Source organism: Phaenicophaeus curvirostris, chromosome 8 (assembly GCF_032191515.1).
Source record: "Phaenicophaeus curvirostris isolate KB17595 chromosome 8, BPBGC_Pcur_1.0, whole genome shotgun sequence".
NCBI classification, from domain to species: domain Eukaryota; kingdom Metazoa; phylum Chordata; class Aves; order Cuculiformes; family Cuculidae; genus Phaenicophaeus; species Phaenicophaeus curvirostris.
The window spans coordinates 35,159,230-35,301,737 of record NC_091399.1 but is presented as its reverse complement, the minus strand read 5'-3'; the positions used below and the strand labels follow the sequence as shown (position 1 = coordinate 35,301,737).

General features: G+C 42.0%; 2 protein-coding genes across 3 annotated transcripts; one reads left to right on the top strand and one right to left on the bottom strand.

The window, feature by feature from the left end:
- Window positions 1–37,979: 37,979 nt before the first annotated feature.
- Window positions 37,980–126,137, bottom strand: LOC138723044 (uncharacterized). 2 transcript variants are annotated; one of them, XM_069861835.1, is made up of 5 exons: window positions 126,052–126,137; window positions 121,118–121,253; window positions 119,319–119,440; window positions 67,160–67,225; window positions 37,980–38,257 (listed from the first exon to the last, which is right to left on the bottom strand). In XM_069861835.1, exons 2-5 carry the CDS (start codon window positions 121,121–121,123, stop codon window positions 38,101–38,103), a joined length of 351 nt encoding a protein of 116 aa, XP_069717936.1. In that variant the 5' UTR covers window positions 121,124–121,253; window positions 126,052–126,137; the 3' UTR covers window positions 37,980–38,100. The 2 variants fall into 2 exon arrangements, with proteins under 2 accessions (XP_069717936.1, XP_069717935.1); XM_069861834.1 differs by lacking the exon at window positions 37,980–38,257 and adding an exon at window positions 61,111–62,537.
- Window positions 126,138–126,267: 130 nt separating this feature from the next.
- On the top strand, window positions 126,268–127,853 carry JUN (Jun proto-oncogene, AP-1 transcription factor subunit). Its single transcript, XM_069861833.1, has one exon. The coding sequence runs from the start codon at window positions 126,410–126,412 to the stop codon at window positions 127,352–127,354; it is 945 nt and encodes a 314-aa protein (XP_069717934.1). The 5' UTR covers window positions 126,268–126,409; the 3' UTR covers window positions 127,355–127,853.
- Window positions 127,854–142,508: the final 14,655 nt, after the last annotated feature.

The following is a 142,508-nucleotide window of genomic DNA, read 5'->3' as shown; positions in this document are numbered from 1 at the left end:
GAGAGGGACAGAGCAAGCACATTATTTGGCCTTTGCCATATGGACTCAATATAAGGGTTGTCTTTGCATTTGCCTCATAAGGAAGATTTAGAAGACTCTTTGGCCTTTACTTGGCCAACTGTTAGCTGAAAATCTAAAGGAACTGTAAGCTTTTGACCTCTGCTCCCCAGACAAATCTACTTACTATCATCAGCCAAACCCATCAATGAATACTAGAGGTGGCCACACACATGCTGGTTGCGAGTCCTCTTTTCTTAGAAAAATTGGGTAAGACAATGCTAGCAGCACTTAGCTTTTTTCAAGGACTGATATGATGTTGAAATATCTTTCTAACCAGTCAGGTATTGTTCTGTGTTCTACAGTTTTTTTGAAGAAGGCTGGGCACAGTAACTAAAGCAAGGTAAAAAGAAAATCTGGCAAAGAACAAAACAGCAAAAGACACCTGTTGCCTAAAATAAGGATGCAACCCATGAGAAGCTTGGTTCTCCTTCCTGACACATCTTTCTCTTTGAGTATCCAGTGTTGGGGGGAGGGGGTCTTGATAGATGAATTTCTCATTCAAGAAGTTACAGCGTATCTCTTTTTCTTTTTACCAGTCCCCTTCATAAAACAATGATTTTCCATATTTCTCATTCTACTATAGGAAGGAAAAGAAGTTTCTAAAATCAAGTCTTATTAAACAATAAGCAAATAATGTAGAACATATTTGCAATTTGGTAAGAAATGTCAAAATTTGCTCTTTGTTAGGGCTCAGCCCAAAGCCCTGTAATATATATGGAAAGACTTTAATCAGATCTGTTCTCATAAACACAGCTGTTAGTTCAGACTGGAACGTTGATAGTGCAAAGTGAAATAACTTGGGGCTTCACTTAGCCTTTTCACAAACAAGCATCAGCAGCATCAGTGGGAATGACGTGTGCAGGTGTGGGCAAAACAGAAGTACCTTGTCTACGTCAGGTCTCCAGCTTGCTTGGCAAATATTACCCCTAGAGTATAACCCACGTACTGCCAGTCAGCCAAACTGTTTTTCTTCATGAGTAACAACCTGCAAGTACCAGGATGCCAAACATCACTGAGTGATACAACAGCAGGAATAGGCCCTAAATGCAGGCTGAAAACAGGGCCAGATCCACCCCTTCCCGTTGCAGTTGAGCTCTGCCGATCCCTTCTCTTTTCAAATCACGGGGTTTATTCCAGAATTACACATTTATCACTCTTGTGAGAAAAAGCAGTAACTTCTGCTAAGCCCTTCCATTTTAATTTGCTTCAGCCCTTACTATCCCAGCTCAATTTCACTTCTACTGCTCTTTCTTCTAGGCCAGAAGAAGGGATAAGTGTGGCCATCAGAAAGAAAGTCTTAAAACAGCCTTAGTCTTCATGGTCCTCAAGCTGGATTAGGTAAAGGAAGTCATTCCACAGCCAGCTGTCAAGTGTCTATATGTGTATGTATATAAATAATTATAAATAATGCTTCTAGCCATGTTAACATTCAAATGATCTGAAACTGAAAGGCAGAAGAGATTTATGTTGTCACCACCAGGCTAAAAGATAACACTGTGTGAGTGGTTGCACGCTTTCATGGAGAGTACCCAGGGCTGGAGTAGAGAAGCCTGAGCTCATCCTACCACTGACACCCAGTTCAACCTTAGGCAAACTATACAGCTTGATCCTAGACCTTCTGAAGCAAAGGGCTGCTTGACGTAACACTACAGGATCAGTTCCTGTGTCTCTCCTCTCCTTTTGTTGCAAGGTGTCTCTAGGGTAAAAGTGTGTGAAGTCTTTCAAAGATTTAAAGTGCTATAGTTGTCATCCTGCGCTTCTTATTCATACCTGATAATTTTCACTTGTGGGAGTAGGCCCGTTGGCTCCATAGTCGTCATCATGTGTAACATTCTAGTATTATTCATAACATCTAGCTTTCTGGCATACTTTTATTAATTTTAGAAGTGGAACATTTTTAGCAGCACGCTTTTCACATTCAATAGATGCATGATATAATTAACTGAAGAAATGTCATAAGAAACACAAAGGAAATATTCTTCTTATTACATTCAATATTTAATTGCCCATGGTTACTCTGAAGTCAAACCTCCTGCTGTTCAGAAAGAGCTGTCACAGATCACAAAGATTGTTTCACGGGGTCTTTTTAGTGAGTCTAAGTCAGGACTCATTTTTCTTAGTTTTAGAGTTTTACTTCATCAAAATAAAAGAGCAAAATCCCACCTCAGCTGAGGCTGTAGCATTAGCACATTGCCCTCAATTCTGCAAGCACCTTGTCAGGATGCTTTTTGCTCCAACAGACCCAAGTTTTCAAATCTTGGCCATATGCATCTACATGATGGACATTTCAGCAGCCCTATAATGCTACTGGGGTTTGTAGATCTTTCTCTGGATCCTCAAAAAGAAGTAAAATATTGTGGGTCCAAAACACACATATGGGTTTGGCCAAGTTTACCAAAGTTTAATTTTATGACTGAGTGGCCCAATTCTTTTCCCCTCATTATCCTAATGGTTGGAATTGCTCGTTCTGTCATCTGTCATCTGTTCTGGGGTGTTGTTACTACAGAACGAAGCAAATGTCTTCCTCTAGGAAAAGGTCTTCTAGGGCAGAGGTTGACAAGGTGGTCCACAGATGAGATGCCTGCCTTTTTTTTCCACCCCAAAAGGAATGGTAATGAGCCAAAAATCTACTACCAATTACACTATAAGGGAAAAGAAAGTTGCTAAGACACATTCAGTCCATGGGCATGTCTGCAACAAGGTTAAGTGAAAAATTGCTAGAATCCAGAGCACACCTGCAAAGCAGGAGCAGATGTTCTATCCCACATCTGCATGTCTGTCAGTACCAGTATGACTGTTTCAAAGACCAGTTATATCTGGATGATTATATACAGTTTAGGAAATTTCCATGACTGTTTTCATACAAGTCAGACTTTAGCCTTATAAACAGTGTTCTCTTTTATTATATATGGTCTTTTGCACATGACAATGTATCGGTGCTAGTCTTCCTCTTACCTAACTTTAGCTGCCTAACACCATCCAGCAATACTCAATTACCCACCTTGGATTCTCTATGCATTTTGTTGAGTATTAGGAAGTGGCATTAGGAAGCAACTTCAAAGGGCAATTCATTCCAGCCCAGAAAAATGAAGACAGACAGCATGAGTCACCACCTCAGAGCACCTACTTATCCCCACTAACAAAGGATCAAGAGTTGGATGCGTTGTTTAGACTGAATGCTTAACTTCAGATGGCTTAAGTTAGGTGAAATGAAACCCACTCAGATTTTTATTCAACAACAAATTCTGCTGCTTCCCACAACCTAAATGATTTTAGTCATCAGGTGCCTTATTCACTGCCTTTTGCTGTTTTGTTCGAGCAGCTGATTTATGGAGTAAAAAGCTTTTCCTAGAAATGAAGAAGAAAATGTTTCTTGCATTTTTAACTTCGCTTCTGTTAGCCAAGTACTTCCTGCAGCATGGCAAGCTGTGGGTGTGGTGAACTCTTTATGCGTAATAGATGCCAGTGACGCTGAAGCCAGGGAGTAGGAGACAATTTTCCAAAGCTGCCTGGCAAGCAGCTGGTCAATCAGGTCCCAGAGGAACACAGAAAGTGGCTGGCTTGGCGGCCAGTGCTGTGTTGGTTGGTAGACCAGAAATCGGCACTTTCCAGAGAGCACGTTGGAAGTATATATCCCAAACCTATGGAACCTCGGCAGCAGCTGGAGGTGTCTGATTCCCTCATAGTCCTCTGAAAACCCAAGTGTTGGGTTTTAAAGACAGAGCTAATGGATCTCCTGGTGACTCAACATGAGTCAGTCCAATTAAGAACTGAATCAGGCTCTCCAAATATTCCCATGAAGCTTTTCCTCTGAAGACTTCAAAGAACATTAGGAAGATAGAAGTGCTAACAAGTAGGATAATCCAATGATGATAACAATTCTGGCATGACGCGCTTCCCATGTGACCAGGGACAAGTCCATTAAGAGGCACGCTTATTACAGATATTTAGAAGCCACACAGAGATTTGCACTGAAATATAACAAAGATTGCATCTTGACAGTCTTCTCTGTGGAATTCTATAAACAGGTTGTAAAAATTTATAAAAAGAGCATTCCAGTAAGTATTGCACTCTGGGGCTTTCCTATAATAAATACCTGTCCTGCTCCATTTTGGAACATAAACTGGGCTTTACTGCTCCACCAGATCTATTGTCTGAACCATGTGGCCCTAAAATCATGGTTTTGCTATCAACCTCCTGTCTGTCTGAAGAGAAAACAAGTAAGAGACAAAGCTGAACAGAACCATGTTACCTGTTTGTTTAACCCTTCCTTGATGGAGCTACAGAAGGCATATATGAATATCATGCAAAGCAGCTGCACGGTTTTAGGGCTCATCGAGTTCCTTCAGTTTCATTTGGGTAAAGGTGCTGACTGGATCCTCAGACAATAGCAGGCCAGCCCTACAAAATAAATAGCTTTTGAAAGCAGTGATTGTAAGAGCAGCTGAGCACGTTCAGCCTCATTGCTGCTGGTGCTGTCCCAGTGAAAATGTTGGGGGCCCAATCCTGAACCCACTGAAATCTCCAGGAAAGCTGCTATGAGCACCAGCAATCCTTGGGCTGAGCCCTCATGCAAGTGCTCTTTGTTGCAAAATATGAAAGTGCAACTCAGATGTGAGAAACATTTTCTTGGCAGCAGTGCGTCTGTCCTATGCGCTGCACTGATAAAGTCTGCAAGTCATGACTGTGCAGACTTGCACAATATCTAGACAGTATGAGATGTACTTAAACCACCTCGATTGTTCAGTGATGTACTGAGAATTAGCTGAATTGCAGCGGCATCTCAGTGCAGCAGGAATGGATCTAGATCCCATAGTTGTAGGTAGTGCATAGAAACATCCAGATTACCTCAGATAGTTCCTGAAAATCCCAGCCATCCTTGTCCTACCTATGAGTTGACTGATTTGAGAGAAGTTCTTCTGTGAATTAGCATTTGGAGCTGATGAGTGTTGTGAAAAGGCTGCTAGTGCTGGCTTTGTTCTCATGACCCTTCGCACAACCAAAACCACTGCTGGCACTGTTCGCCTTCCCTGCTTACCGTTTTTGCAGAGTTTAAATCTATACTGTAAACTCAGAAGGACCAGGGCACAGTTTTGATCTCTGAGGCTGTGTAACTGCTAGGATGCTCCCTGGAGTGGCACTGGCCTGTCCCAGCTGGCGCTCTCCCAGAGGATGCCTGAGCACACTTGGGTGACAACAAAGACCAAGGACCATTCCCAGTAGGCAGTCTGGATGAGGCCACCTGTTTGGGATGCAGGAAGGGGGGAAAAGAGTTGAATCATGTGGATATGAGTCATAATATGCTAATTTGTGTTTGGGTTATTTTATTTTCTAGCCATAGCTAGAGACACCAGGGAACGAAGGGTCACTAGTTCCGAGGCACTGGACTTACTCTTCCTGAAAAAGGAAGTTGCTTACTGAAAACAGCACTATTAGTGAGAGTATTAAAACTCCTTTTGACGAGGTTTGTCCTGTGCTGTGGCTGAGCCGAGGGCTGCAGTCTCTCAAGCTCCCATCCAGCTGGATTCAGCAGCAATTCATTCACTACAAAAAGTAGAAAAAGAAACAGGAAAAAACTATATCATGTTTCCATGGCTACTGGACTGTATGCTGTCTTCTGACCATTATCACAAATTTTGCCATCCAAACAAGTAACAGATGTCAGAAATAACGTTCAGGTTTGGTCAGCATGTGTTTCAGATACACCACGGGGAAAAGTCCTGCCTTTGGGCCCAAGCAAGGGGGATATTTTCTTCTGTGGGCAAAGTACAAAGCACAGGTATCCAGACTTCTAAGTGCTGGCCCTAGAGCTTCTCTTCAGGAGTATTTCCCAATTATGTTCAACTTCTAAATTTCATGTTCTTTCATGATGGTTGTTGAAAATAACACGTCCTGAGTAACACCACATAAGGTTTTCTAAGTTTCTAACATATACTAAAAACTACAGCATTTTGTAGAAAAATGGCATGAACTTTGGCTTTAATATTCTAGAATAATGAAGAGGGGCAGAAATAAAAGCCATGTCATCAGTTCCTCTTATCAGTGATGCTGGATCATAGAGCAGATTATCCTGTATCCCTTTATAATATATTTACTAGCAACAGGTGGAAATACAAGGGAGGTTTCTTCTTCATTCCCATTTGTGCCTGCTCAGCTTATCTCTATTATCCAGACAACATAAAATACTGCTTAAAAGAATAAACTCTCAAAATCTTCATTAACCCTCTTCTATTATTCTCTTTCATCTTATTCCTCTACTACAGCCCCACACCCTGATCTACCTTCTGGAGCAACACATGGATTCTGCATTTGATACAGAGCCTTCTTCCCTCACAACCTTGTCTTAGACACGTTCATATCTTTAACATCCAGGAAACCTTTACAAGTTTTAGGACTGAATGATTCTATAGAGAAATTTCATATCTCTGTCCAGATTTCAAGCATGCAGTCTAAGGACTTTGCTAAACTGCACTCTCAGCGCTGCCGATGGCTGTTCTTGTAACTCGGATCTTTCTGCCAAAGTATAATAGACCGAAAAACTCAGGGAGTTTTGTTACATATCTGTGCTGACTAAACAGTCTGTGTGATCCACAAGCTACTCAGTAGTTAATAATAACAAGTTTCTCTCCCCAGCACTCGGTCTGAAAGGACTACAAGCTCTGAGTCATTGCACAGTTGATTTGAGCTTAACCCTAATAGCTCTCTTATATTATGGCTTATTCTTAAATCTTCTTGGAAGTAGGGGTGTCAACAAGAAACTTGTAAGCTTTAACACCCTAAGACCAGGTAAACTGCTTTATCTCAATTAAAAATATCAGTAGTGTCCTTTCCACTGCATCACAGAGCTGTAAATTAATGCTGGAGCAAATGCATGTGCCTGCTGGTATATGCCTGAAGAGGTTCTGGGAATTAATTCTGCTTTGCAGAACTATTCCAGTTATTCATGTGACTCAGCGGCTGAGACTGGGATCTTCCTGCACTCACATGGTGACGTGCTGATTCAGGCTGGTTCAGCAGCCGGGATAGGAGAGACACCTTATCAAAAGAAAAGCCCTCTCCGGGGACATGCTCTCCCAGCAGCTGCAAAGGAAATTTCCGTTGCGTTATCTGCGTGAGTCCGGTGGGGTGAGATTAGCAAGTTATAATTAGGTCTGGACGACTTTCTTCGCCCTGGGAAAGAAGGGAATCATTCTTTTTAACCAATAAAATATTTCTTGGCCCTGCTGCAGAGGTGTCTGCTCAGATGTGATCTCAGGGCTAAAGGCTAGCACCGTGTCAAAAGCAAATAGTACTCCACACCTCTGCTTTCAGAGTCATACCCCAGAGTATTTCAGCCACACTTGGTATTGAAGTTTTATTTATAAACATTTTATAAGAGATTAATACCTGGCTATCCCCCGTTATACGCGTCTTGCAGACAGGAACAGTAAATAGTAAGTCATCTATCAGCAGTCCCTAGACATATTCAACTTTGTATGTAATGACTGATCAAGATATAACCCTTTATAAACCAATTACAAACAGTAGCTCAATGGACAGGATACTCATCAGCTCCATTAGGCACAGCAGATAGGAATTATGTGGTTAAATGCAGGCATCTAGGGTGGAAACCTGAGCATCTGAGCTGCTCGCTCCACACACTCTCTGTGGGTTACACAAAGGACTGAGTCGAGAACTTCAAAAGTAAACATCTAAAATAGGTCTATCAAATTGTAGCAGAAGCATTTTAGGTGACCTGCCCAGGATCTTGCAAAACGGACTGTGACAGATCAATAACAAGATCCACATCTCCTAAATCCTCTCCCTACTCTCAGTTCACAAGACCACAGCCACCCTATAATCACATAATCATAGTTCTGCAATACTTCAGTGAAGCTGTGAATGCATTTAATCAAGGGTCTTAAATCTGCTAGCTCCAGAAAAAACAGATTGCCTTCAATATTTGGCACAATCTACTATTTTTATAGGAGCAGCCAATGCAGTCAATATAATCTCAGGCACCTAAACATCACAGTGCACCTGGTGAAGTGCAAGGGTTACACCTCACACCAAGTACTATGTTTTTACAGTGCATCCTGATGCAAATAGCAATTACAAAGTATTTTTGCAATGCATTGTACCAACTGCAATACCAAAGTATCACTTCCTCTACCTACCATCCCTTCGCAGCCTCCCTCTCCTGACCTTCAGTTGGATTTTCTCTTTCAAGACATTATTTTCTGTCTGCTCTGCTGCTACTTCTCCAACAACAAATGGTACATTCAAAATACAGGGAAAACAATATACTCAACCCCTCCAATGCGTAAAAGAATAGTGACAACAGTCCGTGACACCTATGTGAATTAAAAAAAAGTCACTTGCTAACACAGGCTTTAATAGGTATCAATGGATTGGAGCAGAAGGAGATACTGTCTGTAAAACTGAAATCAGGTCTGTCCATAATAGAAGGGAAAAGAAAAAAAAAATCTAAGTGTCTCAGGATCTTCTCCCTTTCCTCTCTGAAGATCCAGAAGATTTCTTAATTACTTGTCTGACTGTGGCTGCTGATGTAGGTACAGGCTCTCGCAGCTGCCTCCAGTCCATAAAGCTGTGCATTCCTACCAAAAAGAGAACTTAGACATTTTGGTCTGCATGAAAAACTTAAAATGCTAGGTAGTCAAGAGCCACGGATCCTCATGGTATTTTAGGGTTAAAAAATAGAGGAAAACTGGAGCCTGGGAAAATTAGGGGCTTTCCATTCCCGGTGTAACGAAATGACAGATTTAAAGTTCAGAGTGAGAAAAGTCATTGAAAAGAATGAGATTTCAAGTTTCCTGAGACACACAGGCTTTGTTTTCCAAGGCTATTGATAAATCTATCAGTCTCCTGATTACTGTCCCTCCACCCCCTGCAAAAGCCTCAGAAAAAAAAAGGCATTTTGCTGCCTTAATTGGAAGGAAAAGGGTTTAGAGAATATCCACTGTAAGATCTCTCTGAAGAAGGAAAGTCCCTGGAGGCAAAACAATAATTGGTTTTGACCTTCCACAGTTAAGGAGGCGTTGGTAAAGATGAGACTTAAACACAGCCTGACAACTGTGAGTTCCAATCAAATTCAGAAAGAGACGGAAATCGGATAAGCAAATTCCTTTTTGTTCATGACCCTGGTCCCGCTTTCCTTTCCCCCTGCAGCATGACACATCAGAATCTTTCCTGCGTACCATAAATCACTGGCAAGACAGCAGTAGCCTTTGAATAGCTGTCTTATTCTATGTTCCTATCTTCCAGACAAGCAGTGTGAGCAGTGCCCTGTCTCCTCTGGAGCAGCAGGCACGGTGAGTGCAGGACAAAGGCTGGCTGCAGCGAGGACGGAAGCAGGCTGACTTCATTGCTGTATTCAGCATGGTGTAAATTCCTTCTCTTCACATTAGCACTAGTAGCTGCCTGCCAACTTAATGAAATCTGGTTTTGAATGCAGAAACCCACAATCCTCATTCTGTCAGAAGCTGCAGCTGACAGAATGCTTTCCTTTTTGTAGCCTGGAGCTCATAGAGGACACTCGTTGCCATTCCCCACCACTGCTTTGGGTAACGTAATCTTTCCTGTGTTACCTTCTGCATGGCAAGTGCATCTTGTCTCGGTGCCCCTGCAAACTCCTGGCAGCGGCTCAAGGCACCTCCACATTTCCCAGAGCTTGTGCCTGTCAATACTCATCACCCCTGCTCAGCACAGCCCTGCTGGCCAAGTGCCCTCCAGCCTGCCAAGGTCTGCTCAGGCTCCTCATATTATTTGTTACCTGCAGACTCCACAGATTTTAGGTAAATCAGAGAACTTCAAAGTAATTTTTCTGTTTTAAGGACATCTTAAGAAATTAATAATGGCCCTAATGCCAGCAGAGCAAAGTATTCCTTACAACGGCCCTGAATGCAAACTTACAATTGAGTGTCATCATACTTTAAAAAATAAGAGAAAAGAGAAATGCAAAGACTCATAGCACAAAGACCATAGACCAAATAAAAACACATGAACTAATGGCAAATTTTTCCACCTTAAATGGCCAACCAGTTTGAGATGGTCACCACTGAAACCCGATTCATGTAATTTGCAGATATGACTCACAAGAGTTGGAGGTCCAAAAGCAATAAGAGCACAGCCTGGAGAGATACCAAGGCTTTGGAGACAAAAGTTAGTTATTTTTAGGGTTTTATGAGACAGAGGTGAAAGTGTAAGTGGTCTACAAGAAGGTAATTGTGATGTCCAGGTATTTTCTCAAAGTTGAAATCATTTCACATTCTCCTGGGAAGGAGCTGAAAGCTGGGAATAGCTTCATACGGATAGAGTTACACGAGTTATGAGCAATGAGGCTGTCCCAGAATGCTAAATCCAATGCTTTGACCTTTTCTTGAGTTTTGGGAAAAGCTGCATGTGCCTCCTTCAACTGAACCTAACTTCTGTTACCATTAGCCATGGCTCTTCCACCCTTTTTGGCATCCATGGAAAGGACTCAGACACAGAAGCACAGCCTTGCTCTTTTAGGCCAGAAGTGCCTGAAGAGTCAATGTGACATTCAGAGTCTGACAGCAAAGCAGAATATCCTGACAGTATCCAAGCCACGCCACAGCTGCTGCTAGTCAGCAACGCTTAGATTCCGACCTGGCGCCTTACTTGCTCTCCGAGACCAGGGGCATTCAGTCCAAGCCTAGTCCTGGCAAGTAGCAAACAACCACACACAAAGAGCAACTGTGACCAATCTTTGGGAGGACGGGATTTGGAACATATTTCAGAATTGCAGGTCTCCACCATTTGTGTCCACCAAGTCTCTGATACCAAGATGCTTCCCAACCATGAATCGTACCCTGTCTCATTCCTATGTAAAAAGATTTGCTTAATTCACTTTGATTTGGGGAACTCCAGCAACTGATGACTCCCCTTCTTGCTCTGAATTTCATTCCACAGAGTCAGACTTCTACAATGCACTGCTCCCAGTTTTTCTCTCCTGTCCTTAGGAAGCATTATAGTCTGTGACCAGGAGACACAAATTAGGAGGAGAATGAATCTTTGTCTGTAGTGCTGTAGAAGCTGTATGTAGGCAATGGGAATTAATAAAACTGGAACAGGCTCAGGACTGACACTGTATGTAGGACAATACGTACCTCCTGAGCTGGGTCACGTACCTAGCACGTCCTTGCTGAAGTGCCAGCTTTGCAGAGGAATGCCGACACTTACAGGGGTGCTGCTATGTATTGTAGTAGTGCAGAGGCTTCTGCAAAAAGCCAGCCAGGCAGGTTAGCTTGGAGCATATTAAAAAAAAAATCTATAAATAACATTCTGTAAACAAGGTTCCATAAAAGACCTAAAAATACCAAAAGGGCAGTTTGTGAGTTATTGAGGGGTTTAAAATTATTTTATTTTGTTATGGAGTTCCACTGAAAGAGGATGAAGCCCTGGAGCCAGGTAAGAAAAGAGAAAAGACTAATATTCAGACTGCAAGATGCTGTGTGCCGTTCATGCCCCTAGAAATCAAAGGTGCCTCGTTCCCACCAGAGTGGAAGAACATAGCCTAAAGCCATGGTCCTAAACCATTGTTGACTATTTACAGTTATCATTCAACACTTTCTCAGGATCATTCTTTCTCCCAAGAAGTATCAATTTAAGTAGCAAGGAATTCTTGCCACTTATTTTGTTTCTGGTTCCTGTTTTTAATTCTCATGTTTTAACTTTTTCTGTTTTATAGCACTTCAGTGAAACACCAGGCTTCAGCCACTGATCTCAAAGTAGTCCCAAAAATCCCACGCAGTTTTCAGAAGGCAAACCACAGCCCTTGCACACTGCAGGAATTGATCTGAGCTACCCGGGCAAATCAGCAGCAGAAAGAGCCCTGTCTCTGCTGCCCTAATGACCCCTCCATCTTTTCCTATTTTCCACCTATGAGTTGCTGGAAGGGGAGCCCGTGATGGCAGGGGTGACAATAGGGCAGGAAATGAGCCAAAACAAGTGTCTTGAGTGTTACCTCCTTATACAGGAGCAGGGTAGAGTTTTCTATCATGACCCTTTAGCTCTCCCCATTAAATGTTATAGCAGTTTCTGTTGCAAGGAGGTCAGATGAGGACCCAAGACAGACAATTTTAACATAATGTTCCAGCATAAGACCACGGGAAAGAGCCCAGCAGAGCCTTTCCTTCTGCATGGCACCTCAAGTTTGAGGTCTCCTCAGTTATCTGTACGCAGCTGTGTCAGAAATCCAGACCATCCTGCTGTGGCACGGGCATGTCTGCAGAGTCATGCCATGGCACACAGGTGGCTCTCCTGGCTTGGAGGGTTCTTGGCCCTGTATGTCCTTCTAGGTCACCACATTTGTTTTCAAGGTCTCTTGAATCCATCAAATGTACGTTTTAAAGATCATCAAGGCAGAAGCTGCCATGCTTTCAGTGACACCTCTGCCGAATCATGCTCTCCTCTAAGAGGAGGGCAACCGAGCTTTCCGCTGCCCAGACATCCATGCTATGGGAATGACACATCACCGGTCGCACTGTTCACACCAACTGTGGCAGTAAACTTTATTTCAACTTTGACATTTAGTTCCAGTGACTCACGACCGCCTATGATGCTCTGTTTAGGGATGCGAGACTCAAAAGCCAATGCAGAGGAAAAATCAGTAAGCTATAGAAATCACAACAAAGCTTTTGCTGAAACTCGGCACCTCATCATTTTTATATTCTGCAGGAAGGAAACAATAGATGAGGACAAGTTCTAAATGTTATGTCTGTTTGCAGAGAGAAGCTGACAATTTATATGTAAAGTTCACTTTACTAAGTGCCCTTTTACCTAGAGTATTTTTAAAAAACACTCCACCAGTCAACAGTATCACCAAAATCATTTAGCTTAATGAAACCATCAGGTCTTCCAGTTTCCAGAGTTTTAGAAAAACTGGGTCTACAAAGTTATTTTAGAGCACATTGACTAAAACTATGAGGAACACTACATGCGTTCCTTATCTTGTTCAGCCTATTTATAATTCCTGACTGACCTAGAGCTGTTATGAGAAGATTGAGAGACAAACAGCGATCCGTGTCCCCTCTGACCAGGGCTACAGTTTCTATGGGGGAGGGGGTGGTAGGTGACAGCAGCAAACATGTTCTGTTTCTGAAGGAACGGTGAAGCACATCGGTACAAGATTCTGCTGTCTTCCCAAGGATTCCATCATGGTGAAACCAGGACATCAACCACAGCTGACCCAGACACAACCGAGTCCCTTCTGCCTGCCCCTTCTAAATTTACCAGCTATGTTCTGGATCTATTTATATATCTGGTGCTGAGAGAGCACAAGGAAAAAATAATAATTCTTAAAATCCTAAATAAACTTTCTATATGTGGGTGTCTAGAATTGCTGCACAGACACCAATGAGGACAAACATCATTGTATATAAGAAGTTAACAATTGTGTTTTTGTAGGTATTAGAGTTTGTTTTCTTAGGCTGAGTGAAGACATTCTGAAGACAAATTAACACAATTTAGCAATTAGCATTTGCTTAAAATCTGCAGTATGTACAAACATATCTTAAAAGGACATGCTTTCATGTTCTCAGACTGAAAAGACGCTCCTTTGAAACCTTTAATTTCATGAGGAATACTTCCTCATGCCTTTAATGTATATATGAAGCCATGAACCTCCTTTAGAGTTGGAGCTGAGCTCTGAGGTCAAAGACAGCTCACAGATTCTCAAAACAGTAGCTGGTGTCAGCTGGAAGACCTCTTGATTTCTGCTGAGCTACAATGACTTCACCAGCTGAAGCGCAGTCCAGAGGACCCAGGCTTGCCTTTGGCCTATGGGCATTAAACACATTAACAAACTCCTGTAGCAGAAAATCTGTAAATCACTTAAATGAGGGCATATACTTACCTGCAGACTGGAAAATGTTCAAGTTAACCTACTCAGATATCTACCTCCTTTCCCTCATCTTGCATCCCAGGATTATTTATTTGCCTAAAGGGAGTTTGAAGCATTTAGTATATCCAAAGATTGGAATTAAGACCGCTATTGATAGTGTCATGGGGAAGAAAAGTGCAGTGAACGTCAGTAATCTGAACATTTTGGGACCAGAACAGCGTTCAGATTAATGAAAGTTGATGTTATTTCAAGTCTATGTTTGCTAATATTAGTATGTCGTCAGACATACCAGAGTGCTGCTTTTTTTTTTTTAATTTTTCCTTAAAGCCAAAGTTTTGACTTAAGACTAAATGTAGCTGTGGCAGCAGGAGTGGCAGAGGGGATAACACATAACCATTCAGCTGGCGAAGTCATTTGGATTAGCAGGTTTTGGAAGAAAGAGGTTTCAGTACATTTACTTAACTTGTCTTAAGACTTCTTGATCTTGTTTCAAACCACTCAACCCTGAAGGTCTCTCATGAGTCAATGTTTCTAACCCAAGACTTGCAGGAGAATTTTTTAATATATCTAAGTAGTTTAGGATCTTGCTGTTTTGGGGATGAACTTATACTCCTGAAAGGTGTTTAAAAAATCAATCAATCAATCTATCTATCTAGAGAACTTGAGTGCTTGTTACCAGGTATAGCTCAGCATAACCGACTGTTTCACCTGAATATTTACCAAAGTAAGAGAAACAATTATATTACTTATTCCTGCTTCAACCTGAAGCGTTATCATTTTTTTCCTTCCTTCCAACTTGGAAATAATTTTCTAAGCTCTAAAAAGCCTCAGTGTTTGTATTTTAGGTAAACAGTTTGGAAAGGTCAGGCCTAAGCGTTTGATCTAAGGAACAAACCCAAGTTATAAGACACCAGTGGAAGACTAGGCACTAAAATGTGCTCGGGCACACAATTCAAGTGATGCTTATCCAAAGTGCTTCAGTCAGACCGCCGTGCCAGAGACCATGTCAGTGCTTCCACTGTACACTTGAAATGGAGTTTATAAATGAACCTGAAAGCCATGCAGAAGCTTTGACAAAGGCACATCCATTTCAGTGCAGAGCTGTACCAGAAGCAGTTTGTGTTAGCACAAGAACTACCATCAACGCCTTTCCAGAAGGAATTCTATCATGAAGATATTTTGCTTTTATATATAGGAAAGCCGTTAAAGAGTCACCATGTGCCAACCGTACCGTGCTGGTACACAAGCTGTCACAAGAGCTTTTTTCTCTATGTGGGAGGCAAAACCAACCCTGCCACAGCTGTGTGTGGTGTCTGCAGTCAGAGGTGTCTGGCAGTGACCAACATACTTACCTACCTTATACTACTCTTCACACAGATTACGTCACACTAGTTGCTTATTTGCTACCTAACACTAGCCATTAAATAAATATTAATCTGATAGGGGGGCATCTTAACCAGGTGTGCAAAATAATGCCAGATGTAAAGAATCAGCTTACATGTTACACATACAAGTTGGTGACACAGAAATGCAAAGGGACTGTCGGGTACACCAGTCTGCTATCATCAGAGTGAAGGTACATCCTGAACACAAAATAAAACATCTCACTGATTTAACAGATGGCTTTTTTGTTTGCAGGTACGCATTTATAATTTATGAAACTTGATGTCATTGAGGTTGCATGATAAATAAACGGGAATAGCTTGACAGATGCTTGGGTAAGGGAGGAGGGATAGAATACTTTCTAATGCGATCTCCATAGGTTTTATAGTATACCATGCTGTCCAGGTGCCTTCTGGTAGTCGCTAAAAATATTCTTAAAATAATCTCTTACATCTTTCATGTAAGATCATTTCCCCATATAATTTCATGTTAATGCATTTTATACATTTTATTCCAAATTCAAAAGATGAGCCTCCAGCTTATTCACCAACACATTAAGTAGGGTACAGATGCTCTAATCAAGGGTCACTTTCAGTCCTTAAAAACCAAATTACTCATAGTGCGTGTTCAGCTCATTATCCATGTGGGAATGAGGGAGTGAGAAATATTCCTGTTTACCCACCTAACTGCTCTGAAACTAGCAGATTTCCCCCCATGCTGTTGTACTACTTTTCTTCCATCCTGACTCAAAAAAACCCCAACTTGGAATAATACTCTATGATCAACTCCTCTAAGAGGTAACCTTCACAGTTAAACAGACCGGTAGCTGTGTAAGTACGTATGGATGTCCGTCTGTACGCACAACAAGGCATGTATATGTATGCAAGGCCAAGCCCTGAATTTGGAATTCTGAATCTGAATAGGATTCCATTAAATTCTCATCTTCCTTACTCCAAACTCAGGATTTCAGCCCGGGTACTGAAGAATTCTTTATTCTGCTCCTCCCACACCCACTCCCCCTGAACTGTTCAGTTTGCAATTAAGTCCATTAAAAACTGCTATGAAGCCAACCTGAAACACACAGGTACCATCAATCAGTCCAAATAAGAAAGACCCAGAGATCCTGATCTTTTGCAGAGAGGAAACATAAGGGGAAACATCTGGAAAGCACACCACATTTTTGGCTGGATGACTCTAGACGAAACAGGTGAAAGGCAGCAATGGCAGCCTGCTCTGTGACTGTTGAGATGACTGGGATTCAACAGGTAGACGTGGGCGCGCTCTGGAAAGGACCTTAGTTATGCCTGATAGAGTAGTGATGCATGATTTAAGGCATTTTGAAGACCAACTTGCTGGAATTGAATAGCCTGCAGCTGTCACAAGCTAAGTCTTCAAGACACTCAGCAGATTTTTCAGAGAACTTAAGTCACCTCTGAATCGCTGGGAGATTCACCATCTAAAATCCCCTAGGGCATTCTGGAGAACGAGCCTTTTAATACTATGCATTTGGCAGGAATTTTGCTCTCAATAACAGTAAAAATGAAAAACCATCCCTATTTTACACCCCAAAATTTTACGTGAGTTTAAAATTTTCCTCTAACCAATTCCCCTCTTATTTTAAAATTGCAATGGTCTTACTTTTATCCAAAAGTAACTGATCTGCTAGACAATTCACTAAAAACTGGACCTAGAATGATCACAGAAGTAAGCAGTTTCACACCAGGAAGGAATCTCTCCTCCTGTTTGAGAGGGGGTGCAACTAACCTCTTATTGCCAACAGGTTCCAGGTACCAAGTCCTGGCCCCACACTGGATGTTAATCCACTGATGGCACCAGGATGCTCCCCACTGACTGCAGCTGCACCAGGAGCTTGTGGACAAGCCCAGTGACTATCTATATGCAGGTCTGCATTTTAGTCTTGCTAGAGACACTGGTAATGAATCAATACCCCAACTCCACAGATTCTGTACCGTGAACACCTCCATGGTGTCACCTCTGTCACCACACAGAAGAGCTTTGTGGGGCAGGAGGAAAATGGGCTGCTGTGGATGCTGCAGACCTTTGTCCAGGTCTCGCTTTTAAAGCAGGAGCAGCAGCAGTCCCCATTTGGTGTGAGATGCCACTCTCCTTCCCACGCGCAAGCATGGAATTCGTGGACACGGTGGGAGATAAACATTAATATCAGTGCAGCTCCTCTGATCTTACTGCCTTTCAAAACCTAGATGAAGACTGTGCTGTTACTGTTCTCCTGCCTTCAAACAAGCCCTTTCATTTTGGTGCCTTGTGCAGGGCTTTTTGTTTTGCCTTTGGCTTCCTTTTGACTTCAATCCTTTTGTGAGAGTTTTTATCCCCCTTCTAGATGTCCCACCCACTCAGCATCACTTGAAATGAAAAGATCAGATGTCAACTAGTCTCCAAGCCCAGAATAAAACAGAACAACAAATTTTACCAAGGGTCTCTCTCAGTCTGTAAAAATAAAAGATGAGTTTGTATTGGCAAAGGCCTCTCTTGATCTGTTAATATCAAGGAAGACAAAATTATCTGTGTTCTTTGTGAAGCAGCAGTTGTTCCAGTGGGGAAGGAAGCCAAGACAGCTGTTAGATAGTTCAGTACAAAATACTGACAGTGACACACCAACAACAACACCAGCAGTGAGGGACTCGGCCAAACCGCCAAAACACCAAATATTATCAATGCTGCTGCTTTTAAAATGTTTGACAAACTGTGATAATTTAAAATATTCAGAGCGGAAGATTACTTTTTAGTTCATCTTGGCCTACTGTCCTTAAAGGATGCTGCAGAAAGGACAGCAAAATCTCTCAGATAAAAAGACACTGTTGAGAACAAGGAAGCAGCTCTTGGTCCATGCTCAAGATTAAATGGGGAAGGAGCCGTCCATGTTTAGTTTGGATGCAGGACTTTACTCCTTTGAGGAAAGAGAGGCTGTGAGATTTCAACAGCTTTTGAGGAGTCCTTAGCTTAAGCTACTTGAACAAATGGCTTTGAGCTGCAGTGTACCCAACCCCATGACAAAGGATTATGAAAGCATTTTTTCCACTTCTTTCAGGCAGGATGAAATATGGCATGAACTGCAGTTGGGAGCAAAGTGGAGGTTCCTGACCAGGACCTTGCTTTCACCCTGTCGTCTTGCTCTGGTGACTTGACCCCTCCTGAACATCATTTTCTCCATTTGTTCTAACTTCCCAGGAAGGGTTTATTTGCAGATCTTCAAGGCTTTCAGAAAGAGCTAATATCTAAATACAAGGAATTTAACTCTGCTCTCAGTTACCCTTCTACACACCACCAGGAGTAAACAGGGTTGCACCCAGGTAAGTCACGTATTAGGCTCAACAACAGAGATGGCAGGGAGCAAAATTCAGCCCATCAGCATGAGCTCCAGCCACTTGCAATGCAAGCTGTCAGGTATTGCAACAAACTTGTACTCTGGCCTTGTTTGGAAGGTTTCATGGCCAATTTCTTCCCCCTCCCCACCCCGCTCTGTCCTCTGGAAAAGCTTCCTCTTACTCAACTACACCCTTCTACATCGCATTCTACTTTTTTCTCCAGCTGCATCTTCAAATTGACTAAATTGCATTTATGGAAAAAAAAAAAATCCTTATCTTTGAATGCAAAATTACATTTTGCTTGTTTTCTTATAGCTTTGGATCATAAAAGAACTTAGAGTTTAAAAAACCCCACAAACTTACAGCCCAGCTTGGCTGTAAGTAACAGCCTTTTTCCTGCATCAATGGATGTAGTAGAGAATGGAGTGTGATACATTTTTTATGATAAGGAACAAGACCCCACAGCTCTGATGGAAAGCAAAATCCTCCACCCCACCAAGAGAAAGCTCCCACTGATGCCATGGGCCTGTTCCAAAATGAAGCTCAGCCCTAGATCTCCCAAAACGCTCATTGCTTATACTTGCAGAGGAACTATAATGAACACCCTTTTCAGTGATTCCTGCAACCTTTTCCCCCCTCTCTCTTTTTATAAGGGATGCATCACATCCTAAATTCTGTAACAGATGTTCTTTACAAGGCAAGAATAATTTACAAGGCATGTTTTGTGGATAGGGAACTCACATGTTTCAGACCCCTGGTTTAGCACGTGTATATAGCTCGCCTGGAGCATGCACAGTCAAACCCAGTGAAAATTCCTTTACCCTGTGAGTAGGAACCTTCTCAAGACAGAAGCAGACTTGTCAAGTCAGCAAGTATAGGGAGATAGTTCTTAGAATCTGAAAGTCTGTAGAAATACTTAAATATTCAGTGCAAAATTCACTTTCAGAGTGTGCAATTTCATATTTCATTTCTATGCTGTGATTCAGTGAGGTTTTTACTCAGGGAGCAGATCCTTTTTACTCACCAGATTAAAGATAACCTTGCCAAATGGGAACTTTTAAGAAGCTGCCCACTGAATTTACAGGACATGGAAGTAAATTTACAGTTCTAACAGCAACATCACCTGAAAAAGTCTTTGGCTTTTTATAGCTAAAAAACTTTCCTGCAACTTTTCTCTTAGTATTTGCAGCAGCTGGATATTATTCTGTATTCATGGGCAGGTCCAAATATAAATAGTAGTTTCTCTACTGACCCACATACTTGGCCTATATTCAGTGTCTTTTAAGATGTTTCCATCAACCACAGAACAGTGTCAGGTATTTCTCCAGTGCAATATTATTTATGAGGTCCTGTTTCCCAGAACAAAACAAGACTAGATCGGCTGGAATTCCTCCTATCCTCCATGGACAAATACCTTTATCCGCAGTATCTTTTATGGCTGCGTTTTCCGTTCTTATTTCTGGTTCTCACTGTCAGTCAGCCTCCTCTCTGGCTGCTCCCCACTGCTTCTGTTCCCAGGGGCGTGCAGCTTCCCCTCTGCCTACAATGCTGAATTTCATCCTGGCTTGCAAACGATTGTTTCTTTGGGGGTAATGGCTCCTTTTTTAAGTTTTTTTCCAAAAAGAACTTGACTGTTTTTTACATCTATTCTGAATGAAGACAAGTTGTCAGCACTGCTGGATTCGGTGTTATATGAAGGAAAGAAGACCGAGAGAGAGGAAAAGCTGTAGCTGATGGGAGAAAGCGGGAAAATAAAAATCAAGGAAGGAAGCTAATAGGAGCTGAGGCCCATGGCTCCCAGATTACTATTTTTTAATATTCTGTAATTTCATTTATTGCACTTTTGACTCATCTGGTCTGCAAAATCTCCAGTCCAGAGAAATCAGAGTAACTGAATTAATCTAAGTACAAAATCCATGGCTCAAATCCTCTGGCCCTTATCTGAGGAAGTCTTTTATTGGAGCTTTCAGCTGGAAAGAGACTGGAAGAATTTGTGGCTGTGGAGCGTGCAGTTACAATAAATATATAATTCATCATGGAGAGGTTTGTTAAAACCGTTAGGAATAAAATAAATGTTCTTCTTTCCTATTGAAAAGAGATGTCAGTTTTTCTCTTAGGATTACTCAAAGGGCTAGCCAGGCAGAATAAAGGCTTATTACATTAGAAAGCATATAGAGCCCTTTTATGAACTCTAGCTGCAGCCATTCTCTTTGTGAGACTCTTTGTTTCAATTTGTTTTTCAGCAGCTGTATCTGATCTGTATCTCACATACTTTCATCCTGCAACAAAATACAGCTGCAAAGTGACTAGAAGTTCCTCCTCCATCCACCTCTGCATGTTCTCACAGATGGGACAGGTACCCATGAGAAGCCTCAAAGATGACTTATGGATGTCAAATATGATAAATAATTTTAGACTGAGTCACAAGGCCTGGCTATCTCTTTGCGCATCTTTCTTGGAAGTATGAATGATAGCACCGTATCACAACAGACACTTAGGTTCACCAGTATAAAGTCAAGGCAATTACTGGCATAACAGAGTGACTAGAATTGCCTCATGATGTAAACAAGCTTCTAGGAGAGAAGGACAGAAACAGTTTGTTCTCAAATGCAGAATAGAAAACTAATCACAATTGATTTTATCTAAATCCTCCACTATGAGAAGTCCTTGACACCCAAGGAGTGGCAAGAGCACAACTGATGCACAACAACTTGAAGCATCTCCTCACCTGATTTACAAAGGCATTATCATAGTTGGAATATTGCATATTACATTTGCTGCCTCAAGAGAGAATTAACTGTATGTAAAATGCATTACTGCTTCTTCCCTACCATCCTTGACTCCCAACCATTTGAGGAGTGACACACTTCACAGGCTGTGGAGGAGAAGAGACCCAGAGATATTTGTGAGCCTGATGTGGGAACACAGAAGACATCATGCAGGGGAAGGCTGATTTTACACAGTAGGGTTGCAATGAATTCAGTGCATCTTGGACACCAAAGAGACATGAATATCCTAGAACTGCCAGACTTGCCATCTCCCCCTAAGTATTCCCTCTCTTGAAGAGTATCCTCTAAAATGAGGTGCCCACTACAGATGGGTTACCCCATTCCAACACTACAAAAAGACCACGAGAAACAGCCACTTCTAAAAGGCTCCCTTTGGTTCCTCTCTTTCCTGCCCCAGGTACTGGTCAAGGGCTGCTGAAGAATCCCTCAGCTGCCAACTGTGATTTACAAAGAGGGAGCTAAGACACACTAATGACAGTGACTCTTACCACTAATTACCACTCACTCGGGCACTAATGGACTTCACTGGCCAATGCAACTCAAATGTAAAAGCCTTTGCAGTTTGAAAAGAACCTTTTTCATTTATTAAACATTGTGTATCTCAGGCACTGATAATGGTAAACATGCCCACATTTCTCTCCACAGTTAAAAAAGAGCATGCACAGCAACACCATCTGCACCTGCCTGGCTGGCCATGCCGGACCTGGACTGTGCTTACTTATTTTACTGGTGTACTTACTTTGAGTTTAAATACAAACAGCAAATACAGTAGATGGGCAAGCACCTTACAGGAGATGCAATTTTCCATCACGTTTTTAATCTAAGAATTACTCTCCTCTTCATGCAGGAAACCCAGCTACAATAGTTACATGGGGCAATACAAAAAGAAATGCATGATGAGCATCAGGACACCTTGTTACTGAGAGGTATATCTCCATGACACTCTGACACTGATGATGATGACAAAGATGGTTCTTTGGAGACTCTAGTACTGATGAACAAAACCTGCCCATCCACCTCTCCAGCGCCTTTCTTTAGGTTAGGCAGTTTCAATCTCTGCTTTATTTTATTGTTGCAACGTGCTGCTTTCCTTTTGGCGAGTTGTTTGAGAAAAAATTAATTGTTAAACTGATTCCAGCAGAGACCTGGCAGCACTAGCGGGCAAGTCCTGCCACTTTGATTCACCAGCAGAACAAATGAAATGCTAGCTGGAAAATGAATGGAGCCATGGCGGTGTCCATGGGTGCCATGAAACACGACCAGACTAGACAGAGACTCCTATTTCAGACACGACGTTGGGATCACTTTCTATTGCTTTCATCATCTTTGGTTACATCTTTCTAAAAGGACTTGAAGCTGAGGAGGCCTCACGTCCTACAGAACTGTTAGAAGCCTCAAGAAAAATGACAGTTTCAGTATGTGAGAAAGAAGTTTGTAACACAACCTTGTTCCCTTCCAGTTTTGCACCTAAGACTCATAAAACCACACCTTCTTTGAAGATACTAGTTCAGATCTAGTCAGCTTGGTAGTGACCTAAAGACTTTACTGGAGGTAGCCCAAAAATGGGATTTTCATGCCATGGAAGAATCTGACACTGACATTTTCTGTTCTGCTAATCAGAGAGAAAAGCAAAATATCAACTATTTTGCAGAATGGAAACTCCGAGATATTAGTTCATTAAGAATATCTATCTGATAATGTCAAACCATTCATATCTATAATTAATCTATAATATTGTAGTAATTTTTAGAAGCTAAAAAGAACTGAACTCTGAAACAACGAGTCAAAATGAAAGTCACTATTTCAGTCTCAAAAGGAGCAACTTTTCTGTTGAAAACTTCACCAAGATGAATTTTCCCTAAAATTCTAATACTGACAAGACAGCACTTTCCAAAAGAAATTATTTCTGTTAAAATAATAAAAAAATCACAACACAAAAAACCCCTCCAAAATCACAAAATCTGGCTGCCTCAACCTCTCCAAAAATAACCAAGACAAGTCAAATCCCCCCATCTTCCTTCTCCATCACAAATGCTGCTTCTCACAGTTGAGAAATTGAAATTAGAAACCCTGGGGCATGCTGTGGTTTTCCTTCAAGATGTAGGTCCAGGAGCCAGCTTGATTACAGGAGTACCCCATGGCTTGCCCAGGCTAGAAAGGGTTTCCTCAGAAAGAATTTTCTCGAAGAGAAATACCAGAAGATCTGTCTTGGCAAACATCTATGATGGTCATTGTAAAACAGAATAAGCGAGACAGGAAAGACAAGAAGAGAGCACCAGTGTTTCTCAACTGCTATGCATTTGCAGGAAGGAAGGAGAGAGTGGTGGTAAATGGAGTTTACTCCAGCTGGAGGCCAGTGACAAGTGGGGTTCCCCAGGGCTCAGTGCTGGGTCCAGCCCTGTTCAATGTCTTTATCAATGACCTGGATGAAGGCATCAAGTGCACCCTTAGCAAGTGTGCAGACGACACTAAGCTGGGTGGAAGTGTCGATCTGCTGGAGGGTAGGGAGGCTCTGCAAAGGGATCTGGACAGGCTGGACCGCTGGGCTGAGTCCAACGGCATGAGGTTTAACAAGGTCAAATGCCGGGTCCTGCACTTGGGGCACAACAACCCTGTGCAGTGCTACAGACTAGGAGAAGTCTGTCTAGAAAGCTGCCTGGAGGAGAGGGACCTGGGAGTGTTGGTTGACAGTGACCGAACCTGAGCCAGCAGTGTGCCCAGGTGGCCAAGAAGGCCAATGGCATCTTGGCTTGGATCAGAAACGGCGTGACCAGCAGGTCCAGGGAGGCTATTCTCCCTCTGTACTTGGCACTGGTGAGACCGCTCCTCGAATACTGTGTTCAGTTCTGGGCCCCTCACCACAAGAAGGATGTTGAGGCTCTGGAGTGAGTCCAGAGAAGAGCAACGAAGCTGGTGAGGGGGCTGGAGAACAGGCCTTATGAGGAACAGCTGAGAGAGCTGGGGGTGTTTAGCCTGGAGAAGAGGAGGCTGAGGGGAGACCTCATTGCTCTCTACCACTGCCTGAAAGGAGGTTGTAGAGAGGAGGGTGCTGGCCTCTTCTCCCAAGTGACAGGGGACAGGACAAGAGGGAATGGCCTCAAGCTCCGCCAGGGGAGATTTAGGCTGGACGTTAGGAAAAAGTTCTTCACAGAAAGGATCATTGGGCACTGGCAGAGGCTGCCCAGGGAGGTGGTTGATTCACCTTCCCTGGAGGTGTTCAAGGCACGGGTGGACGAGGTGCTAAGGGGCATGGTTTAGTGTTTGATAGGAATGGTTGGACTCGATGATCCAGTGGGTCTCTTCCAACCTGGTTATTCTACGATTCTATGATTCTAGATCCAGGGGAGGAGAGAAATCAGGTAACCACTCGGTTGAACAGAAAGGTGTTTCTGGGTCACCAAAAATTCCAGAATTATTCCAAGATTTCTCCAGCCTTCTTTTCCACAGCAGAGACCAAAACCTGCCCTGTCAGATGCCAACCAAGCTGTTACTTGTTTTGTTTTGCAGGTTGCTAAGACACAAGGCTGTTTTTGCTTACTTGCCTCCCTTGGGCTATTTCACAACACTTTGTAATACACACTGCTCTTTTTTGTTGCACATCTGGTTTCGATTTTAGGTTTCAGAACCCCCTCTGAAAACTGAGATATTAGTTTTTCATATCTATCATCTAGACAAAGTGCATCAGCCTGTCAAACCGAGGGCACCGGTGAGACACATTTAACCCTCTCGAGTAACTCTCAAGTTACACTCCTAAAAGCTATTTTCATTTGTTGTCTAGCTCAGACGGTGGAAGTGGCTCAAGTATTTTGTCTAATTTGCTGCGTGAAATTAGCTGCAACCACCATTAAATTTTAGGTATGAGATAAAACTACTAATTTCTTTAAGACATTACATTTTTTAAGACATTGGATAGAAAACCTTCACTCCTCGCAAATGCTAGTAAAGAAAGAGTCGCACAGTGGACTGATTGATCATCACCCCAGCAGACGCTCGACAGCTTCTCCCAAAGCTTCTAGTCTTTCATTTTAGTTGGAAGCAACTGTTCACAGAAAACCAGCTAAATAGCACAGAGAGTGGTTCTCCTGCGTCTTTGAAAAATAGTCTTGCTGGATGACAGCTTGTTCTTTGGGCCAGCTGCAAACACATCCTTCAGACTCGGCTCTACAGGTGGCCATGCTGAGGTGACATTGCCTCCAGCATCAGGCAGGCCAAACCAGGCTTCACAACCTATCATCATGGTCCATAAACCTCATGAAGAGCTTTTTCCACAGCACTGATCCACATACAAACAAACTGATGGTGATAACGTACTCCTACTCTGCTTAGTCTCTGATATCCCTAAACCATATGATCCTTACCTGCATCCTCTCCCAAAGCCGTTCTCTGTACTCTGCAAGCAGAGCTGTTGAAGAGAGGAGGTAGGCAGAGCTAACAGTGTTTCTTTCGTCTTTAAACATCTGGGCCCAACGTCATTTAAAGTTGCAATTAAAATTTATATCACTATGCTAAGGTCACTCAGAAACCTTTTGCCAAGAATCACATACATCTGACACCCTGCAGAGAAGAAGAAACTGCCTCTGCTTCATCCTGATAGTTTGCTCCCACCACCACCCTTAAGATGTGTCTCCGTGCCCTTCTTAAACCAGTTATATGTGATCCTATAACACTGTATCTCTACAATGAAAGACCATGTCCTTCTTCATTTTTTGAAGGGCTAAAGTCTGTTCTAAGCAAATAATTCTAATCAAATTAAGCTACGCTGAACCTCAGCCTTCCAAGTTGGAACACCACACAAGCTTTGTACAGTGTCACTTCATGTGTCTATACCAGTCCAAACATATGGCCAGCATGCAGAATAGGCCCAGTTCCTTCTCTGGGCCTTCAAACACATCTGTGTTGTTTTCTCTTCACACTTTGTTTTTAACTTCCTCCCATGTTTTCTCACGAGCTGCTTCACAGTCCACTTGCCCCAGCTTTCATGTACAAATACTTCAGGGAATTCCCCTCTCTCGGTAGGATACAGTGTCCAAGAGGTTTCACAACTCCTGCAAAAGGTCAGGGCGCTTCACTCCTCCACCTCTGCAGGTTCTGGCACATGGTCCACCTCGGCAGCGCCAGTGCCAGGGAAGTCTTGTAGTGCAGCAGGTTTGAAAGACATGAGTCTTTCTGAGCATCACCAAAACTATCACTTACTAAAATACACTAGCCAGGAAAGCCAGATCTGGCACCCGTGCCTTGCGCTGGATGAGGTGCAGGCTGCTGCAGCCCGTCTGCTGCAGAGCTGGGGCTCTCAAGGCAGGACCTGCAGGTGGGAAGATTAAGGTCTTCCACAAGGCATTCACCTTCTTCAGCAATACCAGACCAGACTGAAATCCACAAGCTCCACTTTGCAAACCATAAGTGAATATCCCATTTGAAGTCTGATTTTCACCCTTCTCCCGAGACCTATCCCGTGTTATACGTTCAGTCTGAGAAAGTAATCAATGCTAGGGCTCATACCATTAAACTAGAAATTTGGAGACTCCCAAATATTGCTCTCATTTGACAATACCTCAAAGTATCGTCTTGATCCTGAGGGATTTCCTTCCTGACAGGGCACTGAAAGCAGCTCAGCAGACAAAGGGACGTGCCTGAGGGACAGTTGGGTGGCATAATGTGGGATCTTCCCTACTCTACCTTCTCCAAGACACAGCAGAAGTCAGCAGAGCACGGAGCTCCTCTCATGATGGTGTGTGGCCAGCCCAGGGCATGCAGCAACCCCTCCTCCGGTACAGGACACTCAGGAGTTGGGATAGGACTAATTGCTATAGGGTCTCTGTGATCCACATAATCAAAGACATTGCAGTCCTGTGGTGCAGCAGAGATTGAGTGTATGGGACAAAAAGCCTGAGGAAAAACCTCACGATAAAGCATGCAGTTGGTCTCATCGCTACCCTTTTAGATGCTCTGGGGGCAAAAAATGCAACAAAGGTATTAATAGCGGTAAACCACATCTTTCCATCTCTTTGCATCAAATCTAAACCAATTCAACACTAGGAGCCCTTACATCCAATTCTCCCCCACACCCCTTTTTCTTTTGGTGTGGTCAGGCTTTCCCCTCCATGCAGCCTCTTGCCAGTTCAGCCCTGGAACGATTCAGGCAGCTCCCTCCACCCAGTAAGAGTCCTGCCCAAAAAACTGTCCCGCTGGCGTGAGCTCACTATGACCTTTCAGCAAAGCACAGCCCTTCGTTTCTCCTCATGTTTAGAGAGACATGTGGAGCAGAGCCTTGTTTTCAGCTTGTGTGCTTCTTGCTTAACCAGTTAATAACCCTTCCCACATGGCGAAAGAGCATTGGGTGCTGTACTGAATTCAGGCAAGCAGCTTTTCCTGATTGATGGATGGTAGGTCAGGAGAGGGTTAAGAATATCATGGAGCAGTGGGGGCATAACAGAGTTCAGTCTGGAAGCAGTTTAACCTAAAGAGAATCTGATACAGACCAAAGGCACACAAGTACAGATGCATTTAATAGAAGCCTCTCTCTGTTCAAGATCTACAGCTGAGACTCATGCAGCAAAATGTGCTGTTTGGAACATACTGTGCTCCAACCACAATGGCTACGGGACGAATCAGAGCCAGTATTATGTGCCGGTGCTCTTAAGGACTGAATGTTCACTTAGAACACATATTTAGGGAATGCGTATTAATGCATACATTTGGGGATGCGGCACATCCCATCCCAAACTTGGACAGTAGCTTGCTCTTCAATCTAAGGATTAGTCTATTAAGAAATCCCAGTTCTGTGTAAGTAAGGGCACAGCCCCATGTGCTGTTTCAGCAGTGGCTGAACCAGGTTAAGAGGTTACCACCTCCAGCCTGCCCGCAGCTGTTTATCCACTGCCCCCCATTAGGGGTTACCACCCTTTTCCATGAGCCAAATAACCACATGTGTGGACACTCCCAAATCTGGCTCTGTCAGAATGATCCAGCTTAGCTTAAATACTTTTTTAGTAGGTTTATTATTTGGGATTTTCGTTGCTGTTGTTGTTTGAGCTAGCTCATCTTGAGAGTGATAGCTTCTTGAATCAGTTCAGCTGCAACTGGAATAGCATCTCTGACCATGCTCCAATAGAACTGTTGCAACATTGCATCTGTCGGTCTCCTCAGTCAAGCCTGTGAGATTCGTCTAAAGATAATGTATTTAAAATTAATTCCCTAAACATTCTTTTGTTCACTATCTCACTGCTTCCTAGGTATTACTGGGAATTTTAATACCACATGGTGAACTGATCACTTTTGTTTGCAGCAGTCTGTATTTTCCAGCACCTTATTTAAGGAGATCCAAGACAATCAACACTCTGAGGAAACCATCAAAAAATAAAACAAAACAAACCAACTCTCCAATGCCTCCTTCTTCCAGAGAATATATAGTTTCTCTTAGGTGCAGAACTGCAAGAATTCAGTAAGTCACTGGGGAACTTTAACAGAGACTGTCAATGCATTTACACTATTAGCGTTATTACTTTAATTCATTTTCAGTTCTTGGCATATGGGTCTCAGAAGACTCGCCAGGCTTGGGCCTCGCAGAGCTGTGCCAGGAGGCAAGAAAGGTAGTTTGAGGAGACAAAAATATTTGCTTTGCTGACCTCTGTGTTTGGCTCCTAGCTAGGTTTGATTTGTATTCACGGCTGTGCATGCACTCTCAGGGAACACACATAACTCAGGCCAATTGTATGAGATTGCAGTACAAAGAGAAGCTCTACTTAGGCCCTGACATTTAGCAAGCCAAGAGGTTTGAAAATGGAGCCAAGTCAATTGCCTGGCTTGGCTGTATGAACCAAAACACAAGCCTCGCCACTGGAATTGATTATATACACATGAAAAGAAAATACATAAAATGATACATAAGGTTCTTGTAACCTCCAAGAGCTGATGCCAGAATACGTTCATTGGCTTGGTCCTTCCCTGGCGCAATTACCACAACTGAGCACAGAGCTCAGCTGAGGCCGCACTCCAGTTTTTGTCAGATTAACTCTTCAGCTCGGGTCAAAGCACCCCTTTTCGGGTGCTCCAAGATCTAAGTTTTCCTTAAGCCCCCATGGAAAGCAGTAGCTGATGGTATGAATGCAGGATTTATAGGTCTTAAAGCTGGTGCAAAAGGTGCTACAGCTGCCCACAAGAGGAAAGTAAATTAAATTAAACCGGATTAGGAATCTACACAACAGAGCAGCCAGGAGACTGTTTGTGCTAAATGCAAAATACTTCATAAGCTAGCCTCATTTTCCTCTGCTACAAATCTCATTTAACTCTCAACGCAAATTGGGGTCTTTGGCTATGCATTTCCTAGTATAATTACACTTAATAACTTAGGAAGCTTAACCTATACACACTACTACATTGATTTAAACAACAAAACCCAGCAGGCACTGAAATGTTACAGTTCTTGGAAGAATATGAGTTATTAAAAACATTCTTTCCAATGCAAATATTTGTGCCTTTCTGTAGCGCTTCACTGTTCTCCAGAAAGATACTTTTTTCTCAATTTGAAGTATTTGATATGGTTAACTACCAAAGCTTGAAAGCAGACATTATTATTTTTATTACAATAACAGGGAGACTCAACATTTCCTTGGAAATGAGCAAAGCTAACAAGATGTTAAGTGTTTTTCAGTACCTCTTGTGCCAGGAAGTTCCAAAATGATCACTGAAGAGATCCTCTAAAAATTAATCAAGCCTTTATCCAAAGACCTCAAAACATGAATTACCTCAAGTAGGGTTTCTTATGGGCAAGGACTTTTCCCTTCTGAACACCAAACCCAAAGGCTTGAAGCAAATACAATTTTCCTGGGGGACACAGAGAACCAAAGGATAACATTGCAATATCCAGTAATTAGTATGCTACCAGTTGGATAGGATTTCTATAATACCAAGTTACTTGGAAGTAGTCCTAGCCTTAGGACTCAACTCACAGTTTGCTTTCTGAAATACTTGAGTCCACCATTCAGGTACATCATAACTTCTTCTAAGGAACATGCTGCTTTTGTGCCAGCTAATGCAGGTACCAATGTCTCATCTTTAGGATTAAACAGAGTATAGACTCTCATTACAGTCTCACAGATGGTGCTCTGTGTACCTTCAGCCCATGCTTGCTGCCTTTTCTCAGATGTCTGCTGGCCACCTCACTCTTCAGCCATGAATCAGTGACGCAGCAACATGCTCTGCCCCAGCAGAACTCTCGCACTCTCCCAACTGCTGACTACGGTTTTGTTGGGGTTGACTTCCCACTCCAAACTAATTACATACATTTCCCCTATTTTGTTATCTGACATTTTTTCATTCCTCCAGTTAAAGCTTAATCTGTATTTGAACTAGAAATTGGTGATACACATGATGGGGAACTTTTACATTGGATGGGTCTCCTAGGCCAGTTCCAGACAGTGGAAAACTACAGAAGTTATCCTAGGAAATCTCAAACAGCTCTGGGATACACCTCTCTGCCCACCAAAATTTATCTCAGTGAGATAACAAACCCCACTGAGACGTAAGCCATACGGTTTCCATCTAGGTACCATCCATCCAGGTACTTCATAGCTGACTGCTTTATGCATTTCCGTTCAAAATACCTGAGTGGAATTTGTGACAAAATGGACCAACCCCTCACTAAATGTTGGTGAAATATAGGAGAACTGTGAGAAAACCAGTCATTGCAGAGACAAGCGACTTCCAACACAGCATCCAGGCTGTTTCTCCTCTTTCAAACACCTGGTTACATTTCAAAAGCACAGCCAAAACAAGGAGAACCTCCTCTTCACAGCTGTTAAACCACCCCCAGGTTGTACTTTCTGGTAGAGCAGTCCTCTCTGACCACTCTGAGCACCATTAACAAGTTACAAATCTCTCAGTGTACTCTTCAGCCTACAGAGTGTGCGTGACTGGGTCGAAGTTGCAAATGAAAGGTAAAACACATCCCACCGCATCTCAAACAGCCACAGGACAGGACAAGCCGCAGAAAGGGGTTTAACTGATGTCAGTGCTGGGCTAAGATTCTGAGGGCCGAGGAGCTGCAGACACCTCTGCACGGGCCAGGTGCACCCATAGCCCATATCCTGCAAACAATGAAAGACTCAGTGGCTCATAGAACTAGCTTTGAGAATTACCTGCAGAGGAGTCGCAGTGCCATGGTATGGGGTCCAGGCTAGCTCCCTGGTACTTCATTCAAAGCCTTTGCTCCTGCCATCTGCACTGTTCCTTCCATGTTTGTGATGAAACACTGCATTCCCAAGAAAGTATTGAGACATGGTCATCAGCTACACGCAGACTGGTTGGCCACCACTAAACTTACAACTGATTAATACTGCGGTTTGCTCCCCACATCTACTCATACAGGCAAAGAAATAGATACCTTTTAATATGTTTAATTGATTCCGGTTTTAGACTATGGCTTCTTGCAGAAGAGGAAACTCACTTCAGCCAGCTTCACTGGCTTCTCTAGCACCCTTCACCTACACATACATTGCTTCAAACCTAAAGTAATATACTACTACTACTGTTGCTCCTATATCAGTTTTCTTTCAGATTCCAGAAACTCCTGTATTCTGCTAAGAGAAAGCACATTCAAACTCCTCCACTTAATGTGATGTTTAGTCTTTTCTAATTCAAAGATATTCCATTTGGAAGTGGTTTTGCTTTATAATAAACAGATAATAAACAGATTCTTGGTTTCCTACAATAAAAAGAGAAAAGACTACAAACTTCAAAATTTGAAAAGGCACATGGGACTTCTATTTAATTTTAGTCTTTGGCTGTGGAATCTATACTCATTAAAAGTGCAAAGTTGAGGTCTGATTACTATTTGTGCTTTTAAAGTTTGCATCTCTGCCCCCTAAATGAAAGGTAAAGTGGGCTGATGTGCTTTCACTTTCCATTTTTAGACCTTTTTACTTCCTGTTGCAACGTGGCACCAAAATATAAACTTTGGATTTCCTGGAGTGCCAAGATGCAAGCAACTAAGTACATGTATTTCCATTCAGAAATATTCTTTATAAAAGTGTTACATTAAAGATATATAATACTTTCAATATGTTATGAACCACAAATTTTGGCTATTAAGTGACAGAGAGGGTAGTAAAAGAGACCAACTGTTTCCTTGCTATGAATCACCCTGATGTGCTGATGATCCAAATACATAATTCCTTCCCTGTTTTGCTGTATTTTTCTGCAGAAGCATAATACATATTAATAATAAGAGTAATATAATTGACCTTGCAGATGTAAATGGAGATTGGACTCGAAACAGCTAGCATGAGACAGCCAATGGTCTAACCTGATGGGATGGGGAAGGGCAACAAACAACAGAACTTTAAGTCTCCTCATTCTACTGTTGAAAATGGAAATATGACATATGGTATAAGGCCAAATTTCTAAGGTGCTAAGCTCCTGTATATAGTGTTGTCCTACTGTAGCAACAAGTACTCCAAATCTCTGAAAAACAGGATTTTGTTTGAAGATAAGAACGGGGTAGCAGAACCAGGATCCCCATCTCTGGGATGAACAGCCTGCTGGGGCTCCCTGCAGATGTAACCGTATCCATGGAGCATCCCCCGGCTGCACCCCGGGGCCCAGGCGCAGCTGCTGGCCCAGCCCAAGCAGGGACACACCCTCGCTCCCGCTGCACTCTGCCAAGTTTTAAATGTCGAGCTGTCTGTTCACAGCAAAGAAAAATACAGCCTGGCAGTCCATGTGCAAATCAACAGCACGTGTACAAGTTTTCTCTACATGTTCCCCATGGCTTTCATTTGGTTTGACTGTAGAGTTCAGAATGTTCCATGCTTTAAAGGGTGTTTGGGAACCCTGCTTTCTCCTACAGCTCGGAAAAAACTTACATTACCGTTTCATTAGTATCTTGCTTTCATTCCGAAGCAGACCCATAATGATCCAGCCATCACTCTCAATGCAAACACAACACAAAATGGTTTTTAGAACAAACCATGCATTTCAAGATTTCCTGGTAACATACATTGCTGCTAAGGCAAATATTTTTCCATAAGTTTGGAGTCTGTGTTACCAGGATTGAAATAAATTTTGTAATTCCCCATATAAAGTTCATAGAATCATAGAATAACCAGGTTGGAAGAGACCCACCAGATCATCGAGTCCAACCATTTCTATCAAAATTGTTAAAAACTAGAAAAGCATTGTGCCTCAAGTGGATTATTTCTACTGGATCACATGAATCCATCTCACCCTGATTTCTAAACTTAATTTTAAACATTTCTTGAAGGGCCAAAAAATATGTAAATATGAGCAATCATTTGAAATAAAAATACATAGTGTACGTTCTGAAAATATTGTCAGTCATAAAATGACTGACATTATCAAAGGATCTCCTTGCCTCAAGACACCTAAATAAAATCAAACTGTTTCTGACAAGTTCCTGAAGAAATTTTTAGTTCAAATGAAACCATATTTTCAAAGAAAAACGTTTCAGAGAAAATCTGTCTCTCACCTATTTTTAGTGCAGAGTCCCTACGCGACTCATTAATAGAGGGGAGCCGTTTGCTGTGCTACAACTTTCATTCTGAATTTGCTTATTTTTAGTGCCCAGTGTCAGAACTCAATGGCAATTTGGGGATTTTGCTTTCTTTCTTTTTTGTGGTTTTGTCTCAATATGAGTCAGTAGTGCTGTACATTGATGGTACTGCTGTTTGTAAACAGTGGATTATGAGCTGTTCCTAAAACCTAGAATAGGTTTTACCAGAAGGGTGCCCAGCTGTGGTCTTTCCTTTAGTTTTTCTTTCTCCTCTTCTGTGTGTGTGTAGCTACACACCCAATTCCACATATTCTTGTAAATGGAAGGGCAGAATAAATTTAGGAACCACAGAGTTTTCAGCTGCCTCGCCTCATTCTCACAGCAGAGGTTTCTAAACTACTCCTTACTGTCAGCTACTACAGATACGCATGAGCTGCAAACCACCACTGCCTCCAGACATGTCTTGTCTCTACGCTTATTTGCAGCACTTTTCTCACGCCAAGTCGTGTGGGGTAGGTTCTGGGGCTGTTATTTATTTTTGCAAGATGCGTGCACTAAAATCAGGAAAAATCAAAATAGCATATGATCCATAAAAACAGAAATGAAAAGCCAAATTAGTTTCCCACAGAAACTCAATTGTGTAAGCACTTTTTGGGTCAGGATGTCCAGCCTTCTCAGCCCTGGGGTCACGGGCTGGTTGGGGAGCCCTTGTTGGTCATATGGATCCAGTGGCCTAGGTAGCTAAAGCATCTGGCTGGATGTAAATACCATAGATGGATTTGAACTTACAGACTTTCTCAGGTTTCTTCCTCTCCTCCTGTAAGACAAAAGGCTGGTAAAAAAGTGATGGAACGGGCCTTGTGGTGCTTCCACAAAGAGGCTCTAGCAGCCTTATTAGCTTCTATTTTATTATTATTTTATTATTATTCTAGCTTCTTATTAGTCGCTCTCAAAAACTAAAACCAGGGAGAGCTGAAAAATCATTTTCTGTATCTTCAAACAAGGCATTTGATCCATTCTTTACTTATTTCTAAACTTTAAACTTGAGCAAAACAGGCAGAAAAATATACAGGATCATCATATATTCTTTTTCTTTTCTTGTAGTATAAATTCAAAAGGAATTATCATCCACTAAGGCAAATCAGCTCACTTATAAATTAGAGACTATTTTTAACCTACGCGTTAATCTTTTGCCAAAAGCTTCTAGTAAATTAGCATAAATTTAGAAAGACAGTACAGAGCCCTTTTTAGAACTACTTTGCTATAATGGCTACCTCCAGGTAGGCTCCTAAACAGGTAGGGCTTGATTTTAAAAAATGGTAAACATAATCTTCTGCTGCATATTGACTTCTATTGGACGTGACAGTGCTCAAACTACTGATCCTCATAGCTACTTCCATTTTGTAGGAAAATCTTCTTTCAGCTACATATACATAACCCACACGAAACCTACAGGCCTGCCTAGCTGGAGGAAGAAAAGTTCAAACCAAAATTTGCATAATTTACTACAGAAAATAGCTGGTGAAACACTTTACCAGAGGATTCTCATCTGACTGCCATGGCAGCTTCCTCTTCCTCCACTGTTAACAACCCAAGCCCAACATGCCAATCCCACTAGAAGATGTGGGTGCACACAGACGTCTGTGGCCTCCTTCCCTCCACGCAGACAGCGGAGATGGGAGATGGGACAGAGTCACATCTACCTGTGCCGTACAGCTACAGACTAGGTTTCCTTGTCCAGCCCCCCGATGGTAGCAGCAGCCAGGACATGGAGAAGGGAGCCCTGCACCAAACCTTTCTTTCTCTCCTCAAGCAGTTGCATACAGCAATAATTAGCATAAAACCCTCACACAGACACATGCAGCTGCATAAAGTGGCTGTGGATCTTTCGGATATCAGCTCACAGAGGCAAAGGTTATCCTCTGAATTCGCTACAGCACATCATGCGAAGGAGCCACAAGTTTTCAGCATAACAGCAATGTGATAGATTGATTATAACTTTGACAAGGCAGCACTTAGACCCACCTGCATCACAAGCAAGCCCCAGAGAAGGGTCGGCCCAGTACACTAAGAACCTGAGAAACTCCCTCAAATAAATTTCTGCAAGGCTAAATATTGTTCCTTATCAGGAATGAGCAACTCTGAACTCTTTCTAGCTTGGATGTGTCCTCTGTTTTGCGATTACTCAAAGACTTCATCCCAAATCTGATGTAGAAGTATTTTGCTGAGTGTACTTTGCCTGCCTAAACAGAAATATTATAGCAGCTACTTAAATGGTAATTGATAAATGCATAAAATTACTACCATTCAAACTGCAAATCAGTTAGCAAAATTCAATGAAAGTTTAAACATTTCATTTCATTAATGATATAAATGCATAAATTTATGGAGGAGAGCATCCAGGCATTTGGCAGTCTTCCACTATATTTACTTAAAGGTGATAATGCATTTAAACAGCACTTGAAGCAGAATATGTATTAAGCGCTAGTAAACTTGCATAGATTTATTAGCACATGCTTTTAGACTGTCTCTGCCCTGAAGCAAACTAATTTTTATTTCTGGAAATTAAAAAAAAACAGAGTAATACATCATTTTAAGACACATTAGAGAGGTTGGTATGGTAGTTATCTTAAAATACCGTATTTCTTCATGACAAGTATAGTTTTGTAGCCTTTAGCTTGTACGTGACTGACTGATAGGACTGCCTAAGAAATGCTGATAACATGCATTCAATGTTTTACTTACACATTAGTTAAAAAATAGTAGTTTGTAAAATTCTCTAGCACCTCCAGAGACTACTGAGCTGACACTTCCAGCACCTTGAAGAGCCCTGATTATTCAGAGGGTGCTGAAATCCTGCCCATCTAGAAAGAATATCAGATGCCTTTAATGGTGCTGCTAGGCAGGCATTTCAAGTCCTTTTGGGGAACTTCAGCTGATGAACAGCATAAATTGTCACAACAGATCGGAGCAAAGACAGCAAGAAAATACTTGCAGGTATTTAATGGCATTTGCAAAAGTGTTCTATTGGCATCTGCACGCAAAATGAAATATCCTAAATACTAAGGATGTATCTTGGGACAAACCCACAAGCTGCCTGCATGGTTTTCTTCATTGAAAACAGAACAGTAGAAGATCTCGAAAAGTAGAAGGTGAAGCTTGGGACTTCTCTCTGAGTTGGAAGAAAACAACGTAATTTAGATGGTCAGACAAACAAATCTGACTGTAGTGTGTGCTGTGTGTCACAGCAGCTTGCGATGGACTCCCATCTCTTCATTTTGGGAACGGTACAGTGAAAAATACTTGTGACTGAAGAATTAAATTAGAGTGAACTCACCTACTGTGAAGGGTTCACATGCCCTGTTCCTGTATGTCAAGGCTCCTAAGTGTACCTGGACTTTAAACACAAAGGTCAGTGCCTTCCCTTTTGTATAGAGGACACGGAGGAAGGTGGCATTTCTTGTATCCAGCAATAGTGCAAGGTGTAGCACTCATATTGCACTCTGAAGGCCACCATGTCCTCCTAATTAGTGTTCCTGTCATTGCAAGACACAACATAAATTAGGAACCTTCCCACTTCCCGTCGAGGTCAGAGATGCTGGCACTGTGTGCCCTGCATCCTGAAGCCAGCACAGGTTGCCATGGTAGAAATCCCCACTGTCTCATGCCTCATACAGCCAGAGTGCATGTGCAAACACGACTTTTCTGATCTGCTGCAGATACACCTCCCCTGCACTCACGTTCCTGTGTCCATATGTACAGGGTAGGCATCCTTCTCTTGGCTGGTACAGGTTCTGAATGGGCAAGCTAGAAGGAGTAGATGGCAGAGATTTCTTCCCATTTCAATGTTTTTCTGGCCAAAATCCTCTCTAGGATTCAAGATCTTTAAATGCAACCAAGAGCAGAATTTGGCTCAGAGAGTGTTTCCCTGTTTTATTCCTTTCAGCTTTTCATTACCAGCTTCTAAATCTGTAACGAAATGAGGAGTGGTTTTATGGTGCTCTGTATTAGAGCTTTGCTAATAAGTAGCTCCATTAAAAATAGTAAACATAAATCATTTATTCATTTTATGCATTTTTAAGTCCACTTGAGAATATATTTGGCGGAGCCAAGACACAAGTAAGGGTGTTAATTATTATCTTACTATGGTAATCAGTTCATAAGGCAGTTATGAGCGATGTTTGTTAGGAGGTTCTGGGGTGCCCGGAGGCTACTGAAGTCACTGTCTGGGGAAGAATCCCACCGCTGGAGCAAGCAGGAGTCTGATGGCACCACACCAAACCCCTCGAGGCCTCTGTCTGCCAGTGAGCTGAAAGGAAAGAGCAGACATCAGGTCTGAGCAGGGAACTGTAAACAAGTGAGCAGGTAGGAACTCCCAGTGCAGGCTCTCGTGCAGCAAAGTTGCTGGGGCCCCCTTAGAGAAGGCTGGCAGGGAGAGGGGTGGAAGAAGGACATACCAATGGTTTTGGTTTCTTTCTGCTCCCCCAAAACCAGCAGCAGCCTTTTCTGGGCCCTGCTGTCTCCTCAGGTCAAGGGGAACAGCTCTGCACCTCTGTGACTGTGGGTCTCACATCTCCCCCTTTGCCAGCTCCCAGTCCACTCCATGGGCAAGTAAAGACCATATCTCATGACGTTAAACACTGTGATCCAGCTCTGCTTCTCCTGCTGGGCCATTCTCATGGTATGAGGAGCCCAAATGCTTTCAATCTCTGCCAGGAGGGAACAGCTTCTTTAGTAACTCTCGCGCTGCACCTGCTACAGGTCAACAGGCAGAGTGGTGTGGTAATGACCAAAAGCCATGGGGTGGCTGATTATAGTTGGATGGCCTCTGCTTCCACTGTATTTCCAGGGAGGCCAATGACACAAAAACCGCTCTCATAAGTGGACCTTCAATCTGGAGGCCAAGAGCTAAAGCTAAGATTCAAGCACAGCAGCACATATGGACATCTTGCTCTTCTCTGCCTGATTTCTGCCTGTTCAGGGGCTCAGTAACTTCTATTTTTCATTCACTATTGCAGCAACAGGGGTGACAAGAGATAAATACTTCCATCAGCGACTTGCAGAAGGAAGGCTAACCCAGTCTCCTGAAACTGAAGGAAAACCATAGCTGTCTGCCCTCAGCCTAGGGTGTGTCAAGGAAACTGTCCATAAAGGAAGTGTTTCTGTTTATGAATTATATACTACAAAATCCCCATGGCCCTATTAGAAATGCACTTTGAGGTGCTCCAGGGGTAGCCTGTATCAGAAGCTAAATTCTTCCTGTGGGACAGAAGAAGTATTACAGTAGTTGCCGGGTAAGGGAGGAGAACAAGCCACTTTCTGATGTACTTGAAAACCAAATAATCTGACTCCTCCTGTCCAACATTAACATGGGATGATCTTATGTAACTTCAAAACACTTAAACTGATTTCCAACATGGAAGTAATTTAAAATATGCAGGCCCTTTTCTTGTCCTCCCTAATCCAGCTAGCCCTCAAAATATGACTATATGAGAGTTATCCCATTTAACTTGCACATGGGAGAGCCTATTTACCTGAGACAAAACCGTCCAAGAATATATCCCTACAGTTTAGGATAGTACCAGAGTAGGGGACTGTTCCTCGTCAGGGAAGGAAATACTGTCATTCCTATTTTGTTGATGGTCAACCGAGAAAGAACGAGGTTGAATAGCTAAGCCAAAGACACAGGAAAATCTGTATATAGGAAAATAAATACTAGATACATCCAATTCATTATTGAATATTCTGTCGGGGCTTATGCTAGAACAGCTTGCTCAGAAGTACTACTGGATTTGTCTCTGCATGAGGATGTCAGGACTGGAGCCTTGATATCTGATCTCACTGCTGGAATTCATCTGGCAGGAAGCAAGTTCTGTCTGCATATATCACCATTTTTCACTAATCCTTGGATTCTTCTAACCTGTCAGTCTGGAGTGTTAACCTTTGGTGCAGAGGCTGTGCTCTCCTTCACACCTCTTAAGCACCTCACCAGCTGAGAACTGGTGAGGGAAGGGAACTGCTCTAAAACCAATATAAGAACAATAAGAACAACAGTCCATTTTGTTTGCTCCCAGAGGGAGGTCTGAAGAACATCCCTCCTTGGACAACCATTGTCCTGACATAGCTCTAGCATCTCTCTGCCTAGAGAAATTCCTCCTTAATACAGACAGTGAGACATTTCAGAACCATCATACAATGCAGTTCAACTGACACCTTACAAGACAACTTAATTTTTAAAGAGATTAGGTTGATTCCTTCCCCTAAATTCAGTAGCTACCCCAACTGTGCCTCATGGAGAAAATCTCACCTGACAAGAGTCATGAATTATAACCAGGATAACTTTTTAATTAAAATACAGGTAGGAGAACTTAGGAAGTATGTTTTTTTGTATGGATAAAACCAATTTTGCTTCAAAAGCAAATACTTAGCCATTTTTCAGCTCAGTAGGTTGAAGCCTGGGTGTTATAAATCGATCACCAATGTTTTCTTACAGCTACAGTAGCTGACACATCTGAATCACTGGGAGCTAAAAGCATGCCAGAAGAAATGAGCACCATCAAAGCACATCAGAAGGAGACGTATAGCAATTGCTTCCCTAATGTACCTGACTGCTGACAGAACAATATTAGCTTGCTTCCTTGGAGAGTGGCCGTGCGTAAAAATGAGTTCATAATCAACAAATGTCTGTCCATAAAGGAATTGATTTAAGTATATCAACTCAAAATTAGCCCCAGTATCATTAGAGGGATGGTTTTAAGCGTAATTAATGCAAAAACCTTAACAGCATTCTTCTTGAAGTTCAATCAAGTATCTGTCAGGATGGTACGTATGCACCACTCCCCACTTCCACGGGAGTATAAATGACTCCCTCTTGCTCTGATGCATTTAAATAGTTGTAAAATCTTCATTATATCTGCATCAGATGGGTTCAGTTCACAACAGAACTGCCTAGAAAATTATTCCTCCCTCCCCCATAAAACATTACCATTTCATTAAAAAAAGATGATGACGATTAAGCAAACAATTGCGGATTAAAGCATATCCAAGTTTTTGTTTTTCTGGTGAAAAATGCATGTTAAAAAGGAGCTTCTTCCTCAAAAAGTTCAAAGGCCATGTTTGTGCCTAGATTCAAGTAAACAACAAATTTGTCGGTAACATTTCGATCGAGAGCATTATTTGTCCTAGACAACTATACAAGCTAAGTCACAACCAAAATGAGGTTATAAATCTAATCTGTGAAGGAAGAAAATCCTCAGGACTGCTATGGTAGTACCATTAAGGTACACCTGTAAAGACACGTTACAGATGAGAGTTTCAAACGTGTCTAGTAATCTGAAATATCTGAAAACGGAGGCACCAAGTTCTTTTGGGTTTGAAACATTTTTTGTCTCTTAAAGCCACAATGCTTGATAGTTTTGCCTCTCTGTTATGCAGCAAGAGGCTGTTCTTGCATGCTGCCGTCTGCAGTGCATGCGTGTGACTCCATGACAAGGAAGGGCACACGAGGCTCTCCACAAAGAGAGCTCGGGGTCAGCAGTGGAGCATCAGAACAATTCCTCATGATAACTCACTGCCCAAGTCAGAGAAATACCCAGGAAAAAGCACAGCAAAGTGTGAGCTGGAGGCCAGGAGAATCATTCTGGCACATGCTATTACAGATATCTCTCACTTCTGTCCCAACAAACCCATTTTTCTAATTCTTTCCAGAATTTTGAGATAGAATCATAGAATCACAGAATAACCAGGTTGGAAGAGACCCACCGGATCATTGAGTCCAACCATTCCTATCAAACACTAAACCATGCCCCTTAGCACCTCGTCCACCTGTGCCTTAAACACCTCTAGGGAAGGTGACTCAACCACCTCCCTGGGCAGCCTCTGCCAGTGCCCAATGACCCTTTCTGTGAAGAATTTTTTCCTAATGTCCAGCCTAAATCTCCTCTGGCAGAGCTTGAGGCCATTCCCTCTCGTCCTGTCCCCTGTCACTTGGGAGAGATACTGGCATATAAATAACCAATTCAGAAGAAGTTCTGTCAATGACTTCTGCAAGAAGGACTAAAGTTCAGTACTTATTTTCAAGTTTTGATATAATCTGGAGACAACTGTAGGAATCTTGAGTAATTTGGTGTTTCAAAAATCTAGATTTTACAATATATTTTTGAAGCATTTATATTGCAAGAAAATATCAGGTCATCCTGCCGCTCTAAGTACCTTCATATTTCTAGTACATAATATCATCATAGCTACAAAAAAAACATCTAAAGAAGTGTTTCTTTTAAAGAAGACATATGTGGCTTAATGTTAAATAATGATGTTTGAGGAAATCTGGAATGGTATTAATCATTTAAACTACTCATTGATTTAAATACGAATGTACTGATAGATGAATACGCATCTACCGGTCACATTAACCTGTCTTCACCAAACAAAATATTCCACATGATACAATGAAATGCTGCAAAAATGAGTCAATGCTTTCTAAATTTAAACTAAGACCTTTAAAAAACTAAAATGATGGAAGACTTTTAAAAGCCATGTTTCCATATTTTTGGAATACCACGCCTGAATTTTTAAGGCCTGATTTCTTTAAATATTCAGAAATCTTTTCCCACAGCTGCTCAAAAGAGTACTGAGAAGTCAGTGTCCTATTACTTAGTTCTTTGTGACTTAGGACCTCAAAGCCCTGTGCAGCACCAGTGACTGTTACATCAGGAAATATTAGTGTAAATTTGCAGTGATTTTGCCCAGTACACTGGAACTAAACCAGTCTTCAGTGGAAGCAGACGAGGCCTGGGGCTTGGTTCTGCACTACTGAGTCTACAAACTTGAAACAGGAGTAGTGGGAGGGATACAGAGGCACCTTCAGGCTTATTGTCCTTGGTTGCTGCATCATTTCAAACAGCTGTAATTTATATTATGCTCACAGGAGGAATAGGAAGCAGTAATCTGCTTTGTAGCCACAGCTTCTCTTTCACGTGTTCCACCCAATGCCATTATTTAAAGATTTGCTTGTGCAACTTCTCTATTTATTACTGGTTTGTTTTTCCTTTTGTTGCATGAATCAGGCTGACAGCTGAGCACGTGTGCCTACCATATGAAATCACGCTCAACAAGAAAAAACCCAAGACTTTACGCTCTTGGCCCATGCCCTGGACACTGACAGAAACGCAGCTCAACCGCGCTGCCTGGAGAATGACAAGGATGCAACAGCAGAATTGCAAGACAGGTACTTGTTTTCCAGGAGCAGTCTATGGGAGCCAGGGCCTAGGCTGCAGCACCAGATGTGGAAGATAAGTTCATGCAGATGATAGCATGACAGATGACAGGCAGTGATGAATCCAGGGAACAGGCAGGTCTTTAGCTACCAAAGAGACCTTGTAAATACCTCTGAGAATGCCTTCTTGGTTTATCCTGGCATGAATCATAACCTGCCAAGAAAGGCAAGTGCCTTTCTCTCCTGTACATAGCAGGAGAGTCTCCTTGGCATGGTCAGAGGCACAACCACAACCTCTCTTCCCAAAATGCGGTTTGTACACAGTAGGGAGAACAGAAACACACCACTTGTCTCATAGCTTTTTTAAGAAAACAGCTCTAAGAGCATAGTGACAGAAATACTGGTATGAGACTGTTCAGATTTAGCTGGTCACACACTGACCCTTTCTTTGGACTTTTTAGTCTCAAAGCTCAGGGTTTTGTCCATCAAGGCTGAAATCAGTCCCCTTCAGTGAGTTGATAGGTGACCCGTATCACAGACAGCAGGACTGAACAGTGTATTTCTCAAAGTTTCCAGCCCTCCCCAGGAAGGTGCCTCAGATGAAGGGCTCGGAACCCACCACTCCATTGCAAAAGCATTACATTATTCCTGATGAAGTAGGAATCAAAGTCATTCTGTACTGAAATATGAACACAGTTTACCCTTTTTATACAGTCAAAGCCTCCAGCCACAACAGCAACAAGAATTAAAACCACACTTAAAAGATGTTCAGACACAGTATATGTTTTATCATTATTCCGCAGGAATATGTTTTGTGTGACTTGGTTCATTGATTTACTCTATTTTCAAAGGCTAACATGTGGCCCCAAACAAAAAATACACTTAACGCTTTATTTATTAAACTCAGTTAAAATCACAGCACTTGTTTTGTCGAGTTTTACATAATAATGTGCTGGTTTGTAGGACTTTTATGTAATTTAATTTCAGTAAACTAGTCTGAAATAATTTAGAAAGTCTACAGAGATTTTGTGAATTCAGTGTTAGGGATGTGTGTTTCATACATTTACTTGTGTCAGAATTAAAATTCAATCTGAGTGTGGGAGTTAGTTTCTTCCCTGTCCCTACATGCAGATAAAACTGACACCGTGCAGCAGGGTAAATTCTTCCATCTTATCAGGATTAGAAGGGAGGACTGCTAAACTATGGTGCTCACCTACTCAAATATAGGAGTACTAGGTAGAAAGAGATGGTTACCATTCTGGAAGACCATTTTTCAAGTGCAGACTTTAAAGGAGTGGGAACCAATTGTCCGGTGGAAGGCTGGGACTGTGCTGTAGCACTGATGGACAGACTGCACGAAGGAGATAAGACAACAGTTCCTGCCCAGTCAGTCTGGAAAGAGAACAGCAAAACATTGGCAGGAGTAAGAGAGACTGTGTAAACTCATGGAGAAGCTATGAGCCGGAAGACACCTGGCTGTCTCAAAGACACTGACCGAGACCCACAATACACTGTAGGGCAGTGAGGAAACCAGTGTAAGTTTCCTCTTTTATTGTTTTATCTAGGTCTGTTAATAATTTTTGACAGACCTGAAGGATCCTCTTCTGAACCGACCTCCTCCTGCTGAACAAGGCTGGACCTCTGTGAAAAACTGCTTGAACGGGGCAGGAAATCAAGGGATTAGCACAGGGGTTGAGGCTGAGGCCCTGTCTTTGTGGAAGGGCAGCACATGAGGCTGGTATTCCCAAAGCAAGAGAAAATGCCAGTATGATTGTATAATAAGGAGAGTCTGAAAGAGAGATGACCCTGTGCAACGGGCCAAACACATCGGTCAAGTTGGGGTTGAACAAAGGGAGGTTCCCCAGGCAGGGTTCTGCTGTAGAAGTGAATCAGAAATGAGACAGAGGCGACTCATGAAGGGTGAAAAAAATCTCTACTGGTATCCAAGGCAGCGGGAGGATACACATCTCTGAAAACCCCACAGTGTGCCTATCTGCAGCAGTAATGACCTACACAACATTAAGAAATTGATGCTAGAGCACTTTCAAAACCAACAGCTGAGTCTGTCTGAAATTGTTTCCCTAAACCTGACTGTTTCTCCTGAAGAAACCCCTGGAAGACAAACAAGTTATCATATTTGTGACACCTGAGACTGCATTTCTTGTCCTCATCCTCCTCCACCTGCCTTCCTTCTGCTTTTTTCTGCCTCTTCTGCTTTTGTATGGACAATATATCAAGCAGTAGGATTTTGCCATCAGAAGAGAAATTGATTGCGACAGAGAGAAGCATGATGAGCAGGGAAAGAGGAAAGAGGGCAGCACGCAGACGCTAACAAGCTTCTCACGTATTCGGCACTGCTCGTCAGCTGTGACTGCATGCTGCATTCATACCATTGATACAACCTGCACAAGCGACTCTGTTTCCTTCCTTCTTGCTTCAGCTGAAGCTACACTGCAGTTACAAAGGTTCAGAAATGCTCAGCATGCATGTTTTAAATTACACCTAATTCATTTTGATATGTCTTTTTCTTAAATACGTAGACAAAATGACTGCAGTGGTGTTTGAAAATATCAAAGGCAGGTTTCCCTGGGAGATACACATCAACCTAAGTCTGTGTCTCTGGAGTGTTGCAATACAGCTCGTAGTAACCAGGGAGAAATCAGTTCTCCTTTCCACAGCAAGGGCTTGCAAAACAAACCAATTCCTTGTATCTTAAGAAAAACAGTTTCAGCGTTTAAGAAGACTTCCTCTGTTTTTTGTGAGGACTGACTGGTATCAGGACCAGAGCTCCAACAAAGTTAAGATTAGGTCCACTGCCTAAAGAGATCATTATTATACTTCGATTTCTATTAAGGTCTAGTGTAGCACTAATTCGCCAGCAAGAGGAGTGGGATGTGGGGGGAGTAATGACTTTACAGTCCTTGCCAGACAAATGCAATTGGAGACTTTTTTTTAGGATGTTATCTATCAGCCTTCTGGCAAATGTCTGTCTGGTAATAATGTATCCGTCTGCTGAAACAAGGCTAAATAATGCAACATTAGATCAATAATTAATAGGCACATAGGTCAACAAGCTCAGGACTGTTACGGGCAAATGGGATGTGAAGGGAAGGGCTGGCTTTAGCCAGCTGCCAGGCCAGACATGGCAAGGGCAGCTTTGCAGGAAAATGAAGGCAAGAGTGTCTGCAGCAGAAACGCAGACGTCTCTCCATGCTCACATCTGCTCAGGTCATGCCTACCCATGGAAAATGGGAACCCACTAGGGTGGCACTTCCCAGGGAATAGGGGATCCCTCCATTTGAGGGAGAGGAGCAGAACCTGCCTTTTGATTCTCACCTTCACTGAAATTCCCAGAAATGCTTTGTTCAACACCAGAAGGAGGACACAGCTCTAGAAGCTGCTGTTTCCACCACCAGATGTACAAAACCAGCACACAAGATCATCTCTTTCTTTAAATAAAAGGGAGGCTTCATCACACCCACCTTTACCTGCCAGACATTCAGGTGCCAGCGATCAGCTAAGGCTTTCCCTGACTAGAGGAGCAGAAGTGTTCAGGTGATGTCTCTGAAGGTGTTCTCCACAGGGGGAGACCAGACAACCTTGGACTGGACAGTTTTAGATGTCTAAACATGATCAAACAAATAAACACAAGGCAAAATGTTGAACTCTCTGTCCTTCCCACGACTGAGTGGTCCAGAAAACATCAGTGAGATCACATCTCCTGGGACAGCAGCAGCAGCACCAAAGGCAGGTTGATCTTCAGACCTCCAGAGATGTGCGCACAGCTCCCAGAAACAGAAGTCAGCTCACAGAAGGAAAAGGCGATTAGAGTATCCCATGCTGTTGATTTGGGAATCTAACTTCTCTGAGCACACCTATCTGCCCACATGAAACGTGAGGAAAACAGGCACTGCTGATTTTAGTACAAGCTGATGGTAACAATAGCTGAGGTCACCTAGTCACCAAGAAAATTTGTGCCTGAAGTAAAATGGAAAGAGAAAAGTATTAAACTTACCATATGAAAATGAAATAAAAATCAAAGGAGACATCAAAATAGAAATACAGAGAATGAGGTGCTAAAATAATAACGTCTCTCTTCTGAGAAAAGTGCAGAAAGTCACAGTGTTTTGCTAATCACAATTCCTCACCAGCAGTCAAACCAGGACTGTGGGCTCCCACTCAGTACAGAAGCCTCCTGACATTACTCGGGATCCAGGGACATAAATGCAAGATTAGGGTTGCTATTTGTAGAGGAAACAAACTCAGGAGTCTGGCTACGATTGTGAAGACTTCACCATCTGCAGTTACAGTCAATTATCCACATGTCACTAGTTCAAGCCGATCTGTGCATACATGCACCCTGCACCACGGGATCCCGCTACAATAATCTCAAGCCATGCACAAGGACAGTGTAGTGTGAACGCACTATCCTGGTGTAGCAAGTATGCTCTGCGTGTTAAACTTATCTTACTAGTAGTAACAAATGTATGTGGGGAAGAATTAGACTTTGACTAGGGTGGGTGGGTTTTTTTGGTTGGTCATTCGAGTTTGAGGGGGGTGTTCTTCTTTTTTTGAACATGGGTCTTGTATAAGGAAACAGAGCAAACATCAGAGCTACATTTTCAGAAAACCACAGCCTACTTACAACCAAGGCAGCATAGAATGAAAACTGAAAGTAGAAAAGAGAATCACAAAGGCAATTCTAGTAACAAGTCATTTTAAAAAAAATATGACCAAGACAGAAAAATCCCAGATTAATATTTACAGTAAACTTTGCTTTTAACGTTGTGCGATAAATTAGTTACTGAAGATTTTGTCAACAGGATTTTCTTCAGAGTGAAGTCCTAGGGTGTGCAGAGGCTGTTCTGTCCTCTAGCATGTTTCTAAATAGCAAACACTGATTCTGCTCACTCAAGGAATTCCACCAGGCTCAGTGGAGCGGCACCAACTACAAGTGAGGTCAATATGCAATCCGTTTCTGAAGGAAGATAAATTCACAATGGAAAAGTCATGCAGTCCCAACAGTACATACAGTCAAGGCTCTCCAGAATACGTTATGAAGCTTTTCTCTTTTCTTCTTTTAACAGAGCACATGGCTTTTGGGTTCAAGTGTGTAAAAGCACCAGAGGACTTGTACACATCACCTCATATTCAAGCCACCCAAGCACTTGGGAGTAGATTCTACGGAATTTAGTTGCTAAGTGCTAGAGCCACCTTTCTCTCAAACCCTCTGCCCAGAAATCACTATGCCACTTTCCTGGGAGTTTCTGACCTGCCAAGGAATCCAGCTGTGGCAGTGGCTAAGTGGGGCTTTATTCAGTCACAGTGCACACCTGCTGAACTATGAAAATCTTCACTCAGCCTTAGGACTGTAAGCTTTGACAATAAATACCAATGCAATTTATTTCTGTAACATGCTTCGGTACACAATGCTGAAGGAGGGTGGGCCCTGGAGAGAGCAAGGGGCCCTGCATCACTGGGCAGTGACAGAGGAGCATGAGCGTGGCAGCCTGCTCCTCATAAAGGTAATGTCTCCATCCTCTCCCAGTCCCCAACTAGCTTCCATGAGGGCACAACCAGCTGTTTATGTGCCCCATTTATATGTCTGAAATCCTGTGAATGCTCCTGCAAATGGCTAAGGGGAAAATGTACCTCTAAGGGCACCTGCAAGTGGTTCCAAGGTGCAAGACACTGAAAAGGAAAAGGAAGTATCTGGCACCTAGACTTAAGCGGAGTGTAGATTTTACAAATTAAAGATACCACAGTTCTACAGAAATTATCAGATGAGAGACTCCTGGAAAGATGACTAGTATGTAATTTTATAAAGAGCCTTAGGGACATAGACATCCATTTCCCCTTCATTCTGAGTAGCTAATTCCCTTCTCCTCCTTTGAACATCCACTGAGGTGATGTGGGATGTCATTAGGTTCTCTGCTTCTCTCCTGACGGTAAAAAAATGAAGGCCATTTTCCCCAATGCATAGAATTGGATTTCCAAGGTTCACTTCGAGAGTAAAAGCAACTACTGCATAGTTCAAAAGTAATTACTTTGATCATAAAGACATTTTTCCCTCAACTTAGCTGTCCTGAAATCAGAAAGCACCTTCTATCCATACACATAGTCCTCGCCATCTTCTCACTTGCACAGGTCTATTCCTCTGGCCTCTCTTTATGCCAGATCCATTTTTACTGTACAAAGTTCCTCTGTTCTATAAGGCAAAATACTTTTCATCAATTTAGACAAAAGACTTGGACCTCAAAAGGTACTGTGTTCTCCTAGCAGGAGTCTGGTAGTCAGCAAATTCACATTGTTTATTTTGTATGTCCAGTTACTTGATCCCAACTCCTTTCTCACTCATATAGTAGGAAGGATTATTCTTCTATTCATACCTCACAGTCTTTTAATGGATTTAGGGCACAGCTCTTAAAAATGTATAAGAGAGACAGGCATTGCGTGATTTTGCTATGGATATTTTATGAGCAAGTCTGGGTGCATGCTGTGTGCATGAAACAGAAGACTGCACAATGTGTTACCAGGGCAGGATCTGTGTTATTATGTCTTGCATTCAAAGCTTCTGAGAAGTCTTGGGCAAGAAAAATAACAAAACAAAGGCAAGGGAGAGACACCATGATCAAGTAAATGGGTCAAGACAGCACCGATACACTGTATTCGTTGTTATTCATTGTTACACTCCACCTAAGAGCTATAATTCAGTCATTTGTCAGAGAGTAAATTCAATTTAGGAAGCAGCAGCCTGGCCCATCCTTTTTTATTGGCTGTTATTTGAGGGTTGCATTTGGCAGTTAATTGTCTTAAACTACTACCTTGAAAAGACGATACCGGTACCTTGGGTTTTTTCACTTCTGCACCTGCAGCAGCCATCATAATATGTTTTGGTATGAAGAACTTCAGCCTTTATTTATCAATGACAGAACTGACTTTCACTGCTACTGGTCTGATAAAAGGCCTTGGTTAACATTTTCCAAAGCATCTCACTGACAATGAGGACATCAATGACATTCAGGCATCTAAATCTCTTAGGTGTGTTTTTTTAAACACATCTAAGAGAATCTGTTTTTCTGAGGAAGCTGGAACGTGCTCAGTACTTGATACCTTCCTGTTTCCAGCTTAACTGTGTAACTGCTTTACTTCATCTTTGAGTTAAGATCATACTCACTGAGGCCTAGGTCTACCAGTGTTACTAAACGAAATAGTCTGGATGCAACCTCTGGTCTAGCAAGTCCTGAGAAAAGCTGAGTGCCGGACACTAGGAGGGCAGCCCAGGAAGGAAGCCTACAGCCTCTACTTCTTACCTTCTTTCCCTAAGCATCTATGATGACTGATCCCTGTAAGCAAGGATACAGGTAAGGTGTCCCCTTCTCCTAATCCAGTACCAAATTTTCCTCTTTCATATTCTAATCACTGTGAGCAACCTGTTCTACAGGGAGGTGTCCCTGCCCATGTCAGGGGAGTGGGAACAGGATGATCTTTAAGATCCCTTCTGACCCAAACCATTCTGTGATTCTATGATCTGCAGGAGTAAGAGCATGATGAATATCGGACCTTCTCCTCCCAGGTGAGTTTCCACTGTACACAACAGGGACAACCCAAATTCTCCATCATTGTCAGCTTGAGCTTGCAGATGCTGGCAGTTGGTTTTTTTTCTGTGGGTTGTAATCTCATTTATCACAATGGGCCTGTATATAAGAAATGAAGCACAAAAGCTTAATCTATTCATGGAAAAGGATGGACACAGGATGGAAGTAGGGATGCACACACACAATTCACTGCTCATCAGCCTTTCAAAATTTAATTCCCCAGCCACCACTGCAAATACCAGCAGATGCTATTTATATTTTCTTTATTCTATTTAGACTGTTTTCAATGATAGATAACTACAAAGCAATACACTCATGCGATGCATTACAACTCGAGAGCTGAAGGAAACTGCAAAGCTGAGTACCAGTAACAAATACTCAAATTCTACCTGCAAGCACATGCATATACGGGTAGCATCCCATCTAAATCTAAAAATGTCAGCGTTTTCCTTATTACCTTACTGAGAAGCAAGCTTTTAAAGAATCTGCTCTGTTAGGGATAGTAGATTCAAACTTCTGTTTCAGTGCAGACTCACCACCAGGGAGGGCATGGAGGAATTTTTACACATTACTTTTACATGTCACCATCTTGCTTTTTCACTGGAAAGATCAGAGTCTCTTACAATATATTCAATGGATCCACAGTTTATACAGCAACCCCATAATAATACTTAGAACATACACAGTCTTTTGTAAATATTAGCTTATTATCCTAAATGTAACAACTTCTATTTGCTATTTATGAGAATGCTCTTTCTCAAGATGCTTCATAGTAGAGAAATGTAAATGCCTCTGAAGTGGTAGTTTCTATAGAAACTTATCTTTCCAGTGAATCGTAGAATAAACAGCCTAATTTTCCACTTTGCTTTAAAACTCACAGAAATCTGGATCATCTTTTCAAAGTGGCAGAAAATAACACTTTGCATCTCTGCAGCCATTTATGTCTTTGAAGCTTGCTGTAAATACAAACTACTTATGTCTTCAGGAGTATATTTAAGTAGTATTAGTTTCACTGAGAAGAAGAGTTAAAACAGCAGGTAGAAGACTTTATACAGAGCAGGAGGTCACTGCCTAACAGCTTACTGTGCTGTATTGTTGCTGGATCTATGACAGTTCATCTTATTCCAATCTCAGGAACCATCAGTTTCACTTCCATCAAGAAAAGGTCTCTCTCAGTAGCAGCTATAGAATGAGGGCTGAATACAACCCCAAAACAGACAGCAAAAGCAGTGGTATTTTTTCAGAAGCTGAGTTGTTTTTCCCAGTGGATGTGAAGAGTTACTAAGTTCATCTCAGGGCTGGCAGTGCCGCTGCACAGCAAAGCGCAGCATGGAATGACACTGGTCTGGGGCTGGTTAACCTACAAGACATGCAGCTTTCAAGAAAGCTAACACCCAGAACCCATTTTCCCTGGCACTGACACAGCCCAAAGAAGCTCCCACAAGAGCAGCAGCGAGGAATTTTGGGCCTCCCCTCAGCCCATTAGGGAACACTGTGCTCATTATTTTACTCGGGGAAGGAAGGTGAAACTCAATTGGGTTGAGTACCCACTTCTGATTTTTTTGTTACGACACTTTTTTTACAGGGAACAACCAAAACAACATGTAAAACATGGCCCCACTTGCCTGTGAATGATGCTTTTCAGTAAGGAACCTGAGATGTGTTTCTCCAGGCTCCTTCTCACTGCCCTGGAGCTGTTTCTGCTCCTTGGGCTGCTATGGAAAACTGCCCGGGCATCGGGCACTTCACCCCACAAGGTGTTCAGGTGCCACTTTTTCCTGTGGTTAATTGTGCTGCACATCCCCAGGCCTGCACAGATGCTGTGTGTTAGTGCTGAGATCAGAGCTGTAGGAGTCAGCCCTCCTCCACACACCAGATGGCTCGCTCTTCTACGATTGTTTTTAGCGCTTACCTATCTGCTCCTCAACTTCTGAGAGTCATGTGAATTTGAGAAAGGAAAAAAGGAAAAGACTTTCCCAACAACTAATAGAAAAAAAAAAATTATGGTATTTCCTTTTCACGTTATCTCAAAACAAAGAGAATACAATCAAGAAGCATTTGAACCATCTCAGAGAGGGGAGAAATCAAGAAATAGGGGCAGCTGGAGATGTGGGAAGTTCCTCAGAATCCAAAGAGCATGGACTGCTTGGTCAGTGCTCTCTGTGCCCTAGAGACAGAAGGAGACACACCTCAGAGCAGAAGACTACAGCGTCGAATGTTCTGGCTGGCTTCCAGTTTCACTGCATAATCAAGAGTGGGTATTTTCCAGCTTAACCTTCTCCTTCCTAAAACAGTGATATTTGAAAGATGCTAAATGTGTCTAAATTTAGCAATTGCAATCTATCGTCTGATTTCACTCTCTCACTTTTAGGAATGGATGTGGTTTGTTTTTATCTAAACAAAACACCTTGCACTTTTGCACTACCTTTGCAGTAAACAAACATGTAAATATATAAATAAATAGAAACAAGCGCAATTGAGGCGTTTTATAAATGTGTGATACTTCTCAGGACTTTTTTTCAATCCAGTATGATTATACTAATTGCTGCGGTATATTCTGCAAGTTGAACCAAATCAGCTCCTGGAGAAATATAATTATGTCTAAAATTTTTTTCTCAAACTTGATTGCACGAAGAACCTGAAAGTGTGACCCATCTGCATTCTCAAGACTTGCAAACAAGAAACATATTACAGAAGCCTGTCTCAGATTTGTGGATATCTGTCCTAGGAAAGTGTGGTGATATTACACGTTAAAATAAAAGACTGGCCATTTTATCACCAAAGCCTTGGATCATGTCATAACAGCATTTGAACTGGTGGCCAGCACACAGCACTCCCTCTCCAGTAACCCGCACTCAGAATGACAAGCTGGTCAGGAGCAAATCCAGAACACGACGGGGTCAAAATTGCATCTTGCAATCAAGTTGTAGAGAAGCCAAGCAAAAGGTATGGGAAAGTGCCCATTAAAAATAGGTAGCTCTACAAGAACACCTTCAACCAACGATGCAAGTAGAGCTACTGTCCCTTGATTTTTCCTTGCCTGTTGCAGACCTCTCCTTCCTCCTGCTTTGGGCTTCTCAACTGTACAGCAGGCACAATTGAAGAGTAAGGCAAGGTGTGCCAGGTGCCACCAGTGGTTCCTGCAATCATCTCAAGGGTATCCAGCAACCCGTAGGGGTGATAGAATTGCTAATAGGATTGCTTTGGCCTGCATGGATATGGCCAGGAGTGCATTATCTATCCAGACAGGGATGTTGGTTTTGGAGTGAACTAGAAAGACAAGCATTACCTCAAACAGGCAAGCTCAGTATCCTCACGGAAAAAGCCAGGCTTACACCCCCACCCATCACTGTATTGTCCTCCATTTTCTTCCTAGGGCTAGGGCTTGATGAACAACCATTTTCCTTTTCCCCACTGCTAATGTCTCTGTTGCTCTCATGCCATGGTCCCACTTAACTACATCGATATCCTTCCATACCACAGAACCCCATTCTCCCCATCCAAGCTTTCATTTCTTCCCCAACTTCTCCCATTGCCAGAAGCCCTGTCTCCTCCTATTCCCAGCGGAGAGTGCTTTGCTCCCCATCTGAATTCCTCCCTCCCTATGTGGGCGATGAATCATTCAGTGTAATGGCATTTTAAAAACTCCACAGAGAAGGTAGGTAGACTAAAACCTGAGTGGGAGTGCATAAAAAGTACATTAGTGGGTGCCTTCAACCCAAGTCCAGAAGTTCCCAGACTTCCTTGGTGTATGAAACCATGTATCCTAAGGGCTGGACACTTCCTCCCATGTTGATGGCAACCACCACAACCAAAACTGGTGCCATGTTATATATATGAATATATAACTTCTAATGTTAAACTTCATTTATCATTATTACCATATCGTATGATTATATGATACCATTAGCATATCATAAATTACAGAAAATTCAGAAAGGAGTTAGTTAGAGAGGTTATCTAGAAAAAAAAGAATTGAAAAAGTGTGTTTCTATCCCATTTTAGCTTTCAAGGGAACAGATCTCTTACCATGAAACGCTTCCATGTCATTAATAGTGCCCTTTCTATGAAAAGCCACTGAATGCAATATTTTTCAACTCATGGCTTATCAACTATTGCCTTTTCTGATGAAAGCAGAGTTCAATTCTTGTCCTAGCCCTACAGAGGTTATCTTAGCTTATGCATTACCAACAAAAAACCTCTTCTAATTACAGGGTGAATGGAAACAGTGGTCATATAGTCTCACTACAACCCATGTCTCAGTGAAATTTCCATACTGAGTCACAACTGGATTCAAGGCGAGTAATGAACTTTTTGCTGATGGGCGTTCTGCAGTATTCTTTATCACCTGAGCACATGACACAGAAAAGCTATAGTATTAATTTGTCCAGAATCTGACATACTTAACAAATAGCATGTTGTTTAATAACTTTATTCAGAACACCTACATGTTTTGTTCCTGCTACTTGTACAGCTCTTACATGTGACAAAGAGACTAATTTTTCAACAGAGGAGGGAGAAGAAGAGAGAACAGCTTATGGAGTTTTAAGCATGTCTTTTTTCTGAGAGTCAAATATAATAACAGCTATATGGGGCTCCATATCAGCTATGTCTCAGTGACTTCTTTTGAATTTGTTTAGCCTACAACTGAAGGACAATTTTTCTTCTTGCCAACTCTGTCAGTTCACACTGACATCAGAAAACCCAACAGTGTTCTTTCTGGATTATGTTTCATCATCAGTAAAGAATTTTGAAAACTACATTTTCCTCTGTATGCATGAGTATAAACCTTAAAATTATAGCCTTGGTAATATTGGTACAATACCCCATACCCAGCAAAAACTTTGCAGTGTATATGTAACCCACCAGTAACTACATGCATGAGTGTGTCCTGTTTTCCACGAAGCTCCTGCTTTGCCACCACGGAAGCTTCCTAGCTTGTTAGCTCCACTGAGATTGACATTTTGACATTCAGAGCTCCCCAGTATATCCTCTGAAGTCAGCTCTGTGCACCTCCATGTGCCTCTGGATTTCAGCGGATACAAGATATGCCTGCCTGAAGTGAGCATCTTTTGCTGAGGGAAAGGTGCATTACACATAGAATCATAGAATGAGTAAGGCTGGAAAAGACCTTTATGATCATCAAGTCCGACTGTCAGCCCAAGATCACCATGCTTACTAAACCATGTCACAAAATGCAACTTCTACACATTTTTTTAACACCTCCAGGTAAGGAGACACCACCACTTCCCTGGGCAGCCTGTTCCAAAGCTTCACCACTCTTTCAGTAAATAATTTTTTTCTGATATCCTACCTAAACCTCCCCTGGTGCAACTTGAAACCATTTCCTCTAGTCTTGTCACTTGTTCCTTGATACATCTGCCATCCAGCTTCCATGGGTACAGATCTGTTCCAATCTGCTTTCATGCGCTTCCTGCCTGACCAGGATGAACAGGGACAGAACTAAGGAAGGATAGTGCTAAAACCTCAAGTCTTTAAAGAGCTACTGAAGACCAGCATTCTCTACACAAACCAAACAGTGCATTATTCAGCAACCCAACAGAGCTCAGGCAGACATAAAAATCCTACGCTCTTACAGGACTGAGAGAAAACTTAGCAGACAGAAGGATATCACTTTGCCTTTTTGGAGGAGTCACTTCTTACATGGAAAAATCTGTTCAAAACCAATAACACTTCTGTTTTCCTTTGGTCACAACTTTTCTATATCTTATCCTGCCCCAATTCAAATTCCAATGGTGTAATTAAAGAGATCACAAGTGACAGAGAAAACAAAATACGTGCATATAAAAGTACTGAGCATACAAATTCTTCAAAAAACCAAGTTTTTGAGCAAACTGACATTGCGGGTTTTTTCACCTGTATTTCAGATAGAGGCTTGCAAAATTTATGGTAACAAACATTTTAATTCTCACTCAAATCAGAGAATGACTCAGCACTGCAAGCAAAAGCAACACTAAACATTGCGAAGCTTTGACAAACCCAGCTGAGGAATGAGCAAGCACCAGTCCAGCTTGGAAGCAGACACAGAGTTTGCATCTGAGGAAAAGTTTGCTAATTATATTTTGAAGGGGCTTTGTCACAGGGCAGTCTCACTGCAAAGTCAAATCCCACATGTATACTGGAACCAGTGCCAAATAATTCCCTCCTGGGTATAAAATCAGTTGAGGAATTCCAGGAAGCCCATCCTTACCAAGGAAGCTAATTCAAAGGCCCCAGATACATACCAAAAAAATAACTTTCCTTCCATGTTTCTCAAATGCAGGCACCTCTTTCTGGCTTCAGGGTGACCACTATTTTCAGACTTCTCATCTTTCACCCATATCCACAAGACAGCTGGCCCTGATGAACTCACTGGCCCAGCCCTTACTTGTCTCTGGCCTTGGATAACTTGTACTGCTTACAGATACTGTTTCTTGAGAGCAATCCCTTAGATAACCTACACACTCAGATAACCCCTGGTTCCACTCCCACATCTCTCAACAGATCTGTCCAGCTTCTGGAGGAGAAACATTGAAGCCAGGAACAGAGCAGTCAGATGAGAGGTATTGGTGATAAGGAAGATGGAAGGATCTAGGGGTGAGCAGGGGGAAAGGGAGTAGGTTACACAGGAGATGAAATCGCATTGTAACATGCTCTGGGGCAAACTTGCAGTGTGGCCTGCAAACCTCTGTGATCAACTCAGCTGGCAGATCTCAGTATGGATCTCTAATTTTTACAAGTTACATACAAAAAAAGTATAAATATTTTCCTTCCGCCTTATGCAAATAGAGGAAAGGTCCAATTATAAGAAGCTGCTGCTCCCCTATCCAGGTTCACATCAAGTCTCTGCTTCACAGACACCAAAATGTGAACACATCACAGCTGGGAAGAAATGCTTCATCCCAGATCCAGTCTGGAACAAGAGACGAAAGCCGACAGCCAGCGCAGCAGCTGGCATAACCTCAAATCTTCTGGAGAAGCCATCAAGGGACACTAAGACTGATCTCTTCCTCTGCCTATTGCAACACATCTGCTTGGGCTGGGATTCCGGGCCATTCCCTTACTAACCAACGTCAGCAAGCAGCGTGTGCTTTTGAAGGCTATTACATCTGTGTCCTACTAATGCTCACTCCAGAGGTTCCTGTTTCATATCCTGTTCTGATTGCTCTACATTTATCACGTAAATTAATTTCAAGTACACAGAGGGGAAAAAAATAAAGTCGGTATGCATAAAGATTATAACATATGAGAAATTGTTAGGGGTTATAAGAAAGCTTAGTGTCAAAACCACACTCCCACTACACAAATACATGGACAAGACAACACCATGAGCTGTATTTCAGGTGCAAAAATAAGTCACTTGGTTTCCAGCAACCTTCTAACATGCACCTTCAGAGACCTCCCAACTTTCAGAGTCTTTACAAACATCACAAACCTAATGCTAGAGCAAACAAATCTTATTCATCTAAATAAGCTGCATTGCTATAGGTCCTTCAGAGGCAGTGGATCTCTGTGAGACAGGAACAGTGAGTAGTAGCAGGTACAAGGACTACCATGAATTTGGAGGGAAATATTTCTCTCAAACTGTTGGAACATGTTGCAGAACTTAGGAAATGTCCTGTTTCTTACCTGTTAGAAATAAATGATTTAATTTATAACAGATAGATCCTTTTGCATCTGAAGGCCATAATGCCACATGGACATTGCTCTGGCAAGGCAAACTGTGCACTTCTTTTTGCCATCAGAGAGCTCCTGAAGGCTGTGCTGCCTGTGCCTGCTATTCTTGAAAGCAGGGATGGGATTACAGGCTTCTGTGGGGCGTCCTCAGCTCACGCCCACAGAGACCCGACATGCAATTCTCTGCTGACATGATTTTTCTAACCATCCACTCCTGTGCTGGGCACTAATCCAGGGAAGCTAAAAAATTCTCCCCCATGACACCCACTCAGCACTACAGTATCTGTTTCCCAGTTCTTCTGATAAGCGTGCCTGTTATTCTGTTCTAATATTGTCCCAAACACAACAGTACACTCCTAAGGTAGAGAGCAAAGGAGGATAACTCAAACTAAGCATTCACCTGCAAGCAATTTTCCAACCAAAGAGGTAAAAAGCTGTCCCAAACCCAAGTCAACAGAACCCTGGAGCCACTGTCTTTACTGCCTGTGATCCTCTAGTAACAGTGACCATGCCAGGACAAAGTGGGCTACATTCAGCCATCAGACTTGAAGTATTTCAGGTAATAGAACACAAAGTGCAAGCTGTTTGGTTCTGGATTGCATGCTGTATGTTACAAATGTTTTCCCAAATTTATCTGACTTGCAATCAGTAAATAAGAAAGTCCTACGACACCTGATGTGGAAACTACATGTCCCAGACAGAAACACATTCCCTTACCATCTCCAATGGGAGTGTAAGACCTCAGTGAGTAACACAACAGTCCTGCTCCTATAGCCTACTGCAGTTGTCTCTGAGACTACCAACAACCACCGAGCAAGAACTACAATGCCCATTACTTCTATTTTTCAGTACAGTCTGGGAATGGAATAGACCAAACTCTCTAGGTTACTTGGTTAGTGCTATAGGTTTCTGTGCTAAAGGCATGCTCCTACAAGCAACGTTTACATCTTCTGTCAGCTCTAAAGCTGCAAGAGGTAGAACATTTCCATTTAAAAGTCTTTGGTACTTGTTCCTGTTTCAAATTAATCTTCTTTGACAAACAACATCACTTTTTTTGAAGCTAGGGTTTAGGATTCACATGTATTTCCTCTCAGTTTCTCGAAGACAACATAAAGAACTTTTTCCTTCCATCTCTCAATATAAGATGTGCCCTAAAAAAAATCTCCTGGATTGTTTAGATACCAACACAAGGATTCTCCCAACCACATGAAAAAAACATTTCCTCCTGCATCATTGGCTCTCCTTAGAAACTTAGAGACTGTTCTGTGTACACAAAAACATCGTCTCTGTTACAGACTTCTTTAAAGTCTGAAAAAAGGGATGTTGCGAAAGAGAACTCCTACAGCGCACAGCTGATTTGGTTTCCCAGTAGGTCAACCCAGATAGAGGAGATAGGACCCTTATCTACATATTCATCTTCATCACGCCCCTTCTGGGAAGGGTTTCATGAGTGTCACAGACAAGTTGTTCAAGGGTGCTGCATTCTTGAAACACAAAAACCCTGTTATTTTACTGCAGGCACAGCAGATCGAAGTGGACCCCAGAGAGGGTTATTTCTGTCAATTTATGGCACCTCACAATTCAAACAGGTTGAAGACCGAATATGCAAATAAACGCATCTGAGGAACCAAAGAATACTGTATTCTCAGTCACCAAAAATGCTTTGCTGTTCTTGATCTTCATTTATGTCTGTCTTTCTATATCCTAAAAGAAATTTTGAATGATGCTTATATATATTTCACTGTTCCTAATGTACTATAAAAAAACCCCAGTGAATAGTTTACACTTCCCTGAACATGACCGAAAGGCTTCAAATTTATACAGGCAGGAAAGCACATAGTTTTTTGAAGATAAATTATATGACTACAGAACCAGATATAATTAATATAGATTAGATAGAGTATGAAAGAAAATATTAAAATGTGGATTGTGGGTCTTGTTCAGATACACATCTTTAGTGGAGTAAATTTCACCTAATAAGTCATTTTTACTCCATCAACCAACCACTAATCTCTGGTAATGGTGTTCCAAGTTACCGAGTGAGCTGAAATACACGGAAAATGCAGATCCTGGATACCTGTATTTGCGATGCTGTTGACACAGCAGAGGCTCGGTGCACTCCTTCTGCAGCCACGCTTCCTGTTTCTATAAACATGCTCTGTTTGAAAGGGGCTACTATGGGCACACGTGTGCCGTTTATAGGTAGTTCTGTGCCAACATAAATCAAGTCCAAATGCCATCTCGGTGACATAATGTAAGACTTACGCTTACAGGAGTCCACATACATAACTAAGTGGGTTCCAAAGTAATTAATTTGAGGAGTCCACTTACATTTCAATCTCACAACCAGACAGGCTGCTTCGTGGTTCCCCTGGCTTTTTAGCCTCATACTCCCCAAATTTCATTCTTCCATTTCCTTCACTTCCTCACCTTTAAGGGTCAGAGCTTAACACCGCAAAGGGAAATGAAACAGAGAAAAACAAAACAAAACAAGCTGAGAAGCAGATTAAAGAAGATCTACAACAGCTTAAACAGACATGCAATGTTTTCATGATTATGAAGATCTAAAGGAGGAACCAGATTTTTCTTTTTTCTGGTTACACTTGGAAGTTTTCTTCTGTGCTTGCCTTGTGTCTGAAGAGATGTAAACAGAAGAAGGAAAATGTAGTTAAAGTAGTCATTCAACAAAATTAAAAAGTGCACATTTAAAGTCATGCAGAAACAAAGAAAACATGCAGAAAGTTAAGTTTCTTAAAAGAACCTCCTTTATTTTAGAGAAGAAAATGTAAAGAGTGTATGATTTTAATGTTTATGTAAAGATAATGAACAGGTACAATAACTGAAGAAAGTTGTTATACAAGACTAAGCTTCGCAGACAATTTAACTTAATTCATGATCATACAGGACCCTCTTGCTCATGACAGAAGACAATTCAGTCTTCAGAAAAATAAAAATAAGGTTTTGCAGTTCTAAGGAGTGGATCTGTAGCTCAGAGGTGAAACAAAAGTATCTTTTCAACATGTCAACCCAAACTCTTCTGCTACAAGGTAAATGGATGATTCTTCCAGCCTGGGGACAGAAGACTCCAAAAAAACACTTGCACTGTAGTCATCAATCACATTTAACAACAAATGCAATGAGAGCAGAGCGGTTAAAATGAAGTAGGAAAGAAATGCAGAACAGATTTGAGGCTTGTCTAAATTTTTCAGGGTTTTAGTAAAATAACTGCCTTCCATTACACCCTCTCTCTAACTTTCATAATCATTTTGCCATTTCCAAATTTTACCAGGTAAAAAGAAAGCAATATTCTACTTCGCACATGACAGTGGAATACCCTGGGCTGATGAGATGATATCCTGTAGCAGATTAGGGACCTTTCTGGTCCTTCTTGTATCTGTGGTTGTAACCACTAACAAGAACACCAAAAAAAAGTAAAAGGAAGCTTGCAATAGGCAGCTATGGGCAAATCTGCCCAGAAGAAGTTTCCTTCTTCTCACTTATAGTCAAAGCCTGATATGCATTGTGAAGTAACCCCTGTGCCTTACATGCTCTCAACTATTTTCAATCCTTTCTATAAATGCCTTCGTAAACTGGATAAATGCACCTTTTCAGGGTTCTCCTGAATTCCTCCTGGTAATATTTTGTGGCAATTAACTTGTTTTACAATTCAGATACCTTCAAGGATGCCTTAATCAACAGCACATTCTGCCTTCATCACAAAGTTCCTGAAATTCCTATGTGTTAAGTCCAGACAAGCCACTCCAAAAACACAGACAGGTGCCCACGGGAGGGGCAAAAATGCAAGCGTTTCCCACGCTCTCCCAGTCAGCTGGTAAGCTTCCCATCCCAGCTCCCTGCCCACCAGCTCCTGACACAGAACTGGGCAGAGGAGATCTGAATCCAGCCAGTTACTCCTCTCTATCCTGCTCCAGAGAGCTGCACCCACCAGAAACCAGTCCTGGGAGATGTGCTGTGGAAGCCCACTTTCCAGCTGCTCCTGCGTACCAGCTTCTGGCTGCAGTGAAGTCCTGCAATGAAATGTGAAGGATGAAGGCAGTGGGACACTCCCTGCAACCTCTGCTACTCCCAGAAGATGCGATCTCAGAGAGAAGGAACAGGGAGATTGAATTAGTGGCCTTAAAGTTGGGGGAAGAGGTGGAACTAGTCTTAAGAGCATATGAGAGGATGCCAGAAAGAAACCTAAAGAATCGCTGATACAGATCCTTAGGCCAGTATAATCAGCAAAGGATCATGCAATAAGCCAGGAATGAAATCATGGCTTGAGCAATGTTTTTGTGCCACCAGTAAAATCCAGAGGGGAGCAGTCATTGAAAGGGTAGGCTTAGCCTGGGGTTTTCATATTTAGGAGCACAGGCAGCTAAAGAGCTGAGGGAAGATGATTTATGAGGACAGAGCTTAATGCTTATTGCTAGGTTAAACAACAAGTAAAAGCAGACATAACAGCCTACAAATACCCATAGGAGTAAATGTCAAGTTTAAAGAATTGTTTCGAGCAGCAAGACAAATTTCCTAACACTGTGGTGCAGTGGCTTGCGATACACTTGCCTAAACATCTGAAGTTTAATTGGTTGTGACCAGCCTGGGCAAAACAAATGGAAGGCAAGGAACAATTGTGTGTTGCTGGACAAGTGACAGAGATGATTCAAATCTGTCCCATGTTCTGATGAGCTCCAATTCGCCAGCACCAGCGAAGTTATCTGCAATGTTCAGCATGGTATAGGAGTTGGAGACAGCATTCTGGAGACATGCTGAAACTGCTTTTCCTGTTCTGATTTTTGTGATAGCAGCAATTACAAACCTTATTTCATCAAGGCATTTTCAGGTTGGTTGCATAAAAGAAGTCACATAGCTGCTATTCCTGAGGTGTTCAAGACCAGGCTGGATGGGGCTTTGAGCAAACTGATCCAGTGAAAGATGTCCCTGCCCATGGCAGGGGGTTGGATCCTGATGACCTTTAAGGTCCTTTCTAGCCCAAATCATTCCATGATTCTATGAATAAGCACACAAGATCACTCATAGCTACAAAGACCATACACCACAGCAGTGTCACCACAATTAACATCAGATTTCTCCCGCACAGAGGATGAATGTTAAAACTGCACCCAATCTCATGCTTCCTTTAAGTCCCTGAAATAGCTCTTAAACCAACTTGAACTTTGTTCTGCGCAGAGCACCTGCATGAAGGGTGAGATCCAGCCCAAGGTTGAGTTTGTGGGAGGTAAGGAATTCAGTAGGAGGCCTAAGGGATGTGCCTGATGCTTCAGTTGTGGGAAAAAAGCTGCTAGGGCAACACTGAGCAGGAATGCAAGTGAAAGGGAAGGAATGTGAGGTAAAAAAACAAACAAACAAAAAAGACCTTTAAACTTTGTTTCACAGCATGGCATGGCAACTGTGGCAGGGGCAGGAACAAGAGGCTATAGCTAGCAAGGCAAAAAGGGAGAATGGGATTGCCTCCCAATCCCTCAGACTGCAAAACTACTGCATAGTTAAGGGAAATAAATAACAGGTAAAGGGGGGAAAAAAGAGCTCCTCCATAGTCTTGAGTAGTGGTAAGGGGGAGGGGAAAGGAAAACACAACAAAGTAAATGCACAGCCACAGGAAACAAATGTAACCGTAAGATACTTTCTACCTCCCTCTTTTCTGGCAGATGTCTCCTTCCTTGTCCCTGTGTATTGGTTTGTCCACTTCCTGCCCTGACTGAGACACTGGATCACTAATGTGCAGCATTGCTTAACTCAGAAGTGGCAGGAACCTAATTCTCACTTAGCCCTGACTCCTGAAAAACAATCCCAACGGTGGGATCCAGTGCCAGGAAAGAAGAGACTAACTTGTCCTTGGATCTGCATGGAGGAAGAAGATAAAATTCCCTGCAAATACCCCCAAAATTATACAAGCCACTACATTTTATTCAGAATGCAAAAGTGAGAGGTGGAAAACAAAAAAAAAAACGGGAGCCAGGTATGATTCGTCATACATGGGAGGGGGGAGACCGACAGAAACCCAGGAAAGCTGGAGGGGGATTTGTTTTGGCTGAGCATCATTAGGTGGGTCAATCACCATCTGGTTTCAACGCATGCACAGAACAAAACATTGCTAAAGTGTCACAAAAAGAACAGATGGATTTCAGAACTATCTAAAGCCAAACTGCAATTTGTGTCCCATCTTAAGGCTAGGAAAGAGCTGACCATTCTAGAAGAAATTCCAGTCAACATCATAACAAGATTTCAAAGCATTTTAGAGATTGAGAAGTAAATTAAGGAGATACCATGTACAAAAATATAAAGAAGCTGAGGAACTCTTTTTGTCAAAGTATTACAAGTGGCAGAAAAAAAAAATATTGCAGACGAAAGACCTTGTAATTGAATCCTCAGCTTGAGATTCAGGTTCTTCTTCTCACCTCAGCTTAACATCTAAAATACATTCACTACGAGAGATGCCTTACATATTTGTAAACACTATGTTGCTTCAAGGTACACAACAGACCATACAATTTCATAATCCATGACATGCTGTTAGGAGGTTACAGTGGGAACAGCTGACTGATTGCAGCAGTATCCTGCCTGGGATAAATATATCTAAGAAAATTTAGGTAGTGTCATGGTATGCAAAATTTGAGACTATTGTGCCTCTTTCTGTGTTGAGGAAGGGAAGTGTTTTTCACCTTCCAGACTTGTTTGGGGCTTTTTCTCCTCAAGATTTTTTAGCAAAGTCTTGAGCAGGAAGATAAAACAATTACCTGAACAGAATCATACAGACTGACTACTGAGACTCTCCCAAAGAAGCCTTCCAAGGAGTGAGATGCCTTCTGCCCTTTCCTTTTGTTTCGTTAGTTTTGCATTATGTCACAACACATCACACTAAAATCCAAGGCAGGACAGGAAAAGAAGAAAAAAATCCTTACTGTGAATCTTTACTTTTGTCCACAATCCTTTTCTGGATGTTTATGGCATCCCATAAAGTTGCTGAAACATGCCTGCTGTATTTTTAATTGTTATTTTAAATGCCAAAACCCAGAAGTCTTGCTTATATTGTATGTGAACACAGTGTCTGCTTATGTTCAAACCTTCAGGCACTTTAAATAACTCTACTGTACACAAAGAACATTGTTCATTTTGTTTTTACAATTTTTGCCTGTGTAGAAGCTCTAGTGTCTTGAGAACATAAATGTATGTTCACAACCAAGGAGCAAGATCACAGCTGGAATCTACCTGAGCCTTGGATTATATTTCAGCAGTGGAATGAAGCAAAAAAGCAGCTTATTTCTCTGTTTAATTTACAAGAGCTACAACTGGAACAGCACATACTAGACTTACTGACGTAACACGCAGGTTAGTGTGTTACAGGTCCACCTCTGTGCCTCATCCACAGGGAATATCAGACTGTTTCAAAGAGAGACTTAAGAGCCGTTACCGCTGTAGCCCTGGAGGAACCTGGTCTGAACTCTGGTGTGTTAGCCAAGGTGGCAGCTGCCATAACAGACTTTTGTGTAGGCTACAAACTTGGGGCATAAAATGAGGGTCTTTTTATTGATTCCAGTGAGTTTCATACCAAGCCTCCATTGTTCTGTCTTAAAGAATAAACCATCACAGAGAATTCATAAGTGAATTTGCTTTTTTCTTTCACGGATCAAACAGAAGCAGATCGTAATTTCCTTTAAATGCATTTATTATTCATCAGTACTCAATAAGTTTTATTATGGGCTCAAAAATAGCAGCACATATATCTTTATACTCAATTCTAATCTGTTCTCTACATATGTTCTGAATCTCAAATTTTATGTTTAGATGTGATTGACCATGAAAGTCACAAAGTAATATGAGTTCCCTGAGTAAAGACACCAAATATCTGGCCAATGTTCATTTTTCGCATCAGTTTGCTGTAAATAATCTTATATGCAATTTTGCCACTTCCTTTCCCTAGGAATCTCTGTAAGTAAGTTTCATACTGTGGCTTGCAGAAAGCTGACACACAGTATTTATCAACAGAGAGGAAGTAAGCTAATCTCAGTGTCTGATTCAACATTAGAGAAAGCCTTTTTGCAGTATTTATTTGCCCAGAGTAATAAGAGAAAGTACAGTCCCTCCTCTAGTCTGGCCATGCTACCATCGAGGAAAACTGTGCTGAGTTAGGGCTACAGATAAGAGGTCAAAGTAAGAGATGCTTTAATTCTCAGCCTGTCCTGTAATGTCTGCCATTATTTGTAACCTGCACAGCAGAGGAACGGGTGGAGAAATGAAGCCATGCATGTAAGGTAACACCCTTTTTTTAAGCAACCACCATCTTTTGCAATGATCAAGGGTCACTTGGGGTTTTCCTTCCCTGGAAGTCTGCGTTTCCTGAGAGGAAGGAGAGCTGAAATACAGGAACAAGTGGCTGCACATCATATCCAGCAGCACAGTAGACCTTCCTCATGGACACAGGTTTAGGAACCACATCCGAATCTCCAAATTTCCTCATGTTCTCCCTTTGAAAGAAGGGAAGACGGGGAAGGAGATAGGTGGAGAAGGCAAAGAGGTGGTGCTGTCCTTTTAAAGGCCTTGTAAACACAGCAAAATTGTTCCCTTACCCTTAAACCTGCAATTAAAAGTATGCTGTGATACAAGTGAGAAACACAAGGAAACATTTCAACTAATAAAATGTTCTGGTCAGGCACTAAACTTCTGCTTAAAAAGCTGTTTATAACAAACAACAATTACTTACAGCGTCATTGCGAGATCATTAGAGGACTTGGAAATGGAAGAGTTATCTGGTTCATCTGGTTGAGACCTAGAAAACACAGTGTCACATACCAGCAAACACCACCAACAATCAACTTGTTTTTTACAAGGGATGTTAGAACAGGAGGAAACATTCAAACCAAGACTGTTGGGCCACTCTGTGACCCAACCCTGGCCAGAGAAAAGAAAATCTGGTATTCACTAGATCACCACTGTGAAAAAAACTACAGTTTACTAGACAAGAACATCAGTTTGCCTGGGTTGTGTTGCTGATCATTTTTAAGCCTCTAAAAGGGTTAATGGGACTCTAGAGATAATAGATACATTATGCAGCTGTGTAGGTGCTAGGAAGATGAATATAGGTTGATTTTACAAACTTAACCTATGCAGAGTGACTCATAATTTGCACCTTGCGTCATTCAATAAATGGTCTTTTGAAAGTCAACCCACTATGAATGGGCTGCTAGCTCTCAAAAAGCAAGAACCCTGCTCTCCTGCCCACAGGCTGCCTCATTGTAGGATCAAAAAGCTGTTCTCCCTAGGTCATAATGTAATGGCAATAATGGGATCCAAACAAACGACTACACGTTTGTGGGTTTGCTGCATCTCTCTTAAAAGGTCAAAAGGCTTTCACTGAAGCAACTGGTTTTATATCATGGAAGATTAATTCTTGATCATCAATGCATGTTATTCTCATTGCTACTGCTGCTGTGCCTTGTAACATTATTTCTTTATTCAATTATGCCTCACATCAACTTTTTAATCAATACCTTCATTAAGAAAACCTTGAAAGTCTAGATAAATAACATTTGCTTTTGTGTATTTCAACTGTAAGCCTCTACATGAAGAACATTTTTCTATTTTGTAGTCACCCAGGGGGTGAAAAAGAAAGTAGAGAGGAGGTCTACATGCTCACAGGGATCGCAGGGCTGAGGAGACAGAATAATCATCTTTTGTTGAATAGGAAAATAACAAAAAACAAAGTAAACAATTCCCTTTTGTTCTGTGCAAGAAAGGCAGGGCTTTAATAGTCTTTAAATGGGTTAGAAAATTTCCATCCAAATGGAACCATGGAGTAGGTAGACACATTACAACGTTTTGGAGTTCAATGATTAAATTTAATACTGTGCCAAACAGCGATTAGTTGATGAAGGGCATTCATAAGCAGAATAGAAACAAGGGAATTGTGGTTCCAGCACAGCACCAGGCCTCTAGTGCAGTTTGGTGTTAGGCTTTCCACTCTAATAACAGGGTCAAATGTAAAAAAGCTTAATTTGATTTATTTCCCTAAGGAAATTCAATGGAATTGTAAACACGGGCTGACTGGTACATATTACTAAAACTTCAGCATTCAGAGTCAGATCCAGGAAAAGGGCTTAGGCACCAACTGAAGCACAGATACATATCCCTTTCTTCAGCATTTTTCCAGCTCACTAATTCAACCCCCCTTCTCAGAATACTGGCACTTTTAGACACTGAATTCTCCCAACTCACTGTGCAGGTAAAGTAGCATCCTACCTAAGGCTTCCAAATCCCAGCCTCAGAGCTGGATACTTATGTCCTTTATGGACCTTTGCCTTAGAGCATTAATGACTCATGATCCAGGAGGACAGGATCCTTTTTAACTGAGCTGTGGTCTCTCCTATGCCTACCCAACCCAGTCAGCAGGCATGTGGTGTGCAGAGAAGTCATCAGCAACACACGAGCCCCATGCACACAGTCAGGTTAGGTCAACTCCAGCAAATAGTCACTAGTTTTGCAGAGGAGGACAAGAAAGATCATCCCCTGGCTTTATAAAATGAAAAATTACTCCTTGAACTCTGAGAAGTGACCTCTGAAGGAAATAAAAATTTCACTTTGGTTTCTGCTAAATGAACTGCCTCAGCCCATCCTAGAATCTTAAGTATCAGCATCTGAACTCTCATATAAGCCTCTTGTAAGTCTCACAAAATGGAAACAAAATTAAACTGACATACACGTGCAGTAGAAGACAGTTCTTCTCTTCTTCCTTTTCTATCATCACCTATTCGTACAGCCCAAGCAAAGGCCATCATCATTTTTATTTGAAAGAAGCCCTCTTACTTTAAAATTTGTTTTGGACCAGACCTGTTCTTAACTACAAATATACTGTCTTCCCATGGACTCTCATGTAAGCAAGATCAGAATCTTATTTTGATGATAAATTGCAGGGTTATGTTGAAGGTCAACATTGGTGTGGGTCACAGGTTTTGGTGAAATCTCACCTATTTATGGGAAAAGAATTTACATTTACAAATTATTCTAGCAGCCACCTGACATTTTTTTAAAAAAGATAGCTTGTAAACAATGTTTCAAGCACTTAGTTTATAATTTTAACCCCATTCACTTGTCAACAATAATTAATCACCAAGCATGTTACTTGTACTAAGCTAGCTGCAGATTTTCTAGCAAGAAGTTAAAACAAAACAGTTGAGGAAATACTACCTTGGAATCCCTATCTACCCTTCCAATGAACACTTTTGGAAAGTTCCTATCAGTATCCTCCATCACAGGCAGCTTCCCTGACTGCCAGAGGGCCATGAAGCTTTTCTCATCAGTGGGAGAAGCAAATGATTTGAACCTTAGAAAAATGTCAGGCTTATTCTTTGCCTGTTATTTGCATTTCAGGTGGTGGTAAGAGGTAAATCCCAGAGGCTTTCTCCACAATGTTCAGATGCCAAGAAGTGGAGCACTTCACTGGAACAGCAGTAGCTGTCTTTGCAGCAACAGTTTTAACTAGACAGGTACAATATTTTATGCTTTGTGAAGCTAAGCTAGACCATTTTGGCAAACAGTGTGTGCCTGCTACGGGTGGGGTAGGTAGTTTAACGATTTCCTACTGCAAGTGGGTCAGGTAATTCAATCAACTAACCAAAACTGCCTTTGGTCAAGCCTAGTGGAAGTCTATACTGTAAGTAAATCCGTCCCTCTGCTACAGAGGGCACATCCTGCACCATGTGATGTCTCAGCCATTTCCTGGTACTGCCACTCCAACAAACACTTCATGTCCCTCCGATTGTAACATCGGCAGTTTCACCACTGAGGTTGCTGTTGCTGCACTTTCTGGTGTCAATGGCCTGCTGTGAACTGAAAAATACCTACTGAAAAAAAACAGTCAAGCTTTTGAATGATACCAAAGGCTCCTTCTTTCTCTGCCTTTGTTGTAGCACACCAGGCAATCGTCCAGTTTGTCAGTTCTGCTTGCCCAGCTTCAAACCAAATGGTTCAGAATCTAGCCTGCACAAAAAATCAGGTTTTAAACAAAAACTACAGCAAAAGATCAGTTTGCTGCATGTGACCGATGTACTGCATGGCTTTCCTTCAGCCTAAGCCTGGATGCCTTACGTTCAAACACGTGGATTGTGTTCATTCTGGCATTTAGAGTAAGGTAGAAGGTATTGTGTGTGTGTAGTGGGCTGGTAAATCCCAAACACAGCAAGATTTCTGAGGTGCTGCCTTGCACAGTGGTTAAGAAGTAACTAATTTCTGGTTGAGATATTAAAAGAAAAGTAACTTGAATGGTTGGAAAGCTCCTGCTCGGCTCCTGCAGGTCCTGTGGATGGAGCAGGCTGCCCTGTCTACTGGCAAAGCAGCCTTCCCATCAGTCCGAACAACAGCCCTTCGGAGCATCCTGGGCAAGGGCACAGTGGTTATTGAAAAGATCCCCCAAATATTCAGAATAAAGCTGCTTGCCAAAATATACCAATATGGCTTTGTTCACTGTAAACATTTTAGGCACAGCTCTTCATATTGTGTCAATTCACTCTGAAAGTGAGTGGCAATTTTCACAAGCTTTGCCAGTGCAAAGTTTCTCTCGCTAGGAAAAGTCAAAGCTATTCTAGCAGACAACAGCTGAAGCACAATAGGAGAGGTCCCAAGGAGCGAGGAGATCCTACAGACACAAGTCAGCATGACCAAGAGGTGTCACCATGTTTCACAACTCAGTCCTTTACTGGAAACCAAGTCAGCAAAGCACAAAGATGTTCCCAGACTCTAGTAAGCTCTGGATTAGACTGATGCCTTCCGGGGAGCAGATTCATGAATCCTGGCAGTTTAGAGTAGCTTTTTTAAAACAGAATTTCTGAAAATGAACAAGTTATTTCATAGATAAACTATGTTATCAAGAAAAGATTTTGCTTGTCTGTCTTTCAAAACAAGCATGCTCCTGTAAAGAACAAATGAACATCAATATTCCTAAATGTGTTTGAAAATTACTAGTGTAACCGCGTGTCACTTAAAAGTACTCTGTTTTGATCTTCACAAGGTTATCCCAGTTGCTTTGCCCCATAAAATTAACCACAAACACAATAATGAATGAGTCAGAACACAAAGCTGACGCTCACAAGAGGGATAAATGCCTCCAGAGAGCACAGCAAACAGGAGGCATGAAGTTAAGGGTGCAGCAGCGCATGGTAACAGTTGAACACATGGGGACTGGGATAAAGAGAGAACAATTCTCTATAAAAATTCTCATTGATTTCAAGCTCCTGCAGCTCCTACCAAGGCAAACGGCTCTTCTGGGGTCTGGAACACCTGATCTGATGGACCAAAGTCTGAACTGGGAAGATGTGAGCTACAAGATGCAAGCTGTGAGCAGGAAGGTGGCCTGTAGGCTCCAGCACTTCTGTGCAGCAGCTTTGAAAAGAGTTTCCAAGGGGCTTACACAAAAAGTCCTTTCAAGAGTGCTCCACAAAATACATTTCCAGAAAGACCATTAAGAGGAGACTCAGTTTAGCTCTGTTCCCTTCTGTTGAGCTCAGGTGTTGTTTTTTCACACACAGGAACACATGTACAGACTTGGTACACCATACAATGCCTTGCTACAGTCATCAAGTGGTGGTTATAACTCCATCCAAGATCAACAAGGTCTTTTTCCACAAGCGATCCTTTGTGTTTGGGAAGCCTTTGCCCTGAATTTTACTGTCTCCCAATCAACAGGTGCTCTGCAGTCAAATGCGAGCTATTTAAGGGCAACCTGCATAACAACTTCCCAGACTGGCAAGCAATCCTAAATAGTAGTTAGGTACTGGAATGGGTAAGTTTTATTCAGACAAACAAAAACACTCCCAACAGGGAAAGAAAAGGGAGGAAAAACAGAAGGAAAATGATATCTTTCTTGGTTTTTGTTTAGTTCTCCCCTTCATATGTTGGCATAAGAACTCTCACAGAAGAGAACGACGCTCCCCAAACCAGACACTGTGGTAATCTGACATTATAAAGTGGTTGTCCTTAAAACTTTCCAGTGTTGTTTTGGTCAACAACATAATGTGCTGATTGTATGTGTGATATTGTCTCCACTTTCACAAGGCACAGATAGCCATATACTGCTAATACTGAAAGCATGTTATTTTGGGCAAATTGACATACTTTTTTCCCTGGAGAAAGCACTTTGGGGTAGGAAAAAAGGAGGAAAAGCTCTCTCAGCCAGATGCCAGATGCCAGATGTGTCATTTTGCATTGTAAAGCCACACCAGAATTTTATAAGCCATGCAACTGCTCATTTGTGTACTGTTCCCGTATCAGATTTTTAAAGTCTGTTTCCAGGATCACTGCATTGTATGGCACAAAATGTGACATTTCTCACACATTAGTCCCTGCTAGGAGCATTCTATCTATGCTGCCTTCTGCCCCTAGTTGGGTTGAAGCATACCACTGGTTTCTTAGGTCTAATGTCACTCAGGAAAGGCTGCTGGATTCTTATAATGTCATGTGAACTAAAAGGACTGTTGCTGTGCTACTACTGAAGGTCTCAAAACAGACACCAGCCAAACCCAGAGGATGTGGGAAAGGTGTCAGTGCCTCGAAGTTAATTCAGACGATGAAATGGAGAGAAGAATATCAAAGACAGACAAAAAAAAAAAAGCCTGAAAGTCCAGTGTATGCCTCCAGCAACTTTTTGAATTGCAAGGAGCAATGCAGAGCTTCCACTTTGTCTACACAAGAGTAAGCACCAGGCTCCCATCACAACCTCATCAAAGCCCTCCACTTGCAAGAGGGCACAGGGCAATGCGTGGTCTAATTTGGTGCAAAGGTGCAAGGGAAGGTCTATGCAACTAGCGCTGCTGGAAAGAAGTCTTGTGGTCAATAGATATGGATGAGCCATCATGATCTCCTGGATATATAAAGTAATACTCATTTGCTGAGAAGCTATACTATTACCCAAGAGTGAAACACATCCCTGTGTAAGTGCCAAGTTTCCAGGTAATGATGGAATTGTGCTATTCAGAAGACTGTGACATTACTGTAAGTGCTATTGTTTCTGCCACTATAATGTTTCAGTCTGCATAAAAACAAAACTCTTACCTCTTCTCTGTCCTCTTATTCCCCTATGCTAAAACACAAGTACTGGCACTGCATCTCCTTTATATTTAAGCATGACTATCGATACTTATGCGCCATGTGAATACAAAGACAGGAGAGACAGAGAAGAAAGATGTTCATGGGCACTTCTGGCTGTGAAACAAGAAAGGCTCTGTCACGGGGAGCACGTCAAACCCATAAATAGCATCTATGTTGTTATAACAACGAAAAAGAAAAGTACATTTTACTGCATAGTCAGAACGCGTTATATGAGGCCCAATAACACATACACACAGGAACAGCCATACCAGTAAGAGCCAGCAGAGCTCCAGAAACTGCACTGAAACAAAATCCACAAAGCAGCAGGTAGGCCACAGCTCCACAGATGCAGCTAGAAGACAGGCAACATCTTCCCATGAACAATGGGACATATATAGATCTCTGCATGTGAACTATCTCTGCTTGCACCAAAAAAAAAGGCATCAGTTGTGCAGAGCAGGCTAACAGCCAGAACTAGATATGCACAGGAGATGGCAGCTTACATCAACTGAACCTGGACAGGCCTGCTAGAAAGACCAGAGGTCAGCAAAGGCAGAAATTTGCTCTTTGAAGACTCTTACTCAGTACCAGTTGTGCAATAGGTTATCAGTGTGGGTTGCTTCCGTACACGGTCATGACCCGTAAGAGTGGAAAAACTTGTTTTGTAGTAGTGGAGGGATTTTCCTGAACTAGGTTAAATAATATTTATTTAACTAAAGCCTGCAGATGCTGGAGCTGCTCTGGACTGACATTAGCATAGCCGAGATCTTTAATCTTCTTTCATCTGCCACAATGCAAAAAAATCAGTGTCTATTCATTTTTGCATTCATTCAACGTTCATCTCAGAAACTCAGAACTGGTTTTCTGGATCCCTCAATCCTTCAGACAGAGAAATTTGACAATTTCTCAAACCACAGGAAATTTAAAAATAGCACTTGTTCCAGCACAGCTACACATTGTTGTTCTTGAAATCTGGGTTAGAAAATACTTACAGAGTCTCTAAAAGAAAGAGGCCTGAAGCAAAGTGTCTCTATTACTGCATTCCTTTATTTAAACAATTAACCTTGTGAACAGAGGAGCTACTGAAGGCAGATTTGCCAATGATTTTGTTCCTTGACACTAATTCCTACATGGATTCCCCAGCGTCTAGCAAACGTTTCACCTCTACTGTCATCATCCCCAGGGGAGAGGCACAACAGTGGGAGACAAAACTTGTGTCTCTGCACTGTGTTTGATTTTATATTGCACTAAACATGCAGGATTTTATTTTCAAGACCCCTACCTTCGTAATTTGAAGAACAGGTTGAAAAGTTACTGGAGGAGAAGTTCAGACATTTCTTTAGTAAACCAGGGTAAATACCCTCTCTGCCCTGCGAGCTTTACCATCTAAGGGAAGCAGGTACTAGTGACAGTTTTGCAGCTCCAGATTTGGACTCAGATGGATGCTACTATGGAGTGCTCCTCCCTGCTACAGATGCCCACCACAGAGTTTTCTTAGCCCACACAGCAACCTCAGCTGTCTCCACTCTCCCTGCCTGGGCAGTTTGCATTTAAGGACCTTCCTGGCCAGCAAAAGTAGAGACAGTATATGGGTTTGGTACAGTCTAATAAAACAATGAAAGAAGATCAGTAGATTTGTCACTTAATCCAGCTGAGGGACCCACATTGACTTAATATGCATTTGCCTGTTTTAAGCAGCCTCTCAATATTACAAACTTCTTCTCTTGCCCTCTTGCTACACTTCAGCTGCAATATTTTGACAACTTAGGGGGTAATTTTCACTACAAAGACACTTAACAGCATTTTCAATTATCGTCTGCTTGCAAAGAGCCTACAATGTAAGAACTGAACACTTCTTTTTAAGTACAGAATATCAACATAGGCCTGCAAGTGTCCAGACAGAGTGAAGAGGTTATGATTTGTAAATTATGTTTCTTTTCCACTGTAGGTGGATCAGTATGCTCTTGGGAGTGAATCGCCTATCTTTTGGGAATGTTTCCAGTTAAATCCATTCTAACCACATTTGCTTTGCTTGGTTCTGCTTCAGGAACTGAAACTAGCTTGGCTCCAGCATTAAATAACTGAGCAGGAAATAGCAGAATGTTTACCATATAGAGGCTGGCCAGGGGCGGAGCCGCATAATGAACTAAAAATAAAGCAAAGATTGGTTTGGAGAAATTTGGATTGATTCCATTTTAATTAGGAGATATAGAAGTTCCCAGTGCTGGTGTTTAAGTTATCTTCATCGAAAACACATTCACATAACCAAATGTCACCATGCTTCAAAAAGGGAAGCACTGAGACATGAAAGCTTAGTGCCCCCAAATGAGGATCTGGTCAAAAAATGCATTTTGGATTTTGCCAGTTTGCCTCTGTGCCCTTTAGCAGCCAGGGAGTCCCCATCTGCCCCATCCTACACACAAGTAATGGGGCATGAGGGAAAGTTTAGCTGCACATCAGAAAATTCAGTAATAATGCTAGCCTGATAGGAATATAATTGCAAATGCAATATAGAATTTGAGGGAATTCTGACAAGGGAGTAGTTGCAAACCAAGTTCCAAGTCATTAGCAGGACAGGATTAAGTACAAAAATATTCTTACAATCAAGACTTCAAATCCTTCAAAATACTGTCCAATCTTTTAATGAACTTGCTATAAAGATGGGAAAAAAGAGATTTGTTGGGCTCTTACCTACCACTACTAAGGTAGCATCAGCACAATCAGTGAATCAAGGCAAAACAAGAAGAAATGAAATCCATTTCTAGACTTGGGTAGCAAACTCCAGGTTTGACCCTGCGTTATTCTTTGAGCAATAAATATTTTACTGTCTCCCAGTTGCATTCTGGGAGAATCCTACTCCAGATCTTAACTGGACTGCAAAAATAAAACTTAGACAGGTCATTTACTGATACTGTGAAATATCAGAACAAGTAATTTCATTGCTATTAAGCAAAATATAACAGCTGGAAAAATAAACCTCAGGCTGTCAGTGAGAGTTCAGCTACAGAGAAAGAAAGTGAAATGGCTGAAACAAAGAGAAAAAGCACTTCCCCGGGAACACTGAGAATGGGGTGAACACCAGTTGCTCTGATTGCTGGCAGATCAACGTGTCTGTTTAGTTTGGTGGCTGAAGAGATAGGAAGTCAGATGGGAAAATGCCCTCATGCAAGCAAACCTACGTTGTATCTAATCCACTAAGGAGAAAAACTGGAGAAAAAAATACTGTTGGCAGAGTAGGAGGCACACAAGCCTGATACGCTATTCTTGCTGAACTTCAGAGGGAAACAGGAGCACAGATGTTAATGGAGGGGTCTCCCTAGCCTGGGGAAAAAAAAAAAAAAAAAAAGGAAAGAGTACCTATCCAGGAAAGTTACTCCTACCATTATAAGTCTTTCCAGTTCTATTTAAAGAAAGCAAAAGAAGTGGTGTTTTGCAGCTCTCCATAAACACCCGCAGATCAGGGTGGTACCAGGTGTCAGCTAGCCCTGCAAAGTCACTGAAATGTCAAGGATTGTTTTTCCTCTACTCCCTTTCTCTTTCCTCAGACCGGGAACTGCCAATGTTTATTTAAAAGATATCCCTTGTATTTGGCAAGAATGCCAGCAGGGCAGACGTTAATGGACTATTATTTGGAGCTGGAAGCCTGCCAAGGTGATAAGGCTATCCTGCCTGCCCAAAGGCCCAAAGCCATGCCATTAGCAGTGGGAGGCTGGAATGAAATCGTCCTGCCAGATGCTTTGCTATACTGAGCACAGTACTTTAAACGTGAACTGTCTCCAACTTATATTTGACCTGACCTATAAAAATAATTAAATAAGTAAAGAGGCAGACAAGGACTACAATGGGGGACTAATCTATCTGTAAGACCCAGGTCTGATTCTTCTCTTTTCCAGTGGCGTGGAGAATTTGTTCAAACCACCGTGAAGTCACTCCCAATGTTCTGTTCACTTCTCTGCCCTTGAACTACATTTCAATCTGGAAGTCCTGAACTCAACTGCTAAAAGCAGCGCAAGCGAGAGACCTCATTGTACTGTGGCAACTTCAACAGTAAAATGGAAACAACAACATACCTCGATTTCAGCTCTGCTCCAAACAGCAGCATGTCTTAGTGTAGTAAAATGGTTAATGTCAGAACCTCCTGAGAAGACAAGCCTGAAGGAATGTGATATTTTGTCTGAGATATATTTAGATGAACATTGTTTACTATTAATCTTCTTTTCTGCAAAGCCCTTTCTTTCCCAACAGATGAAAAATGACTGGTATCGCGCCACCCTTGTTATCATATGTTCTTCGGAAAATGACCTTTTCCATGGCCCATCAGACAGTGTGCACTATAATTAAGGTGCTTATAATACAATTTAGTAAAAGCAGGAGCTGGGGCACAGTAGCATTTACTGCTGTGATTGAAAGACTTAAAGGTTATGTGGAATTTACCAAGCAGTAATTTTATCTGTTTGGAGCTGGCATAAAAAGAAACTTTGTGCTCACTTGAGAAGCTGGTCTGCTACTAATTAAGTTGAAGTAAATAGAACTGCTTTCCTACTTCTCATGAATGCATGCAATGAAGTATTACCCCAGACAGGTGTTCCCTCCTAAAAGAAAACACACATAAATATTTAGCTACTTTTTTCCCCTGGATTTCTTTCTCACCTTAAATGTGCCTAAAACAAACTCATATACTATTACCTCAAGGCAGAACACACAGCCCACCTTTGCCTGAGACTTCTCCTGGCTCTAAATTAGACCACATCGAAGTCAGGTTCAGAACATGATAACACCCTTATGTACAGCAGTCATTCATTCCATACTGAGAGTGATAGCTAATACTATCAAAGAAAATTCAGCACCAAAATAAAAATACATCTCTTTACTTACTTCTGACATTTCATTGTGCCTTTGTTTAAGGATTGTTCTCTGAAGCACAGCTCTACCAGCAGCACAAAATACAGACATCTGGAGCTGTAGAGCCAACCTCAGTATCAAGGCTGATATATGGGAAGTGCCAAACACACATGGCAAGAAAGAACTCATCTAACATCAAACCTGGGGTCTGGAAGCTGGTCTGACCTTTCTGTCTGCTTTTCATACTATGCCAGTATTGCAGATATTTGGGTACTTGCCCTGTAGCTAAAGCAGCATGGTACAGCTGATTCTGAATGGCTTTGTCCTCTGTTTTCTGTCTGGAAGAACAACGGGGGAAAAATTCCTCTTTTTCATCTGATATTCCTGTCCATTTTCTTGATGGGAAGATAGGTGTGGTGATGAAGTCTTTTTGATGGATGTATCAAGAATTAGATGAGATTGCAGGTGTTCTACATCCTGAAGGTAAATTACACTTTCATATTAATGCCTAAGCTGGTACACACAAGTTAACCAAGTCTAAACTTAATTTACTTCATAGTCCTCAAGGAGAACCTCTTCAACAGGAAGGTGTTAATTGCTGAAACTCCACTGGGTTGTCAACAGTGAAAGTTATTGAATTCCTGGATGTAGCTTTGTCTTAGCACCAATTCCTGTAGTGATTACTTAATGTGGAGGTTGTTTGGTAAACAAGTGCCTTGGTCTCATAGCCATGAATTATTGAAGCTTAAGAAAGGTAAGTGACCTATGCATGTATTGCATGGGGTCTCCAGAACAGTTTGTAGAGGAAAAGAGCACTGCTGCAAAGAAGGTTAAACAACTCAGGCCTGTGAACACCACTTATTATTGTTTCTTTATCATTCGCTAGGAAACAAAGATTGTGTTTCTCAGCAGCAGTTTTATCGTTACAAACAGCAATCTGATTCCATGGTATCACAGCTTATTCCTAGCGCTAGGAGTGGGTGCACCAAGGAAGGACAGATGGAGGCTTTGCCACAATCAACATTCAGTAGGGTGTCTGTCCTCACCCACTCAGCTGCCTTCTCATTCCTCCCTGCCTGCACTGGGACTGCTCTGACCCCACCCCGTCTGCTCGCTCTTCCATGCTGCCTCCTTAGTTGTTTTTCAAGAGCTTTTTTGCTGCCCACATGTGTCTCCTCCTCCTCTCGGTTGCTGTGTTTTCTACAGAAGCAACAGATTGCTGTGATGTTGTCCTTTTGATCTAATGAGAAAAAACTCCTACAACAATGATGTGCATGTGTTTCTGTCCACATTATTTAGCAAGAGGGCTTGGAAGCACACACCTCTCCCAGGATCCTACTTTTCCGTAGGTCCTACCAGTACTGCCACTGCTCTCTCAGTTTAACAAGCTTTTATCTCCCCTGAACCTAAATTTGCATCATTTCTTCTTGCTGTCATCATGCACCCATCACAGTCCCCACGTTTTGACTGCCCACCCTGAAGACTGCTGCTACTATTCTCCAAGGTAAAACCTTTTACACACAGCAAGTGCAGGAATTAACTCAATCTAACTTCACATAACTTGTTGTACGATGACCAAGTTCTTCATCACTGCGTATTTGTCCACTGCTGGCCTATAACACAGGGTTTTCTGAAGGCAGACACAAAGGCCCAGCTGGGTTCAGTCAGAGCAGAATGGATTCCATGGTCACTGCTAAAATATCTCACAGCACTTGTCTGTTTTCTCCGCTATCCCATCTCTGTTACAGCTCATCAACAGGATGAGGAGTGCTCTGTCGCTGAGCTTTACAGGGATATCAGATTTCTTTCTCATATTTGCTCATGATCGTTTTATTTCTGAATCATGGACTCAAGGATGGATTTTAAAACTGGCAATGATCATTTCTTGTACTGATATGGTGCTAAGATCTCAAACCCCTACATTCTCACACAAACAAATTAAGCCTTTCAGATTATCTGGGGAAGATAAGAAGTAGTTGTACTCATCTTACTACAGTGAGGTAGTAAAATATCTGCCAAAAGACAAACCTGGACGCTGGTAGTAAAAGAACCCAGATCCAAAACTTGCTCCCCAGATTGTTTTCTAAATCACTTGGAGGACCAGCCAACAAATCATCTGAGTCTTTGTACTGCGGTTAATTTCAGTGCAGAAAGCAGCACTACTTAGCACAAAAGCTAATTTTCACTGACTGAAAGAAACATAAAAGTGCATTTTCTTAGTCATTAGAGTTGTACCTCTCAAAGGGAACTTAACACAATGGACAATATAAATTCTTTGTCCCTCATTCCCTTCACACACATCTCAGGATTATCGAGGTTTTCTAGAGTATCCTTTACACATCTCACCCTTCTCAGCACTTTATTGGATTGCTAATATTTCTCTGTAAATTCCACCTGCCTTCTAAAGTCTTCTGTCTCCTCTTCACATCAGTGGCGGGCTCTTTCTACCATTGGTATTGACTGAGCCTGCGACCATGTACAATTCGCTACAGCTCCCAGGACTGCCGTTTGAACCCCATAAAACAGCTGCTTCACTTCTGGAGGCTTGAAAGACTCTGTGTGCCAAGTGGTGGCTTAGCTCCTCCCATCAAGAGGGTCATAAACTAATAAGGGACCGGCCAGCGAGAGCGCTGTGTTCTCTTGAAGGAGACAGTCAGAAACACTGACCTGATAAAGTGTGGGAGATGGGTCTTGCCCACAAAGGCTGCTCGCATACCTCTCTCCTAGAGCTCCATTACCAAGGCCATAGAATCAATATCTGTGACATGTCATGTGTACACGGGGAACCTTGTGGAAGGACATACCAGCTTCTGTGTGAATCTACCTTGAAACACCTAGCAAGCCCTAGGCACAGCAAGTTTGCACACATAACATAGTTTGAGCTTCCTCTATTCAGCATGTGATGTAGAGTCCTCTGCAGATTTAGGGATCAGCCATCAGCAGGTCTCCTGTGTACTGTTGCTACCATGGACGAGGAGGTCATCCAAGACAGGGATCTCAATTTTAGGAGAGCACCACACGTAGGATTCTCACCCAAGTGTCTTTCCATGACTGCCAAGTGGATTGAATCTCTCTGAGAGGATGTTGACACACTACACAAGACAAGTCTCACGCACTTACTTACCTGCACTCTTTTCACACTTCAGAGAACCTGTGGTTTTTCTGGTGTTCGAGCACCTTTTTGGTCACGGCAAGGTGAGCCTGTGAGCACCCATTCTGAACATACTCTCTGAGAGCCCAAACATGCACTTAAACTGCTCCCATGCCCTTCATTAAAGTGAAAGAAAAGAAGAGCAATGCTCCTGGAACTCAGTTAGGTCATATACAAGGTTTCACTTGCCCATTTGCCTCATTTTGCCGTCATCTTGAAGGCAAATAGAAGGAGTGGGAAGGCACCAGGAGAGAAAAGCATCATAAATCATTCATTGTATTAGCAGGAGGCTGGATCGGCAAGCCTTGCTCATTTAGGTACCTTAAACTTCATCCAACCTGCTTATCCCCCAGCTGCAGGAATAACAGACCACTTGAAAGGTAATATTTTTGCTATTAGTGAAGAAAGGAAAAAATGTGATCTTTGCTGTAGCATGGGAATAATTTTTCCAGAGCTACACAAAATGAGCCTGAGTGAATACTGCTATTTTTGGCAATAGCCCTCCTGCTTAGCTCACATCAATAATTTTAATGCTTTATTTGTGGTTTGGGCTGTAAGCAATGGTGAAAGCCTGCAGAGAAAAAAAAGTAGCAAAATTTGCTAAATAATTTTGAGTTCATGACATTCATAAAATACACAAATGTTTTCAGAATTCTTAGAGTCCATACATGCTCATAAAGTTGAGCTATGAAAGCGTTTTATTTTACATATGCAAACATCACTGAATTATTCTTTATGAGGTTTTAATTGGACCTTTAAGTTTTCAGTGGTTACAATGACAGATTGTCAAATATATTCTTAGATTCCTGTGTCCTGCAATGCCCTTAATACAGAGAATCTCATGTTTGGTCCTAGTAGCTTTCCTCTCCATATTTTTCATTTCTTATAAAACAGCAGCACCCACACAGATGTCCCACTCAAAGATAAGAACTCTGGTGTTTCAGGTCCTGCATCAACAGAGAATAAACCAGACTTTCAAAGTCTTGAAGCACTTTACATGATATGGGTAGATATTTCACTACAATAATTACAGCTTATGTTGTATTGCCTTCCTTACACTCCTCCAGCAGCTTTGGCCCCTATGGAGGTGGCCTGCTTTCCAGTGCTGCAGAAATCCCAGCGCTCCCCTTGAACATCACTTCTCCTCCTACATGCACCGCTTACTTTTTATCTTCCCAAATCTGCTTTGGGGGAAAAAAAAAAGCAGTACCACTGTACTGTATTTGGAAAAAAGATGTGCCATAGCTGGGGACTTGTCCAGCCAAAATTATGTTGTCCCTCAAGGCTCACTGCAGACGGGTCACAGGGTTTAAACCACTGTTTATTTCAGAAGAAAAAGGTTGATTCTTAACTGGAGTAAATCAGCAAAGCTAGTGAATCTACACTAATCAACCCTAAAGAGTTGGCTTTGCACTGAGCAAAACCATTTCAGCTCAGAAACCTAAATAAAAAACGCAGGCACATCCAAACACCTAGGACCAGACAGAAAGGGGCTCTCCTGAAAAGCGTTCCCTTCCTCTATTTACAGAACTTAACGAAAGTATCTTTAATTTGTCAAAATACACCAAAAAAGTATGTAGTTGGCCATCCCTACAAAACGACATTAAAGCATGAACTGGCTCGTAACAGTCCCAATCCACCCAATTTTCACAATCTCTTAAGTGCAAGAGGAATCATTCTCTAGTTAGTCATACTACTCAGGTTACTGTCATTAGGCATGCACTTAATTACTCAGTTGGAGTAGTCAAGGAAAAGTATGAGCTGGTACAAATTTTTTTTTTTTGTCTCCATCAAAACCAAGTAATGAAGATACAATTAGCAATCAGGGAAGAATAAAGATATTCTCGTATTTTTAACAGGCAAATAACTACACAGAAGCACCCATTCAGGCTCAGCAGATCTGATTTAAGGCTGTTGCTAAGTGAGTAACAGGCTAAAGGAGGAATAATCATTTTTACTATTCCATAGCAACTCTGTTTTTTCCTAAAAATTACATGCTTAAGTTCTGCAAATTCTGCAGCCAATGTCAAATTCAAAATGATCACATTAACAGAAGGAAAAGTAAAAGTGCAAGTAGGGGAATACTAGTGCCTTCTACCAGTCAACAAATACACATTAATGATGCCAGGCTGAGACTCAGACATACAGGGTTAAGTGACCAGTAAATTTAATTTTTTTTTTTTTAATTGGAAGCTAACAGGATAGCAAGGCCATCTGCATAATGTTTACAACATGATGTACTGGTTGCAATTTGAAGCTGTGGATTTGATCATTAGTTCACTGGTTTAAATACAAAAGCATTGGTTGAAATACAGTCATGCTGGGTTTAATAACAGCAATTGCAGAGTGAATTATTTTTGTTCATGTACTATGAAGACTTGGGGAAAAACTGCTTGGCAGACAAACCCATATTTTAAATTCTGTGGAGCAAACAACTGACACATTGGCTCCTTGCCCTTCAATCAAAGTACACCCAGAAACCCCATCAGGACCAGTTTCCCAGCTGGACAGAGCAGCGTATTTGGGGCTATAGCCCCCCAAATCCCCCTCTACTTGTACTCCTCCCCTGTCTGAAGAACCTCAAAAAGCATCAAGCCAGGAAGTGGGAATGAAAATGACCTATAAATCAGCAGCTCTGTGGACTGGACACACACCTCGAGGGGAAGAGACCAGTTCCAATTGAGTGATCCAGAAAACATAATGTTCTCTTTTCAAAATGAAAACCCAGTCCTCAAATGTAATGATGACAACCATTCCTGGAAGCTCAAAACAGGGATTCAAGCACCCCTGGAGAAAAGGGACTAGAACTCAGCTTTCCTACACCCTGAGTATGAATTATCTTCATTAGACTCACTATTTTGTCATTCTATAAATCTAATAATCAGTATTTGATAAACCAGCAATGCATTCATAACAAAGAAAGTATTATCAATTATTAGACAAATTAAGGATGAAACTAACGGGGAGCAATAACAACTGCGTTTTCCAGCAAAACTATAGTTCTGAAAAAGAAGCTATAATTATAAAATATTAATGCACAGACACCTTGATCAATTGAGTGTGCCTCCTGAAACATTCATGACAGTAACTGCAACTGCAGCGGGACCTTCGCTCAGGAGACAGACGTTTTCACAATGAATCCCTCCGAGATGATGGAACACCATCCTGCAACATGTTCAAATTGTGTAGGCTATCCTCAGCCCAAGAACACTCTCCCCTTTTTTCGCATTGCTTTAAAACCAAAATTGGTGTTTTACAGTATTGCAGCTCTGCTGTACAATCTTCAAGCTCAAGCTACTGCCTGAGGCACTGTTACTGTGAATCATTATGTAGAAAAATATTATCCAGCATAAGGCAGCAGAAGTACATTAGAAAGAATATCTATACACTCAGAGCCTGACACACTAGGGAGTCACTCCAGTATAACTCAATGAGAATGAGTGAATTTAGAATAGCATAAAGCTGGAATAACAGTGGTTGAAAGGAACTAAATAGGAATCAGCCTCAAACTGATTAAGGGCCATAGGGAACATGTGGCCTCAATCACGACAATGCTGGGTTTGAGAACAAAAGCTACTTCTCCCTTTCATAGAGGCACTTCTTGAATTACATCCTCCTTTGAGAAAGAAGACATGCTAGGCCATGATACACAGATAACCACCAGTCTAGCCAAGACTTCCTTCTGCTTTACACTATTTTAATTATCTTAAGCAGGGCTTTATAAATAAAAAGCACTACTTCCCAGCCCCTCAATTCGATATATTCCACCCGTCACAATATATTCCAGGGACCATAAACCACATACAAAATATGCCCTCTGACTTCAGTTCAAATAGCATATGGCCAAGGGTTTCCGTGTTATTATTTGATAATACTGAAAGGTATTATAGTGTGTGGTCCATCAAAGGCATCTGAACTGTTCACTCACCCTACAGCAAACGAAGCTTTTCCTATGCTGCCTGTAATTTGAAAATTATGTATTTTAGAGCTGGCTACAATTTAAATCTTTCTGCTTTGAGCAGTTTCTGGGCTATAATATCAACATTCATTAGAGAGGGAAATGAGGGAAAGAATCCATTAAAATTTAGAAAATTTTAGACAACTGTTTTATAAACTGTTTGTTTTCTTTCACATTTGGAGGGCTTCAGCATCCTTGTACAAGCAATATTGCACAGAGTGAATGCAGCATAATGAGCTCTAGTTCACAAGGGGAGCACAGTCAATTTCACTGTGATGTCTCCTCACACATCAGAAATGTGCAGTTTAGCCTACTACGCAAAGACATTATGTAAATGTCCTTCCCCACTCCCATCCTCAATAACTTTCAAACCAACCAGCAGATTTCAAATGCATTTCATAGAGTAGAAGAGATTTTTAAGATATTAAACATCTACGAACTGTGTGAAAACAGGTATGTGGGCAGACAAGAAAAAGGTGATTAGTGCTTCCAGCAAGGGAAAGGTTGCAAAATGGGCTCACACTTAATGAGACATCGCCAACTGTTTTCCACACTGGAAATGAGAAGTATGATGCTTTTCCCAATGGTGAGATATTTAATTACAGTTTTGACCTTATATTCACTAAAAGACATCCAACACAGAAAACCAGAAGTAATGCATTTTATTACTACTTGTTTGGATTAAACTCCTTGTTCAGAAAACAAGGTAACAAGAAAACTTTCTGGTTAAAATAGTTCAAATGTCATGGTTGACCTGCAGGTGAGAGCAAGCGTGCAGACAAAGAGAAGAAAATAGCAGCATTGTAATCTATCAAAAAAAAAATTGAGCACCTGCTAAGTTTGATCACATTTCTTCCTCTCATCCCAGCTTGCAAATGTAAGCAGATGGGGTGCCTCGGGTAAAAGATAGCTGGCAGCATGGAAAGATCTCTTCCCACTGGTAATGAGTACATGGACCATGTTATCTTAGAAAAGTAAATATGATTTTTAGCCAAAACATCAGTAGTATTTCATGTGTTTTTTTCAGAGAATCACATCACAGAATGTCCTGAGCAGGAAGGGACCCACAAAGATCATTAAGTCCAACTCCTGCCCCTGCACAGAATAACCCCAACATTCACACTGTGTGTCTGAGGGCACTGTCCAAATGCTTCTTGGATACTGTCAGGCTTGATGCCATGACTGCTTCCCTCAGGAGCTGTTCCAGTGCTTCACCACCCTCTGGGTGAATAACCTTTTCCTAACATCCAAACTAACCTTCTCCTGGTGCATCTTCCTGCCATTCCCTTGGCATTCCTTCTTTTTGCAGCAGGGAGAGAATCAGGACTTCACATTCCTTTGACAACAACATTTACACTACTTCTTTCTATAGACATGTTCAACAAACCAAGACCGATTTTGTGAAAAGAAATACTAGCAACACTGTAACCTGATGAAACCTTGTACCTAACTGCAAATCTGAAAGTTACTTGGTTCTCACAAGCAAATGAAGCCAACTCTACAGAACGGAACGCGGAGTCCAGTGAGCATCAATGGCTGCTACGCACGTGCTAACAGGCAGTGAGGTCTGGGAGCACCAGACAGAAATCAGAGACCAAGGAGGTAGGGATCTGGGGGAAAATGGAGCACCTTTCTCTGCAGGTTTCCACAGGGTTTTGTTAATTCCAAAATCATAAACCAGTCTACAAAAATGCACTGTCTAGTCTGAACAGCACGTTTCTTGTGAAAAGGAGTCCTGTTGGAAGACTTTATTTTAAAATCTGTTTTACACCAACTCCGACAGTTCTCATTTCCGAGAAGAAACTCCTGGAGGCAGGAGATCCCATCCCCTCCCACTACTCTCCTCACACCCCTCTCCTCACAATGCCCCCTGCCCTCATGGCTGCCTCACACCCCACTCCTCACAACACCCCATCCCCTCATGAGTGCCCTCACACCCCTCTCCTCACGATGCCACCCTCCCCTCATTGCTGCCTTCACTCCCCCCTCCTCCATCCCCCAACCCCTCATCCCCATCCCCTCTTCCTGCTCTCCTCAATTCCCATTCCCTCTTGCCCCTCTCTTCACACTCCATCTCCTCTCACCCCTCTCCTCAAACCCCACCCCCTCTTGCCCCTCTCCTCCATCCTCATCCCCTCACATCTTTCTCCTTAATCCTCTTTCTCCATTTTCCTTCAGTTTCTGAACAGATGATGCTGGGGTCAAGGTGAAATCATTTGGCATGTTGATAGGATTGATCTGTAGAAAATTATGGATCCAAAAACCCCCACCCAAAGCAACAGCAGATGACCAAATGCCACTGCTCTCACACATTTCATTCGGGTCACTGCTGCAGCCTCAAACTTATCATTTGTACTGGCCAAAGACCTCTTGATGCAATTAACTCCCTTTAAAGAATTGTAAAGATAACTAATGTTCATGAGGTTGAGTGTAGAGTTTCACCTTGTCACCTGTGCAAGAGTCCAGGAAGGCTGCACAAAGCAGTCATGGAGAGAACAAGAGAGCTCTCGTTGACAAAAACACTTCCCAAAACATTCTTAACTGGAATTTTGGAGGAAGGTGCTACACAGCTCCAAATATTTGTTTCTTTGTTTCCATGGAAACAACAGCACAGTGGTTTAATAATAAAACAACATTGATCCTCTGAGGTTGACAGAACTCCTTGGTTTTTGTTTTGAGCTAAAGATTTATTTTTCCAAGGGTTTCCCAACAACCAAGTCACACAGTTTAACGCCCTTTCAGTACGTTGCAGGGGGGATCCAAAACATTGAAAGACAAGTCTTGCAAAACTTGTATTATCTTGCTGCATAGAATAAGCCAAGCACTACATTAAACATGCTCTAAGAAGTCTCTACTTTGTAGACTTCGGTTATTTCATATCGGATCCATAACATACACAATTCTTCAACAGCCCTCTCACTGTATTACAGAGACTTGACACAATGTCATTGGAGGGAACAGAGTCCAGAAGTTAGGGCGTAAAATGTTATCAGCACTTGAACTTCCAGTCCTAGTTGCAAAAAGAAGGGAGGAAGTAAAAATGAAGTTATTCACATAGCTTTATTTTAAAATTTTATTCTACCTAATTCAGAACTCGTCTCAAGTCCATAGGAAAACTCTCCTAGAAGGTGATTCAGAGCAGTTTACTTGAAAAGCTTCTGCAAAAGGCAGCTGAGAGTGATCTGTTCATTAACTTCACAGAGAACCCAGAGACCCTGCCCTCTTATGTTAGGCACCGAAATTAATGTTTAAAGTGGACGGCATTTTTATCCCCCAGGGACTGTGTGTAAGTTTGCTCAAGTTACTGTACTGGAAAGCAGTACGTCTCTTTGTGTAAAGAACTGGAATTGTGACACTCATTTCATCGGTGGTTTTGAGACTGAAGGAATTTTCTCCTAATGTGACAGCAATGTATGCTCATACCTTATTCCCAAACCTGATCTACAAACCTGATACACCTATATGTATATGTACAATCTTTACTGAAATATCTGATGCTCTTGGGTTGTCAGCTGGAAGTGGAGATTCTCAAAACACGTAAAGAATGTTCTGGCTTCTCAGTGGGATATGGATGCTCAGGTACATTCTATGTCTTTCCTTCTCCTAAGCATTAGTATCAATAATATTATTTAAAGAAACATTGAAATTGTGGCCTTGGCAGCCACTCTGCTACAAGTGAATCTTGTATGACAGACTATGGAAGAATATAAAGAGAATCTCGGCACTAGTAAATACTAACCATGCCACTGGAAAATAGAGACTGACAAATTATTGTTGATGTAATCCCTGCGAGAGTGTCTAGACTAAGGGAGTCAAACCTACTGTCCGTAGGCTGAAGCTGGCTCCCTGGAGTCTTTCCACCAGCCTACAGTGTCTTGTGCAATATCCACTGCAATTTAGCCGGCAGGCACCTGCTTGCTTGTCGTCCAAGAAGGCCCGAGAGAATTGACAGAGAGACAGGGAATGAATTCTGCTCCCCTCCACAGCTGTCTTGTCTTTCACTTCTGCTCCTCCAGCCCAGAAGCAAAGCAGGAATCCCCTAAACATCTACTACCTCTCAATCTCTACATCAGTCACAGCATCTCCAGATCTGGAAAGTGTATGATTCTCTCAGCCTCGTTTCATGTTCATAGGTCTGAAAGTGGTTACTTTTCCAGAAGTACTGCCTCCCTTTAGTCCCCTGCCAAGGGAAAAGACAGTCAAGATGCAAAGGGAAGATGTTTTTTTTGTCAAATGAGGATGAAGAGAAGGGTACTGGAAGAAAGCCAAGCAAGAGACAGAAATTACTAACATGGAGAGAAAGTCCCAGAACAATCAGAAGCTGAAGGAGAAGCTGGGACAGAGATTCCTTGAGGAAGCAAACCCTAAGGAGTGAGAAGTAAGAGATACAGAAACGTTTCATCAATATACTTTCTTCTTTAGGCAAAAAAGGTCTTTTTTATTTCAAATGACATCTGTAACATTGAAAAATAAATAAAACCCTCAGCAGTGTGACAGGAGTGCAAGATGTGTCTCTTCACTCATCACCCATAGACTTGAACTGAAATAGTAATTTGGCCCTTGCCAAGGTGTATAAACCGCTTTAACAGCAGTGCTATAAATCAAAAGGTCCCCACGGTCTCCACACAAGCAGGAGTCTGAAGGTCGCTAAGCATGATGCAACAGCCAGGCATGAAATATCTGTAACCAGACTTGGTGCTTGTACCTTATCATGAGTACTAGGGGGAAAACATCTTCTGTGATCCACCTGTGCTTCTTACTATCTGTCAGTACAGGGTGAGATAAAGCAAACCAATGCTAACAAGCTAGTTCAGTGCACAGTCAGGTAGACAATAGAGTACAGCCACCCTGCTAAAACATAACAAAAACACATTCCCCAAGCAGGGTGGAAATTGTAACTTCCCTGAGATTTGGCAGATCAAATAGTTGTGGGCAGTTTTGACATCTCCCTAACATTTAAATCTCTCATCAGGCAGGTGACTTCATTCTTTATGCCAAATAAAGAATCCAACGCTTGCTCACAGTAAGGAGGCTTTTGTAGTTATCTCCATGCCACTACGTCACCAACATCAAAGAGCAAGAACAGCCCCTTCCCAGTAATGAAAACACCCCAGCACCCGTGGGAGTTCAAGGCCTGATCCACCTCCCGTTCATTTTGTGAGAGGTGGCACAACGCGAAAATCAACTGACGCGTGTACTGCTCGAGACAGTGATTCCCAGCAGAATCAGCTTTGCTCTCAGCAACTGCACATGGCCCCCACGCCCAGCTGTGTAGGCCACCACTGTGGGATGAACAGTCTCGTTGTTTTCCAGGCAAGTGGCTATTGCTGCCAGTTTGATTAAATTACAGGTGCTTTGAGAGACTTAAGCAAATTATCAAAATGAGCAGAACAATCAAAACCATCAAATGCAAGAAATCACTAGCTGTTCTTTGGCTCAGGAGGGAAGAGGTTCCACAGCTGCTTTGAGCCTTGGGAGACAAGCGCTCAACTACTCGGGGAGAGAATCCAAATAATCCTATCTCCTTGGGGAACTTGTGTCTTGCTCTCAGCCCACCTTTCAGATCAGTCTCTATTTAAGCTCTTCCACTGCACCTCCCAACAAAGAAAAAGCAGCTGCTTTCCCAAGGCCAGAGAAGACTCATCTGACACATACTCAGGGCAGAACAGGCAGTTCTGCCTATCAAACCGGCAGAGAACCCTCCTGACTCTCGGTGACATTGCATCCCATCTACACAAAGAGACCTAATCTGGTTTGCTTCCAGCCAAATGGTGCTTTTATTTTTTTAGTTGCTTCCACAATCTCTGTTACCAATGACCCAATGACTAAGATCAAAGAGAAGAATAAAGTACAGAGAAGGAAAACTAAAACAAACAAAAAAAACCATTGCCTATGCCAGAAGCATTAGTTAACAAGTCTGATCACTGGAAGGCAATCTAAAGCCTTGCTTAAAAAAAAAAAAAAAAAAAAAAAACACCAAACAAACCTAAAGCTAACAATATGAGAATTAATTCCTTCCCAATCTTTGTTGGGGGCTGTAACCCCTCAGCAGAGGGAACCACCTCCTCTGGCCCCACAAGGACTAGCTATGTTCCGAGGCATAGACAGAAGACTCATCGACTGTCAAGGTAAAGGTGCTTTTTCTTTTCTGAAACAGATGTCCCTCAATGAGGAAATTCAGACCTTTTAAACTATTATGAGATTTCTGCCACTTGTTTACCTACATCTCAAACAGCTCTAAAAATGTCTCAGATTCTCACAATTCCAAGTAGATGTGATGAGGCTCCAACATTTTGCTTTGGTATCTCCAGATGAAAAGCAATATTCAAGTGCCAAATACCACAGGTTTCTAGTGGTCTCCAATATCCTGAAAATATATTTAGTATGTGGCTGGCAGAGAAAAGAAGTGTTAAATCTTGGACAATATCAAATCTGACTGAAAATTAGCAGCTAGGAACATCCTCTTCGATTATTTATTCCACCTTCCCATATCCGAATAGCCCCAGAGGGGTAATAATGATGACAATCATTAGAAAAAAAATTGATTGTAGCAGGCTAGTACAGAGAATTTGCCCTGCTCTCCCCATGAAAACATTCTAGAGTTTATTTCCTCATTTTTGATGAGCAGATCCTGGCTTCTGGTCAGTCAAAAAAAAAGGGCCTCTTGAGCTTTACTGCAAATCCTCCACTGCAACACTCGTAAAAGAGCAGAAGGAGACAAGAAGAAAACCTCAGACAATCCATTTCCAGATGCCTCTATTACATTCTCAGAGGTCCCTATGGGGAGAGAACAGCCTGTGGAGCCCCATGTCAAGTTGCTTGTATGTACAAACACAGCACAATAAGCACATTACAATTTGTCAGCGCTTGTAGAGGCATCAAGGCCGTTCCTCTCAATATCTGCTTGCTCCTAAGATAAGAAATGTCAGTTTTAACAGCATTTTGATCTCAATTACATTTGGCATGGTGCTGGGCCAGCCCCGCTTAAATCCCTGGAGTGTCTATGGGCATAAAATCAGAATTCACACCACTTGCCTGTGGAGTGGACACGGCCGAAGGAAGGGATGGTGAAGCAGGACACAGCTCCAGCATCATATCTCTCAGTTTTTCAATACTCAAACAAAATTCAGCTGTCAACTCTGCTCTCACAGCACACTGGATTTGCCCACACTGCCATAACGGTAGCTGAGTCAATGGCTGTGAGCTCTTAAGCACCATTCTCAACTACCATATCTCCTGCACCACAGCACAGTCTCACTTATTTGCTTCCTGCCCATCGTGTCCAAACCTTGCACACCCACAGTCCCACGATGGAGTCTCTCTCTGTCACACTCCCTGCCCGTTAATGTCAGCAAACAAGCTTGATCTGAGAGACATCAACCAGCTGCATCTGTCCATGGAGTTGCAGAGCAGGAGAATATCCATGGTGCTGCACTGCAGCTACCATGGGAATGTTTGCTCCAAAGGTGCAGAATACATGATGACATCCTTTCAAAAAGTTATTTTCTTAGTGGCAGTCTCTGCAAAGCTACTAGGAATCTTTTCCCTTGGCAAGTTATGTGGCTTGGCTGCCATCTCCTCTCACCTACTGGACCAGCCAGGCTTACCAACACCTTCAAACTGCTCCTAGCAGCAGAAGTTTGCGGTTTGTTTCCAATTTGGGCTGTCTTGCTGTAGCAGAGATGAAGACCTCACTCCAATAAGCATGGAACATCCTCTACTGAACTACAAAGCAGCATTCAAACACTGCTCCTCATCCCCCCAAATCCTGGCATGACCCCAGAGCAGCCTGCAAGGTCTCAAAAGGGCAGATGTGCCAGGGCAGGGCATTTCCTCCAGTCAAGGACAACACAGACAACTGTCACACAGGCGCAGGACTACAGGCAGTATGTGAATAGCTACAAAATGCAAATTGAAGCCTGCAGTGTTGCTAACTAATAAGGTCAATACAAATGACATCAACTCCTTTAGGTCAGAACGAATGACAACCGGGACATGCCACAGAAGGCTGCATGGAGAATTCACAGATGGACAGGCAATCTCAATTAAACTGTCCTCCCCTCTCATTCTCCTCTGAATTACTGCTCTAAAACCCCTTAATTATCTAAACTCAATTAGTCTTAGAATATTTGAAGCTTCCTGTTCAGACTAATTTCTCTCTTTCCTCATTTGGAGTGCTTGACTTGCATTAAAGAACACTTAGTGCCTGTGGTAAGGAGAACTTTGCAAAGGCAGGTCAGGACTTCAGGGTATTCACCACCTCCCCTCCATCCTTCCAGTGCCTGAGAGAACCGTGTACTCACCCTATGCATTTATCTACCCAGATGAAATTTCAGACTCTCTGACATGCTTCTTTTTTGTTATTTTGTTTTTATACTTTAAGCCAAACATTTTCATTGCTAGTAGCAACTACCATCCACTGCAGCTATCTTCACTCCTAAAGATTTCCGTATGTACTTTCCAAAATTATTTGCAAAGCAATAATTTTCTATTATTGCAGTTATTATTCCTGGGAACACGGTGTTAATTCCAACAAAAAAAAACATGGGTGGTAAAGCAGATAGTAAGATAAGACAATAGAAGGAAGCAGTCAAAAGATTCCCTTTCATTTCAACGATGTGACCTCTTTGTGCAGGCTGAACCGGCACATTTTCATTCTAAGGGCCCCAATAAAATGACTGAATTCAGGGCTTTCTTCTGTTTTTTCTTCTGCAACAATGGAGACCAATGTCAAGATTTCCCTCACCTTCTATTAGAGCCTTGTAAGAAATCTCATTGACAAGGTTTTGTGCCCCTTCTGAAGTCCGAGTATCTCATTCTCCCTCCAAAAAATACATGAATAGAGGGCCTTTTCAGGCGGGGAGCTCACAGGATAAGGGCCCCAACTAGCAGGGTATTGGTAGACTCACACCTATAGGATTGTCTAGAAACTATTTGATCATTTGTGTAGGGAGCTGGACAAAAGGTAGTTTCTGTCCCTCTGGACAAGGTATAGAGAAAAGATTATTTCTTAGCTGACCTTTCAGCTTTATTATCTTGAGTCAATCAGGTTTTTAGATGCACATGGTCAAAATACGTATTGTCTGTTAAAAATTAGCTACTTCAGCTTAAGCCTATTCCAAAAAGGCGTGAACTAACCTTAAAGCAGTTAGCTTGCTTAGCAGGTTGCACTAAATTAATATCACTTCTGCACTTAAGGCAGTTTATTGATGCCTCATGCAGGCAAACTCTCACGGATAAGAAACTGAAGCACAGACAGATTAAATGCGTTGCTCAAGATTAAACAAGAAATCTCTGGGCAAGCCAGAACTGAACCAAAGCTGAGTCCCAGTTCAGCACATTAATCACTAAGCTGTCTCCACTGGTGCACTTACTGCCTGTGCTATGGTTGCTGTGTGGGACTGAACACAAACTGCTTACAATGAGCTGCACTGGGGAACCAGACATCTCCTCTGATGAAGGTGCAGCAGCAGGATTACACTTTTCCTGTTTAAGAGGAAACCTCTCTCTCCAGCCCTCCACAAACACAGAACTGTTCAGGCGCACAACTGTCTGGCAAACAAGATTTCTATTTCACAACCATTTTTGAGGTTTTAGTTGTATTCTTGCACTGGGATATACTGAAATGGAAAAGTAGACTTTTTTTCACCAAAGCCAAAGAGTCAGGTGAAAAAAAAAACCCAAAAAACAGCAGACACAAACCTTTCTCTCCTGCATCCCTTCAGAATTCTCTTACAGAGAATATCACCCCTCTCCTGTACCCTCTGATCCTCACATCCTGCAGTCTCTTCCCTCCCAAAGTTTAATCTCTGAGTGAATAAGATTTCCAAGATACACGTTTCTTTGAAACTAATACATTTCTACCTAAAGCTCTGCTATTAGTAAGGTGCTTTTTTCCCAGCCTTAAAGTGACGTTTTCTCTAGGCACAGAACTTCAGGAGGAGGCCATAAACCACGTTAGTCCTCGGCCTCAAGATGCAGATTATAACACAAAGAATCATTTTGTGCAGTCCGTAGCTGAAAATGTTTTACAGGCTTGCTATTGTTGATCATCCCATTTATTTTTTTCAGGTCACATTTTGGGATTGGGGTTTTCTTGGTTCTTTTTGGTTTTATTATGTTGGGTTTTTTTCTCTCTATCACTGTAGATACACAGGGAAATTATTAAGCTTTTCGTTTGTTCTGTAAGTTTTTAGGCTTTCATCTAAAATACATTCTTCATATGAATAAGGCGATAGTGTAACTTCTTTTAGGTGACCATCAATTTGTTGCGCCTGTTTTCCCTTTTACAGGGAATCAGTGTACAGAGATTTGAAGTACATGACTTAGGTTCACAGCACGGGTATATTCCCACTTTCCAGTTGGGCCCCAACAGCTGTTGCTGAAAATGCCAGGTTGCCATTTTATCAGAGAAATTTCTGCAGTGCCAAATTCGTATCAACTTAAACCCTGGCCTTACCCTACTTAAACCCTGGTGTGAGAAATGCTTTAGTTAAAATGCTGTCATTTATGCAGACTATAAAAACCTGTGTATGCTGATTATTTCAGCACCCAGACAGGAATAAGAAACCTTTTGGCTCTGACTTGGGTAAGAGCCTCCTTCTTTCACCAATAAAGCATTGTGGGAAAGACTGAAGTAAAGCTAAAACTATATAAACCGAAGTTATTCCAACAGCTTGTGAAGACAGATGAGAGTCATTACATTATTTATGCACACAAGGGTACTGGGATAGACAGGATTAGATGATTTACCCAAGATCAAACAATGAGTCAGTGACACAGTTTTCTGCTGTCCAGTGAAAACACGGATGTACAGTAAGCCGAAAAGAATTCATTTATTCCCCATATCAAAAGGAAAAAAAGAGAGAGCATTCCTTCTGCTATCCGAGCTCGTGGTTCCAATAACTGTTGATAGAACTGAATTTGGCAAGCAGGAAATTCGCTGCACTAGTCACATATGCAAAGCATTTGCTGAGAACAAAAATCTTGAGTTACTCAATTAACAACAGTTTTCACTTGCCGAAGCTACAGGCATATCCATCATAGCAGCAACTTACTCCTTGCTGCTGTCTTGAAAAGTCAGAAGGATACAACCCATGCAGTGTTCAAGGCACAGCGTAACCAGTCAGAACATTGTGCAATGCCAGAGTCTTGCCTCATGTCTGCATTCAAATTGCTCGAGCTGACTTACTTGGTTTCAGTCAACACCAGCTTGGATGGTGAGATTTTGAATTGTTCCCAGATCAGATTTTAGTGGGTTGACAGGATCAACGTGAAGAAGGAACAATTCAGCTGAAGGCTCGTCAGCCCTCAGAATGCCCCGAAGTGGGCCATATCCTGCCATAAATATTTGCACAAAAATCCTGCTGACCTCAGTGGTGGTTCCCAGCACAAAATGAAGGCAGGATGTGGTCACAGGGATCTTTCTAATAATAGGTTTTCTATTGAGATCAATGGAGATCGGGCCTCACCACATTGCCAAAGCTTGGTTCTGAGCTCTAAAGAGAGGCATTGTTTTCCTGCAGCAGGGAGAGCACCATTGCCAAATTTACTTCTGGCAAAGGCAGAGGTTTATTTTTAATGCTCAATAACACCAAAAGTGTCTGATACTAATTAAGAGAGTGTCTTCTTTCTGCATATATATATATATATATAATCTCCCAATGTTGCTGCTGGAAAGACACACAGAAAACATGAATATATCCATATTTAAAGACAGAAATAAATAAGCAAACCCCACTTTTCTGTTACCTGAATGCAATTCTAAGGTGAGTTTTGCATGCACGGAAGTAGCAGGTGCTAGGATCTTCAAGGAAAGTCAAGTTAACTTAACATAGGTATTGAAGTCCCAAGCCCCCAAATACATTCCTCACCGGCACATTCCTAAGTCTGTAGGCAGCACCCTTCTCTCCATTTTTCCTGAGCCTATCCCTCCCTTGGTGTTCATTAAACTTTTGATGCCTATATGTAGAAATCCTTATCTTCAGGATGCTAAGGGATGACTAAATGTTTTCCAGTGTTTTATTCATTATCTCTGTTCAACTTAAACTGATTTTAATCTTGTGATTCTGCTGTAAAGATAAGAAGTGCTCTGCCAGGGAAATAAGCATTTCACAGGTTAACAGCACAACTTCCCTAAAGAGGAAGCAGGTTTGTTTTCTGCCTTATTTTCTGGAAAACGTTAAAACAATAAAGTGAATGAGAAGCAGTGGAGAACAAGTTGTAAAGGAGCTAATTTCCTGCTCGCAGCAGCTCTGATAAATTTCAGTCTTGGATGACAGGGGCCGTGGAGAGCAAGGGGAGGGGCGGCTCTTCCTGGAAAGCCAGACAGGATAGGATTGATTTGAGACATCTTCATTGCCACAACAGCTGCTTTCGGCTAATCATCAGAAAACAGAGACTTCAGCCTACAGGAAGCAGAGAGCAAGGAAGCCATCTGAATCAAAACTTCAGGTTCCAAATGTGTAAACGAACAAAATAATAAAAAAACAAAACAGAAAAAAAAAAAGCCCCTACTCACACACCAGCTTCCTGGAGACTGACAAATGCCAAAGGAAGTGCCAGTGCCCTGACTAACAAAAGAATCCTGAAACGCTGCAGGCTCCAGTACCAGCAGTGGCAGAGCCAGCACCCAGTTAAAGTGGGTGGCTGCCTGACAAGGCTGCTGCCGGATGGAGTGGACAGCTCAGCATGAATCATGGGGCAAAGGATTCCTTCAGTCGGGGAGGAATTGGTACAACACACAGGCTGCCTGCTGTTTGCTGCCTTCCCCCCCCACGCCTCCCCCCCTTTTTTTTTGTAAATACTCCTGACTTTGAGAGACCAGCCGTTTCCTTCCTGATGTGCTCTGTGGGCGTACAACCGGCAGATGACTCCTCATTGATGGCACTGTGTGTATGTGAGCGAGCGCATGAACGTGGTACTGAGAGGTGCCAGACCGAAACCCCCAAGGAGTGAACCACCCCAGGTAGCCCACACAACCACTGCTTTGACTGGCTATGAGTAGAGCAGATCTCCCATCATCGCCCTCCCAAGTGGACCTGTTCACCCCGGTCATGTGCTTTAGACACACACACGTACACATGGGATTACTACGAGTCAACCCTACAGCAGATTTGAGACTTTTGGAAATCCTTCCTGGAAGGAGGAATTGTCTCCAACTCCCTGGCCACAAGGCTGGAAGCAGGGCAGAGAGTAACAGAGTTTTCTTATGCCCATCCAAAAATCTACAGAAGTTCCTTCATTAGAGTTACAGGCAAAGCTGGCTTTGGTTTACTAATTCCTCTGGCCCCAGAACAGGGAGGGGAAATGCTTCTGTCAGGCTGACCACATATCTTCTCTCTCATCTCTGTGTGTCTGGGAATTATTTGAACCCTTGAGTCTGGGGAATGAGTTGCAATTATTCTCACTGACCATTCAGACTATTGGTCTCTCTGTAGTCCCCAGGTTTATTTTCAAAGGTAAGGTTAACATGGTAACAAGGTATCTTTGCTAGATACTTCAGAAAGCAGAACACCGATCACAGTCTTCAGATGAGACCACCACTGTAGAAGTTGTTAAGTCCAAAAGATTCTCTCAACATTTCAGCTCCTGTCACTGCTATTACCTCTTATCATCTACCTTTAGATGCATTTTGATTTGTGCTTTTCATAGTGTAACTCTCCTAAACACGTGAAAGAAAGAGATTGAAAACACAGCTAAGGGGAAAGTAAAATTCAATCATAGAATAGTTTGGGTTGGGAGGGACCTTAAAGATCATCCAGTTCCAACCCTCCTGCCATGGGCAGGGACACCTCCCATCAGACCAGGCTGCCCAAGGCCTCATCCAACCTGGCCTTGAACCCCTCCAGGGATGGGGCAGCCACAGCTTCCCTGGGCAACCTGTTCCAGTGCCTCACCACCCTCATCGTGAAGAAATTTCTTCAGACGTAATCAGACATAGACTGACCCAATCCTACTGACATCAGTCGAAGTCTTTGCATTTATTTCAGCGAGCTCTACATCAGCTCTGTCACCAACTGACAGGCTAATCTAAGAAGCAACTCTTTTAAAAGCTAGTCTCTTATATACGCTATAGGACTGCCTATAGGCAGAGAAGAAACAAAACTAAACCTATCAGAACAGACAGTGCAAGAGAGAAGGTCTGGCCATGCTGGCACCCAGCATCCAAAGAGCAGGAGGGCCACACTTCAGCCAGACCTTACGGCCTGACAAGGCTGACAGTGACACACATCTCTGCTCACAAACAGAGGGAAGCAGCTGCAGCAGTGTCTGACACTCCAACCTGAATTTATGAAAGCTTTTTGCGCGTTCCACTGCTCTGCTGCCGAGCTTCCAAATTCAGTCATTGCCCTAGAGTCTTACAGCACTGCCTGACAGCGATCTTGCATCTTGCTCTTTCCCGTTAGCATCAGTGACATCCTTCAATCCTTCAGTCTTTCCCTCTACTTTTATCTTCCCTTTCTCCTATCAACAAGCTTGTTTGTCTGCATATTTTATTCTTTTCCATTAATCCTTTTCTTTCTTTTCCCATACTTGCCTCCTCTGCTTTTGCCAAGGAAATTTCCTGGTCAAAGGCTACCCCTGAAGACTGATTTCAATCCTTTTCCGTCCTGCCACCTTTCTACCACTAGAAATTAACCTCCAATTTATCTGCAATCTACATTCACTATCTTAGCAGTCTTTTTAGCTCCTTTGACCAGACCTCAAAACTGTTGCTGCCCAAATGCTCCATTTTCTTCTGTCCCTGCACCTCTCTCTGCATTGGACCTGGCTTATCACTTCCAAGAGATAAACTGATAATGAACAATGCACTCTTTTTCTTCTCTGCCAATAAGGCCCTCTCACATCCCATAAAAAATCCTCTTAGCTGCTTTCCCTCTAGCCCTTCTGCTGATCCACAAATCAACCTTGTTTTCTTTCTGTTCATCCTTACATCTTCTGCTCCAGTGCTTATTTTCCTTCTCTCTACAGCACATGCTTGTGCTCATTTAAATTTCTGCTAACTTAAAAGAACCTGAATTGATTCTTTGCCCAGCTTTGCGTTTTTCAGTATTGGCCACTCAATAGAGCAGACCACTGAGCTCACCATTTGCAACAACATCTCCATTTCTCTGCCCCCAGGTTCATGTCAGACTCTGCTCAGTTCTACCTCCTGCTCCTTCACTCCACCAAAATCATTCTTCTCTTGGTTTCAAAAGGCACTCGCCAAAGTTTTAAAGCAACACTCAATTTTTGCTCCCCATGGCTTCTCAGTCAACTTCAGCACTTCTAATCAAGCTCTTCTGGAAGTCTTGGCTTAGACGAAGACAATTCTCTCCTCTAACAATTCCTCTTCTTCTACTCCCACCACTCTATGCACACATCCTAATGAGGATCACCCACTGGTTTTCTGTTATGCATCTTTTATGGGCTTCTCAGTTTCCTTCTCTACACAGAGATTGCAAGCAGCAACGAAGAAATCTCATCCACAGCCATGAAAGAAATACAGCACCTCTATGCAATCACAAATCCTTCTACATTCCAGGCCTTCAACCTAAGTTCAAGTTCCATCAAATACATGCGAACAGCACCAGGAGGTTAGAGTTTGGCTTTAAAATAACAGGAAGGAATGGGATGTTCAAAGAGAGCGTACCACCAGTTTGAAAACAACTATGAACCTACTCAATGCATATTGTTGGCCATATTCTTAACTGATTCAATCTTTATCAGCTAAGAAATGCTTCAGAAGTACCCCGTATCCTACAAGTGGCTGCAGAGGCAGTCAACATCCCTCTCATCTTTCCTCATTCACTTAATGAAACAGCTTGCAACTCACGCTGCTCTTTGTATTTCTGTTTTTTGTGACAGTCAAGGCCACCAACAGCAGCAAGTTAATCTATTTACTTTGGGAAAGGGTGAAAGGAACAAGTTCCGTTTATGGCATCCTGCATTTGGTTAGGATCCTGCTTAGCTAACAAAGTGAGCTGATAAACTTCCTGGCGGTGCCTGTTTAGCCATGTTCTGCCATGGCTCCTGAATCAATCCAGCACGGGTGAGCTGTGGGCAGGGGAAGGTTCATAGTTAATTACTCACTGCTAACAGAGGAATGGTTTGCAAATGAGTTGCTTTAATCCCAAAGAAGTGTGTCTCCAGTGCCTAGAGTTAGTAATGGCTTCATTGTACTCTTTAACAGGTGTTTTGTTTCCACTAAGTAGTTTTGATTTTGTTGACAGCAGAGTAGCTGCATCTTTGTGGAGTGACAATATATTATCCTTTCACCCCACATTATTTTCTCTTCTGCCCATATCTTGCAAAAATATTGATTGATCAAGGGTCCACTGGTCACTTATCATTTAGAAAAACTTGGAATAATGAGTTAAATGCAACAGACTAAACAAATCAAAGTAAAAGTAAATTATTTGCATCTGTATTTCCACTATGTCTGAAAAATCACCAATTTTAACCTGCCGCAGGAGATAAGTCCTTATAGAACAACTCATATAAACAATTTTCATCCCTTTTCTGTGGTTTCATATCCTCAAAAGTATCACTTAACTTTATCTCCACATCCTAAAGTGATTCAGTTTTTGAAAAAAAGAGTTGTGATCTGAGTTCATCTGACACTTCCAAATTTCATAAGAGGCTGAAATAGAGTATTGGCATTTACAATGAAACCACAGCATGGTAGTTCCGTAAACCACTCCTCCAGCTTCCAAGACCCAGTTGCCTTCATCAGACCACCACTTCAAACCTGATCTTTGCTGACTGGCTTAACAATTTGTTCCTGGTATCATGTGACAAGTTTTTGAACCTTGCATGTGTAATGGGGCTTTTGCTGCTAGTACGAAAAGAAGGAAAAAAAAATACCAGAACATGAGGTTCCAATTGTCTGAAAACCAGAAACATCTGTTGGAGTCATGAGCAGTTGATTAGTGGAGTTCATTCCTAGGGTAAGGCTTCAGTACATCAGCTTTTCTATCTAAGTATATCACTGTAGTCACTGGAAGCATTACAAAGAGTTACAAAGAATAGGAAGGAGAGATATAAACTATTTCTTAGGGCGCCAGCACCCTTAAAAGCCAATTATAACACACTCGTCTTCAGCACTGCTTTATAAGATACCAGCACATGAAATTAACAGCTGTACTTAAACCTTGTTTTTATCCATAACAGCTAAACATCTGCCAGTCTTTCAGTTATAAACCTGTACTATTTTTGAAGCTTATAACTAAAGACTGTAAAAATTCTTTTGGAAGATAAAACTCCACATACAAGCTGTCAGTCTGTGCACACTTAGTACTTGCAAAATGATCAGATCAAGTTGGGTCCAGTCTACCAGTCAAGATAATGACAAAAACATTGTAGCTTTTTTTTAAGATGCTGCTTGCATTTCAACCTAAAGCTTTGCCAGCTCAGTACACTAACATGAGGATTAACACCTTGGAACACTTGCACAAAAAGCAGAGGTTAATCAGAAATGCTAATTTAGCTCATGTGCTCTCTAATGCTCCAGTGATACTGGATAGATAGCTGAGCTGCATACACTACTTTTAAAGGCTGCTGTCACGGATCTGTGCTCGTAACACCACAACAACCCTTGGCACCCACGAGTACAAGAAACCACCAGGAAAAGGATGTCTTTAAGGTTAAGCCTCTTTTTTATTAGCTTGAATATCTGATTGAAGGTTTACCAGGAATCTTAGCCCTAGCTCTTGTTCAGTTCTCCCGGCATCAGTGGCCTGACCTAACCTTCCAGTTTCCTAGTGCTCCATCTGCATCCACCTGTCACCTCATGCATATTCCCCATCCAGGAATGCGGTACTGTTACATTTAACATAACAACTAAAACTCAGTAGCAAGCAATTTCACTTCCCCTCCTGACTTTATTGACTACATTGTCTTTAACAAAAACATAAAATAACACATATGAAATAACTTGTAAGATTGGTGGGGTTTATGTTCAGGTACAGAGTTTGATTTAATGTATTGTACAACAAACACTACCATGACTTTGAGAAGACTGTTCTATTACGCAGAAATTAAAAGATGTCCTATTTTTATCATGAAGGACAAACTTCCAAGATGCTGCACCTACCTAGGAAAATGGAAGTTACAGAGGGGTAGTTGGTGTTTTGAGTTGCTTTCAGTTCATCCTAACACAGAATAATGTCTTTACACCTTTTGAAGTAAAAAGTGTATTGACTATGGAAATTCTTGTCAGATGTCTCAAATATCAGATACCAAATACCAAATAAGTTGTTTCCATCTAAATAGATCCAATTTTTCTGAGTGTTTTTCTGCCTTTCAGAAGATACTGCACACCCACCCCTGAAATCCTTTCCACGCTTTCCAGTTCTCTGTAAAATTCTTCTTTTAACCTCCCTGCCACTAAGACCCTCCTATTTTCTCTCACCTAAGCCTCAAGGCAGGTGGGGAATTCACCTGAAGGCACTGTCCTTGAGATGCTCGTGAAAGCAGAGATGACCACCGTCTCTAGACAACAGATCTGATCATGCTTCTCTGTTGAACATGTAATCAGCTTCCTAACCCACATGGTATAATGTGTGGTGAGCCTGTGGAGTGAGCAAAGGCCAGGCATCAACCTAGTTTGGCTTTCCTAAGCACACAGTGTGGATCCTCTTTCCAGTGCTCCTTCCAGAGAATGAGAGTCTGAGCCTTCTGTTGACCCTGATGATTCCCCCGTAACTTGCACACACTCTTCCCTGTAACGGCAGCTGGGGAAGGATCCCTGCTCACTGTGTAATCCTGGTGGGCTGTATGATAGTGAAAACACAACAAAGCAGACTGAGTATGCGCAAAGCTGCTCCTGAAAACCCAGAAATCAGCTGTGTGCAGATTGATTACCTGGTTTCAGTTTCCTTATAGCTCTAGCAAATTCTCTGGGTTTTGCTAGGTCCTCTGTGAGGGTACAAGATCCAGGAAGATGCAAGGACTTTCCTCTGAAGCACATAGCTCCTCCAGACCAGCTTGCTTTCTATAAATGAGACTGGTCCTTTGGCTAAACCTAACTTCTGCAGAAAAGGTACATTCATTCCTTCTCCCCTCCCACACAGCCTGAGACTTCTGATGTGACATTTCCCCCTTTGTCTCTTCAACAAATCTTTTTACAGCCCCTTCACGACATACATGAACTGCATTTTACAAACTAGACTGAACTCACTGGCTACAAGTCAGATGGAACATGAAATTCAAAAACTTGCACTGGCACAGCTGTTTGCCTAATAAGCTAAATCCTGTCCTAATGAACTCAGACCCTTGGCAGAGGTTACTGTTTCAGGCCACAAGCTACTTCAACATGAACACTCAACTTCCCTAACAGAAATAGTTTACATCTGACTACCCTGACATATGAGCAGACAAAGCTGAAGTCCATCCACAAAGGACCAATAGACCTGCTTTAGGTAACTTCAATCAGGTCTAGAGCCTTTCTCTCCCTTGTTAACTTTACTAGGTAAGTGCCACCTTTTGTCCAAAACTGCAAGCACTTCCCTAGATTATCATTAAGATTTAATGGCAGACTTCACTGCTGCAAAGATATCTCATGATAAAAAAATTCCACTGCACCAGTTTCCTAATATCATAAAATTAACTAAAACTTATATCAAAGACCTAAGATCCTCAAATTATTCGTGGTGCTGCACCTCTAACTCCATGATTAAGATGACAAGTTCTTAGCAAGAAATAAAGGCTGAGATGAAAGATCTCTGGTGAGCCACAACGTTACCAGAAGCCTTGGAGACTCAGGCGTTAGCTTTCTCTCTGCTGTGACTTATGAACAATAGAAACCTCTAAGTGATCTGCTCATTGATGAGTGAGCTGTGGTGCAGCTCTGCACACCCTGGTATCAGAGATGGAAGAAGATACTCTTAATCAGTGCAGAAAGATACAGAAGTCAAAGGCAGCTCCATCCCTTCTCCACATCATCCATTGTGTGCACATGCTGCCTCTCAAACTGCAAATAGCAGACTCATGCCACCAATGTGGAGTCATTGCTAGTACTGCTACAAAAACACACACAGGCCTTGGATGAGTAGTGGGTTTGGGATTTATCTCATTATTTGGCTTAGGAAGATAAATAACGGCAACACTTGAGTTGCCACAATCTGTCTCATTTCTGCCTTCTCTTCCCAAGAATGGATGAAAACAGCTCCTGTAAAGGACTTTGGACTAGACAAAGTGAAGAGGTACATTCCTTCCAGCACTGAAAAAGCCTCTAGGAGTCACAGAGCACACAGAGCAGAGGAGTGACTGCTTGGTTTCAATGTCTGTATCCGTTATGAGTAAGTCAGCAGTGTCCTGACAAGAAGACCTGAAGAAACTAGGGTGTGGCAGCTCTTTGGCACAGCAAGAGAGCACCCAGAAGCCTACACACAGGTTTTCCTTTAGGACAGGCTGGAATACAAGGCACAGCAGAAGTTTCCTGTGCCACTGTGAGAGAGGCTCCAGCATCTGCCAGAGCTGTGTGACCCATGAGGCGAGGGGAAGGCAACAACTGGCAACCTTGGCTGTCTCACACAGTAGTAAATTCTGTCCACCATGGGATGACCCAAGGCCTATGTGTCCAACCTTTCCGTAAAGAACTGCAATCCTTGTCTCTCCCTGATCATCTTTTTAACAGCAAGCAACCGTATCACTTAAGTCATGCAGCATACAGGGCTTGCCACCTCCTAATTCTCCTGCTCCAGCTGATCGGAAGATGTTTAGCAGACTGTGGAAGAGTGGTGCTGGTGGGACTGTGAGTTTCCTGCTCTTTTTGCCCTTGCAGCAGTTAGACCTGGCAGGTCCCAGAAGCCAGCAATATCTGCCTGGGACAGGACGCCACTCCCACGCAGCATGGCGAAACTAGGACTGTGATTCATGAGTGGAACCACTTCCCCTGGGATAGCTGTAATGGCTCCCATTTCCTGCTCTCTACTCTACCCAGTTCTTAAGGTTCCCATCCTCACCACAAGAATCAAACAGCTTGCACAACAGACACTGGTCTGCTGCAGTTTACAGCCCATCACTTTTAAGTTTAGTATCTTTAAAAGCTGAGCTGTACCTACTTGTGATGAGATCCCAAGAAAATGCCATCTTCTTCTTAGTAAGCACCTTCGGTATCACCATACATTGCTCTTGGGGCCCGTGAAAAAACTTGTGCCCCATGAGTTGTATTAAGCATCTGGACACTATTTCACTACTTTGCCTTTTACAATGCAAATGGCACATAAATTTTACAACCTCAAGAATACAAAGAAGACATCTCACATGCCTGGAGATGACACATTATATTTTCCCTCCCAGCCTAAATGAATCCTGAGCCGTGATATTTTAGAAAAGCCTTATCATGCATTGCTGGCAGGGCAGATCAAATATTCTTAAAGTAACTTTTGTAAAAAGTAGATAATGCTCACATGGTCTAGCTCCCGTGACAAACTGAACATGCTGACTTGGGGCTCTAGCACTATCCTGTCTTCACAGTGGCATTCTCAGTTGAGTAACCGTGTATAAAGGGTAACATCACATCTCCTTACCATTTCACGTCAGTGGGACTGACTGTGTGATCAGTTAAGCAGGTGGCAATGCTCAGTGTTATAGTGTTTTCTGAAAAGTGACCATCCCAAAAAGGTTCAAAGTATGATACCCCCAAAAGGATATAAAAGAATAGCATTAATCATTTTTACTAATCAGAAGACCATAGGATAATTCATGTTGAAAGTGACCTCAGAAGGACATCCAGTCCAACCTTCTGCTCAAAGTAGGGTCACCTATGAGGTCAGATCAGGTTACTCAGCACTTTAATCGGTCCGTTTGCCTTTAGGATGCCTATTGCAAGCACTAAAGAGTTTGGGTTTTGTATTAAAACAGAAAGACTTACAATTAGTGAAAAAAAAAATAACAGCCTTGGAAATATTAATGAATATGATCCACAGGCTATCAGGAGTCAATTAACAATACATATTTTCCCACCACAAACTCTCCTACCCTAATTTCCAACATATTCTTCTAAAGTAATAACAATTACACTGAGCTGTGATGGTCGATTCTTAAATTCTCTGAATTTGATTTTAAAAAGTTGGCAATGACATTGACACCTTAGAACATGAGCTCGTACTGCTTACATCAAAATACACTTACTGTTTAAGTGTATTGCTTACTGAACAAATACACCAATACTAAAATTTTAGCTTTACATAAACTCCCTACAGAGCCCATTCCTGGGAGCAATAAGCTATTTATTAAAGACTGCTTAGATTCTTAGTGACACCTCCTAATAAAGGTCCCATTTATAAGCACAGATTACATTTAATATGCAGTTTTAACAACATTAGCTTGTTAAACCCACTTGTTCTAAAGTGTGCTTTAACCTGCGTTATCAGAATTGTAGTGGAATTCCTCACATGGTTAAAGGGCAAATTCAGATACCTTTAGTCACCTTTTCCCACAAGAAGTCTCACTAGATTAACTGGAGATTGATGATTAGAGAAAGAACAAAGTTCTGAGGCTGCGCACAGGGCTAACATGAGGGTTACCATTGGGCACTGGGACTTCAGACCACCTTTGTGATTGAAAGGTTTTCTAAATTTCACCTTCAAAACATTCACAAGTTTTCACTGTTTGGTGTGGTTAAAGCAGTGAAACCTTCTAAAGTAGCAGGTTTGTATTTTCTGAAACATAATTCTACAATTCAACTTAATTCACATACTGGAAGGAGACCTGATTTCATTGTAACTGTGTTCAGACAAAGGAATGCAGTTGGAATAGCATATAAAAAATATTAACATCACTAAAGCTGACGGAGTAGCTCTGCTACAAGTTTGTACATAAAGGAGGACTAGCAAGAGCCCCATGCAGAGCTGCTACATTTTGGACTAAGAAAAGCAGCACAATTACATGTTGAGAATGGCACTATTGAGTGTGAGATGTGGGCTATTAATTCAAATTGACTGTAGTTTGCGTGCATTCCTGTGCTATGCATACATAGAGAACTTTTCTAACAGTCAAAAAAAAACCCACCCTAATTTTTCTCTAAAATTCCTAAAAGACCTTGACAGTTTAGTCTGCTTTAGTGATACTGTATGGAAGACAGGATATTCACAGGAAAGGTGCTTTGCACTTTAAAAACTACATGTGGGCACTTCCTGAATTCTGAATAACCACTGTGCTTCTGGCAGCCCTCCCACTATCATTTCCTGTGTGTGTCTTCCCAACAACATCCTCCAAAACTCTGGGTCACAGAAGGTGACACACAGTGCACGTTGGGACCACTACTGGCAGCCAGCCAGAAATCCTAAAGGGAAAAAAATTTCTTTAGCGAGCGGTTTTGCCCATATTCCAGCACAACCTTTTCCAACTACCCCCTACCTTGTGTGGCAGAGGCCCGAACACCCCTTTGCCAACTAGGGTTTTGTTAAACATTCCTATGCTATATTTAGTGTCCAAAACCTATAGTTGTAAATGAGTTTTCCTCCTAAATTATCCAATTCCATAGCCACTGGTCATCTCCTGCCTCATCATACCAGAGCTGTTATCAGTCTTCCCTACTGCCCTATCAATGTTTCTTTCTAGTCACCCTGCTCCTTGTTGTCTGATCTATGTTTCTTCCTGGATATCTCCTTTACCACCATTCAAACATGCGAATCTCTTGGAGTTTTAAATAAGTTTTCCATGACAGATATACTTAAGGAACCACCAATATAAAAACAACATTAGAAAATACACAACATATCTCAGCTAGCAATGTACATTAAATGAGTACATAGTGTTCTGTTTTGTTTCTTTAATCTACACCATCAATACTGTTAACCTTACCTACTAAATCCACAGGCACACACCTAGCACTAGCACAAATGCAAAATGAGCTAGAAAACACCAGATGATCTCAAGAAAAGAGAAGATGGGAATGGCATGACAGATTCATAAAGAAAAGTAGTATTTCATCCCTATAACCTTGGAATCCGGTTTGGTAATAATAATTGTTTGTGCTGCTGACTTCCTTCAACACCTGTGACCCTGCTTGTCACAGTCTCACTGCCTGCTGGAAACTTGGCAAAGGACAAGAGAAGAGATATTAGGGAACAAATGCTGCATCCTGAGAGAGGCCATAAAGTCCAAAGGTTGAACAGAATTGCCAGGAGCAGCCTGATAAACGAAAGAAGTATGTGGCTCTGAAGAGACAAACTGCTGTGCCCGAGTACAATAAGTTCGGAGCTCTGCAAGCTGCACCCCAACGTCTCGCACGCTTGAAAGAGCACACTAGCCAGAGACAGCTTCTGCAGGCCCTTCCCAAATAGCCTGCTCAGAAAAGAATCTTTTTCAGCTCCTTTCTGAAATGAGTGTGTGACCACTCGGTGCGCTGCCCATGCCAGAGTTTCACACATCTTCAATTTCAAAAACACTCCTTTTTACTTTTTCAAATTAAGCTAGGATGATTTGTTGATTTAATAAAAAGAAAAAATCCCATGTAAACTCCCTTCTGAACTAGCATATTCAAGCCTTTCCAAAATCTGGCTCCAGTAAAGAACTTGTCCTTAAAAACCTATCAGACTGTAACTAAGCTTATACTTGGCATGTGGAATAAGTAAGCCAATAATCAGATCCTTCAGAAAATTTCAATTAAACCTGTAAAAATATCAAATAAAATATTCAGCATCTGAAAAGTTTTTATTCAGGAGGACAGAACAGCAGCTTCAGTTTCACATTAGGAAGAGCACAGGACATTAATAACCTAGGGGGTTTTCCCCTCTTTCCTACCCACCACTCACTCAGTTACACTAACACAACTTTTTGTGAAGACACACTGTAAATCTGAGCAGAAAATTCTTTTCTGGCTTTCAGAACCAATCAAACCAAGCACACAGCACATCCCCCACAAAGAACTGAGCAAGCACAAGCAAAAAGGCAGCGCAGGAACAGCAGCCAGGGGAGGGAGGAAAAAGGACGTGAACTGCTTTGAGCTCATATTGCTGCTGAGGACTTTCTATTATAAAACCATAACCTAATATGCTTTCAAGACTACAGCTCGGAACTGCTTCACACGGTGTACCTCCTTCCTTACGTGGGAACTTACGGGGACCTCTATGTTGCAGAAATGTGCCTGTGCAGCGAGGCTTGCAGGCTCAGACGCTGCACTCTATCGCACTTTTCATTATCCACCGTTTATTCACGAAGCAAGAGGATAACCCCAGCAGTGCTTGTAAACACAACAGCTTCCTTGGGAAGCAACAGCAAAATCCACAAGCATGGCTCTCGGTGTAAGTGAACTGCCTGACCGGGACGGCTGCCCTCCCTGGGGAGCTCAACTGTGGGAAGCGGGAGCAAGGAACTGCCTTTTTAGGACTGTGGCTGAGCAGAGCCGGGAAGCACTGGGCAGGAACTGGGCTCCCACAGCAGCTCGCTGGCCTTATAAGGAGAAAGGCAGGTATTTCCCCAGCCCCAGACTCCGAGCACCCAGCCAGCACAGTGAGGTAAGGGCGAAGCTCCCTGCGAGGCTTGGCCCACCTCTGGCCAGGAGACCCTTGGCCATGGCCAAGCTCCGTGCAGCCCTACGGCCATGCCGTCTCCAGCCTCCAAGCGTTTCAAATAGGCCTTGTTAGGAAGCAGAGATGCTTAATTAATTAGGAAGACCATTTTCAGATCTGTGAAGCCAGATGGTTTGTGGGTGAACTGTACTTGATTTTAATGTGACATTTTAAGGCGTTTGAGGCAACATTTTGGAGTGTGAGTCTCTAATGTCAGGAATCTTTTTAGCTGCCTACGGATGAGGGCAGGTTTTCAGAGGTGATGAGCAACTGGATTTTCTGAAGACTTCAACGAAAGAGGCAGGACACTTAAAGCCTCAGACATTCAGGAATTTGTCGTAGTAAGTTGTAGGAACACACATGACTAAGACTCCTCCCCAGCTGCCTAAAAATTTGCTTTTCCATCAAGCAACCAATACAAATTTTAGTTTCATTCAGTTTAAGTTATATTTCTTTTTATTATCTGTTTTGTTTTTCTAGGGAGCAAAACAAACTAAACCGCACCGGGCCAAATCCATCTATATACGATATATGTGGAAGCATCCCTGACCATGAAATGCCCCTTATTTTATTTTCCTCACTCTGGTTTTTTAGAACTAAAAAGAGGAGGCTGTGAGTAAAATAGGAAACAAGTAAACTTTTTCCCCAGAGTTATCCATTTTAAAATTTGATTTTTAAATCCTTCTCAGAAAATGGCAACAAAAATGGAATGCCCTTGAATGTTTTTTCTTTGGCAAAAAGAACGCAATTAAAGTAATTTTCCTTTAGGTATGCTTAAAAAAATAATTTGCAGTGTAATAGTCAAATTAAACACTCTCCATCCAGGAATAATACAGCATCCCAGTTCTGAATATGAAATGGTATATTGAAATTCAAAGAATTACCATCTTAGTTTCTCAAGGTTAAACTCTGATAACTGCCTGCCTCCAGATGCTGAGCAGTGCGGGTTTAGCTGAAAGCAGCAACATGCAACCTAGGGATATGAGAATGGTGTGATAGTTTCGATCTGTACCACATTTAAAATTCACAGACAAATATCTCCTCTACATCACCAACTACTGCCATCATTAGTGCCTTCAGGTAATAATCACAGCAGGAAGACCAAAACTTTGGTTAGTCTTGCCACATCCCATTTGCAACATAAAAGCAAGAAAACATGGGAGAAGTACTAATTATCCATGGATAATCACAAGGCATCTGTTTCTAGGATTCCTTAGGAGAGGCCCATCAGGAGAAACAAGGCCACAAACAACATAAAAATTACATTAAACAACTGAAAAATGTCTAGATATGTGACAAACTTATTCAAGATGAGCTCAGCGTTGCATGGGATTTTCCTCAATTGCTGATTGGGCTGGGATTACATTTCTAAAGCTCCAAAGGAGCACTAGGGCAAGACTACTTTCATAAAAGGAATAAAAGTTTTGACACCAGGTTTCATATTGTAAATTTCTTCTCTAAAATAACTCGCTTGCCAAAGCGGTACAGCTGCCAGAAAGGGAGAAAAGCAGGCAAGCTATTCCCTTAAAAGCAATGACTGTGCCATGCTGCTCAGGTTCACAGGGCATCGCTCCAGAATTAAGGAATGTTGGCTCATTAGGAGCAATTAAAAAAACTCTTGAGGGGATTTTAAAAACAACAACTTCCAAAAACAAAACATGCATATATACCACATGCATTTGTTTATGCAGCTGTAATGAGTGATGAAATCCATTTATGAGCTGAAGTCACAAGATTCTAAGCAGGTCTTTGTTTAATCTCAGTAAGTCATGACATTTCCCTGCTACTTACAATAATGTGATTTGGATCAACATTTTCAAACTTATGCACCTGTTTTTTAACAGTGCTTACTAAGTGCGCTTCTCATCTGCTTCACTAGAGACTGAACAGTCTACTTCTGAGCAACCACTTTGATTAAGCATCCTAAAGACAGATATAGAAACCTTGTTTTAGTTTAACATATGCCTGTAATTCTTGAATTCAGCATAGATTCTGCAATTCTTACTCAAACTGAGACTCAGCCTGCAAAGAGTGTAAATAAAAATCAATGAGACCATTAGTGGAATGAATACTTACAGCATCAGCCCTTCTATAACCACAAAGTCTATTCAGATGGATGCCCTCAAAAAGACTTCAGAAGGTTTGCTATAGACAACAGCTTTTGTTCTAGCATGCTGCTATGACTTGGAAGAATAAAATGAAGATAAATGCAGCTGTTTGCTGCTTACATTAATGCACCATTAGTGCCCTCCGTAACAAAGGTAGATAGATTATGCAGGGAAAAAAAAAGATTCAGCACAAATAACTATTAAGTTATATATGTTTTGTGTATTTATAAACCATGGTAGGCTTTAGATATATTATTATATACCTTTACCAATAATGAATCAGTAATCCCGTACATAAGTCAAGACCACATTTTTAGCTCTGATATTAAGGAGGAAAAAGAAGAAAAAAAAAAAGCTATTTGCCACTGGTGCTCTTGCCATAACACCTCTATGAGCCTGGCAAACCATGTTTTGAGGATCAGATGAGAACTAAATGAATCTCCACCCACTGTTAATATAAGCGGAGTGACATTTTTATATTACTTTTAAGAAGGGGAAAAAAGATTAGACTCCTGATCCAAACAAAAAGTGAACCTACCTAATGCATGAGAGCAGGACATTCCAGACAGAAAAAATTCTCTCAGCCTTTAGGTTCTGAAGGAAAGCGCTGCTGTCTACAACCACCCCTCATTCTGCTTCTAGTGTTTGGCTCATTTACCCATGGCCCTTCAGTGTCCCAAATGAGCCAGAAAAAAAAGGTGGATTTTCCAGCATGTCACCAAATCAAGATAGCAGAAGGGAAATGCAAGGATCTTTCACAGAGAATATTTTCTTCCAAGCACCCTCTTGTTTATATTCAAAAGCATAAAGTACAAGACACTTTCAGCAGCAGCTTGGACCTAGACTCAGGAGACCTCTATAAAGGCCAAAACCCAATATGCAGAACCGGCAAAGTCAATGTCAACTGGCACAGAGTATGTATGTTCCTACTCCTTGCATTTTTTATGATCTATTTTTGTTGACATAGGGAAACAATATGCACAACTGCCAGCACCCTTCCCATTGTGAAAGCAAAAAAAATAAATATCCAAAATTATCATCAACATGAGGCAGCCAGGGAAGCACCTTTTCTGCCACTTTCAGATACACACACCGAATGGATATGGTTTTATGTTACACAGGAGCACTATATGAAGTCAGGATGAGAGAAAACGTTTTCAACAGGACAGTATAAGGCTTTGTTGGCTTCCATTTTCTTAGGAGGGCTGCATTGCTCAAGTGAAAAAGTCACACAACATATACAGCCATATCAAACAAGAACCTGTAATGTTCTTATTGCTACATCAATTTATACATGCCAGATTTATTCACGGGGAAATTAACTCAGATGCAATCTTTCTACCCAAATTCTAAGTCTATAGGGATTACGTTTTTAAATTCCCCCATTTCCAAAATCCTGTTCATTTATTTTCCTTTAGCTTTTTGGGATCTACTGTACCAGCATGCCAGAAAGAAAACGACTGTAACTACTGAAGTCAGAGTAATAACTCAAAACCACATATCAGTAAAAAATGTTATTTAAAATGCTAGTCTATATGAACTAAACACAGATGAAAAAGCTCTGAAAACGCACATTAAAAAAAATAACTGTGAGAGCATTAAGTAAACAGCTCCCTTACTGGACTGGCTATCATTAACTAAAACCTTTCTTCCCCTTCACACATTAAAGGAGAGCCATAAAACCACATTTTGCATATTTTATTAGTTCCAACCTTTTCTAACATGGTTCCCAGGGCAGACAAAGTCTAAAAGTCTAAAACAATGGGTCTAACATTGCTCTAAAATACCAGTATTAGAATCTGGTGGAGTGTGAACAACAGAACTATCAATAAATGTCTACTCTGATTCCCAGACCCAGAATGGAATTCTAAACAATTTTTAGCCCCCAAGATTCACTATTTATTGAACCTGAACTTGTGCATCAGCTTTAGTAATCAATGTTACCCATCTCTTGCCTCTGACTGCTTTCATCAGAGAGAACAACTGCACATTTGGAGAAAGAAAGACATTTTGTAACTGTTTTAAAAATTGTAGTTGAAAGTTTCTTGAAAGGTCAGAAAGCCAGGACTTATCCTGCTAGGAACAGATTAACAGGCAGAGGGCAAGGTGGTCAGGGGTGTATGAGAAGTATAATCTATCAGATTGATAGCACCACTATGTATATGGTACAATTATATCTTATCTTCCCAGCCCTGTAACCAAAATAAACCACATCACAGTCTCGGAGTCTGATTCTGTTGTCTTTACGTACACACCCCTTTGGGTGGTGACCCAGGACACACCACACATCTTTTACTTCATGTAAGACAAAATCAAAACAAATATAATCAGTATTTTTCCTTTTAGGACTCTTACTGAGACTCTTTGATGTGTTTTCCCTAATCGTTTACTCTTTTAATCATTGCACTCAGGGGTTTCTCTGAGCTTATAATGGTCTAGATTTTATGTAACCTCTTTGACACGGGCACCTTCCCAAGCTCCCAGCACAGCAACTGCTGTAACAGTACACAGCAACACTACACCAAAGAATACCTTGTCCAAATGAAACCAAAAGGGAAATTTAGATGAGCACATTCTACTTAGGTTGGAATTTTGGCTCAGACACAAGAGTTAACACTCCTGAGTCTGGCAAAAAGAAGCAATAATGGAGATACTGAAAATGAAAGTATCTCTTCTACTTCAAAGCTGAAAATCTGGCCACTTCTTCAACATGTTTTTCTGCTTCGGGAAGTTTTACTTATCTATACCCACCCATGAAGAGGAAATCCTCAGTCCTATGAGTTAGCAGTGGATTTGCCATTCGCTTGGCTAGACCTGAGACCCACAAGTTTGACTTAGTACTCATGGTATAAAACCAGTTAAATTTCTAATTTCTATCCAGCTGCTTGCCAATTTTTCTTTGTCTTAGGATCAGTTATTCACATTTACATTTTATCTTGATTCTCTTTTGCAATATCCCTATTTACATAGAGAATCCTTAAACTGATTACATTCTTTTCCACATTACCTAAGAGGTGCATTGGTGCAGTTCTAAAATTTTCCACATCCACTATTAATAAAATGCCTAAACTTAAAATAGACACTACGCAAAACTCGCATAACTGGAACACCTATAAAATGCCCTGTAAACAGCTGCATCTGAGCTGCCAGTAGATTCATGAGGCTCCAGAGTTAATTTCCATTTATCAGCTAAAGTTTACAGATACCGCTGATACTCATTTCTTGTGTTCTCTGCTGTACCTTCTCAAGACACTGCACATGGAGGAAGAAGGAGCTAAGACAAGACCTGGAAACATTTCCTTCACATGGGAAGTTGCCCTGCTAAGAAACTGCTTATTGAACCTGACAGCGAGTGTATAAACAACATTAGAGGGAGTGCTCACACATGTACTCCCAATACAGGGGAGGACAGGGCGGTTAAAGTCTGAGCTCTCACAAGACCAATACAAATTAAAGACACTGGTTTTGATCTCCAGGATACTAAAATATTTTTGAGAGCTCTCAGTGTTTGGGGGAGGGGGAAGGGACAGACAGCAGAGGGAGGGATAAGCTCTACCGAGAAAAGTATTTCTAAAAAAAAAACCAAAACAACAGAGGATTTTGAAACTAACAGAAAAAAAACTTGCTAAAAGTTAGCTCCCTCTCTGTAAAATTTCCCATGAGTCCTGAAAAAAAACCCTGGGCATGCACTTTATCAGACAGCTTTGCATGTGAAATGCTGTTCGTTTCAAAAACAGTTATATATTTTTATCAGGGGGTTATTCCTGTGAATTGTCCCCAGATTACCAACCTGTGAGAAGCAAAAAACAGAGTAGAGCTACCACAAACATACAAGCATAACTCAAAGTTCATGGGATTTTCAACATTCCCCCTCCTTACCCTGAAATTTTAACCCTTGAGTGAATGCTACCATATATATTTCCTTTGTCTGGCTGCCTGGTGGGCCACCTGGAAAACATCAGCACTCTGACAAGAAAACTGCTATTGTTTATTTGGAATTTCCTTAAAAGAAAACCTTGCTGTCCATTATCATTTCCCAGAAAGGTATTTTGTTCTATCACCATCCCTATCAAATTCAAGTGCAGAGACATGTTTACTGTACGTGCAGCAGCTCAGATAGGCTGGGCTGTTGCAATCCTGTTGCAATCCTGTGCAGAAAACAGAATGTTAACACTGGCATGCTGCTCCCACGCCCTCCCCTTTTCAGGCTTTACATTAACTCAGTGACACCCTGCTAGGCACAAGGTTTATTTACACAACACAAAGTCTTGAGACCAGCCTTTGTTCCACTGTGACGTTGACAAGGCTTATGAAGCAGTACCAACTATAGTAAAGGTGCACTAGGAATCAACTTCATACCAGGTATGAATGAAAAGTTTTGAAACTCGCTTGATTAAGTTCCCAGCTGCAGCACAATTCTCTTTCAGCCAGAAGTTATTGGGACAAACTAGCGAAGCTCCTGGCTCTCATGGAGACCAGCGAATTGCACTAACACAGTGATCCCACAAGGACTTTAATCCGGGATGTGCTGCTGACGCCCTGAAAAGAAGCAAATGCGCCTCTCCCCAGCCATTCAGGTTTTTTGCTGGGAGAGATTTGAACGGGATATATTTCCCAACACACTTCACCTCATGGCTGTGTCAGCACAAGGGAGGGGACAGCGTGGGAGCAGGAAGAGGGCAGGACTGCCTCTTTTGTCAGCAGTGCCGGCTGAAAGCACTTCGGAAACCAAGGACATTGTAAATTGTGCTGATTTACATCTGCTAAAAAGCACCCCTTAGTCTGCCTTAAAAATGATTGCTGTATGTATAGCATTTTAAAGCTTAACATACATATAAAAACAGGCAAGAAAGCTTAGGTGCAGATTTATTGGGTGGAAGTGTCCAAAGGGGCTGTAAGCTTCGCCTCCCCAGGACTGGCAATGCCCACTCCTGCAAGAGAGCAGCTGTTGCACTCATCCGCTTTCCCAAGGGCTGCACAGCACAGTAGAGTTCCTGTGTTTCATGTGATTGCCAAAGTTTTGGAATAAGTATCAAGGCTTTTTCTTCAAAGAAACTATCTATGTGATTCTGGAGAAATGCTGATTTCTGTGCCTCAGCTTCCCCCCTTTTGGGAAGCTGATGTGTAATATTTCCTCCTACACAACATTTTTGACGTTAACAACTCCAAATCATTGACAGAGCCTCTCAGCAGACACTCTAAAGGCAAAGGGGAGGGGGAAATAAAAAAAACCCAAAACCAAACAACTCCAAAAAAAACAAGCCAATAGCAACTGGAAGATATTTGGTCAAAATATCAGACAGTGACCAGAGAGTGAAAATGGCATAAATAAAAGTGCCAGTATATGCCTCTAGACAGTCCTGGGTCAGATTCAAAACATATTACAAGGCTGACGAACCAATAAAAATGTCCATTGTTGGTATCCTAAAAGCAAATGGGGCCAGTAACAAATACTTTATACCAATAAGTTAATTGTGGATCTTTTTCCAAATGAAATTCTATTCCTTTTCTATAACTTTTTTCTTAATGCATTCTTCAAAATAAAAATACGTAGTACCACTTGTAGAGCATTTACTCTCCATAGATCTGCCTGCTTCACTAGAAATTCAGTCTCATTATGCCCATTTTACAGGTAGGGAAGCAAAACAACACAGTCGCAAAAAGTGATTAAGGGTCATTCAGCAGGGAGGCAAAACCAGGGAAGACTGTAGTTCTATCCCATTTGATTTTATTCTGTTCTCCTCTTTTTCCCTACTGGTATACAGAAAATAAGATTAATTCTCATTAAACTTTAAAAGGTGAAGAGATTTTTGCTTCACCTTATCAATTCTCTTGGTTGTCTTGTAGGGATGTATATTCTCTATCACTACTGCTACAGGGCTTAGTAGATACTTGGCAGACCAAGAACATAAATGTGAAATACGCCGCTGTTCTTATTAATATTTATGTAATCATCCAGGGCTGAAATTGGCTATCATTGAATTGACCTCAGATCTTTGACATAAATGCCTATTTGAAGCACCTGGCAATAGGCTGCAAGCATCCACACCCAGAACTGCTTTGTCTGGGCTTGCTGTTTTGCCAGCCACACACCTTTTCCTATGTGACTGGAAGGAACGCAGTAACTGGAAAACATCAGCACAAAACATGCTTATATAGAACAAGGCTATGTTGTACTATTAGCTCTTACAACACGCGTGCTTCACTTCTCTCACATGACTTACCTGAGTCCACAGTCCTTTCTTAGCCGAACAGAAGCCTCTGCAAATACATGCACGCTGCAGCAGGTACCCAGATTTCTAAATACCAAACAGCCATTTTTGGAATGTTTTTCTAGTTGTGCTCTCTAAAACCAAAAAAAAAGTAAAATTTTTAAAACTCTGCAATTCAATTAGCAGCCAACACAGCCCCGAGGCCTTCGTTTTATTGGCCTTTCATCCCAAAAAAATTTCCTTGATCTTGTGAACTTGCTTCTAATCGATTCAAATAGTATGGCTTTTTATATGCTTTATGTGTTTCATATATTCTCAACAGCCCGTGCAAACAGTCCTGTAGGCTGATCAGCGCTTCTGACAAAGGCACTGCTGGCTGTTCATGCAAGACTTCCTCTAGCACTCATGTCAGCAGTGTGCCTGAACCTGCTGTAAAAACGAGATCTTAGGTAGGCATCAGTACTGATTCTGGACTAAATTGTCCACCTCTGCATCCCTCTGAAACGGAGGAACATATTGACACCACAGTGTTGGCAACTGTATAAATTTTTTATGGAAGAAAAGAGGAAAGAACAGCAACTTCGAAAGTTTTGAGTATGCTGATTCTTCTCTTATGGAATTCCTAAGGGGCTGCTGTGGATGAGACAAGGACATTTCCATCCCATGAGGGGACAGAGGTTGTGCAGACCAGTGAGGAGCTGCTAGGCAGTCGCTGTGCGATACGTCAGCTCTGATCAGAGATCAGGTTATTATTAATATGAAGAGATTGAGGAAGAGTAGCAGTTCAGTAGCACCTTCTCCAAAACTGAAGTCTTTAACTCTGCTTGTGCTTTCAGGTACTGTCCTACCCAGGCTGTGCCCTCTCCTCACTACAATGCCTTCCTTGGCTCTTTGGCAACCCTAACTGCTCCTACACCATGACTCCAACACAAATGACTGTCATCCAGAGTGAATGATTCCATTTAAATTACTTGAGCAGGCATTCTGTAAACTTCCCCACAGGCTCCGCCGCTATAATCCCTGGGAAGCAGCAACCTGCAGGACTTGCTTTCACTGTTCCAATGCTTTCTCTGCTTATCGCTACTACTGTCAGAAACATTACTCAAATTCGGACAGGTGTCCATACACCCGCCAGCCAGTGGCCACTGGTGACAGTCTGTAACAAACTCACTGCCCATGCCCAAGCCTGAACACACAGCACAAGAAGGAAAGCTTGATCGCTCACTGGAAATCCCCAAGGTCTGTGGTGCTCTATGCTAGGCATCTTTGGCCTCAAGAAGACTTGCTTCCTTTCTTTCTCCCGCTTTATCCCAGGTTGTCAGGAGCCTGCTGTTCCAACAGCTGCTAAGACAGAGTGAGGCATTAACTTTGGCAGAGTGCCAGATTGTTTATTAATTAAAAGCATTTTGTTTTTGTTCTGAGACCCTGACCAAAATAAAGCTATTTTACCAAGGGCTCTGAATGGTTAAACCCAGTTATTCTGGGGCTTTCAGTCATAAATCAATGCATCTTGTTGCCACTACTGACTTCAATATGTGTTTATTGAAACATCACAATGCCAGAAAGCTAACTTTAGTTCTCCACAGTGAAAGCACACCTCAGTGATATCTGGACAAATGTATGCTTCCAGTGGGATCTTTGTCCCTAAAGACAGTAAATATCTTTCTAAAGGTGTTCACCTGCCTCCCCACCATTCAGCATTAGTATGCTTTCGTGTGGTAAATTTTTTCATGCTGTCAACTCCCAATGGTGAGCGCAGCCGTCTGCTTCCCATATGCCACACGTCCTCCCGTGCCTCCTCTACTGCTTACCTGCATTCTCTGGGCTCCCACTGTGGATCAACTGCTATTCTGCCAGTTGCCTTTGTGTGTAGAGAATCTTTCCAACTGTAAGCTCCACAGGATGGGAACTTTGCCCAAATCTCTGTTTCTCAGAGCACCAGCTATGCTACGGTATAGAAAAAATGAACAGAGACATTAATGGGGTGACATTTAGATTTGTAACACCCTAAAAAGCATGGGGAGCAAGGCCCCAGGGTGCCTTTCAGACTCGTCTCTGGACAACATAGCTAAATTCTATTTGGTCAGCTTTTTAATAAAAAAATACATGACACAACAGTTGTTAGAATAAAAAATGCATAGCTCATCACTTATTTGAAAATATATTTCTGAGCACTTGCAGTGACCACTGAAACCCTCTACAAACCCAGCTTGGAATGGGAAGAATAGTAGTGAGAAATGCAGTAACTACTGGGTAAAAAGATCATCCTACCCGCTTTAGAAACAATTGTATCAAATCTTTCATTCCTACGTTGCTTGAAGGTAAACATCCAGGCTTTGAATTGCTCAGGCGACAGCCTTCTTAAGAAAATGGAAAATGTTTTTAGTGCTTCCTCCCTCACTTCTGCAGCCTTTCTCTATGTTTACAGTCAGTGCTGTTCTGCCCCAGAGGTAACCCAACAGGTCTTGCAAAGTCTCCTAACTTTGCCCCACCTCCATCATTCACAATCTTGTCTCTCTAACCTACTCATTTTCTTCCATTCCACAAACTATTAGTTTCAAAGAAATTCAGAGATTAATTAAAATGATTGGTGGGATGAGTAGTTGAGGGGGACAGGCTAAAGGGCTTGACAAGAAGAAAGATGAAAAGGACTAAATGCGTACAGCTTGGTTATGCGATGACTAATTGAGGGTGGAGGAGATGGACACGATATTCATTTACAAGCACCTGTAGTACTGAGGAACCTTTTTCCTGCACAAACTGAAGAGTAGCTCAAGATTAGTGTTTGGTCTTATACAGATCTGGTTCCAGGGTTCTTCACTTCAGGCTGTGAGTCCCACTCCTCCCCTGGCCTATGTGTTCCCACCCTCCCTTGTATGCTCAGGTGTGTGTATATATATATAAATATATATTTTATTTCAACTCAGTTTTCAGTCAGATTCAGTTCCTAGATCTCTACCTGGCCACAAGCCCTACTGGGGGCAAAGAGCAAAAGGAGAGGCCACGGAAGCCGGGGGTGGATGAGGCAGCACCTCTTTGCCACACCTCTGCTGCACTCCAGACTTAGGTGGACTTGATCAACTAAAAACACACCTTGAGGAACTGGAAGCAGGACCACCTGTGAATTATTTTACTTCCATTTAGCCTAAGGAAACTCTGTTCCTTGTGCCCTCTCACTCCCAGCTTCTTTTACTACACTTTGAGGTAGTAAATGAAAGAAAAATACTTGCAAACTCTTGCTTCCCTCAGCTGGGGAAACTTGCCCTATAGAAATTCCTTAAGCAAGTGAAAAGCAATATGAGAAGATCCAGCAATTCCCACTCTTATTCACTTCATGCAGAGGTGAAGCAGGATATCACATCTGAAAGCATGAAGTGAGTAAATAATAATCTATATAATAAAAATAATTGTTTATATAATAAAAACTTTGTGGAGTAATCTATATAATAAAAACAATCTATATAATAAAAGTAATCTATATAATAATAGTAATTTTTTACATAATAAAAACATTGTGGAAACATCTCTGATGAGGGAGAAAAGCAAGATGGTATAATATGTCTAAGTTTAAAGAAAAACTGTATGGACATAGGCACATTCCTTCTTCTGAGTACCATTTCCAAAATAAAAGAGCAGAAACTGTCATTTATCTTTTTTTTTTTTCTTCTTTTCAAGTGGTTTAGAAAGAAGCAAAGAGCATTTTTGACACAGGAGTGAAACAAAACAACAAACCCATTTATTCCTGGACACCAAATATAATTTAGATGGATGTGCTACATACAAGAAATTTTAATTTGTCCCTGAAAAGCCATTTAATTATTCAGATTTTCTAATTGCCTCAGTCAGTCTTGTATTGATTGATTAGAGAACTTTATAAATCAAAATCTACATTACTGCTGCTCAGAGCATCTGCTTCTCACAGCAACAGAGATATACGGTTCATTTCCAATTCCTACCCACAAGTTAGTTTATTGAGACGTGTAAATGGCTATGGTTTATAAATGAGTCAGTAAGTGTTCTTTCATACTACTAAAGGAATATTTACTTAAGGAGATCAGGCAAGGGGGAAAAGGACCCTAAAGTAATAGCTGTTTAATAAATCAGGACATAGTCACCCAAACTCTCAGCTCTTTGGCTAAAGGCCATGAAGGATCCCTGTCTCTGTCCACAGGGCCCACTTCTGACCCAGCACTCAGTGCGTCTTAGCTGGTGAACTTGGGGCACTCGCCTGAAACCAAAGCTGAGACCTCGGTAAGCGCCTGCTCACTGGTCTGTCCCAAATTAGGCAGAAAATCCCCTTGGAGCAGCAAAAAGTATTTGTCTTTGATTGCAGAGTTCTCCTGCTTTGCACTACCTTTCTGAGTAGCTTGACTGTCTGTTGCCAGCCTCAACCAAATAACCTCTGCGAGTAGCAATTAACATAATGACTGGACTGACGGGTGTCCCCCACAGCTACAGGCCTCAGCAGCAACACGTCTCTGGCAAACTGGAATGTCTAGTCCTGAAACTCCACCTCTGTAAAAGGAAGGAAGTAGAAAACTAAAACGGGTGGAGGATAGAAAAAAAAAAAAAAAAAAAGAGAGAAATTCAGTGACTTTAAATGAATCCCTCCAGCCCAATCTAACACTCGCTGAAGCTCATGAAAAACCTGCATTGATATCAATGGGGCTGAACTGGGCGGACTGTATAGGCAGAGTTTTCCACGTTGTATAAATATGTATTAAACAGAGCGCATAAAGCTACACTGACTACGTCCCTTGTAGTCTGAACTAATTTTCTAGGACAAAAGAAACCTGCAGAAAAAAACCCAAAAAGATAAACAAAACTCAAACAAATTAAATACATCAAAAGTTAATCAGAGCAAGCTTAATCAGTATTATTTGTCTATACAGAAAACTGACTATAGCAAGTTATTTCCATGGCTTCCTATGTAAAAGGAACCGGGGGGGGGGGGGGAACCAAAACTTTTTAGCTTAATTTTTAAGTAATTCTTATTTCACGATAAAAAGTGTCACACATCAAACTGCTTAAAATTCCTGTCTTGCATTTCACCAGAACTTCTGCCTTGCATAGACAAGCCCTTTATTAACATTAGAACTGCACACTAACACCACAGAGTCAGATCATTTATGGATTATCTGGGGGGAGTTTCAATGCAGCAAGGACAGCCATATCAGGTCCAACTGGCTACCCTAGCTGTGACAGGAGCCAGGAGGAGAAACCTGGAGAGATACTCAAAACCAGGACCCACACACAGCGGTTTTGCCTTGGGATGCTCTCCCAGGCACAAGCCATTCACAGCTTTGGGGTTTCCACGGCCAGAGATGCACTGCATTCAAACAGCCCTTAAGCGATTTCTGTTTTGTGAATTCATTTAACCACTTTAAAATCTCTCGGTCCACACAGCATTCTCACCAAGGAGTTCCACAGCTCAACTACAGTTCTGTGAAGACATTTCTCTTGTTTGTCCCAAACCTGCAAGTCCCATTTGATGTCCCTTGGTTTGTGTGCCAGAAGAGACAGTCACTCGTCTCTATCTACCTCGTCTGTAAAGATTAAAAAGTTTAGCAGCCACTTGTATGAACCTCAGGGATTTTCTTACATATATGCAGTAACTTACTGCGGCGTTTGGCCAAACTATTTGCAGCTGGAGGTTCAGCAGAGTTACCTGTAACACAGAGAGGCTGCCTACGTGGAGGCTGCGTATGTCCCAAGGACACACGGGGAGCTCCCATTCCCGGCCACAACTTTGTATTTCGTGCCACAGACTTTTCACACAAACCTACAAAGAAGCGCACGTTTTATTTGCACCATTCCAGCGAGCCTGTAAAGTAACGCCAGCGCCCACCATGTGGCCAAAGGAAAAGAGGCTGCAGGCAGGTGGGAACCCGCGGGGAAAGAGAGAAGGGAACAACTTCAAACGGCGAAGCTAAACCCTCGCTTTTCTCTCGCAGCCGCTCGCGTTTCTGGTCGCCTCACTGCCGGGCGCTCTAACTGGTAATTATGCCATTATGTCTAGGAAAAAATAGCACTGGAGAATTTGAAAGTGTTTTCAAACCTAGACAGAACTCTGCCAGCTCCAGGTATCGCAAATAGGCGACCGAACCCGAGTTCCTCCGGCACCCGCGGCCGGACCACCCAGCGGCGGGTACCGGGGCCGGCCTCGGCTCCCCTCCCCCGCCTCTTAGAGCCCGTCTGGAACCCCGGTTTCCCCGTCGGGGTTCGCCTCCCCCACGTCCCGTCTCGGCGCCCGGTAACGCCCGGCGGCCCCGGCCGAGCCCCGCGGGGCTGAGGGGGAGGGGCGGTGCCGCCCCGCGGCCGTTGGCGCCCCCGGAGCCCCGCCCCGCGCCCTGCCTGGAAACCGCGCGGACGGCGGCGCGGAGGGGAAATCACGTGAGGCCTCCCCCGGAGCGCCACCTGAGGGCCGTACCACTAGCTCCGCGGGGGCGGGGGGGGCGGTGTGTGTGTGTGACAACACATGCGCAGGCCGAGACCCGCTGGAGCGGGTATAAACAAACACACGCGAGAATAAAGAAGCAACCGCGATAACAAGCAAGGGGAGGCGCGGCGGCGGGGAGAGGAGGAGGGGGGGTGTTGCGTGACGCTCCCCCCACGCAAGGGGCGCGGTTGGTACGCGCGGGCGCGGAGGGGGCGCCGGACCAACCCGGCTCGCGCGCGGGCCGCGGTAACCAGATATTCAAAAACAAGACGTCAGCCCACAATGCCCCGAGCCGCCCCGCATTACCTCATCCCACAAGGCCCCGCGGCCGCCCTGAGAAGCTTCTAGGGGCGGGGTGGCCATGGCGACCGGCTGACACGCACCGGGCCGGGCCAGCGGCCCGCCTCCCCCGGGAGAGGCGGCGGCAGCCAATGGGGAGCGCGCGGGGTGACATCATGGGCTATTTTTAGCGGGCTCCCGGTCGCTGATAAGCGAAGGGCCGCACGCCGGCAGCGGGCGCAGAGCGCGGGGACGGCGATCGGCCCGGGCGGGCTCCGAGGCGGCGGCGGCGGGTGGTTGCGCGGGCCCGGCCCGCAGGACCCCGGCGGTTCCCCCCGCGGCGGCCGGGCGGCCTCTCCCCGAGCTGCCGGCGCCGCTCCGTTCTATGAGTGCGAAGATGGAGCCTACTTTCTACGAGGACGCCCTGAACGCCGGGTTCGCGCCGCCGGAGAGCGGCGGGTACGGATACAATAACGCCAAAGTGCTGAAGCAGAACATGACGCTGAACCTGTCCGACCCATCCGGCAGCCTGAAGCCGCACCTGAGGAACAAGAACGCGGACATCCTCACCTCCCCCGACGTGGGGCTCCTCAAACTGGCGTCGCCCGAGCTGGAGCGGCTCATCATCCAGTCCAGCAACGGGCTGATCACCACCACGCCGACCCCCACGCAGTTCCTGTGCCCCAAAAACGTTACCGACGAGCAGGAGGGGTTCGCGGAAGGCTTCGTGAGAGCCCTGGCGGAGCTGCACAACCAGAACACTATGCCCAGCGCTACCTCGGCCGCGCAACCCGTGACGGGCGGCATGGCCCCGGCGTCCTCCATGGCCGGTAACGGGAGCTTCAGCGCCGGCTTGCACAGCGAGCCCCCGGTCTACGCCAACCTCAGCAACTTCAACCCCAACGCGCTCAACTCCGCGCCCAACTACAACGCGAGCGGCATGGGCTACGCGCCCCAGCATCACATAAACCCCCAGATGCCGGTGCAGCATCCCAGGCTTCAGGCTTTGAAGGAAGAGCCACAGACTGTACCTGAAATGCCGGGGGAAACTCCTCCCCTGTCCCCCATTGACATGGAGTCGCAGGAGAGAATCAAAGCGGAGAGAAAACGCATGAGAAACAGAATCGCGGCATCCAAATGCCGGAAAAGGAAGTTGGAAAGGATTGCCAGGTTGGAAGAAAAAGTGAAAACTTTGAAAGCCCAGAACTCAGAACTGGCATCCACTGCCAACATGCTCAGAGAACAGGTTGCACAGCTTAAGCAGAAGGTCATGAACCACGTCAACAGCGGGTGCCAGCTAATGCTAACACAACAGTTGCAAACGTTTTGAAGAGACTGTCTTAAACGAGAACTGTGATATTGTGGTATAACTACAACAAACAACCAAAAGCAGCAGATGCGTAAAGCTAATGGTAAAAGCTGAAAGGCCAAGTCCTGCCTGTGCTCTGCAAAGCGCATGTGTGGAAAGACTGGCGAGCCTTCAGCTCGAGTTAGTAGCAAAGCGGCCAGCACAGCTCAGAGAAGTGCTGCTGCTGCTCAGATGAGATGTCAGATCTTCGTTTAACATTGACCAAGACCTGCATGGACCTAACATTCGATGATCATTCAGTATTAAAGGTTAAATTGCAATAGAAACTGTAGATTGCTTTATGTAGTATTACTTAAGAAAAAAAAAGTGGGAGGGAGGTTTGTGGGAGGCTGATAAACAACAACAAAAAAAGAACTATTCTGCCTGCCTTCAAGTAAATTGTGTATGTACATATCTTTTTTTATTTTATTTTATGAAAGTTGATTAATGTCAATAAACTACTTCATGACTTTGTAAGTTATTTTTATGTTGTTTATTTGGGCACTGCCCAGTATTGTTTGTAAATAAGAGGCTTTTTTTTTTAGCACTCTGAGTTTACCATTTGTAATAAAGTATAATTTTTTAATGTTTCTGTTTCTGGAAAAAAATTCTAGAAGGTTCTATTATATTTAAGAAAAATAAAATAATTAAAATGCATTTCCCCCTCACAATTTATTTTTTTTGGTAGTATCTGAGTTGGGAAATTGCCCTTTATGCTGAACTCTAGGCTTACTCTGTAACTACAGGCATGTCCTGGAAAATGTGTGAGGAAGAGAGAGCTGCTAGATCCTGATCACCAAGTTAATACAGCTTTTTGAGTTGTCCTGAAGTTGTAGTTTGCAATTGTGCCAACTTGATGGGCTTGCTTGCCAGTTCTAGTGTCCGGCTTCGGGCAGCAACTTCAAGCAGGTAGTAGAGTGGTAAAAAGCCGGTGTGTGAAATTGCTCCATAAGGGGAGCAACTGACTGCTTGATCTGATGTGCTTTTTCTTAATGTCATCAAGATAAGGCAAGTTATTTTATTTAAAAATATAAAACATGCTGTAGACTTCAAAAATACAATTATTCACCTTTATTCCTGTGTTCCTTCCTCAGTAGGAAGTGATCCTTGTTTGTTGATACTTGTGACAGTGCTACTGTCAACAGTGAATAATCTTATAACCCTTTCCCTGTCTTGAAATCCTCTCCCTTTTGGGTGTCAGTGTGGGTTCTAAACTTTGTAGCAACAGAGAAACTGGCAAAACTGAAACTGGTGGGAAATAAAAAGAGCAACTCCTGTTGCTTGTTTTCAGCAACTTGCTGAAAGTAGCGACTTCTCTGGCACTTCCCATGCATGTTTTATAAAGTAATCTTGGGGTTTACTACAATTACAAAGTAAATACACACCTTAGGAACTTGCTACTTAACTGGGGGCGGGGGGGAGCACGGGGTAGACGCAAGTTATATCAGGATTGTCAACACTACCCTTTTCATTTAGTTTAATAAGCATATATTTGAAGGGAGACCAGATGTTTTCCTGCTTGCTGTTTATAGAGCCAAACATCTAAGAGGAAGTAGATGCTATCAAAAGACAGCAAGAAAATAGTAGGGATGTATTATTAGTGAATGCTAACTTTTTAGAGCAGGTGGTCTTAAGAATAGGGTTTGTGGTTTTTTTTCCTTAAAATAGGAATAAGCATAATTTTAATTGAAGTGACAGTCTTGTTTAAGGTAGCTTCACAAGATGATGAGATAAGTGGAAATATATGCCTTTACTATTACCAAAACGATACCTTGAAACTTGGAACAACTGGGTTGGTTCCTTACAGGAAGCATAGAAGCACCTTTCCTCTAACCTTTTTCCCCCCATATTATAATATCTCATATATATAATGAATTCTATTATATGAGGGGCTTTTTAATGTTTCAGATATGATAATACGGTCATCCCCTTCCACATCATAATCCAAGTGTCCAGGTAGGCACTGTTTAGATGGTGTTTGCTGCTGTCGGAGGAACACAATTGTAATAACACCAACCAAACAAAGGGTTACTAGGAGGATACTGTAGTTTGCCAAGAGTACATTTTGCTGATGTCAGCAACCCGGAAGGTAAGTTGATTTTGACCATATGTAGGAATAGACAGCAGAGGGATAATACACAGCACTGCTGGGTGTGGTTTTACAGGGATTTAGCAAGTGCCAACTAGCAAAATAAGCAGGGCAAGGAGATTAATTACATGCAAAGGTGCGTGTTTAACTCTGAACAGTGCTGGGTTATGGAATAGATGTTACTAGCAAGCATTTTGCTTAATCACCTAATTACGTAAAAAATAAATACATTATATAAAATACTATGTTAATTAAATACAGCTGAGTGACAGTCTGCTCCACCCTCCCCGCATACGCGCACACAGACATTTAGCATTGCACTTACTGATTTTCCCTCTCAAGTACAACATTCTGTAGCACAGGCAAAAAGGTGACTGAGGAACAGCAGGGCTGGGTAAGCGGGCATTGCCCAATGGGCTCGCTCCGTGACACCAGTTTCCTGACTTGGCCCAGCTCAAGAGGTCCCGCTGGCCACTCAGAGAACCTGCCACCAAGGACAGTGGGTTTGAGTGCCAGTTACGGTTTCACAAGGCGAAGAGAGGTGATTTAGGGGAACCCTTTCTTTGGTCCCACATCTCATTTGAGGATCAGGCCTAAGAGAGGGCAAAAGTAAATTCATATTGCTTCCACCTTCCATCTGTTTTGTAAACAGCGTGGTGGGCTATGAGCCTGTTGCTATCATCTGGTTCACTTCAGCACAGATTACAATTCAGCACTCTTAGCATATTACTAGATCACTCAGTGATCAATACGCACAAGAGTAATGAAGGACGTGCATGCATTTGTATGTGGTGAAATGCAAGGTTTTGACACTTGCTTAACTGCCGAGATTAAAATTGCCTAATGCATTATGTGCCTTACTTCTATAAGGAATAGTCAGTTCTCTTTGAGATTCAGAGAGAAACTCTCTTTTTGTTGCCCCAGCTGTACTCACAAGGGAATATTTTGCAAATAACAGCATTGTGAACATGTATTTTGTTTGGCTGTGAGTGTTGTCAATGGATTCAGGAAGTGAAGTCAGAAAAAGGCAGGGTTTCAAACAGGGCAGGCTATACAGAAATGCCTAGGCAAGGAGCCTCTAATCAGAACAACATGTTTGGGATGCAGAAATATTAATTACAGTTTGGGTCTGCACTAAAACCAACAAAACCCTCACACTTCGGTCCCATGAACAGAAGTGAGCTACAAGGTGGGGGGGTTGACCATTGCTTACTCACTGAATGATTTTAAATCTGAAGTACTTGTCAGTACAGAAGTAACAGTAACAATCGGACTTATTCTTCAGTGGGAAAGAGTTACACACCAGCCAGTTTCCCTCTCAGAGCAGCAGCAGTTACTGAGAGGAGTGCCTTGGATTGCCCACGTCTCTGTAGGTCTAAAAAATACTGACCTCAAAACGTGGCACTTCAAATACCAGCCTAAGGCAGCGCACACCCATTTAACGTTGAAGTCTAGCAACCAAGAGATGCCTTAGCCATCTTTCCACTTTATAGGAAATACAGATAATATTTATAGAAATACAGACAATGTCCCTTCAAGCTTGTGTGAAAAACGACTTAGAGTTTTGTCCCATGCAGAAGCCTAAGAAATCCATTATGTTAATTACTTCCTGCAAAAGAAAATAGGCCCTTCAGTGCAGCACATTGCTGCGTATGCATTGATGATTTTATTCTCACAACTCTGCAGGAAGCAAAGACACTAACTTGCAGACACCCAGGTTACTGAACAGCCAGCTTACGTCACTGATCTCATATCCCACAGCACGTGTGGACACTGCATGGTCAAGTGTGGAGCCTGAACCAGCGATGACACTGGAAGTTACAGAGCTGGATCAGCACAGTGCTCTGCCTGAGAGAACAACCCCGACCGCAGCGCTGGGTTTATTGGCCTGGGCAGCGTTACTGAATAGGCTGCAGAGGCAGATGGACCAGCTCAGGCTGGAACAAGCTTGGGAGTCTGAGGAGCACACCATGGAGTGTGGTATACAACGTCCATGAGAAGTACAAGGCAGAACTAAAAGTAAAAAGAGAACACTTCTCTTCAATATCAAGCCTAGCGCTTCTGTACTTCTTTCTCTTTGCCCCTATTCCCAACACTTAAGTATAACAGCAGAGTTACCCACATCAAGAAACTTAAACCAGTTCAGGCAAAGTTTGTAGAAGAAAAAAAAAGTTGCAAACATTATAAGCAAACACAAAATAGTGCTAAGAGGCAGATGGACGGCAAGGGAATAATGTTTTAAATTACCATATACACAAACCCATTATGAAACAGAATATACCTTAGTAACACTGAGCGCTGGTTTAGGGACAGGGAGAAGGAAGGTTGCATTAGCCTTCCAATGAAAGAAAAGGAGAATCCAAAACGTAGCTGGTTTGCTTTTTGAGAAGGCAATCCTTCCAGGGCAGTGCTTGTTCTTCAGAATTACACGCACTGCCAGCATCAGTGTCTGCACCCCGGGAAGGGCGGCCACCCTGACTCCACACGTATACGTTATTGTTGACATGAACACTGTTATATGTCCTCTAAGCAGAGAATGGAGTTTCTTACAAAGCAAACTTGCAGAAAGCCATTATATAATTTACCGTGAAAGCATCTGACTACTTAAACAGTTTTAGAGTGGTTTTGCACAGCAGGGCCCTCTTTTCCAATTTTGCACATTATTCTTTGCAGTACATTTTTGTTAAGGAACAATGGAACTACAAAAATCAAATTAGACATTCATCACAGTCCTTTCTGTCCTTAAATATTCTGAAACGTTAGAAACATAGTTGCAATAGGGAAGAATGGCTTTTTAAAAAAGTTAATTAAATTTTGAAAACACTGCTAATTATCTTAGTTATAGAGTAACAACAGGCACTGAGGGAAAATAAAACAAAAACCTAATCCAGAAAAATGAGTACAATGAGAAACCTATTTTCTAAATCTCATACACAACTTGTTAGGTTATGAGTGACCTGATTAATCCAAATCTCTGTAAAATACCTAGAAACTAACTCTGCAAACAAAAGTGGAGGAAGAATATTCCTTTTCCTCAGTCTCACAAGTATTTTGCTTTCAGCCTTGTACTTTCCAAGCAATCTTTAGGTTGATTCCTTAAACAAAAGGACAAGTGACCTGCTAGAAACTCCTCTTTGTATGAACTTCATTCCTTATTCTTTTCTGAATTAAACTTGTAAAACCTGGCAGCATAACACCAAAGATGTGGGAAACAGGACACAATTCCAGCAGATGGAGCTCAAAAGCAAACAGTCCTGGAACGAGCTGCGCGGATGCCTGCAACAGGAGCCTTTGCTCAGATGATGTAGTAGCCAAAAAAAAAATTCGATGAAGCCCACCATCATGCAAACATACTTAAAAGAAGATTATTTTTAACAACTTCCCTGAATTCTTAAAATAATCACTGCAATGAGTAGGGAGATCCTGCATTATTTTAATCATGGAATAACCACAGTTATTTCAGAGGGCACTAAGGGCTCAAAGCCGAGCATCTGTGGCTATTTTGCTGAATTCTCATCCACGATGATGAACTACTGGGCATAACTTCTAGATGTCTGCTGATAACATGCCTTATATGTCTCAGATAACAAGTCATGAAAACATGCCCGGTGCAGGCATAATGCAGTGAATGTTGCTATTCAAACCCACAGAGCTATTCCCATAGCACTTTTGCTGAAGAGACAACTTAAGATGTTTTAACTCTCCATGGAACAGGAGGTTTAAAAGCATGGCCTGGCACTACACTGGACTCTACCTCTTTCAAGCGATGCAGTTCTCAGAGCTGCTGACCTCTGTGTAACCACAAATCAAAGCACCTTGGCAACTATGAAAAGTTCATTTTAATTTGTGTCCAAAAGTAGGTTTAGAACTTTTAACAGGAGAAAAAATTGTGAGCTGCTGCACCCACCTTGCAAGCTCTGGTCATTGTTTTATTTTCACCTTGAGAAGTCAAACACAGAATGTTCCTTTTTAAATGGTGCTATAACATTTTAAAGACATAGTTCAGGACTTTTTCAGTTTAACTTCTGACACCTAACTCAGTTATTTAGGTTAGAAGGCACCACAGGTACCCCTTACAGTTAAAAGAAATGCACAGACCTCTTCAGAGAGGGATCTGGTAAACTGCATTGCTAATTGGACGTGCTTATGCCTTTACAGTCTCCTTCTATTAACTTAGGAGCCTCTAGTCAGATAGGAAGGAACCAGGATGTAATGATTACCTGACGAGACTTGGGAGACGCTTCCATTTCCTAAACAGAAACATCAGTCAACCAGGTAACCAGAAACATCAGTAACCAGATGTTAATGATGAACAAATTTCCATACATTGTTTCACTCTGCTGTATCATATACACAATGTACACTCTTTTTCCCCTATACAAAAACTAAGGTATCCCCAAGCATTAACTGTTCAAAACTCCTTACAAGAAGTCATTGAAAACAAGACTTGCTATGAACCTTCCAGTGGTGTCTCAGGGCCCCAGTCAAGATAGGACTCTTATCATGTTAAATCACCACCAAGTCCCTGACCCAAATAACAGAAGGGGAGAAAAAAGAACCCAAATAACAGAAGGGGAGAAAAAAGAACCCAAATTCTCATGGCAAAATCCATCTCTGGTTTTCTTGTTTGGCTTTGCTATCATACAGATTGTCTGTTCTCTCTGCTTCCTGACTGAACCAGGTAAGTATTTCTAACAAAGTGCTTTTATGTGCAAAATGACATAAAATCTATGTAAAGCTATAAAGCCTAACTGACTTCAGGACTAATGGTACAAGAGTTTATGCTTAGTCTACAGCAAGGTTACTGACCAGTGCTAGCCCATGAAAAGTAAGGTAGCAGCACCCCTTTGTACAATTGGCCACTACATCCCTTTTCAGAGCTGTGACCAGTGAAAAAGCAGGCTGCTGCTCTCTATACAGATTAAATCTATGCTTCTAATACGTTAGCTTGGTTAGAGACTTCTGAATTTTATTTCCCACTTCCGCACTCCCAAACCCACTCAGGTTCAGTACGTTTAGGGAAGTGCCCCTGACCAAGCTTCACAGCTACTGACAGCTTTTGCTTCCAAGTAATTTTGCAAAAATAACAATAAAGTTGGCCAATTTGATTCTTTCTCAAATCATTGATGGACAGTTACCAAAAAAGTAGCACAAGTCCGAAGGATGCTGGCTATACCAGTTTTGGGAATCAGGCTACTGATAAATATCGACAAGAAAACTTATTTAAAAATCATATTGTCTTCATATGTTGGGAAACATGGATGTCAGAATTTCCAGAGCAGAAAGAAAGAAAGAAAATGAACAAGGGCAAAACATTTTGTCCCGAAAGTCATTTTTTATCAGGAATTTGCTTTGCTTCAGACCAAACTTGTAGTTTCATAAGGAAGTTAAATGGCACTAGCTTTTAAAACCTGACTGTTTCAAGCTGGTACACACAAAAAAAAGTCTTCCTTTACTGATTTTGGTATAACCTGGGCCCTCGCTGCATGACCTTCAGTGTCTTTAGCTGTGGTGTTTCGAGAAGCTCCCAATAAAGCAGTTTAGGTTTATATGCTGCGTGTGGCCTGCAGGAGCTCAACAGTTGCCCACCACTGCTCCAAGGGCTGCTGCTCCCTTCTGAGCGGTGACAGATCTGGCTCCTGGCCTCAGGGAGCTCAGCTTTGGTGTGCGTAAGCACTTTTTTCACATCAGTGCCAGCCAGAGCAGATGTCTTTTCCTTCTTCCTTTTCCTACTCTTTTCCACTCCCCTGTTTGTGCTGATAGTGCTTTTTGGAATACTTCAGGATACTTATGTTAGTCTGTACTGCTTCCCTTATTTGGTTAGCCATACAGCTATACAAACACTTGAAATGATGGTGGGCAGTAGCGGGGGTGGAACATAAATGCAGGTACAAGCAGTAGGGATGTAGCATCTTCAGAAAGAAATGCTCACCAGCAATCTTCAAATGACAAGAGATTGAGTCAGAACTCTTAAATTCATTCTTCCCAATTGAAATTACATTGCAAAAATGCCCAGGCAGATTTTGCACCAGTTTTACCAACTTAATTTGAATTCACACTTTTGGTTAAACAACCTCAACTTCCCATATGGACAAACCTATAAAATGTGGTTTGACTTTCATAGTGAAGTCTTTTCATGCACCCAATTAACTTGAACAAGAACTATGAGTCCTTACTATACCTGCTTATGGAGCTGTTTTTGTTAGATGACTAACCATGCATATGTATTTAAAACTGTTTAAGAAGGCAGTGAGGTTATTATTCAAAGTCTCATAAACAGAATTTCTTGCACATGTGCCTGATATTGGCTTCCATGTCTGTTTTGAATTTACTTACAAAATACACCAGCACACCCAAAATTAGTTTTGAGCCATTTCTGCAGCCTCCTCTGTTTACGTTATCATTCTTACGAGCAGAAATTGCTTGTGTTTTTCACAGGAATTGTCAGACTGGCAACGAGAGAAGGGCTTAGGCTTTAACTTCATGTTAATTGTTGTTGCTTCCATAGTTATGTGCCCATGAGTTGAACGTGGTAACTTGGTTAACAAAATGCTCTCACTCTTGGTATCTACATCTATTTGCTACTAGCAAAGCCGGTTACATTTCCAATCAAAATCTGAAGGCAACCATGACAAAGTATAATGACAAAAGCAACAAAGCAATGAGCTCAGGGAAGGAAAGATCTTACAAAGTTATTCTTTTTCTGTTAGAAACAGCTCAGTTCCCAAATCTGTTGCAAATTAGGAATGCCAGCAGCTCAGCTGAAGAATAATACCACTGTAGTCTCTCCTGAAATTGAGTTCTAAGTGTTTTGGCAGGTCCACAGTCGACCTAAGAAGGAAAAGCTTCCTGGTGGGAATACCCTGCCCATCACAGCACAGAAGGGCAGGCCCATCAATCTGTTAAAGCATCTAATCATCTCATCCTTTCCCCACCTCTGCAGGAGGGTCTGTTTGCCTTCTACGGCAGCAGCAATGAGCTAAAGGCACAAAGAGGAAATACAGCTTGTCTCGTACAACTGTGTGGAAACAGGAACAAGCAAGACTAGCAATTATCATCCCAAACGCAGATTCCTTGGTGTTTCTGGGGTTCAGCTGATATCACATCAGACAACAGCACAATAAGTAACAAATTTGAGTTTAGATTCTATCTACAGCTTTAGATGAGGAGCTACTTCATAGTGCCACACGTGGTTTTCCATAACTGCTGGTTGTGTGAAGCACAAGGGAGATCTACAGTGCAGAAGTGCTGAACTTAAATCTCCTTTTCCCGGGCAGTCCAAGTCTTGGCTTAAAAAACAAAACAGAAAAGCCCCAAACCAAAGAACTATTTCTTGGCCTAAATCCTCTCTCTGGTATGGATCTTCAGAATAATACTGACTTCACAGAGATCTACACTCTGATTTAAATGACTCTGTGACTCCATGAGTCTAGGAGTTTTAAAAGTGAAGTTTTATAAATATATGCTGAAAACAGAGTCTCTGTGTAGCCAATAAAAATTATCACTTTGGCCTATGCCACCAAAACCATTTATAACGATGAAGCTCCAAAAATATATGGAAGACTCTTAAAATTCATAGCAAGAGTCAGAATAAAATAAGAGCTCTCAAATACTGAGAATTTTAATGGCTTTCTATTTCCTTTATTGTCATCTATCAGTATCTGCATAACCTAAAGCCTCTCACCTATGAACAATGATATATTAAAATGTATTTTGATTCATTTATTAAACTATATTAAAATATATTTAAACATTGCTGTATTTTGATCTAAAGCTGGAGTACTCTAATTCACATTATTCTTTATCTCCTAATATATGCTTGCCATGCCTAACATCACAAGCCTCACCCTCATCTTGAATCTAGCTATTACTTAATACTTTATGCTCTGAGATTCCTTCCTTAAGTCTGAAACCTTAATTTAAGCCAGCTGCTCCACAATAACTCAACATGTGTGGGATTTTCCCACTAAACCAAAATTATAACTAGGACTCTTTTTTTAAAGGGATATAATATCTGTTGTGAGATGGCTTCTTTGAAATAAAGACAAATAAACTATCAGAGTTTCACATAATGTGAAAATGATCCTGTGCCACATAGCTCTGCATGTTACTTTGGTGCCTTGACCATGTTATGGTTTAACTTACCAAGTTATGCTGGCTTTTTTAGCTTTCCATTTTCACTGAAATATACAGTTTGTTTGATGCTAATAATTAATACATGAATATTAATACATTTGCCCTCTCAGCACCGTGGTACGAGTCTGTTCTTTACTGCTGACACTGAAGTTCCTGCTCAGTTAACCCTCCTCTGAGTGCAGTGCTTGTCTCCACAGAACCTGAGCTGCACCTGAAGTGCTGCCTGTGGTAACCACCTATTTTGTCTCGCTTTTATCCAGGACAGTATGTATCCCAGAACAGAGAGTGAACGTAAGCTGATACACCTAGCCTAAAATCTTACCTCTGACTATTTCTTATTACAGCGCTTGACAGCCACGGCCACCTTTCCAACGCCAGCTGGAAAGAGGACAGGCGACAGGTCTCTGTCCCCTCCAGAAGGTCACAGGCTGATGGCACTGCCCTGTGCCAGCACACTGCACTGTGGATCGGCTAGACCAGATCCACTCATCCCAGCCTACGGCCTTGGTTCTGGGTGCAGTAGAGGCAGAAGGGTGGGAAGTGGGTTAACCAGCATAACTGCATACACAGCAAAGCCTGGGTGTCAAACCTCCCTGTTTCTGTGAAAATTAGTGTGGGGTTTTGGGGTTTTTTGCACCAAATATTTTAAAATACTGATACTGTGCATAGCATTTTATGCAATAGACCGGTATGAGAATTAATTATATAAATGTAAGAAATTCTACATCCTGCTGTTAGTTGCACTTGGTTCCCTTATATCCAATATAATATTCTAAGCCAATATTTTTTATTGGAACTAATTTTCTTCTGAATAGCATACACTGAAGACGTCTGGTGTTCACAGGGGAGGGTGTATATGTGTACGTATGTATCTACAGAATCCTACTAGTATATTATTAAAATACAGACAATTTTAGCATTGAAATACATAGGTTTTCAATACCATTTCAATCACAAGAAAATGGGAAATGGGCTCTAGGAAAAAAGCACCATTACACCAGAGACAATGGCATGTTAAGGGTTAAAAACCAACGCAGAATTTGAGAGTAACAGAATGTTTTCCTACGAACTTCTTGTACAGCATGGTCTAGGGGAAGGTCCAACTTCAGTGCTGGATGTTCACACAGGATTTCCTATGACTAATCCTGTCAGCATTCAAAACTTTTAATTTGAACTGTGGGCGTTATACATAGATAGGAAATTTATCATTTAAAATTTCTTATTCGAAAATGAATGGAAATTACTCTGATTTTCAGATTCATTTGCTCTACGTGGAATGATAGCATAAAATAAGGAAGTCGCTAAGTGCCATATGCTAGGATTGCCTGCCAAGCTTTTACAGAAGTCTTTTATATCTGGATAGGATTCACAGGAAGCTTGTACAGGAAGGCCTTTTCCTTCCTTATTTTTGAAAAGCTTTGTTGGATGGAAATTATGCCAGTGAGTAAAAGAGGGGAAGGGGGAACAAACTACCATCCTGGTGGTTTGGGTGCCAATCCATGCAAAACTGAAAGTCACATCTAAATAACATTACTGTAAACTGTTGTAAAATAGACTAACAAAAAAAAAGCCTACAAAGCACAAAAAATACTCTAATAGTTTTTGATTTAAAAGATTCCAAAAGCAAGTAATACAGGCACCAAACCAAAACAGTATGGGAAGTGGAAATCTGAGATACAGTCTGCTACAGGTAAGCTAAATTTGCCAATATTTCTAGCAACCATGCTATGGCCATGTGAGTTTGCTCTGAATTCTATTCCAAGCTGTCACTGCTTCAGATAAATTTTAAACAGTGATATTCCATTTAATTAATCACGAAGGTACTAATATAGCTTGAGCCACCACTACAATATCCCTTCTTTCATTTTTTGGTGTCATGTTGATCCCATTTTCCCAATATCTGTATTAATTTTTAATTGAAACGAAGTTTTCCCGATGTCTTACATCACAAGAGAAAAAGGAAGTTGATTCTCTACCTCATCTCTACTTACTGTAGCTATTTCACCAGGTAAGTACTTGTTAAAAATCACTATTCCTTCTTTAATCTGAGCCTTCTAAAATCCCTAGTGGGCATATTACTCTTCTGTGTACTATTATGCTATCTGTATTGAGCTGAAGAGTTTGCTTCACTGGGAACCATAACAGCAGAAAATATGTGTAGAGGTAGACTAAAATGTGTTTAGATGCCTCTTCAGCATCTTCCACATCACTTGGCAGGAGTCCCAGAAGCCTCAGAGAACACAATTTAACCCTGAGTCTTGTAATCCCAGAACTGCCATTTAAGCAAGGGGACGCACGCATGACATGACCTTACAAAGTTTCTCAAGCAGAGAATGCTTCTACTGCACCGTAAAGGAGATCAAAGTTGTACACGAGTGGGTTGATAATAGACAAATAGTGAAAGAGGAGAGGCATGAGGTAGTGATATCCAAAGGATGAAGAGGAAAGTAGTGCAGAGAACAACAGACAACATCAAAAGCATTAGAAAGACAGACAGATGAGCTCCCAGCTCTTGTAAAGACTGCTGGTGGAGGTGTGCAATTCTCTCCAGCAGGACATCAGAACCGAATATTCAGAGTATGATAGCTACTACTAAAAAAAAAGTATGCTGGTATAATGAGTCAAGCCTGCGCTTTGTCCACAGACTAGCTACAGCACAGGTAGCAACAATATCTGCTGTGAAAAAAGGCACTCGCAGGGGAAAGAAAACCTATGGCGATGCGTTTTCATCGCTCCTGCGACCAAAGCTAGTTGTTTTTTTAAAAAAAAAAAAAAAATCCTCTATGCAGCAAACATTTCTCTCCTCACAGTGCAGACTACAGGAGGAAGGAACAAAAGAATTAGTTCCAGGACTGCGAATAGAGAAGTCTGAAATGAAAGCTCCGGTTCAGATGAGCCTGCACATGATTTGCAAAGCGATGGAAACTGAGGGGGCAGCTAGGTCATGGCTTTCCCCTGCTGCATGAATCACTCTTTGAATGGAAATTTGAGTAGGAAGACATAATGGCTTGGGAACAAAGAGAGCTGCTGGAATATCACAGGTGCAGCTGAACGGAGAAGGATGTTTTTGGGATATGCCAAGGAAAGCAAACACCATGAATCTGGAGGAGTTGTCAGGACTTTGTGATTTAGGGAGCTATCCAAATCAACAAGGGCATTTTTCACGGAGCCAAACAGACAGGAGAATAGCTGAGGTCCTGATTCAGTGTTCCAAGTAATCAATTCTTTACTGCTAAAGCATAATTCAGAATAAGACAGGAGGTGCTGATGTCCTACTGAAGTTTCTGGGAGTCAAACTTACACTCTGTTGAGATACACCTCTATTGTTAGATGTTTAGTTACATACTGTGCTGAATTGGAACTGAAGCGAGGTGCAGGAATCCAGATCCTGACATACAGGAAGACACATACGTTCTGGGGGAACTGAAGTGGTTGTTCGAAGCCAGAGGGTTCAAACAGAAACCAGGGGAAGCTGTCAGTACTGGAAGAGAAGATAACATGAAAGAATCAACTCAGCTCTGCATGCCTCAGAAAACCCTCTGGCAATGAGAAATACTGTAAAACTGAACAAAAAGTAGTCACCAAGTTACAGAATTGTGAACACACAAAAACTTTGACAAGAAAGAAACACATGCCTATGATTTTCTAGCATTGTTATACTAGGAAAGTTAGATTTCATTTTCATGTACAACAAACATAAGCTGAATGCCAGCAAAAATAAAAATCCAAGATGATTTTAACTAGTTGATTAGGATGGAGTATAAATGAGTGATAATAAAGGTAATCAGTAAAACAAAAAATTAACACTTCCATATTTTTTCCAGAACAATGAAGAACAAAATACTAGGTTTTTTTTTAAAAATGGGGTTAGAAGCAAGCCACTTGAGTCATTTGAATTGTCTAAAGGCTAGGGAGGTGCTATAGGTAGGGAGACCTTGACAGTGAAGGAGTATGGTCATAGGTACTTGAGCAGTGAGACAAGTAGAATTTAAACGCAAGTTATATTTTAGTCATTTAATATGAAATAACCAAACCAAACCCAACTTATTTCTTCTCTGAATATAACATTTTAGGCAAAGAAAAAGTAATGAAGACAAGCTAAATCAGCGCTGCCAGGCAATCTTTCTTAATCCTGACTTGCCTTGCTTTTCCCTACTGCAGTGAACAAAGTTATCGAAAAACCAAGAAGCAAAGCAGTAATGCAGGAAATACAGTTGCTCAAGGGTCACAAATAAGCTTGCAGATAATTTTTTTAAATGGTGCTAATTATTATCAGCCTTCTGTAAAACTATGGTGATGAGTAAAAACCTAAAGGACTCGCACTCTAACAGCCACAGTCCCAAGCTCAGAGAGGAAGGACTGCAGGAACCATTCTCAAGGTAAACAGACAAATAAGAAATAAAGTTAGAATGTTATGGGGAAAAAAAGTAAAGCTTGTAGAGGCCAGAAGTGACACCTGGGGAGAAGGCAACAGATGCAGGGAATATTGTCCACTGTATTACAAGAAGTATATCAGGAAGACCAATTAGACTCAGTCCGGCCCAACTGTTTTATTTGCCCTTAATAGGTTTAAAGAGGCAACTAACTGAACCCTTATTCGTTCCTGTCTGCTTTCCCACTTGCAAGACTACAGTATCTTTTTGCTGCTGATGGTAAGCAAAAAGATGGCGGTAAGCTTTAGAAACTAAAACTTAACTCAGACATACCGCTTTTCTTTAGACTCATTATAACATTTTTTTTCTTACCAGAACAAAAAATATTGATATTGTTTTCCATACTGAATTGAAATAAGTTCTATATTTCTTCAAGTTCAGAAAAAAAACCCAGCTGTGAGATCAAAATAAATGGATTTGAAAAATCTTTTGGCATAATAAATAAGATTTATATACATTTTACTGTAACTGAATTCCT

Excerpts from the sequence above, each read along its gene's own strand:
- LOC138723044 (XM_069861834.1), bottom strand. Across the intron at positions 67,226-119,318 it reads AGAAAGGACTGTGGACTCAG|GTCTCAACCAGATGAACCAG; the intron begins GTAAGTCATGTG and ends TGTGTTTTCTAG. Across the intron at positions 62,538-67,159 it reads AATGATCTCGCAATGACGCT|ATCGCATCTTCTGGGAGTAG; the intron begins GTAAGTAATTGT and ends CTTCTCTCTGAG.
- JUN (XM_069861833.1), top strand. The coding sequence starts at position 126,410 with ATGAGTGCGAAGATGGAGCCTACTTTCTACGAGGACGCCCTGAACGCC.